This window comes from Perissodus microlepis, chromosome 7, assembly GCF_051167445.1.
Source record: "Perissodus microlepis isolate ML-2025 ecotype Zambia chromosome 7, ASM5116744v1, whole genome shotgun sequence".
Classification (NCBI taxonomy): Eukaryota; Metazoa; Chordata; class Actinopteri; order Cichliformes; family Cichlidae; genus Perissodus; species Perissodus microlepis.
In genome coordinates this window covers 64,678,658-64,817,782 of record NC_140467.1, presented here as the reverse complement: position 1 = coordinate 64,817,782, position 139,125 = coordinate 64,678,658, and the positions used below count along the sequence as shown (strand labels likewise).

At 47.5% G+C, this 139,125-nt stretch overlaps 8 protein-coding genes and 2 long non-coding RNA genes across 18 annotated transcripts in view; 6 read left to right on the top strand and 4 right to left on the bottom strand.

The window, feature by feature from the left end:
- nup160 (nucleoporin 160) overlaps window positions 1–3,073 on the top strand; it is a 10,877-nt gene extending 7,804 nt beyond the window's left edge. For both annotated transcript variants that reach the window (XM_084936713.1, XM_084936712.1), the window contains exons 25-34: window positions 739–844; window positions 953–1,113; window positions 1,205–1,265; window positions 1,414–1,524; window positions 1,845–1,968; window positions 2,057–2,155; window positions 2,263–2,404; window positions 2,484–2,609; window positions 2,689–2,784; window positions 2,879–3,073. In XM_084936713.1, the coding sequence (XP_084792839.1) occupies window positions 739–844; window positions 953–1,113; window positions 1,205–1,265; window positions 1,414–1,524; window positions 1,845–1,968; window positions 2,057–2,155; window positions 2,263–2,404; window positions 2,484–2,609; window positions 2,689–2,784; window positions 2,879–2,977 (1,125 nt within the window). In that variant the 3' untranslated portion in view covers window positions 2,978–3,073. The remainder of the gene's footprint in view (window positions 1–738; window positions 845–952; window positions 1,114–1,204; window positions 1,266–1,413; window positions 1,525–1,844; window positions 1,969–2,056; window positions 2,156–2,262; window positions 2,405–2,483; window positions 2,610–2,688; window positions 2,785–2,878) is intronic.
- Window positions 3,074–4,519: 1,446 nt separating this feature from the next.
- LOC146384670 (fibroblast growth factor receptor substrate 2-like) lies at window positions 4,520–15,395 on the bottom strand. 2 transcript variants are annotated; one of them, XM_084936714.1, is made up of 7 exons: window positions 12,790–15,395; window positions 9,464–9,532; window positions 9,290–9,381; window positions 8,182–8,368; window positions 7,098–7,232; window positions 6,631–6,794; window positions 4,520–5,817 (listed from the first exon to the last, which is right to left on the bottom strand). In XM_084936714.1, the coding sequence occupies exons 3-7, from the start codon at window positions 9,353–9,355 to the stop codon at window positions 4,792–4,794; spliced, it is 1,578 nt and encodes a 525-aa protein (XP_084792840.1). In that variant the 5' UTR covers window positions 9,356–9,381; window positions 9,464–9,532; window positions 12,790–15,395; the 3' UTR covers window positions 4,520–4,791. The 2 variants fall into 2 exon arrangements, with proteins under 2 accessions (XP_084792840.1, XP_084792841.1); XM_084936715.1 differs by lacking the exon at window positions 12,790–15,395 and adding an exon at window positions 9,743–12,783.
- Window positions 15,396–20,006: 4,611 nt separating this feature from the next.
- ptprbl (protein tyrosine phosphatase receptor type B, like) lies at window positions 20,007–55,408 on the bottom strand. 3 transcript variants are annotated; one of them, XM_084936709.1, is made up of 33 exons: window positions 54,830–55,407; window positions 49,273–50,696; window positions 45,827–46,106; window positions 42,696–43,004; window positions 42,097–42,360; window positions 40,429–40,692; window positions 40,003–40,266; window positions 39,657–39,926; window positions 39,293–39,559; window positions 36,335–36,598; window positions 35,843–36,106; window positions 34,766–35,029; window positions 33,777–34,040; window positions 33,411–33,680; window positions 30,645–30,908; window positions 30,254–30,520; window positions 29,707–29,997; window positions 29,355–29,633; window positions 29,126–29,275; window positions 28,481–28,757; window positions 28,138–28,250; window positions 27,925–28,030; window positions 27,763–27,840; window positions 26,777–26,794; window positions 26,608–26,689; window positions 26,299–26,389; window positions 26,142–26,218; window positions 25,531–25,665; window positions 25,317–25,439; window positions 25,016–25,179; window positions 24,614–24,749; window positions 23,957–24,050; window positions 20,007–20,378 (listed from the first exon to the last, which is right to left on the bottom strand). In XM_084936709.1, the coding sequence occupies exons 1-32, from the start codon at window positions 54,879–54,881 to the stop codon at window positions 23,961–23,963; spliced, it is 7,461 nt and encodes a 2,486-aa protein (XP_084792835.1). In that variant the 5' UTR covers window positions 54,882–55,407; the 3' UTR covers window positions 20,007–20,378; window positions 23,957–23,960. The 3 variants fall into 3 exon arrangements, with proteins under 3 accessions (XP_084792835.1, XP_084792836.1, XP_084792837.1); XM_084936710.1 differs by having other exon boundaries at window positions 26,777–26,791; XM_084936711.1 differs by lacking the exon at window positions 26,777–26,794 and having other exon boundaries at window positions 54,830–55,408.
- A 215-nt stretch (window positions 55,409–55,623) lies between these two features.
- Window positions 55,624–70,814, top strand: LOC146384668 (uncharacterized). Of its 3 annotated transcripts, none has more exons than XR_014800905.1 (6): window positions 55,624–56,279; window positions 56,368–56,991; window positions 59,820–59,985; window positions 60,896–61,037; window positions 61,245–61,314; window positions 69,542–70,814. It is a non-coding gene; the product is annotated as an uncharacterized LOC146384668 (long non-coding RNA). The 3 variants fall into 3 exon arrangements; XR_014800904.1 differs by having other exon boundaries at window positions 55,625–56,289; XR_014800906.1 differs by lacking the exons at window positions 55,624–56,279; window positions 56,368–56,991 and adding an exon at window positions 58,347–59,340.
- LOC146384667 (uncharacterized) lies at window positions 68,851–71,435 on the bottom strand. Its single transcript, XR_014800907.1, has 2 exons — window positions 70,820–71,435; window positions 68,851–70,740 (listed from the first exon to the last, which is right to left on the bottom strand). It is a non-coding gene; the product is annotated as an uncharacterized LOC146384667 (long non-coding RNA).
- A 150-nt stretch (window positions 71,436–71,585) lies between these two features.
- Window positions 71,586–87,050, top strand: zfc3h1 (zinc finger C3H1-type containing). 2 transcript variants are annotated; one of them, XM_084936704.1, is made up of 36 exons: window positions 71,589–72,275; window positions 73,174–73,560; window positions 73,719–73,808; window positions 74,700–74,845; window positions 74,945–75,323; window positions 75,439–75,650; window positions 75,725–75,848; window positions 75,924–76,015; window positions 76,092–76,283; window positions 76,362–76,520; window positions 76,629–76,766; window positions 76,877–76,995; window positions 77,077–77,217; window positions 77,299–77,473; window positions 77,605–77,733; window positions 78,132–78,758; window positions 78,838–78,947; window positions 79,026–79,157; window positions 81,756–81,877; window positions 81,957–82,058; window positions 82,137–82,268; window positions 82,344–82,521; window positions 82,595–82,781; window positions 82,915–83,103; window positions 83,331–83,568; window positions 83,658–83,763; window positions 84,185–84,383; window positions 84,460–84,554; window positions 84,631–84,747; window positions 84,840–84,944; window positions 85,019–85,184; window positions 85,332–85,432; window positions 85,615–85,716; window positions 85,801–85,840; window positions 85,933–85,995; window positions 86,378–87,050. In XM_084936704.1, exons 1-36 carry the CDS (start codon window positions 71,750–71,752, stop codon window positions 86,501–86,503), a joined length of 6,246 nt encoding a protein of 2,081 aa, XP_084792830.1. In that variant the 5' UTR covers window positions 71,589–71,749; the 3' UTR covers window positions 86,504–87,050. The 2 variants fall into 2 exon arrangements, with proteins under 2 accessions (XP_084792831.1, XP_084792830.1); XM_084936705.1 differs by lacking the exons at window positions 85,615–85,716; window positions 85,801–85,840; window positions 85,933–85,995; window positions 86,378–87,050 and having other exon boundaries at window positions 71,586–72,275; window positions 85,019–85,259; window positions 85,332–85,422.
- A 1,955-nt stretch (window positions 87,051–89,005) lies between these two features.
- Window positions 89,006–95,640, top strand: tbc1d15 (TBC1 domain family, member 15). The gene is made up of 17 exons (XM_084936706.1): window positions 89,006–89,128; window positions 89,672–89,770; window positions 90,079–90,153; window positions 90,351–90,498; window positions 90,734–90,941; window positions 91,481–91,583; window positions 92,379–92,573; window positions 92,667–92,795; window positions 93,007–93,110; window positions 93,250–93,344; window positions 93,833–93,949; window positions 94,029–94,129; window positions 94,200–94,299; window positions 94,384–94,481; window positions 94,559–94,675; window positions 94,749–94,835; window positions 94,910–95,640. The coding sequence occupies exons 1-17, from the start codon at window positions 89,105–89,107 to the stop codon at window positions 95,087–95,089; spliced, it is 1,980 nt and encodes a 659-aa protein (XP_084792832.1). The 5' UTR covers window positions 89,006–89,104; the 3' UTR covers window positions 95,090–95,640.
- Window positions 95,641–95,764: 124 nt separating this feature from the next.
- tph2 (tryptophan hydroxylase 2 (tryptophan 5-monooxygenase)) lies at window positions 95,765–114,673 on the top strand. The gene is made up of 11 exons (XM_084936707.1): window positions 95,765–100,055; window positions 107,276–107,410; window positions 107,494–107,677; window positions 110,490–110,590; window positions 111,243–111,310; window positions 111,394–111,590; window positions 111,830–111,965; window positions 112,106–112,232; window positions 112,932–113,027; window positions 113,125–113,258; window positions 113,375–114,673. The coding sequence occupies exons 1-11, from the start codon at window positions 99,891–99,893 to the stop codon at window positions 113,547–113,549; spliced, it is 1,518 nt and encodes a 505-aa protein (XP_084792833.1). The 5' UTR covers window positions 95,765–99,890; the 3' UTR covers window positions 113,550–114,673.
- A 4,964-nt stretch (window positions 114,674–119,637) lies between these two features.
- Window positions 119,638–121,616, bottom strand: LOC146384663 (apoptosis facilitator Bcl-2-like protein 14). 2 transcript variants are annotated; one of them, XM_084932652.1, is made up of 7 exons: window positions 121,456–121,616; window positions 120,732–120,888; window positions 120,499–120,570; window positions 120,354–120,428; window positions 120,198–120,256; window positions 119,855–120,127; window positions 119,638–119,751 (listed from the first exon to the last, which is right to left on the bottom strand). In XM_084932652.1, exons 2-7 carry the CDS (start codon window positions 120,877–120,879, stop codon window positions 119,728–119,730), a joined length of 651 nt encoding a protein of 216 aa, XP_084788778.1. In that variant the 5' UTR covers window positions 120,880–120,888; window positions 121,456–121,616; the 3' UTR covers window positions 119,638–119,727. The 2 variants fall into 2 exon arrangements, with proteins under 2 accessions (XP_084788778.1, XP_084788779.1); XM_084932653.1 differs by having other exon boundaries at window positions 120,732–120,885.
- Window positions 121,617–121,698: 82 nt separating this feature from the next.
- snx20 (sorting nexin 20) lies at window positions 121,699–126,160 on the top strand. The gene is made up of 3 exons (XM_084936703.1): window positions 121,699–122,578; window positions 122,912–123,054; window positions 124,266–126,160. The coding sequence occupies exons 1-3, from the start codon at window positions 122,521–122,523 to the stop codon at window positions 124,935–124,937; spliced, it is 873 nt and encodes a 290-aa protein (XP_084792829.1). The 5' UTR covers window positions 121,699–122,520; the 3' UTR covers window positions 124,938–126,160.
- The last annotated feature ends 12,965 nt before the right edge of the window (window positions 126,161–139,125 follow it).

The following is a 139,125-nucleotide window of genomic DNA, read 5'->3' as shown; positions in this document are numbered from 1 at the left end:
CCCTTGGCCAACAGTCATAAGTTTAGTTCGTAAAACCGTTTGCTAGTGTAGCTCAACACACTAGTCTCATTCATTGTGATGGTACAAATCAGGGGTGGGCGGTGTAAACGGTACAAACAATATGAATTTGGCCAACGGTAGAGATTTTGACTATACCGCTATAGTGCATGTTGATGATGTCATCGAGCTGCGCCTGTTTTGGTCGAAAGCATTGCAGCGGCTGCAAACAACATCTGTAAATTATGCCGGGTGACAGTCATAGCAAAGAGACGAAGCACTTTTGGAATATGAGGAAAGCCACAAACTGCGCTTCCTCCACTTCTGTGCCATCGATTCATTAATGCTGAATTCTCTCGCGACTGCTCTGTTCCCTATATACCAGCTAGTCCGACTTCAGTAACCCTACAAACGTCACTGCTGTTTAGTTTTCTGTCTTCATTTATGTTGGAAGTGACAGCAGAGCTGTACGTTTGGATTCTTTCAGAAACCTCTCAGTCAGAACATGCTATATCATGTTTAGGTGGAAGCTAGCGAGCTAACTTCTAACTCCGTTGAATTTAATAAAATCTGTTTTCATGGATGCCTGGATGTTAAACTTAATTGTTACACCCGGTAAAGCAGCAACGCTGATCGTTTTATTACAGATGAAAGAATTTAGACAGTTTTTAACTCTCAGTGATGCTGCAGTGTTCGTGTGACTTTGGGACCTGAGTGCTGACCTTTGACCTCTGCTCTCAGGTTGTCAGCATCATTGAGTCTCGGGCCCGGGGACTCGACCTGCTCACCCACAACTACTATGAGCTGCTGTACGCCTTTCACATCGCTCGCCACAACTACCGCAAAGGTCAGCCCCACACACACACACACACACACACACACACACACACACACACACACACACACACACACACACACACGGATAAATGAGACAGACGTGTGTGTGTGTGCTCAGCGGGGACGGTGATGTTCGAGTTTGGGATGCGTCTCGGTCGGGAAGTTCGGACCCGCCTCGGCCTTCAGAAGCAGGTGAACTGTTACTTGGCTGCTCTCAACTGTCTACGCCTCATCAGGCCGGAGTACGCCTGGATCGTCCAGCCGGTCTCCGGGGCAACGGTACGTACACACACACACACACACCGACTGAATCTGTGTGACCTGTCCAACAGTGTTGTGATTTTGTTTTTTGTGGGGGTTTTTCCTGCAGTACGAGCGTCCAGGTGCGTCTCCGAAGAGAAACTCTGACGGAGAGTTTCCTGCTGAGCCAGGTGACTCTTAAATCAAACACACCAGGGCCTTTAGACTGCTGCCGTGACTTGAAGTCCCGCCATTTTCAGAGTAGATAAGGCTTCTGTCCAAGCAGGTGACGCCCCCTGGTGGCGAGCTGCTGTAACCCTTGCTCTGCTTCCTGTTCAGTCAAGCGACAGGTGGATATCCTGGAGGTCAGAGACCTGGAGAAGGAGTACATCCTGTCTCGCAGCCGGCTCACCCTCGCCCAGCACCACCCGCCCTCCGCTGCTATCGCAGGTACGCTAATGCACGCACACATGTGTATTTATATCCTTGTGGGGACATCTCATTGACATAATGCTTTCCCTAGCTGCTTACCCCAACCATCAAAAATGAATGCCTAACACTGACCCTTACCCTAAACCTATCCGTAGCCTAATTGTGACCCTGACACTAAAACCACATTCTGAGTCTCAAAAATGCCTTCAAACTCGTGAGGACCCACAAGTATAGTAAACTACCAATTTTTGGTCCCCATGAAGATGTTAATACCCACACACACACACACACACAGGCGGAGTTTTACAGTAAACAGGTGACCATGTAACTGTGTGTAGGCGGAGCCTCAGCAGCAGAGCTGCTGGTCTTGCTGGTTCAGACGGGACTCTTTGACTCGGCGCTGGTTCTAAGTCGCACCTTCAACCTGAGCCTGACACCCGTCTTTGAGGGCCTCGCCTTCAAGTAGGTCCACCACCGCATGCCTCAGCGGCGCTCTCCGTTTACGGCTTCGTCTTTTTTCACCTATTTGTTTACCTCGCACTGTTTTCAGGTGCATCAAGCTGCAGCTTGGAGGGGAGGAGTCTCAGAACGAAGCCTGGAGCTGGTTGGCTGTTAATCAGCTGTCAGTTGTCAACACCAAAGAGTCCAGGTGTGCTTCCAACAATCACTGACTGATTGACACATCTTTGTTTATCTGCAGGAAACAGACGCCCGTGGACCTCCATATAACTAACAACCACCTCCTTCTGTTCGCAGCACCGCAGACGAGGCGTGGCGTCTCCTCGCCTCCTACCTGGACAAGTATCCTTCCACCAATGGGCAGCATCACCGCTACGTCATCCACAAGCTGCTGTCACATGGTGTCCCTCTACCCGATTGGCTGGTCAAAGGCTACAAGGTGAGAGCTCGGCTGGTGAAGAGGAGTGGGCGGGGTTACAGGTAGTGTTTTTTTCCCACCATGCCCCTCTCTGTTTCAGCGCGTGGACGCTCCGTCTCTGCTGCGCCTCCTCCTGAATTTTGACCTGCTGGAGGCGGCGGCAGAGCTCGTGTTGGAGTATGTGGACGCCGTCCTGGGGCGCGGTCACCAGTACTTTGGAATTGAGGTAAAAGTCACGCCGACATGCGTATCTGTGGCGTGTCGGTGCTGTTTTAACGCCTTTCCTTTTTACTCGCCTTTTTCAGCGGCCGCTCTCTGCCACGTCTCCCCCGGCATGGCTGCCGTACACGTCCATCGACCAGCTCCTGCAGGCGCTGAACGAGACGCAGACCCAAGGCGCCGTGAGTCACTTCCTGTTTCCTGTCAGTGCACTTGAGTGAATTGAGACGCGCACATGTGACCTGACGCTCTGCACTTACTGTTTTGTTTTTCCAGCTTTATAACAAAGTCCGAGACAAATTAGACGAGTACCATCGCACCGTGGAGCTGATGAGCAGGCGGAGACTCGCCACGCAGGGCCGGCACTCGGAGTGAGGCGGCCGTGTAAATATTTTATAATCTGTCATCAGTTTTGTACTGTCGTGTTTTTCAGATGTAAATGTGATGAATTAAAGTGTTTTCTAAGTTTGAGTCGGTCCCACACATCAATCATGTGACCTTCAGACCAATGGGGTCGATCAATATTCATCATATTGATCACCTGTTGCCAACCGTCCTGTGGAGGGCTAAAGGTGTAGATCTGCAGTGCAGAGCGTGAGCAGCGAGATGTACTCGGGTCATGTTTAGGGTGTAGGGTCAGATGTGTGGGGTGGATGAGTAACACACCTGTCGGTTACAGTAAAATAAACGCAGGTGAATGACACAGATTAGCGCAGTAACATAAACATCTGGAGTCCACAGACTCTGTACAGTTTCCTGTCCCACAGCCAGTGAATGGATGTGATTGGTTGAACAGGTATTGTCAGCACATGTTTTCAGCATTCTCTCCTAAACCTGCTGCGCTGAGGTCATACAGGAAAACACCTGTGTGCTCAGGTGCAGTGCTGCTGATGAAGGACAGGTTTCATAGTTCTTCCTCTGTAAGAACCAGGATGGGACTGAAGGACAGGGTTTCATTAAAGTACTACACAGTTCTCACAGGATCAAAAGTAAGTGGACAGACTGTCTAAATGTAAGAGTTGCTTTTAACACTGAAGATCCCACAGACAGCAAAATGTAAATCTTTAAAGCTGCTGAGCAAAAGCTGCTAGTCTGCACTTAAGTCACATGTGGTGCCTTCATCAGTCATCGCCAACCTGCAGATCTTCTCTCACTGCTGCACCAGAAACCTGAGTTCAGACTAGTGATGCGCGAATCATGAACGAATCGTTCAATACTCGAGAATCACTTTACTGACTCATGAATCATGATTCACAAGCCCAACTGACTCACTCACTCAGCAGCAATGTATCTAGCTTATAATTAAAATTGTGGAGAAAAACACAACATTCAGTATGTTAACAAAAACATTTCTGCTCTGAACTGGAAGAAAAAACCCTGAGTAGAAGCTCACATCAAGACAATAGCTCCTCGGTTCACAGTAGCATCGCTCTGCTAAAAGCACATTTGAGCTACTCACCCCCTCCCCCCTGGCTCAAAGCTTCTTCTTCTTGGTTGGCAACCAATGTTAAGGCGCATTACCGCCCCCTGGCTCACAGCTCAGTGGACATTTAGATGAGAAAATATATATTTAACACATTTAAGGAAAATACTAATAAAATAAAAATAAATGTTTATTAAGCCATTTTGATAGGAAATTGCTTAATTTTAGAAATGTTTTTGCTCTATAAAATTGTTTTCTTTTAGAATCACTCATTTTAGCAGTAGGATTTACATGAAAAGAGAAATTAAGTTTGAGTGAAAATGTACATTTTTTGCACTCTCTGGTCAACTGACTCGGTGAATCAAATGACTCAAAAAATCCGATTCACTTTGGTGAGTGACTCATTAAAACCCGATTCAGTAAAAAGAATCAAATTTACCATCACTAGTTCAGACATTTAAGTGTGCTAAACAGACTCCTCCCCAAACAGGCTCTGCAGTAGAAATAAAACCAGACTTTTATTGTGGCACATCTACTGTACATGTAGAACATAAGTGACTTACAGCAGCACGTAGTGACTCGTATAAAAGGCTAAATGGAATGCTTTGTTCAGTAATACTGATTTGTACCATATAAGGAAGTCTATTACATCATCAGCACGCCGCCTCCAGCAGAGGTATGTCATCATCAGTCTGTCTGCAGGAAGTGTCCGGCTCATGGAGTCCGTGTGCGGCTCGGCGTGGAGCCCAGAGTAAAAACGGGGGGGTCACGCCGTGCTTTTGGTGGGCAGCTCCGTGCTGTTGTGTCTCGTCTTGCGTGACGTGCCGTCGTCCCGCGGCCGCGCCTTCTGTAAGTTGGACATGGCAGCGGTGCGCTCGATGTCGATGAGGGCATAGAGTTCGGTGCGGCGGGTGGGGGTGGTGGGGGGCAACGGCGAGGAGGGAGTGCGCGGCGTGTGGGGATTGCTCCCGTCGGAGGCGCCTTTGTTCCCGGCCCCGCCGTCCATCTCCACCTCGATGTAGTTGAGCGTCTTGGGCGGCTCGCTGTGGCCCGACACCAGCGGCCGGCGGAAGTCAAAGTTGAAGATGGTGGGCCCATCAACGCGGCGGCGGGCCGTGTCAGGCCGATGGGCGCTGAGCGGCGCCGTGACGTTCTCTGTGTTGACGTAGTTGTGCGAGGACTCGAGCGCAGCGGACAACGGGTGGGAGTAGGAGTGGTGCAGGTGGTGGTGGGCATGGTGGTTGTAGCCATTGAGCGACGGCGTTTTGGAGCCGCCGCAGCTCTTCTCCTCGTCCTCGGAGCTCGGCTTCCTCGCCTCCCACACGGGCGGAAGCGCTGGCAGGTTCTCATAGTCCAGCAGGGCCGTGCGCCGCTGGGCCGAGTTATTGACATTCTGCAGGTCGGGTGTGAGGGGGGGCGGGCGGTGGCGGCGAGGAGCCGACGAGCCGTTGGAGTGCGTGGCGGCGGGTTCAGGCTCGGTGGGCTTCTCGCCGTGGCCGTTAGTCTCTTGGTGCTCGGCGGCATCCTTCAGCTCCTTCTGCCGCCGCTCCATCAGCTGCCTCTGAACAGGCGTGGGGCCCAGCACAAAACGCACGCCTTGTGGCTCCAGCAACACCTGTGGCTCTGCTGGGGTGGGCGTCGGTGGCGGTGGCTCCCCGCGGACCCTCGGAGGGGGCGGAGGCGTCGGCGGACACTGAGACTGTGGAGAGGTAGGGCTCTCCAGCGGGGTGGTGACAGTTAGCGGGCTCGGCTGCTCCTCCAGGAGCCCCGTGGTGTTGACGTAGGTGTGTACCTGTGAACAGATAGGATAGGTGAGACCCAGTTACCTACAGGTCACCATACTGCCGACAAACTTTAAAGTGACAGAAAGCTTCAGGGACATCAGGAGCACGGAAAACATCTGGAAACGATCACCTGAACCCTCGGACTGTCCAGGTGTGTCACATCTCTCATTTACTTAGATGACGAGCAGTCCAAGTCCTCCAGGTAAAGCTAACAGGTGAGAGGAGTGAGACACCTGTACAATCATCAGTGGTCCCCAGGTGATCTCTCAGGAGTTTTCAGGTAGCAGATTCCTTCAGCTGGACTTTATGTTCTGCTAGTGAAGATCAGACCTGTGTCTACCTGATCTAAAAACTGATAGGTCAGCACCTTCTTCTTCAGGTGTTTGATTAAAATGCAGGAGCTACTGTTACCTAAGGTCTGAGGTACAGATTGATGTGGTCGACAGGTTTCTGATCGATTTCTGTACATTACTGTGTTGAAACTAACTGACACAATGCTTTTCTAATGAGGGGTCATTTCAGCCTATTGGTCAACATGATAACATCACAGTATCTAATAAAACCTTCAGGGGCTTGAGGTGTACTTGTGTCAGGTTTAATGGGTCACTATATTGGTAGAAAGAGTTTACCAGCAGCCTGGGGTTTTTATTGTGAAAAGCAGATGCAGGAAGAAGCCGTTCTCTGCTTGTGCATAGAACAAAACACTTCCTGTGCAGGTGTATTTTAACCATGCTCAAACGTGACCGGGCAGTGCTGCTGAAAGTGCAGACAGAGCTCAGGATGTCCCGCCCCCGACAGCGAGGATCGCAGGTGAGACTTACCGCTTCATCGGCCACCAGCAGAGGGTGCGTAGACTCCTCCCCCACCGACGGCAGCCGGGTGCTCGCCACAGACGGGTGACGACTGGAGGGGTGAGATGGTGCCTCGCCTACAGATGGGATCCGCGTGACACCGTTTGGCACAGACGGCACTGAGTAGCCGAGAGCTGCAGCCAGAGGGGAAAGAGAGATGGGAGGGGTTTAGGGAGTAAGCATGTGACCTGCACCTGTAAACGTCACATGGTAAAAATACACTAACACCTGAATTTCATGTTGAAGGCTTTAAGATTTTCAAGCCTCCAATCACTGATCACCCTCCTTCTGACAGCACCTGACCTGGTCTCCAACAGGAATTGACATGAACCTTCACTTCATCTAACAGCCACCAGAGGGCGACACAACACACAGATTTGGTGCTCTCTTTCCCTCCCCACACATCATTTCACTCCGCGGTTGTCAGGTGTTTTTACCTGCAGGCGTGAGCGCCGCCTGGTGGCTGGGTTCCAGCACAGCCTCCTCCACCACGCTGATGCTGTGGCTGTGCATCACCTCCTGCAGCATGTTGAAGATCTCCTCAGCGCGAGCACACTTGAAGGCAAAGATGCCTGAACACACACACACACACACACACACACAGGTTAAAATGAGCACCCACACCTGGTCAGGTAGAAACAGCCAGGTTTAAACTACAGAACACTGAGTTTGAATCAGGACAATCAAACTGAGCTCAGGTGAGTCCAGGAGGAGGTGGAGCTTACAGGTGAAGTCACAGTGAAGGGGTCACCAACAGCAACAACATTAAGAACACTTACAGGTGAGATCAGTAACAGGTAATCTGGTTACTGTGGTTACTATGCTGCACTCTGTCAGCTGCAGCCTCACCCACAGGAAACAGGAAGAGAGATGAGTCAGAGGGGATCGGTCTAATCTCTGAAGACACAAACAGCTTCCTGCCCAAGGAGGCAATCAGCAGGCAGGAAACAAACAAGCCAATCAGAGCTGAGGAAAGTTTTTCTCATGTCACTAGCACGCTATTGTGGTGGGCGGACCCAGAGTCATGCTCTGGATGAGTGATGCTGCGACTTAGCATTTGCAGAAAAATGCACATGATCTACAATCGCTGAAGTGAAAATTTAGCTCCTCCTACATCTCAGAGACGTTCCTATGATGGTCGCTGAGCGGTGGGAGGAGCTGCTGATCAACTATCAGAATGATCCAGATCAACTGGTTTTCTATTGATCTGGATCATTTTGGTGGTTCTGCTGACTGCTCACAGGAACCAAAACCAGGTGGATCACGCACCACACACACTGTAGGCAGGTTTTGATCCACACGCTCTTTCACAGACAGCTGATCAATACTGATCGGGGGCGGGGCAGGACAAAGGACATTCTGCTGAGACTTACTAGGCCACCTGACCTAACGGCCCCTCCTACACCCCCCCTCCTGACAGCGAATCATAGCAAGGCAGAGACCAGAAACAAGAAACACCTTTAATCAACACACACGATCCTGTGGTGACCTCATTTCCTGTTGGCACACACGGATTCTTACCTTGGCCCGTCTGGCAGCGGCGGCCGCTCTCGAACGAGAACAGGTTAGAGTCGTAGCCATAGCGGCGCAGGCACAGATAAGGCCACCTGACGTCATCGCGGCGATGGGTATGGAGGACGAGCTCGGCGTCGGTCAGCTCCATCACTCCCGAGCCCAGTTCGTTCCCATCGTCGTCCACATTGATCACCTGACGGGCAGAGAGAGAGAGCGTCATGACCTCTGACATTTCACGCCTTTACCGGCACCACACCCAGTATCAGCACACATCTGCAGAAATCAGTGAATCTTAATGCTGAGGATGAGTTTAACGTAGCGTGCTCTGTCTTCATGCTGAACACAAGATGTGAACTTCTCACGGCCTTGTGTTCAGAAGCAAACAACCATCTAACGCCACCTACAAACTGACGGAGGTCGTGCCTCCGCACCCTGCAGCTGCTCATTTAAGCCCGAGGACCTTCTACATCACAAACATCTCCACAGACTGAAGTTTTATTTAAGCACCACATGGCGGATCTTTGTTTACTATGCAGTGAGACAGCAAACGTAGCCCGTCACGATCACCCAGTTACTGCTGGTGTCACTCTGTGACATCACATTTCATTCTGTTAGCTGCAACCAACCACACGACGTTACACCTATGTCAGTTTGTAAGAGCAGCGCTCAGTGGCGTGAATCAGCCTTTATATGTGCAGCGTTTCATGTCCCCTTTAAAGGGACAGTACACTCAAAAATTTGGATGAGACCACTGTGACCCGGAGAACCTGCGCCCTCTCAATGAGGCGGATATCACCTCCTGCCTGCTGGTCATAAATTATTGATGATTTGAGCGATCAGAGGACGAGAACTTTAACCACGTGACCTGAAAATTCTCCTCCCTTTTCTGAGATCAGCTGATCTCTGACTCATTTCCCAGCATAAACCCGTTTAGACTTACAGCCCATTGCTGTTACAGCTGTGGGAGCTGAGGCTCCGCCCACGGCCCAACCTGCTCACCAATCGGCCGCCCTCACGTGGAGACACGTCGGCAGGTGTGCAGCAGGGCTGTGAGTAACGAGCGAGCGACGGGACGCGTGGGCGTACAGGTGAGGCAGGCCGGGGCAGGACTCACCTTGAATTTACTCTGATGATTATCTGGAATCGACTCTTTCTCTGGACAGCTTAGGCAGCTACCCATGGCTTCTTCAGAGCACCATCTGATGTCTGCAGCAAGGAGAAGGCACGTGAGGAAACATGGCAGCACCCAGACGACGCACGCACGCTGCTCCCCGATTGGTGGACTCACCTAGATCCTGCCTCCGGTAGCCCTGCTTCCATCCTCAGAGCCGTCAGGGGTCAAACAGGAACAGCAGCTCTGCACAAGAAACAGCAGGCGAGGCTCAGTGCACCAAAATAAAAGATCACACTGCCCTCTGACATCACTCTGCATCATCAACAGCTCTCGGTTTGTTTGTTTTTTGCATTATTTTGTCTGATGGTTTTCAGGTGACATTTGGTGTTAAAGAAGTTGATCATAAAACAGCGTTTGGCATTTTGCGCCACACTTCACTCGTGTTGCTGTCACCTTAATAATACGACAGGCATTCATGAGGACGCCAGATGTAGATCGCTTTGATACCCTGACCCTGTGACCATTGCTCAACGCTTCCTCGTTTCTTCTGTCCAGTCTGACGATAAGGTGCCGTGACCTCTGACCCTTCTGTTTTTCTGCTGCCGTTTTTCTCTTTCGTCATAACAGTGCTCCTGTTAATTAAACAAATTATTCATGTTTTTTAATATAAAAAACATTAACTGGCTTTTGGGATTGTTACGCAGTCTCCAGCTTGCAGCACGCCACTTCAAGCTGCCGCTGCCGGATTACTCTCAAAGACAAAAACGCTCTAAAATCATCCTTCCACAAAAAACTGTTTAAAGAGGCTAAAACATAGTTCAATGCTCGGATCAATGTCCCTGATCGGCTCAATCACCGATCGCAGCGCGCCTCATGTTTTCAGAGCCGTCACACAGTCACTGATGTGCTGGCAGAGGCTGCATCACACATCCTGTGACACTCTCAAACACAGCATCGGTCTGCGCTTTCATGCGTCACAGAAATCTCGATCATTACTCCTGAAATCATTTTTGCTGCTGCTGTAATGACGCAGCTCTGATGATCCAGGCGGAACTGTTTACGTCTGACGGCTGCCTCTCATTGGTCCGTCACTCTCTTTGGTCGTTGCTCTTAATGAGATTGGATTTTAAAGTTTCCGTCTTCTTTTCATTCAAATGAATTCTTCAATTCATTTTCATGATTTTACTGGAAGGAGAAAAACTGTCAAATTAAAAATAATCAGAATTCACCTGTTTAGTTTTCTAAACCTGAGACGGTGCTTTCTGCAGACTCACTGGGAGCTGCAGGAAACCACTGCCAGATCCAGATTACACAAGTGAAGCTCAGTTTAACAAATAAACTTATTATTTTACAGCTTCAGCGTGTGAGGGCGTTCGAGGCTTTACTCACTCACTTTAATCATTTGCCCGACAGACAGCCCCGCCCACCCCGTGAGCCGGCACCTTCGCTTGAGCTGGACTCAAACAGGAAACGATTATAAAGCCGTCATTTTTATTTACAGGTGGAAGCAGCGACCGAACGCCGCATAGCTGACACATTCGTGTCACTGTCCAAGAAAAGGGAAAATGATCTTAAAACAGCCTCTGACCAGCTTCAGAAAAGAAAATAAACTTTACCTAGCCTTACCTTAGCTGCTTCAGTCATCAATAACCAGGTTTAGTTTCATTGTTTTCAGCTGCAGAGCAGTCAAGTGTGTCTGAAATCATCAGCTCCACCTCAGTGCGGTCACACTGGGTCAACCCACCGGGCGACGGGTCGGCATTTGTTCCATTTAGCAAAATTCGATGACCACATCGCCTTCATCTAAAATCTGACACATGAAGATTAAAAACATCTACACTAATCTGAGCGCATCACAAACTTTTACAGCTGATTTTTATGCTTTTATTTTGAAGGTCCGAGTGACTCGGTTTAGTTTCTGTGGGTTAAACGTGCTTTAACGAGTTTCGGCGTTTTCAAGTTTTATCCAAAGCAGGCGAGCCCAAAACATCTCACAGCACTGATCCATCGGGTAAGCAGAACGTTGGAGGTTCACACCGTCTTCATGTTGGCGTGTTAGTATTTTGGCCTTTTCCGTGGACCAATTTACTGATTTATTTTTTTTCTATTCTTATTTTATTTTTGTAATTCACCTTTTCTTCCCATCTCCTGTGCTGCAGTTAATTTTCCTCAGTGTGGGATTAAATATAACGTCCATGTTTATGTAGAAGTGACATGAAACGTCTCACCAGAGTCCATTCACAAAAACAGGTTATACCTGGCGGGAAACTCGGCCACTTTTTCATGTTTCACTGAATTACCTGTGATCCAAACAGACCCTGCGTCACAGCAATAGGGACGGGGGCAGACCCGGAGCTCACCTGTTCTCTCAGGTAAAAGTCCTGTTTTCCTGAATGGTGTCTGGTGAAGAGTCGGGGTGAACAGCAGGAAACCACGATGATAGTCTCCTGACCTCACACTGTTTTTCCTTTAATCTGTCACTCTACAATCAATCTTCAAAGCTTTTTACAACCACGTCCCAACATTTAAACATTAAAAACCTTTAATCAACTAATAATCTGATTAATCAGCCACCTGTTTCTCTTCCAATCAGGTATTTAACAAATGATTGGTAATCAATAAATGGATGAAGTCTGAATTTAAATGGAAAAAAAAACAAACGCTTTTTACTGATTAGAAAATACTAAGACTGGCTGATATTGATCTGACTGATTTCACCCAGCCTTGTCAGTCTGATGGGTTTGATGTTAAATTAAGCTATAGATGAGGAAGATAAACTAAAATAAACTGAGGAACGAGGATTGTAAATGTCAACATCCCAGAGTTGATCGATCAATATAAAAAATCTCAATAACCTATAATAATCAGCTAATCAATATTCCAAACCCCCACAGATCCTTTGACTTAGTCGTTCAGATAATTATTAGCCTGTTTATCAATAAATAACGAAGATAATTTCCTGCCAGAAGAGTTTGAACGGTTCCCTTATAGAGCACACTGATTTTTGAAGGAAGGTCTCTGGAGCAGCTGACTGATTAATCAATAAAATAACTGACAGATAAGATGAAACTGGCACCGATTGATTAATCGATCACTGACTGAATGAAAGCAGCCTGATCTTTGTGTTTCTGTCCTTCCTTGTTTTGAATCACTCACTCAGAATGCGTGTGCGTGCGTGCGTGCGTGTGGTGTGGGGGGAGGCTGAAAACACTGACTTATTACTTTACCACAGTGTGTGTGAGATAATGGCCCGTGTTTCTTTCTCTCTGGGTCACAGCCTCTCCCCGCGAGGCCGCGCCACTCTCGCCCCGCTCTCGGTGAACTTTGTTGGGCTGACAAACTTCGGTGTGTGGGTGTAATGGCAGCTAGCAGCACGGAGCTAAGCTCAATAAGCTAACCGTGATTTCAGCTAATTAGCTCGGGGCTACACACCGACGCACTCCGCCCGCTCGTTCCCACAAACATCCAACAAACAGCCCGGGACAAAGAAACATACTTACGGGGCTACTTCGCCGTGTCCGATGGGAGCATCCAAACCGCGGGACGCCCTCGGGGCCGCTCGGCAGCTCGGATTGGGGCCGAGAAGACGCTGGGGCAGCTAGCGTTAGCCGCGGCTACAGCCGCAGATCCTCCATCTTTCCTCTTCGCCGCTGAGCGCCAAAAAACAATTACAACTTCTTCCAGCCGCCGCTAACGCTGCTGTCTGCGCCGATTAACCAGCGGGAAGCGGCTCAAACCCATCGACGGGCCTTCGGGGTACTCTGCAGACTTCCCCCGCGCGTCCTCACACACTTTTTTCGCCTTTAAAACACTCTTTGGTTCACTCACAGCGTCCTCTGTTCGGCCTCACTCCGACAAACTTCCGACACTTCACAGCCGCGATGTGGAAAGCCCGCCACACGGCGCATGCGCGGCCTCTGGAGCTTGGGACAGCCGGGGCCTCTCCCCGCCAGACGCCGAGACACACTGCAACTAAACACACACACACACACACAGCTACCAAAACACACACACCTAACCACAATCTAACTGTGATGCTAAAACCACATTCTGAGTCTCAAAAATGTCTTCAAACTTGTGGGGACGGGCACTTTGTCCCCATAAGGCCTCTTGGTCCCCACAAGCATAGTAGTGTTCCAATTTCTGGTCCTCACAACAATCTAAACATGGCACACAGACACACACAAACACATGTCAGGATAACAGTGTAAGTGATCAAAAGTCCTACAAATTTCTCATAAAATCCTGAAATAACTCAGTAACAGAAAGTGTCTGACCTTTGACCTTTGGATAAGGCCAAAGGTAAAAGCACGTGCAGTTCAGCGTGGGCTTAATGGGGGTGGGGGGTTGACCTGAAACCTTGGTAGACAACAGTGAATTCAGCCGGCTGCTTTGAGACACAACCACGGATCGATTAACAAGACCGAGCAGGAACAAAACCGCTCTTCAGACACGCAGAGCTCCTTAAACCTGCGTTCTGTCCAATGCCCAGCAAGACTCCTCTTCGCCTGCTTCAGGTGTGAGCTGCAGGTGGTAAACAGGAGATGGTGGGTTTGAGTCCCAGTGACGCTGAGTGGGAACATCTCACAGGCAGGAAGAGTGCTCGCACAGATGAGGTTTCTTCTTCCTCATACCTGGGCTTCAGACCAGAGTAATCAATATCCTGCTGATCATTCTGAGGTCCAGGTTTGAACTAAGGTCACATGCTCTTTACAAACATCACACGCTTGCTCTGATCTCACTGACAGTAACAGTTATTATAAAACTTTTATATGAATTATTTACATGTAATTTAGTTATTTTGTAAAAGTCACTAAATCAGACCACTGATCAGAAATGATTCAAATATTATTGATAAATCATTAAACCAGTTTCATTCCTCACGCTGTTACTTTATTAAACTGATCTGATGTTAAAATGTTAATTTAATAAGGAAACTATAATCTTCTGTCTCACTAGCATCATATTCTTATGGGCAGAATATCTTTAGATTAATGAATAAAAAACATATTTTATTTTATATTCATGGATATAAATCTTCTATTTTATAATGAGTAGAATAAGATTTTTATTTCAGTCTACACTCTGCAGCAGATAACATCCTTCTGTTATTTTTTTTACAAGGTTCTTCGCTGTTATTTTGGGCTTTTATTGTGAAAAGCTGGGGCAGGAAGAATCCATTTTTTCCACATTATTATAACTAATCAACCTTCCTATATTGATCAAACAGCGGTGATCAAATAATCCTCAGCTGATATCTGTTTGAATCGCACGACTTCAGAGAGGGAAGTTTACATTTTAGTCTTATTTTGGAAACTTCAGCAGAGTTTTAATCTGGGCTTATCTCCTTCCAGAGGAATCTGGATTTACTCAGCTCCTCCTGTCAGATCCCTGTTCTCCACCAGTGCTGGGTCTAGAACCAGATCCTTGTGGTTGCAGGACGTTGGCGTCTTTAGCGCAGTGTCAGTGGAGAAGAGGCGAAAACCTCCTTGGCCGTGATGAGCTGATGATACAGAAGGTAAAAGCTGTGACTGAGTTGGGACATGAATGCTGTTTGCGTCCTCTGAAGGAAAGGAGCTTCAGTGCTTCCTTTCCAGTATTTAAGTCTGACATCATTAGCTGTTTCCGGCCCGGGTCCAAACTTCGCTTCAAGTCCCAAAGTCGAACAAACACTGCGGCACCACTGAGACTTACAAACTGTCTAAATCAGGGGTCGGCAACCTTTCTGATGACGAGTGCCATTTAAAGTTTCCTCAGAAGTCAGCGTGCTGTATGATTGCATTAGCAATAAATGTAATAACGCTCTATATTAACAGTTACACACTATATAGAATAACTTTATAGAATTATATGTGTTCACAGATGTTGGCAGCTGTCAGCGAATAGTTATCAGCTACTTTGAAACAAAAAAAGACTTTTTATCCATAACAGCAAATGAACTGAACAACAGAAAATACAAATGCTCTTTATGGTCTCCTCACAACAATGATAAGAAAAATAAACTGGGCCAATATGGCATGTTTGGTAATACAGAGATACACATGTTAATGTGATCTCTGGTCTCCCACTCAGAGACACAGGTCTCTGAGTGTCCAGCATGCCCCCCTCTCCCTGTTAATGCCCACCTGCCCCCCTGGCAACACTTTGCTAGACCCGCCCCTGCACAGTTACCAGCTGTCAGCTACTTAGAAAAGGATCCTGGTGTTATTTGTCTCTCAGAAACAGTTCATAACTTCAACTCATCCATGTCACCTAAAAGGTAAACCTGTTTCTCCATCACCTGTTCAGCTCTGATGATTCAGTAAGGACATCTCCTGGTTTCATCTTCATGTTTCCCTCTCACCACATATCCAAACCCACATCATGACCAGCAGCTTTACAGCTGTGGCTCCAGCAAACATCAGCTGATACTAGAAATGAATATTAAATAAATTCTAACAACAGCTGATCAAGCTTAAACGTGCTGCTGTTGTTTAGCGCGACATCCGCTGGTTTCCTCTTTCTGGCGCAAAGTGGGCGATAAACAAACAAGAGAGACGATCAGCTGATCATTGATCAGTTTCATGATTGAAGGAGCAACAGGAGAGAGAGGGGAGAGAATGAGAGAAGAAGAGGCAGCTGTGCAGCAAAGACACAGAATAAATCCAGCTTTGTGTCTTTTTCATTGTAGCTGAAGTCCGGGACAAACTGTTCCTTTTCAGCTCAACACGAAACGTGTAATATTTTCTCTGAATGCGGGGCGATTTCATTTTTACGGGACTGTTGGCAACTCTAATAACAAACCTAATAATAAAATAGTGATGGTATATTTGATTCTTTTTACTGAATTGAGTTTTAATGAGTCACTCATCAAAGTGAATCGGTTTTTTGAGTCATTTGATTCACTGAGTCAGTTGACCAGAGAGTGCAAAAAATGTACATTTTCACTCAAACTTAATTTGTTTCTCTTTTCATGTAAATCCTACTGCTAAGATGAGTGATTCTAAAAGAAACCAACCATTTTATAGAGCAAAAAAGAGCAAAAACATTTCTAAAATTAAGCAATTTCCTATCAAAATTGCTTAATAAACATTTATTTTTATTTTTATTTTATTAGTATTTTCCTTAAATGTGTTAAATATATATATTTTCTCATCTAAATGTCCACTGAGCTGTGAGCCAGGGGGCGGTAATGCGCCTTAACATTGGTTGCCAACCAAGAAGAAGAAGCTTTGAGCCAGGGGGGAGGGGGTGAGTAGCTCAAATGTGCTTTTAGCAGAGCGATGCTACTGTGAACCGAGGAGCTATTGTCTTGATGTGAGCTTCTACTCAGGGGTTTTTCTTCCAGTTCAGAGTAGAAATCTTTTTGTTAACATACTGGATGTTGTGTTTTTCTCCACAATTTTAATTATAAGCTAGATACATTGCTGCTAACAGCAACAGGGATGAGTGAGTGAGTCAGTTGGGCTTGTGAATCATGATTCATGAGTCAGTAAAGTGATTCTCGAGTATTGAACGATTCGTTCATGATTCGCGCATCACTATAATAAAATAAAGTTGACTATCAGCAGTGTTGGGTAAGTTACTTTAAATTAGTAACTTAGTTACATTACTAGTTACTTCTATCAAAAGTAACTCAGTTACTTCAAGTTACTCGTTACTTTCAGAGTAACTAGTTACTAGGGAAAGTAACTTTGGTTTTACTCAGAATTCTCTTGTTAATGTGTTGCTTCCGTAACTGGATACCCAGCAAGACTGCCAGTCTTCTAGCTTGCTTACTTGCCACAAGTGCACTGTGCCACCTATAGAAAGGAAAAAATAGTGTGCACATTTCCACGAGAGAAATCCCACACCTGATTCTATCCTAGCCTGCTTTTTACATCCAACACAAAAACTGCAGTCGTGGTGCTTTCGATTGTACTCAGAACTCGGAAATTCTGCCTTCTGAATAGGAAGATGTAGGTAACACCAGACTGCAGATGAGCTGCTTACAGGGCTGGACTGGGACAAAAAAATCGTCCCGGGCATTTTGACTAGAGACCGGCCGCCATTATAGAAAAAATCATAAAGCCTTTGAATGAAAACAAACACTGTTGTGACAGTGATGTACACTGTTCTGATGGTATATATGCATCAATCTATCAATTGTTTGTTGTAAGACTCAGATAATTATTTTTTTAAAAGTGAGACATTTTAAATGAGAATAAGAAAGTATTTCTTTGTGCCCCCCTCTCCCTGTTAATGCCCTACATGGACCCCTGGCAACACTTTGCTAGACCCGCCCCTGCACAGTTACCAGCTGTCAGCTACTTAGAAAAGGATCCTGGTGTTATTTGTCTCTCAGAAACAGTTCATAACTTCCCTTCAACTCATTCATGTCACCTAAAAGGTAAACCTGTTTCTCCATCACAGCTCTGATGATTCAGTAAGGACATCTCCTGGTTTCATCTTCATGTTTCCCTCTCACCACATATCCAAACCGACATCATGACCAGCAGCTTTACAGCTGTGGCTCCAGCAAACATCAGCTGATACTAGAAATTAATATTAAATACATTCTAACAACAGCTGATCAAGCTTAAACGTGCTGCTGTTGTTTAGCGCGACATCCGCTGGTTTCCTCTTTCTGGCGCAAAGTGGGCGATAAACAAACAAGAGAGACGATCAGCTGATCATTGATCAGTTTCATAATTGAAGTAGAAACAGGAGAGGGAGGGGAGAGGATGAGAGGAGAAGAGGCAGCTGACAGCGTAAAGACGCAGAAAAACTCCAGCTTTGTGTCTTTTTCATTGTAGCTGAAGTCCGGGACAAACTGTGCTCCTTTTCACCTCAATACGAAACGTGTAATATTTTCTCTGAATACGAGACGATTCCGTTTTTTACGGGACGGTTGGCAACTCTAATAATTAACCTTATGAACCAAATAAAGTTCAACATCAGTAACATCATAGCACCCACCCAGCTGTATAGAAACTCCGTCATGCTAGCTAGCACGCAGTACGAAAAAGTCAGCACAACGAAAATAAACTCCACCTAAACTTGGTTTATATCTGACCAGATGGACTGCAGGTCATAACTTCTTACCTGAAGTTCAGTTCACCTGACACTCTCGGACCAGCGGCCGCCTCGGGTCTCTCCTCTTGCCTCCCCTTTCCTTCATCCACCTGCTGGCTTCCACCACTTGCTAATGTTATTGAATCTGTGGAAGCTCCGCGATAGCCACCACACGAAGTAACGAATAACGAGCCGATCTAAATCCCAGTAACGAGTAACGCGTTCCCGGTTTTGGCATAATAACTAGTTACCGTGCTCGTTACCACAATAATAACGTAGTTACTGTAACGCGTTACTTAATAACGCGTTAGTCCCAACACTGACTATCAGTAACATCATAGCACCACCCAGCTGTAGAAACTCCGTCATGCTAGCTAGCACGCAGTACGAGTTATTGTAACTGACTGTAAAAAGTCAGCGTAACGAAAATAAACTCCACCTAAACTTGGTTTATATCTGACCCAGATAGACTGCAGGTCATAACTTCTTACCTGAAGTTCAGTTCACCTGACACTCGGACCGGCGGCTGCCTCGGGTCTCTCCTCCTGCCTCCCCTTTCTCTCTTCCACCTGCTGGCCTCCACCACTTGCTAATGTTACTGAATCTGTGGAAGCACGCCATAGCCACCACCAAACAACTGAGTTATTTTTACACACCGGCCAGCATCTGGCCAATCCACCACCTTTCATTGTTTATACCGTTACAATAATAATAATAATAATAATAATTGGGCCACCGAGCAAATGCCTGGTATGCCGATGGCCAGTCCAGCTATGGTCGTGGCATCAGTTAACCCTTCGTGCCCAGGGTTGCCAACCCCTGGTCTAAATTCTTTCATCTGTAATAAAATGATCAGTGTGGCTGCTTTACCAGGTGTAGCAATTAAGTTTAACATCCAGGCATCCATTAAAAAGGAAAAGGATTTATGAAGTTAGCAGGAAGTTAGCTCGCTAGTTTACACCTGAACATTATATAGCATGTTCTGACTGAGAGATTGATTATGATAGCAGAGCTATCAGAGTTACAAACTGCTTTCACCAGATAGCAACACAATTTTGATCCACTCCTCACGGGTTAACCTCTTTGAGATGTCAATGGCTGTGAACAAAGAGAAACTTGTAAATAACTCACGAAAGAATAAAGTTACGTTGAAACCAAGCACACCATTGTGTTTCTTGTGACATTACCAATAAGTGTGATGTGTCACATGGCCCTCTTCCTATTGGAAAAACAAAAGTTGTATCCAAGATGGCCGACTTCTAAATGGCCACCATGGTCACCACCCATCTTGAGGAGTTTGCCCCCTCACATATACTAATGTGCCACAAACAGGACTTTAATATCACCAACCATTCCCATGTTATTACGGTGTATCCATATAAATGGCCCACCCTGTATAACAAGATACAAAGCATGTTAAAAACACAACAGACTTATTAAACGCAGAGTAGTTTGGACCCGGAAGCAGGTTTTATCAGATCATCAGTTAAAGACCGGATAGGATCTCCTTTAGGAAGCACTGAAGCAGAAGAGGAGACGATTTCGTCCCATAATTCATAGTGAAAAACGTCTTTTGTTTTAGAAGCTTCATGTTCTTTTTTTTCTTGCGCTCAGAGTTCAGTTGTACTGAAATAATCCTGCTCAGATTATCATAGAGTTTCTGGATGAATAATTAGAGAGCTGATCATTTTGTGTTGTGTGTTTAATAAGCTGCTCACATACAGACGAGCACAGGTACACTTACAGGTACAAGCACAGGTAAACTTACAGGTATGAGCACCTGTGACAGAGATATAAACAGGACAACAGAAACTCAACCAAGAAACTGGAGCCAATATTCCAGCAAATCAAACACATAGGAGATGATACAACCAATAATCTATAGATAATCTATACAGAAAGACATCACACAGCTGAACATAAATTAAAACAAATTAAAGTTATAAACATTTCTCTGTGACATACGAACACTGTAGAAAAATATATGGACATGTCTCTCTGAAGAGCTCAGCATTGGCTCAGCAGTCAGTACAATCGTTACGGTCAGGGTCAGCGTCTGTGGAAAGGACCAATAACCCATCAATAAGCCGTCAGTAACCTGTCAATAATCTGTCAATAATCTGTCAGTAACCTGTTAATAATCTGTCAATAAGCCATCAATAAGCCATCAATAAGCCATCAATAACCCATCAATAACCTGTCAATAAGCGTCATAAAACCGGCAACAACCTGTCAATAACCTATAAATAAGATATCAATAATCTGTCACTAGCCTGTCAATAATCTGTCACTAGTCTGTCAATAATCTGTCAATAACCCATCAATAACCTGTCAATAAGCGTCATAAAACCGGCAACAACCTGTCAATAACCTATAAATAAGATGTCAATAACCCATCAATAATCTGTCACTAGCCTGTCAATAAGCTGTCACTAGCCTGTCAATAACTTCTCAATAAGCCGTCAATAACCTGTCAGTAACCCATCAATAGCCTGTCAGTAACCTGTTAATAACCTGTTAATAACCTGTCAGTAACCTGTTAATAACCTGTCAGTAACCTGTTAATAACCTGTCAGTAACCTGTCAGTAACCTGTTAATAACCTGTCAGTAACCTGTTAATAACCTGTCAGTAACCCATCAATAGCCTGTCAGTAACCTGTTAATAACCCGTCAGTAACCCATCAATAGCCTGTCAGTAACCTGTTAATAACCTGTCAGTAACCCATCAATAGCCTGTCAGTAACCTGTTAATAACCCGTCAGTAACCTGTCAATAAGCGTCATAAAACCGGCAACAACCTGTCAATAACCTATAAATAAGATATCAATAATCTGTCACTAGCCTGTCAATAATCTGTCACTAGTCTGTCAATAATCTGTCAATAACCCATCAATAACCTGTCAATAAGCGTCATAAAACCGGCAACAACCTGTCAATAACCTATAAATAAGATGTCAATAACCCATCAATAATCTGTCACTAGCCTGTCAATAAGCTGTCACTAGCCTGTCAATAACTTCTCAATAAGCCGTCAATAACCTGTCAGTAACCCATCAATAGCCTGTCAGTAACCTGTTAATAACCTGTTAATAACCTGTTAATAACCTGTCAGTAACCTGTTAATAACCTGTCAGTAACCTGTTAATAACCTGTCAGTAACCTGTCAGTAACCTGTTAATAACCTGTCAGTAACCTGTTAATAACCTGTCAGTAACCCATCAATAGCCTGTCAGTAACCTGTTAATAACCCGTCAGTAACCCATCAATAGCCTGTCAGTAACCTGTTAATAACCTGTCAGTAACCCATCAATAGCCTGTCAGTAACCTGTCAGTAACCTTTCAGTAACCTGTTAATAACCTGTCAGTAACCTGTTAATAACCTGTCAGTAACCTGTCAGTAACCTGTTAATAACCTGTCAGTAACCTGTCAGTAACCTGTTAATAACCTGTCAGTAACCTGTTAATAACCTGTCAGTAACCCATCAATAGCCTGTCAGTAACCTGTTAATAACCTGTCAGTAACCCATCAATAGCCTGTCAGTAACCTGTTAATAACCCGTCAGTAACCCATCAATAGCCTGTCAGTAACCTGTTAATAACCTGTCAGTAACCCATCAATAGCCTGTCAGTAACCTGTTAATAACCCGTCAGTAACCCATCAATAGCCTGTCAGTAACCTGTTAATAACCCGTCAGTAACCCATCAATAGCCTGTCAGTAACCTGTTAATAACCTGTCAGTAACCCATCAATAGCCTGTCAGTAACCTGTCAATAATCTGTCAGTAACCTGTTAATAATCTGTCAGTAACCCATCAATAGCCTGTCAGTAACCTGTTAATAACCTGTCAGTAACCCATCAATAGCCCGTCAGTAACCTGTTAATAACCTGTCAGTAACCTGTTAATAACCTGTCAGTAACCTGTCAGTAACCTGTTAATAACCTGTCAGTAACCTGTCAGTAACCTGTCAGTAACCTGTTAATAACCTTTCAGTAACCTGTTAATAACCTGTCAGTAACCTGTCAGTAACCTGTTAATAACCTGTCAGTAACCTGTTAATAACCTGTCAGTAACCCATCAATAGCCTGTCAGTAACCTGTTAATAACCTGTCAGTAACCCATCAATAGCCTGTCAGTAACCTGTTAATAACCTGTCAGTAACCCATCAATAGCCTGTCAGTAACCTGTCAATAATCTGTCAGTAACCTGTTAATAATCCGTCAGTAACCCATCAATAGCCTGTCAGTAACCTGTTAATAACCTGTCAGTAACCCATCAATAGCCTGTCAGTAACCTGTCAATAATCTGTCAGTAACCTGTTAATAATCTGTCAGTAACCCATCAATAGCCTGTCAGTAACCTGTTAATAACCTGTCAGTAACCCATCAATAGCCCGTCAGTAACCTGTTAATAACCTGTCAGTAACCTGTTAATAACCTGTCAGTAACCTGTCAGTAACCTGTTAATAACCTGTCAGTAACCTGTCAGTAACCTGTCAGTAACCTGTTAATAACCTTTCAGTAACCTGTTAATAACCTGTCAGTAACCTGTCAGTAACCTGTTAATAACCTGTCAGTAACCTGTTAATAACCTGTCAGTAACCCATCAATAGCCTGTCAGTAACCTGTTAATAACCTGTCAGTAACCCATCAATAGCCTGTCAGTAACCTGTTAATAACCTGTCAGTAACCCATCAATAGCCTGTCAGTAACCTGTCAATAATCTGTCAGTAACCTGTTAATAATCCGTCAGTAACCCATCAATAGCCTGTCAGTAACCTGTTAATAACCTGTCAGTAACCCATCAATAGCCTGTCAGTAACCTGTCAATAATCTGTCAGTAACCTGTTAATAATCTGTCAATAACCCATCAATAACCTGTCAATAAGCGTCATAAAACCGGCAACAACCCATCAATAACCTATAAATAAGCTGTCAATAACCCATCAATAATCTGTCACTAGTCTGTCAATAATCTGTCACTAGCCTGTCAATAATCTGTCAATAACCCATCAATAACCTGTCAATAAGCGTCATAAAACCGGCAACAACCCATCAATAACCTATAAATAAGCTGTCAATAACCCACCAATAACCTGTCACTAACCTGTCAATAACCCGTCAATAACCCATCTGTATCCTGTAAATAGCCTGTCAATAACCCATCAAGAATCTGTCAATAACCCATCAATATCCCGTCAATAACCTGATGTTAATCTGAGGCTCCACGTCTGTTAAATGGTAAACAGACTGGTTCTTATATTGTGCTTTTGTTCTCTGTCCGAGCACTCAAAGCGCTTTACACAACTAATTCATTCACCCATTCACACCCATTCACACAGGCACTTCTTCTAAGTTTAAGTGCTGAGTATCTAACATTCACACACATTCACACTCCGATGGATGCATCGGAGAGCAACTTGGGGTCAGTATCTTGCCCAAGGATATTTGGCATGCAGACTGGAGCAGCCTGGGATCGAACCACCAGCCTTCTGGTAAGTGGCTGATCTGCTCTGCCACCTGAGCTACAGCCACCCCGTAAAAAGGACCAATAATCTGTCAATAATGTGTTCATAATCTGAGGGTGGTAATCTGATATGTAGGATCAATAATATGAAGGTTATCAATGACTCACCGCCTCACATCCTGTACATTCCCTCCTGCTCGCTGCGTAGCTTTCTGGCTCTGAGGACGTCTCTGACACACTGATGCAGGTATGCATACTGCACCTGTGGAGAGGTGGCAGGTGAGTCACACCTGAGCTCAGATTACAAAATATAATTTTCAGTCTGACAGCAGAGATTACGGGATTATTACAGGAGTCTATCATTTCAGCCTGGGGGATTATTTTAGTCACCTGTGACTGAGTGCCTTCAGCTGTTTGTCAGGACCAGGTTTTAGAAACACAGATTAGCCAGTCAGGACAAACTGAAAAAAACCTGTCTTGTAAACAGGAGATCTTGGGTTCCTTTGATATATTTAATATTTACATTTGCTCAGCTCAGGAAAGCGCTCTGAAGTCTAGCAGAGGACATCTCTGGACCATCTCATAGCATCAGACATGAAAACAAATCGAAGTATGTAAATAATAAGTCTGAACTCATTCAGGTTCTCAGCAGCAGTTTCAGTGCTGAAATCCCAAATGTGAAACTTCAGTCATCATACCAGATTAAACAATTTTCAAACTACAAATATGGCTGACACACAGAAAAGGAAGAGTCGATTAAAAGTGCAGAGATACATGCCACATAACGGCATACAAACGTTTGCCCCCATGAAGCATTGGTCCTACCTCAGTCTGCACCATGTGGGATCGATGGAGTCGCAGGTCAAACACGGCGCTGTAGATATCCACCGTGTCTTTGGCGTCCAGCTGCTGCAGCACTCGATCCAGGACAATGAAAGTCCCCGTCCGGCCCACACCGGCGCTGACAAAAAGACCAAAGTCCAGTCAAAAAAGACGTCGTATACTGACTACAGCTAATGAGCAGGATGGTCCACATTAGTCCACAAACACAAATTAGCGTGTTATACTGGTGAAAAATATAAGGGTTCTCAGACTATGAGGTTTCTGTTGGTTTAGCTATAATTACTTCACATCCGACCATGTGATGCTTCACACACTTTGAGATTCTAGGAATTCAGTGGTTCGTCACTCTGAAGAGGCTGATATTTTAAGGGCACAATGAGGTACCTGCAGTGGACTACAGTGGGTCCAGATCCCGAAGTCCTGTTGACGTAGTCTCGGACAGTACGGACAAACTGGATGAGGGACTGAGTGGTCTCTGGGACACCGTGGTCCGGCCACACCGTGTAGTGAAACTGACGAACCAGGCGGCTGAAGCCGAGCTGCTCCTCCTGCAACGCACAGTCACATTAAACTGAGCTGGGATCGTTTTCTTGTTCCTCAAGAATAAAATGAAACAAGCGTTCGAGCCGCCTTTCGCACTCAAACCGGTTCTGTAACAAAGATGACAGCTGTCGGTGAAACGTACGCTGTAGATGTTAAACTCTCTGATCGTCCACTCAGGTAGAACCGATTCTGACAGCATCTGGACGATCAGGTCTCCGTAGTACAGAGGATCCTGATCGAACGGCCAGTAGTGATCACATTTCACCTGGATGGAGGAAGAGGAGGAAAACCTCACTGTTTCAGGCTGATGAGTTTGTGAAGATGGTTTCTGTAATCATTGCCTCTGTGCTACCCACCCTTCCTTTTTCCACACACTGAGTGACCATCACCACATTGTGGACATTCTGCTCCCAAACCATCTTCCAGAAGTCGTCTTTAGTTCCAGGCAGAGGACCCTGTGTGGCGATGTACTCCCGCCGGAAGTTGTTACCCTGAAAACAGAGAGCGTGAACCCCCCGAAATTCGGACAACCGCTGTGACTGACTCATAGGAGTCTATGAGAAAATGATGCTACTGCTCACATGCTCTCTAACCTCGGTAAACACTTTATCGTCTTTGTCTCAGGTTTCAGAGACCAGCTTCATCATCTCGTCTTCACCCATCCTGCTCTTAACTACTAAATGAGGCTTTATCGAGATCAGTCTTTGCAATGGACTTCTTCACATCCAACCAACATTAAACCCTGTCCTAACTAAGCCAGGTGTGTTTGTGTTGCAATCATTGTATGGTCACCAAAAAACACCGACTGGCAAGCTGCGAAATGAAGTAACGATGAAGGAGAAGCTATTAGGTGGCCCTACTCACCTGAGTAAAAACTAAGATGCACTGCATGTTTTTATGTTTTCACTCTTTACTGCACTTTGAATGAATCTCCAGTGTGGTGCATGTCAAGTCTGTACTGACTTACTGGGATGTAACTGGCATTGATGTAGTCAGAGCAGGGGTCGTCATCAACGTAGGACAGCTTGACCCTCGTCGAGTCGTCTGAATACGAGAAAGGCAGTTAGACCCAGACCTTCTACAACCCGGTGATCTCTTATTGTGTCTGTGGGCTCTTGACTCACAGGGCAGGATGTTATTGTATCGGTTCTTTCCCCGGTTCTCCGGCAGCAGAGCCGAGTCCAGAGGCTGGTTACGACCGACGTCCTTCAGATCCTGATAGGGAGAAAATAAAAGTGATTCACAACACAAACAAAGGCCCACTCTGAACACTCTTAAACGTCAAAATAGTGAAAACAGACAGGATAAACCCTGGATCTAACATCCTTCACAATCCTCAATGTTGCCACAAGTTTTTTTTATTCTTGGGGGATGTGATATGCTGAAGCTGGGGTCTTTCAATGAGGAACAAATTAGTTTTATTGATTGCTGACCTCATACTCCTCTGACATCAGGTAGTTGGAGTCAGCCTGTAGTTTGCTGTAGTGAGACTCAAAGTTCACAATCTTAATGGGACTGCAGGAGAAAAGAAAACATTTAAAACCAGAAAAATTCACAAAAGGTCAAAGATGAACCTGAAGCAGTGTGAACGGAATTACAGACCTGGAGATTCGACGGCTGCTGAGGAGCAAAAGGCAGAGAGAGAGAGACCTCAGAGTTTAAACCTAATGATGCATTTTCATCTGTACACACATGCAGTACTACATGCAGTACTACATGCAGTACTACATGCAGTACTACATGCATTAATCAGACCCTCCTCTGAAGGAAAATAATCTGTCACAATGCAATCACATGTCCGCAGAAACAAAGGCAAAACAGTACTCTGACTGTAGTATCAGTTCAGTTCTGATGCTGCCTGTGATACCTTCAGCAGGTAAGGGAGCTGAAGGTGCTGCAGCACCCCCTGGTGGATTTTAGAGGACATGCATGTCCATCAGTGTATCATGCAGGTAAGGGAATTCCAGAAAGCTGATTCTGTTTATCCGGACATCTTCAGTGGGAGAAACGTTTCGTCATCGTCCAGGTGACTTCTTCAATCTCAGCTGACTGCAGGTTTCAACCTTATAAACAGGACATTTGCACAGTGACTGAAACTATCGTCCTTCCAAAAGACCTGTGGAGACCATCTCTGAATGGAGGAGGGGGCCTAAGGGTCACCATCTTACAATGCTGTGATTGCAGCCATTCCCCAACTCTCTGTGAATGGGACTCACGGCCATCGATCAATGATCACAGATCAGTGATCGTGACATTTTCCATATTAATGATCATAAACTGACCTCACAGCCCATTGGTCACCAGTGGTGCTAGTCTCAGTCATTGTGCAGGTGCTTATAAGGCTGATACCTGCAGTCAGCTGAGACTAAAGAAGTCACCTGATGATAATGAAACATTTCTCCCACTGAAGACGTCCAGATGAACAGGATCAACTTTCTGGGTAAAAAACTCTAATGATTTTATTTCATATCAACGGTGGTGAGAGTTTGCACTCTTACGCTTTCATTTCAAATGTGTTGTATAGAGTGTTATGAAAGGTGAGTCACTGTGCAAACATCCCTGAACATTATTGATTATTGATTACTTACCCTCTGACACCCAGCTGGTTCCCCGCTGCTGCTCTCTCTCTCCTCATATTTATCCTGACCTCCAGCCTCTCTTCCTCACTGGTGGAAACACAGCAGCACCATTTAACCCAAACAAAGATAAGCAGGTGTACCTTACAGACAGGTGCGTCCTCTGATACTCACACTTTGCGAGTTCTGTGCCTGCAGACAAACAGAGCAGTGATTCCCACAATCACAGCAGCGAGGAAGAGTCCAGCACTTACACCTTCGATGACACCGCTCAGAGGCTCTGCAGGAGGAAACACAACTGTGATACTTTTCTGAATTTTTCACCTGCACCTGCTTGTCCCAGCTTGACCTCGGGTGTATTTTAATCGAGCTAAGGTTTGTTCTCACCAGCTTCAGTGATGATGGGCTGCGATAGGCAGGTGTCAGAGAACAGTGGAGACAAGACACTCAAGTCCTTTGCATCATCATCAAACAGCTGAGTGAAAGCTCGGACGCTGATCCTGGAGACAAACACAGATGCCCCTAAGGTTATTCACGCAACGCCTGACCTTAGAGGTAACGCTGGAGCAAAAAGTCTACGGGGCTGAAAGGTTCAGAGATGATGAGCTGGTTCTAACAAACCATTAAGGCTCCAGGTTTCTGGTCAGTCTACCGCCCTGGAGTGCTGCAGTTTGGAGGAAGTGGACACAGAGTCAAGTACCTGACATTCATGCAGAGGATTTTTCAGTACCTGTAGGCAGTCTTTGGCTTCAGGGGTCCATCACAGAAGTGGTTCAGCTCGCCGCTAGACTCTGGGTCCTGGTCTGAGCCTCTGGCATCACAGGTGCCCCCTAGCAAGTCCATCCCAGTCCCCAAGCTGATGTTAAAGCTCTGGGTGGTGCTGTCAGGGCTCTCGGTGCATCGGCTGAGGAAATAGCTGGTCTGGTAGGACCTGATGGAGCTGTTGGAGCTGTAGTCCAGGTAGGAGGGCAGTGGGTGCTTCTGCTCCAGCTGCATTAGGCTAACATCTTCAAAAACAAACCAGAAGATTCAGGATTAGATTATTGCATCCTATTATCTGTCCATCCATTATTGTTTCCGTTATCCATCTATTCATTTGTGTATTATTAATCTCAACATGCACTCATTATTATTTTATCATCATCCATAATTCCATAATCCATCCCATTATCCATTATTTATCCCAAAAGAAGAGGTATGAGGGAATGGTGAAAAAAATGACAGAACACACAATTTAAGACCGATACCACCAAGTGAAGTCAGGTGACCAGAACAACAGCAAGGAGATCCAAGAGGAGTTACTACAGATTCTTTTCAGGAGGATCATCCAATCAGAAGAATTCCAGTAAACTGGCCTTATGTGGATGCTGCTCACCTTCAGACTCCGTCACCACTACAGTGAAGTACTTAACAGCTCCATTGACGTCACTGAACCAGCTGCAGTTAAACTGGAAGGAGATGGAGGACTTGGTGACCACAGCAGACTGCTCACTGACCCGGGTACCGGAGGGGGGCACAGGAGGACCTTCAAGAGTCAACAGGAGGACAGCATGTTAAACACTCTCCGTCATGCTGAGGACATGTTAACTTCCACTCGCTCTTACGGTCAAGCATGGTGACCACGTTGTCCTGAGCCTCGTCGCTGGGCTTCCCACCAGACATGACCTTCACAGAGACCGTGTAGTGTTTGTGAGGCTCCAGCTCAGTGATGATGTAGCTGTTGGAGTCCCGCTCAGCGAGTCTGGAGTACATCAGTGTGTGGGAATCCTTGTGGAGACACTCGATGGTGTAGGAGTCATAATCAGTGTCCGGGGTTACCCAGGAGCAGGAGATGGAGGTGGAACTCTGAGGGCGACAATGGAGGCTGTGGACTCTCTCTGGCTCTGTAGACGAAAGTAATGGAGTGAACCCACATGACAATTCACATCAGAATTGACATAAAGTGCTGCCACCTACTGGTGCGGATGCTTTTGCGGATAGGTGTGCTATAGGTAGGTGTGGCCCCAGTCTCTGTGGTCCCACTGACGGTGCGGAGGCTGAAGTTGTAGAGCCGTCCAGGGAACATCCCCCTCAGGATGCGGTTGCTGGACGTCCGGGTGTGGTACGGATTGATGATGGACAGCCGGTCCCGAGGAGTCCACTGCAGGTCAAAGTCATCATAGTCGGAGTCCACAGGGCCGCTCCATGTGATCTCCAGGGAGGTGTTGGTCACCCCCCTGAACAAGATGGAGGCAGGTGGTCTGGGAGCTGAGGAGGGACAGGATTTGTTGCTGATCAGAAACTATTCCGATTCGCGTGTCTCTGCTTAAAATTAGGATTTCTTCTGTTCTGCTCCTCGTGTTTCTAGACTTTATGTTTTAAAATGTCTCTTGTTACTTTATGTTGCGACTGCGTGCTGCACTGATAAAACTGGAAAAATGCCTTTTGCTAAACCACTGAAACTGCTGACTGAATATCAAGGAATACTGAGGTGATCTGAGCTCTAACAGAAGCTGCATCTTACCCGTCCGGCCCAGGGTGCTCGCCCTGTTGCTGAGCCCGCCGCTCTGGCTCAGCACCTCAGCTCGATACAGGCGACCCGCTACAAGGCCTGAGAAGATGAACCCTGTGGCCTCTGAGCCCAGCTGATGCATGGCCTGCTGAGAACCGTTGGGGTTGTAGAGATACAGCTGGTATCCACTTAGATCACCGTCACCACGCTCCCAGTTTACCCAAAGACTGTCAGACTGGTTTCCACTCTTAGCTTTCAGGAACGCTGCAGCTGACGGGACTGAAGAGAAACACGATCACTGATACAATCTGCAAGTCCACTCTTCGGGTACAGAAGGCATAATATCCTTTACATTTTATTTCCAGTCAAGGACTGTGTACTCTGGAGGACCAGCTGGTCTCACCTGTTCTGGCGTAGATGGAGGTCTGGTTGGTCTGGTCTCCACTGTGGATCTGGATCAACATCTTGTAAGGAGCACCAGGTCTGAGGCCCTGAAAAGAGCACTGCTGACTGTTGGACTGGACGCGCTTTTTCTCGTGCAGCTGGTCATTACGATCATACAGAAAAACTTCATACAGCTGAAAGTCTCCCTCTGGTGGCGACCATTGGAAGGACAGGCTGGTGGTGGTGTTTGCAGTGACGGCCAGATTGGTGACCACCGCTGGGTCTACAGGAGAAGGGACGAGGGAAGCTTTTAACTTTCACTAAATTTCATCAATCATACTGTGCATTTGAGGAGAGAAATCAAGAGTTTCTCACACATCACTGTAAATCGATTTTAGGTCAAACCACCAGAACCTGGTGAGTTATTCATCTTCTTTCTCAGTATTGTTCCAACTAAATAGTCTAAGACAGCGGTCTCCAACCTTTTTTGCGCCACGGACCGGTTTATGCCCGACAATATTTTCACGGACCGGCCTTTAAGGTGTCGCGGATAAATACAACAAAATAAAACTAGTACCGGTACCGAAAAAAAGAAGATTTATTCATAACACGCGTGAAAAGACCCAGGAAAACCGAGTTAACGATAAAAACGATAACAAAATAACGCTGAAAACCGATAAAAACCCTGAAAACCATACATTTCACACCTGAGCCTCAACTCTCGCGGCCCGGTACCAAACGACTCACGGACCGGTATCGGTCCGAGGCCCGGGGGTTGGGGACCGCTGGTCTAAGGGGCTTGGAAAGAAAAGCGTCTGGACGTCTTTAAGTTGCTTGAAGACGTTTCACTTCTTATCCGAGAAGCTTCTTCAGTTCTAGAGTCAAATGGTGGAGAGTCCCAGATTTAAACCCTGTGGGAGTACCCCCCCCCCAAAGGAGGACAAAGGACCCCCTGATGATCCTCTACCTAATCACATGAGCCAAGGTGTGAAAACGGGTGTGGGTCTGAGCATTCCTCGCTACACTGTACAGCGTACACCACATTGTTAAGTTTGTGTTTTGGAGTTTTGTCAACTAAATACTTTCTCAAAATATTCTGACTTGTCTATAAAATGTACAGTGGGATGCAAAAGTTTGGGCAACCTTGTTAATAGTCATTATTTTCCTGTATAAATCGTTGGTTGTTGCAATAAAAAATGTCTGTTAAATATATCATATGGGAGACACACACAGTGATATTTGAGAAGTGAAATGAAGTTTATTGGATTTACAGAAAGTGTGCAATAATTGTTTAAACAAAATCAGGCAGGTGCATAAATTTGGGCACTGTTGGCATTTTATTGATTCCAAAACCTTTAGAACTAATTATTGTAACTCAAATTGGCTCGGTAAGCTCAGTGACCCCTGACCTACATACACAGGTGAATCCAATAATGAGAAAGAGTATTTAAGGGGCTCAATTGTAAGTTTCCCTCCTCTTTTAATATTCTCTGAGTAGCAACACTGGGGTCTCAAAACAACTCTCAGATGACCTGAAGACAAAGATTGCTCACCATCATGGTTTAGGGGAAGGACACAGAAAGCTGTCTCAGAGATGTAAGCCGTCTGTTTCCACAGTTAGGAACATATTGAGACAATGGAAGACCACAGGCTCAGTTCAAGTTAAGGCTCAAAGTGACAGACCAAGAAACATCTCGGACAGACAGAAGCGACGGTGAGAACAGTCAGAGTCGACCCACAGACCAGCACCAAAGACCTGCAACATCATGTTGCAGCAGATGGAGTCGCTGTGCATCGTTCAAACACTCGGCGCACTTTACACAAGTAGATGCTGTATGCGAGAGTGATGCAGAGGAAGCCTTTGCTCCGCCCACAGCACAAACAGAGCTGCTAAAGCACATTTGGACAAACCAGCTTCATTCTGGAATAAGCTGCTGTGGACTGATGAAACTAAAACTGAGTTATTTGGGCATAACAAGGGGCGTTATGCATGGAGGAAAAAGAACACAGCAGTCCAAGAAAAACACCTGCTGCCTACAGTAACATATGGTGGTATGCTGTGGGGCTGTGTGGCCAGTGCAGGGACTGGGAATCTCGTCAAAGTTGAGGGACACATGGATTCCACTCAGTATCAGCAGATTCTGGAGACCAATGTCCAGGAATCAGTGACAAAGCTGAAGCTGCGCCGGGGCTGGATCTTTCAACGAGACAACGACCCGAAACACTGCTGAAAATCCACTAAGGCATTCATGCAGAGGAACAAGTACAACGTCCTGGAACGTTCATCTCAGCCCAGACCTGAATATTATTGAAAACCTGTGGTGTGAGTTAAAGAGAGCTGTCCATGCTCGGAAGCCATCAAACCTGAATGAACGAGAGATGTTTTGTAAAGAGGAATCGTCCAAAATACCTTCAGCCACAATCCAGACTCTCATTGGAACCTACAGGAAGCGTTTAGAGGCTGTAATTTCTGCAAAAGGCGGATCTACTAAATATTGATTTCATTTCTTTTTTTGTGGAGCCCAAATTTATGCACCTGCCTGATTTTGTTTAAACAATTATTGCACGCTTTCTGTAAATCCAATAAACTTCATTTCACTTCTCAAATATCACTGTGTGTGTCTCCTGTATGATATATTTAACTGACATTTTCTTATTGCAACAACCAACAATTTATACAGGAAAATAATGACTATTAACAAGGTTGCCCAAACTTTTGCATCCCACTGTATAAAACATCAGGTTTTCCTCCATCACATTCAAAGTGAGAAACAGGAAGTCTTACTTGTCCGAGCCTCAGTGCTGACCCCAACACTGTGGACCCCGCCGCTGGTGGTCTGGACCACCACTCGATACTTCTTTCCTGGTGTGAGGCCGTCAAACTGCTGCCAGGTGTGTCCAAAGGGCTGAGAGACGTTTCTCACCATGCTGCCTCTGTCGTCCAGAACTTGGAGGACATATCCATCAGCCACACCCAGAGCCTCCTGCCAGCTCACCTGGATACTACAGGTGGTGTGGTGGGAGTCCACCCGGAGCCCTGTCACTGCAGAGGGGACTGAGGAACACAGGGATGATGCAGAGCGCAGTAAGGACCAGCTAATCTGTACGACAGCATGGTGTATATTCACTGTGCAGAGGTGTGTCCTCTAACCTGTGCGCCCTGTGACCGTGTTGTTGTTCACCAGGTCTCCACTCACAGACTGAACCATGATGGTGTACACCTGGCCGGGCTGCAGGGAGCCGAACGTCACCTCGTTCTGGTGCTTGAGGACGCTTCGGGTACTTAACTTTCGGCTTTCTCTGTACAGAAACACGGAGAATCCGTCTACATCGCCCGGACCAGGAGTCCAGCTCACCATCAGACTGCTGCTGTCTCCACTGTTGCTAACGTGGATGTTCTTCACTTTACTGGGAACTGAAAGATGACAAAGAGCTTTTGATCTACAGCATTATTTCTCTTTACTTCAAGGTTTAATGATGATGGTAATAATGGTGGTAATAAGTCTTAGTGGTAATCTGGTTAATTGTAGCTACCTGCTGCTGATTTAGATGTAGAGATACCGTTCCCAGAGCAACTGCTGAGAAACTGCAGCGCCACCAGGAGGCATCTGACTTCCCTGATATGTTGTGTACGTGAGTCTAAGGAGCTTGGAAAGAAAAGCGAGGGTCGTGGACCCCCTCCTCTGCCTAACCACATGAGCCAACACGTGAAAACGGGTGTGGGTTTGGGGTGAACCCATTGTGAGACCTTGCCCCACCCTATCATGTGATCAAATGACCCAAGGTGTGAGTCACCCACATCATGACCCTCTTAGGGACACTCACAATAGGGCTTAAAAATCTGGGACTCTCTTAGAACTGGAGAAGCTTCTCAGATGAAACATCTTCACTAATCTTAAAGAATTCCCAACGCTTTTCTTTCCAAGCTCCTTAGACTGACCTGGCTGACTGAGAAACTTCACAAACATCTTCACAGACATTGTCCACCTGACAGCAAAGTGCAGGACTCTACAAATAAGCCGTAACAGATTTTCAGGATGTTTTGTAAACTGTAAATTACCAAGATTTTCCTTTTTGAACATGGAGTGCTGGATTATGTGGTGTGATGTTTAGAGGCAGCAGACCTCTGTGACCTCTGACCTGTGCGACCCTCTATGTACCGGGCCTTCTGATTGGTGCCGCTGTACGTGGAAACTATGATCTTGTAAAGCCGCCCAGGTGTGAGTGATGACAGGACGCAATCCCTCACGCCGCTGCCCAGAGTGATGGGAGGAAACACCTTCATGTCGCTGAACAGCAGCTGCACTTCGTAGTGATCCACGTCACCCGGAGCTGCCATCCACGTCACCCGCAGGTCCTCGGTGCCCCGCCCAGCCAGAGTCAGGGAACGCACTGCCGCCGGGACTGAAGGATGGACATGACATGACCCACAGTTAGTCTCCAGGAGCCTCAGAGAGCAGATTTGCTTTGTTTTGAATTTGAAATGAACAAGGACGTTGCTGCTGTTTAAGCATATCAAAACTCCTGCAGAGATACTGAGAGACAAGAACATCTGCTGATAAATGGCCTGTATTTGTATAGCGCTTTACTAGTCCCTAAGGACCCCAAAGCGCTTTACACAACCTGTCACACACACATTCACACACTGGTGATGGCAGCTACATTGTAGCCACAGCCACCCTGGGGCGCACTGACAGAGGCGAGGCTGCCGGACACCGGGCCCTCTGACCACCACCAGTAGGCAACGGGTGAAGCGTCTTGCCCGAGGACACAACGACCGAGACATGTTTCTTTGTTCCTCCTGGTTCAGATCTGAGACTTGGCGCTTTATTCCCACATCTTATTATGTTGTAACAAGCAAAACATATGAAGTGATATAAACAAGTATTCATGTATCCATCCATCCACCCATCCTCAAAAATGCCCGGTCCCCTACTGTTCTCGTGGGACGCAGAGGTGTTTCAAGTCCAGCTGAGGGACATAGCATGTCTGGGGTCTCCTCCCAGATGGACCGAAACATCTCAGCTAGCGTCCCTCAAAGAGGAGGAGCAGCAGCAGATCTGGCAACAAAGACAGTTTTTCTTTCCTTCTCACCGATCGATAGATCTATCGCCTGCTGAGCTCGACTGCATCCTGACATGTATCATCTAGTTTACTCGCTGAATGATGCAGCATTCATGTTCCTAATGAGCCTGACTGAGGTCAAAGGTCACTCACAGGTGCTGCCATGGGTGGAGGCAATGGCTTCGTACTTTCCGCTCCACGTGGTCACTAGCACTGTGTAGAGTCTGCCGGGCACCAGGCCGGTGAACACACAGTTGTGCTCCGTCTTTGGAACCGTCTTGTTTTGCAGGAAGACGTTGTTGTGCTTGATGAACACCTGATACAGGTCGAAGTCTCCAGCAGCGTGACGCCAATACACCTTCAGGTAGCTGTCCGAAGCATTGTGGGTCGCTGTGGGGCTCTGGACCTTCGACGGCTCTGATGGAGGATAATCAGACAAGACTGATGATACCGGAGTTTACGGTGTTTTGTGTAAAAAAGCTACAGCAGGTACAGAGCCAGGTGTGTATAGACCTGGACAAGCACATGTTGGTATCATTTTTGCTGTTTAACACTTACAAACTGAATGAATTGTTCTAAAGTGCCGACTTTACTGGAACATGGTTTAAAATTCTGACTGGTCGATGCTGTGAGTGGTGTACATACGTGTCCTCTCCTGGATGAAAGTCTGATTTTTGTAGAGACCGCTGCAGGTAGTGATGGAGATGTTGTAGAGGCGTCCAGACACCAGCGAGTCGAAAACGCACGTCGGGGTCGACTTGGGCACGGTGAGGGTGTGAATGGTCCTCTCCCGGTCACTCAGGGTCACCAGGTATCTGTCCACCTCACCTACAGCCTGACTCCAAGACACGCTGAGGAAGTCCATGCGCCCGTTGTTGCTGACCCTGACATCGCTCACTGCCGCCGGCACTGAGGGGGTAGGAAGAGGGCGGAGTCAGAGTAAACACACAAGCACACTCGTTTTCGTACCTTAGCTTACCCTAACCATAACCTAACTGTGACACTAAAAGCACATTTTGAGTCTCAAAAACATCTTCAAACTCGTGGGGACGGCTGTTCCCACTGCTGGAGCATCAGAACAAAGACTAATAACAGTGTCAGTTAAAGCCCAGTGAATAAAAATGGGTTTTTAACCTGGATTTAAAGACCACCACTGAGGTAGACTGCCTGATGTGAAGAGGAAGATCATCCCAAAGCTTCGGGGACACAGTAGAGGACACTCGATCTCCTCTAAGTTTCAGCGTTAGGGCCTGAGAGCAACAGCTGCTCAGCTGAGTGAACGAGGGGGGACATAGGGCAAATATACAGGCGCCAGAGCAGTTAAGGATTTAAAAACCAGTAAAAAAAAATTGAAATAGATCCTCAGTGCAATTTTAAGCCAGTGTAGGGAGGCCAGAACCAGAGTAATATGCCCAAATGTTCTTTTACCAGTTAAAACCCGTGCTGCAGGCGTGACAGAGAGCCCTGTTGAATGATGTGTTCCACCTCATTTTTATTCTTCTAATTATATTTAAACTTTTTGACACCGCAGGGACTGCACTTTATATTTTTTGTACTTGTTACAACAACAGTTAAGATATTCTGTTCTATTCAACAAAACCTGTACCTGTGGAGAACAGAGAGCATGTAGAGATCACACGGGGGGAGCACTGAATCACGATGCTGTGATGTAGCAATGCTAAGCTCTACCATGTCTGCACACTGTGAGCTCCAAACCCAGAAGCTTTAGAAAAACATGAAACTCTCAGAGTAAAATTAAAACGCAGATGACCTCTCGCTCCTGAGATCATCAAAGTGAGCGACCGATTCTTATACGGCGCCTCTCTTCTCCCAGAGGCGCCTCATTCACACCAGCACTCTCTTTTGTAACAACCACTCACACATTCATTCTCCGAGCCACCTGGATCAAAGCGGATGAGCATGTTTCCGGCTGCTTCTGCCAAAGTCTGTTTATTTTGAGCCGTTTCAAAGATGAAATCGTGACTACTCTGCACGCTCTGTATGTTATGTGATCTTCATAAAGTCCTCTGCAAGTTATACAACGGCTGCCAGCACTGGTGAAGAACAATGAAGCTCCGCCCTGACGGGAAGTCTCTCTGTCATCAGCGCTTCCTGAAAATTCCTCACAAATTCCTGCTTTTTACTAATATCCTGCTCTCAGTTCAACAAGCACACAAAGTAAGAATGTGTCTGAAATACACAGAGTCAATACATAATCAATGGTATTATTGATCTTATCATGATCAATAATACTATTATTACATCACATATACAGCTATTTTTATTTCTGAAAGACTTGATGCGCATTAACTTCTGTCCAGTTATACGACTGATAAATGCTGTTAACAATTAGCAGTGTTAATGACAACACTGATTAGCTGGCACAGTTTGTTTAGCTGGGTTATGTTTTAATTCCTCAGGTTAGTTCAGGGTTACCAGAAATAAACGAGCCTGTGCTGTTCTCATTGCTGTCAGGCAGTGTTGGTCAAGTTACTTGAAAAAAGTAATCAGTAACTAATTACTGATTACTTCCCCAAAAAAGTAATCCCGTTACTTTACTGATTACTTATTTTCAAAAGTAATTAGTTACTTAGTTACTTTTTAAAACACGATTTACAACCTGAATAGGTGATAAAGTGATAGATCTTTCAGCCCAATTCTACTTTTTCTGCATAATCCATCATACAAAATGTAATCAAATGGAAAAGTCTCTTTTTAAAACTTGTTTTATTAGTTTTAATCTTTTAACTTTATGCATCAAGCAAAAATTTAATTATCTGCAACATTCACTGACTGGAAGAAATTAGTTTAACATTTAAACTTATTTTCTGCACATTCCAGCACATAAAATATTTTTTGTGTTTACACTCAGTCTTTCAAATAGATGCAAGTAAAACACAGCAGAAAATAAATAAAGTCAAAGACTAGCAGTCCTGTTGCTCTATTTTCACCTGTAAAGCAGGAGTGGGTTAGGCGGAGGTTTACCCTGGTGCAGGTGTGCCGCAGCGGTCAGTGGAAGGATACGGCAGTTTCTCTGTGAGTTTCCCATTACGTCGTAGCTACTCGGTGCTTGCTCGGAAGTTTAGGGTTTTTTTCGCTGTAAAAAGAAGTTTTCTTCCCACGCACAACGGACACTAATGTTTTTGTCACTTTTTATGGAATCAAACTCAAAGTAAGGTCAGTACTTCCACGCTTTAAACGCTGCACGCTCATACTCTCTCCGCACTCGATATATGATCCACTGTTGATCTGCACACAGCTGTTGTCACGAACGTCGCACTCGCTTACGTCACTGTCATGAGACATTCTCGCAAAACAATCACGGTTTTAGTAACGCAGTAACGCAGCGTTCCTACGGGAAAGTAACGGTAATCTAATTACCGTTTTTGCAATAGTAATCCCTTCCTTTACTCGTTACTTGAAAAAAGTAATGGGATTACAGTAACGCCCATCTCTGCTGTCAGGTGAGACTCACTGGTACAGCCTTCTGTACTGTCTCTTCGCATCGTGGTGGTAAATCTCCCACAGCGTGAGCACTTTGTTTAAGCTGCAGCTCAACTCCACCCTCGTGTTGTTCCTGAAACGACTGCTGGCGTTTCTTACCTGTGCGTCCCTCGGACACCGTCTGTCTGGAGACGTGTCCCACTCTGACCGTGGTCACCACCACGCGGTACAGGGCGCCCGGTCTCAGGGCCTGGAAGCTGAGGCTGCTGATGTTGGCCATCACGCTCTCATTCTTGATGACGCTGCTGTCATGAACCAGCAAGACTTGGTAGGAGTCCAGATATCCGGAGGCCGGTGCCCACCGCGCCTGCAGACTGTCGGTGCTGCCGAGGTTGGAGAGCCGCAGCCCACTGACCTGAGCCGGAGCTGAGGGGGTGGAGAAAGGAAACGCATTACAACAGGAACAACAATAACGCTTCATTAATACTACAATCGTGGCATTGTCATCGTCGCTGTGACGTACTGGTCCGTGCCGCCACAGAGGCGGAACTGCTCAGGTTACCGCTGTTGGTTGTCACGGTAATGATGTACTGGCCCCCAGGCGTGATGCTGTTGAAAGTGCACTCTTTGGCCTCCCAGCCGAGGACTCTCTGATCTACAATGGTGGCAGCGGCGGTCGCCCACCTGAGGAGCACGGTGAAGCCGTCCCATTGTCCGAGCGGCCGACTCCACCGGACGCTCAGCGAGGTTTCGTCAGCCTGGCGTACGAGCAGCTGCTGCACGGGCCACGGCGCTGCAGAGAGGAAGGGGTGGGGTCAACAACACTGATACCGACTCATTTTGGAAGTTCAGACTTCAAGTGAACTGACCCAGCTGACTGCTGCAGCGCGCTGTGTTGCCCAGAACGCCGCTGTGAACTGTGACCTCTGCGCTGTAGAGTCGTCCGGGGACCAGGCTGAGGACGGAGAAGGCGTGCTGCCTGCTTGCCTTACTGACGGTCTCGTTTGCCAGAACCACCGAGCCGTTCTTCAGGATGACGCTGTAGTTCTCCCAGTCGCCTCTGGGGGGCAGCCAGCTGAGCCACAGTGTTCGAGCATCAGCCGACATAGAGAGCGCTGACACCTGGTCAGGTACTGAAACAGCACAAGACAGACGGGGAAATTAAAAGCAATATAAACAACACAGACCCCCCAGCAGAGGGCGTCTGAGTCTGTGGTCCAGCGTTCTCACCTCCACCTGACGCGATGGCATGTACCTGTAACTCCCTCTGTACCTGCTCTCTGAGCTGAACTCACCTGTCCTCGCTGTGCTCCTGCTCTCGGTGCTTTGACTGCCTGCTGAGGAGCTGACTGACACCTCGTAGCTACGCCCAGGGGTCAGACCCTCAAACTCCACTTGGGTGATGTTGGGGAGAAGGTGACGTAGCTGAGGGTCGGATCCTGGAGCCCTCAGGGTCACCAGGTAGGATTCCACCCCTCCTTTAGGTGGGAGCCAGGAGGCCCGCAGGTGGTCTGAGCTGCCGTTGTTTTCGAGGACGAGACGTGACACTGGTGCTGGGGCTGAAGAAAAGGAGGAGGAGGAGGACCCACGTTAGACTCATGTTTGTACAGTTTTCTCCTCTTCTTCCTGTTTCGCCTGAACTTTACCAGCTGTCTCATGTGTTCACCTGGAAACAGCAGCAGTGTTTCAGAAGCAATGCAATGATTAATGGGCGTTTATGTAATGTGGTGTGGGTGGAGAGTCTGCGCCACGTGTGAAAAGATTTGCTGAAGCGATGAAGAGGCTGGGTGAGGTGAGCAGCTGTAGACAGAGAAAGGGCGTGAGGGAGAAAGGTCTGAAATATCCCGGAAACGCCGCTGCTGCTGGAAAGAAAAACAGAGCCGCAGGACGACGAAGATCCAGTTTTTATCTTCACGCCGAAGCTCGAACGCTCAGAGGAATGAAGACAACTTCATAAACTTCATGCTGACAGAAATATTTGAAACTATTTTACAGGCTAACAATGCCGAGGTAAAGTCCATCAGTTGCAAATCTCACAGCTGGTCGGCTGTCCAACAAACACATGACTCATTTAAGATGACACAGCAGCAGGACGCAGCCTCGCTGAGTGGATTCACTGCCACGTCAACGCATTAAAGTCTGAACCAGAGAAACAGATCAAGGGCATCAAAACGACCGAGGTCACGTTGTGGACTGTAAACAACAAAGAAATTTAAACTCTGCGGAATAAGAAATAAAACGCAGCGATGTTCACATTGTAGATGCCTCCACAGATATTTGGGACTCAAACCCTATACTGCAAAGTGCGGGTGGGGTTAGGGTCAGCAATGATGACCTCAGACGGTTAAATCTGATTGGTCAGTCGTGAGACGTCATTTTACGCCTTTGTGTGGTTGAAAGGTTGAGAAACAGACGAAAGGTTGTCTCCTCACGCTCATTTTAGCCGCGACTTCCTGTATCCCTGCTGCAGCTTCCTGCTGATTGGAGCTCTGAAGACATCGTAGCTCACATCTGTCTGCAGGTGTTGTTTTACTGACACGTGCTTGTCGGGTCTCTCCAGGTGAACGCCTTTTGCTCCCTGCTGATGATCAGAGGAGTTTGTGGAGGTGTTCTGGGGATAACCACACTCAGATGTAGGTGAGCTTTGAGCTCAGTGTTTTTAATGCAGGTTATTTGTATTTCCCAGTTTATGGGTATTTTTAGATGGCATGGTGAAGTAGAACCTGTTCTGCAGATGAGTCCCTGACCTGAAATCCGCTAACTCCATATCTTTGTTTCATCGTCTACAGCATCAAACGGCTTTTTAAGACGCAGGAAGAAAGTGGGTGAAGGTTCAGAGACCTGGACATGAGGGCGAATCTCTAAATTCACAGTTCACACGTCCATCGAGTGTTTTGGTATTTTAGAAACACTCATGTACTCAGATTACCTCAGATTCTAACACGGGTCAGTGCTTTCGCTACCTGTGACGGATGCTGTCGAGGCGGAGCTCTGAATGCCGACTGCTTCTGTTACCACGGTGATGGTGTACGGGGTCCCTGGGTGCAGACCATCCAGCTCCACCGAGGTGCTGCTGTTCTTCAGAGTGATGTTCTTCAGCAGAACACCAGCCCGATCCCTCAGCAGAACCCTGAGGTTCTCCATGCGGCCCGAGCCGATCCACCAAGTCACCCCGAGGCTGTGTGAGGAAGAGGACGCCACCTGCAGGCCGTCCACTGAGGAGGGAGCTGAGGCAGGGAGAGAGGAGCATTACGGAGGGGTGGTGGAGAGATCAGAGGGTATTGACACCGCTGTGATGGTCACTGTTTTTCTTTTTAAACCACTTTCACGCTGAATGAGTTGCTCTTGAACAGTTTTAGTTTTATTCCTTTTTAAAGCTCTATGTTTTTATTATTATTGATCATGTGATAAGCTCTCAGCCAATCAGGTGCATTCTGATCATGTTCCAGAGCAACATATCCCTCTGAGTGTAAGAATTTCATTGCTGGTAGTGATGTGCTGTTGTTACCTGTACAATAATAAAACTTGAACATGAGAAGATTCTGGAGGTGTTGTAGCTCACCTGTAGCTGTCATTGCGTGGACAGGTGAGGCGCTTTTGTTCCCAGCTGAAGCTGCCACACTGACTTTGTACAGAGTCCCGGGAATCAGGGAGGTGAACCCGGTTTGGGAGGCTGCAGAGCCCTTGATTCTGGTCCTGCGCCGGGATCCGGAGCTCGTGTCCTCCAGAGTCACATCGTACCAGTCCACGCGACCGGTAGGCCGAGTCCAGGACACCGTCAGAGCCGAGCCGCTTAGAACCGTCAACAGGCTTTTATGATGAGGTTGAGCTGGGCCCAGCTGGAGGTCCAGATGAGCTGGGCCAACTGGGTCTGAAACAGGAGAGGACACTCAGTGTATACCCACACTGAAAACAGGAAGTTTTATTTTGAAATGACATTTTACAGCGCTTTTGTTTTCCATTAATTAATATTTGGGTAATCAAAGTTTTTTAAACTAAGACACTGAACTGTAGCAGTTAGCAGATTTCAGGGGGTTTGGTTTGGTTCTGGTGTATCTGTTGCTGTTCATTCAGAAACACTTGATTGGATCAGGCTGTGGGTCCTGCTTGGAGAAAGGTTTAGGCTGAGTTCAGGGACAGGCTGGGATTAAGGTTGGGGTTGGAGGTAGTGTTTGGATTGGGGTTGGGTTTTTGGTACAGACTGCGGTGGGCACTGAGATTTGGGTTGAGTTCAAAGGAGTACAAGTTTGGATTGCGGGTTCAAGACCATGGAAGGGGACAGGTTTATGGTGGGTTTGGGGACAGATTTGGAGTTTGAGTTGGACTGGGAGGTTGTGGTCGAGGATCATGGGTGGGGTTGTGGTTTGGATTAGTTGCAGAAAAAAGAAGCAAAGGAAAAAGAAGAAGGAGCACAAGAACATCAAAAACAACACGTGAATTGGCGATTAGTGCAGCTGTCACAACAGCTCTGGTGGAGTCGGCTAGGGAAGACTGTGCGTTTCAGAGGGATGACCCAGAGATGGTAAATGATTTCCCAAAGCCAACACTATTATCCTGTAAACCAGAGGAGGAAAGACTTCCAATTTAGAGAAGCAGCTAAAACATCTGCATCCAGGTGGGTCTGAGTTTAGTCGTCAGCACCGCTGAGCATCAGCTTTGTTCCATAGTCTGCAGTCTGTTGGTGAGCGCCCTACATGTAACATGACCTGCCACCATGTTAGTGGTTTAACACGCCTTTTTAATGACCGGGTTTATATTTATGTTTTGGCATCTAGAATTGTGAACTTCTACTGGCTTTGGTGAATTCCCCATGTGGTTGGTGGTCGTGGGCGCAGTGACACCGTGCTGCTGCAGAGGCCCACGCGCTTGTTCGAGCAGCTAAAAGAATGAGAGCGTTTTCACGGAGGCAGCATGAGTCCACACAGGAAACTGAAAAAAATAGGCTGGGTGGGGCAGGATGATGAGGACAACCCCCCCGGTCCTGAACTCTGGCCTGTTCTTCGTGATGGCTTCCTGTTTGAGCAGACTTCCCTGCTTGCTGTTGGAAGGCTGGCAACACCCCAAGGACAAAATGTCCGACCCGCACAGCACAAGCTGCAAAGCTCCAGAAACGTCAACAGACTTGTAAAGATCCCAAATGACTCTGTGACTTTTACGAGACGACCGAGGCACAGCAAGCAACGCCTGACTCCACCTCACCCTGAACGGTGGTCTTCAAACTGCAGCAGAGGAAACATGTCCACGTGATTCACGGCCAGCCTTCGGTCTGACAGTCACCGTCCTGACGTGAACGTATTAATTGGGACGAAAATGAACAGAGCAGGAACATTTTCAATGTTGAGAGAAAACCAGAGAAAGCTCGGCTGCAGCTGCTCGTTCCAGAAAGTTCCTGATAAACACAGAAACACTCTCTAACAATGGTCTTCATCTCATCTTGAGTGTTTGTTTCCAGAAACATCCCCTCCTCACCCTCCTCACCCTCCTCACCCTCCTCTGCTCTCAGCCACTTCCTTCGTTTGTTTGCAGCAGGTCGTGGATCAGTTCAGCGATGGGGGGAGGTCAGGGTTTGGGTTAGTTTAGGCATGTTTTTAGAAAACACTTGTAATCATTAAAGCAAAGCATTAATCGGCCTCATTTACCAACAGTGCACAAATCTGTGGTTCATCAGGACTTTTGTTTTTACTTCGTGAAGACATTTAGAAGTGCCTCTGACCACGCGTACGAACAGATGCCTGTCCATCGTAAGAAAGCACACGTCTTTGAAACGACTGCTAATAATTATTATTGCCTTTTAGACTCTAATTAAAGTTTTCCAAAACATTATAAGCACCGAAATGCTTCTTCTTCTCACAGATCACGTCCTCCTCGTCTCCACGTTTTCTTCTGGTCTGCTTCTCGTTTCACTCCAAACATTGTGGAGCCACAGTCGCTGTTTGAGGGGAAACAATATTCAGCAGCCCGTTATTTCAGCCTGATTTATTTATCTCTCTGTTATTTAAAACAGTCATCACTCCCATGGAAAGCGGTCCCTGATCTGGATTCCTCCTTGGAGTTAGGAAAGTGTTTTAAAGGTTTCTGCAGCCGGACGTTCTCCTTCTTTCTTGGCTTAGCAGTGCAGGTTTCTCTCTTACATCATTGCAGCTCTCTTCAACTTCACCTGGCCGTACGCAGGCAGTGAGCACAGTCTGATGTACTAACATGTTTCCCTAAATCTGATGGTGATTTTTTTGTTTTCATGCACGTGTTAGTAAAGTTTTACTGTTTTTAACTTGTATTGTGTCTTTTACCTGTATTGCTATGTATCACTTTTATTTTTTTTTATCTTTTTAGTTTCAAATAGTTGTACAGCACTTTGTTTGAAAGCGCTTTATAAATAAAGTTATTATTATTATTATTAAAGCAGGTCCAGAGATATTGAATCTTGGAAGTTTGAATATTTTTAACCGGATTATTTTTAGAAATGTTGATTTTATTGTTTGAAGTTTAAAAACCTGGCGCGCTCTAAAACATAATATGATCAATAATCAATAATGTCAGGAGGTTTATCCATGATGGGGAGCACACGTGCATGGGTGTCATGAGAAAGGGGCGGAGCTTGTTCTAAGTAATGTGACGGTAAAGTTAAAATAGCTACACAGAGCACTCAGGTGCTAACTTCTGAACTGCAGCTTCACTCTTCAGGTGTGCTCCTACCTGTCTGAACTGTCCCGTGGCTAATCTCGCCATCCTTCCTGGAAACCGCTGTCAGCTGATACACTGTCCCGGGTTGCAGTCCCGTTATATTACAGATGGTGGCGCTGCTGGTCTCTCCATCAGACTTGCAGTGGGCAGGACCGGACCATGAGTCCAGAACGCAGAACAGACTGAAGTTACAGGACAGACCGGCCGACGTTACCTGCACCGCGACGGAGTCTGAGCTGGAGCTGATCTCCTTCAGGTCTGCGGAGCATCGGGGACCCTCTGAGGTCTGGACCTGCATCAGGAGGTCACAGAGAGAAGGGTCAGGGTCAAATGGTGTTTGTGAAACTCAAAGAAAATGATTTGCTGGTGTCTGATGTCTTTTTTACACAAATGGCCTTCGTGATGCAAATGCAGAGGAGGTTGTCTCCTCCTGGGATCAAACCAAAGGGTTCATACTCGTGACGTGAGTGTTTAAAGGCCTGCACAGAGGTAAAAAGTTCCCCTATTAACATCGCACTCTCAGAAAATAAGGCACTTTATTGTTTCTGTAGTGCTTACACTCTCTAAGGAATGAAAAGAGTACGAGTGAGGGCCCAAAGCACTCTGTTGTGTATTTCCCCTGAGCCTGATTCTGTTAGAGGCTTCTTCCTGTCTAAAAGGAGTTCTTCCTTCCCACTGTCACACAGACCATTGTCAGGTTGCCTCCATATTACTGATTGGTCTTTGGCTTACAACAGAAAGCGGATGTAGATAAATGATCCGGTAACTCACTGTCTTTGCGCCCCAAACGAATCCAAGAATCAAACATGTAGCGGCACATCTGAGCATCCCTGATTTAAATCTGACCGCTCGGTAAGAAACACGCTTCCTCTGACACACTGACAGTTACAGACATCTTTCACCTGAAGTACTTTGCTCCAGAGAGGAGCTGGAGGTTTCCTCCATCAGCTCCAGAGGCTGAAATGATCTGGAACTTCTTTCTCCTGCATCCCGGACCCGTGTGACTCTTTTCTCTCTGGGTCCATCGATCTTTAAACTTTCCCTCAGCGAGCAGAGGCACGTTCTGCACACCCCGCCCTGCTTTCCTTCCTGCCCGCCTCGGACTTTCTCCACAACCTTTAGCATCAAACTGAGCTCCATCGCTACCATCAGAGTGGGCTATTGTTGGGGTTGAGTTATCCAATCAGGAAACAGCCTCACACCAGAGGCTCGCTCTATTTATGTGTGAGCAGCATCAAAGTCTGCTTTATGTTGCACGCACACCGTTTCTTCATCTTCATCACTGCAAAATCAGACTTTCAACCAGAGTCACCTTCAACCACACACACAGGCTGCACCTCCTCTTCATTTCCACCACTGGTTAAGTCATTCATTAGTCTACGCTTCTTCATCGCCTCTGATAAAATTTGTCTGAACTGCTTGATCAGTTTCTGCGGAGAAACCTCAAAGTGTGTTTCCTGTTTACCGCTCACTGAGCGACTCCGTCCGTCACTCTACAGGGTGGGCCATTTATATGGATACAGCGTAACAACATGGGAATGGTTGGTTATATTAAAGTCCTGTTTGTGGCACATTAGTATATGTGAGGGGGCAAACTCCTCAAGATGGGCGGTGACCATGGTGGCCATTTAGAAGTCGGCCATCTTGGATACAACTTTTGTTTCTTCAATAGGAAGAGGGCCATGTGACACATCAAACTTATTGGTAATGTCACAAGAACAACAATGGTGTGCTTGGTTTCAACGTAACTTTATTCTTTCATGAGTTATTTACAAGTTTCTCTTTGTTCACAGCCATTGACATGTCGAAGAGGTTAACACGTGAGGAGCGAAATTGTGTTGATATCTGGTGAACGCAGTAACCGGGTCATTGCAGCAGATTTCAATGCAAGACCCCCTACGAGACCACCCATCTCCCATGCTACAGTTAGCAAACTGCTTGCTAAGTTTGGTGAAACTGGTTCAGTGTTGGATTTGCCAAAATGTGGACGCAAGAAAACTGTCACTAATGAAGAAACATCAGTGGCTGTCCTAGCTTCATTCAGCAAGAGCCCACAGCGTAGCACTCGCCGCATGTCACTGGAGAGCGGCATTAGTCGAACATCCCTTCGGCAGATATTAGCTACTCACAAATGGCACCCTTACAAACTCCAGCTACAGCGGCATCTCAGCGAGGACGACCCAGATCGGCGCACAGAATTTGCAGAATGGGCAAAACAAACATTGGAACAGGACCCTCAGTTCACGCAGAAGATTTTGTTCAGTGAAACTTTTATGTGAATGGTGAAGTTAACAAACAAAACCACCGCTATTGGTCTGACACTAACCCACATTGGATGGATCCCTCCAAGACTGCTGGAACAACAAAAGTGATGGTTTGGTGTGGTATATGAGGAACAACGATAGTGGGTCCATTCTTCATCAGTGGAAACCTCAAGGCCACTGGATATTTGAACTTGCTACATGATGATGAGTTTCCCTCTTTATGCACTGAAGCTGGCACGTTCCCTGAGTTTCCCAGCAAGATGGTGCACCACCACATTATGGGTGCAGGTCCGAGCATTCCTAGATGAACAGCTTCCTGGAAAGTGGATTGGTCGTCGTGGGCCAGTTGAATGGCCCCCAAGGTCTCCCGATCTGACCCCCTTAGACTTTTATCTTTGGGGTCATCTGAAGGCAATTGTCTATGGTGTGAAGATACGAGATGTGCAGCACCTGAAACTACGGATACTGGATGCCTGTGCTGGCATTTCTCCTGCGGTGTTGCTATCAGTGTGTGAAGAGTGGGAGAAGAGGGTTGCATTGACAATCCAACACAATGGGCAGCACATTGAACACATTTTATAAGCCCACCCTGTATAACCACTGAGCTGACTCATCGTCAGGCCTTCGGGCAGCCATGATCTTCATTTCAACACGGAAGTCGTGTTCTGAGACTCGACCTCTTGACTACATTTGACTTTGATTTTCTGTGTCCGAGAGAAGAGAATAAAAAAGAGTCTGGAGAGCTTTACCAGGTCAACATGGTAGAATAAAATAATACTATTAATACTGTGTTTCCATAGTAACACAGGAGTGTGATCGTCTTTTCATACGCTCAGTATGTACTGGCTTTGAGCTCTCAATTTGCTCTCCACCAGCTCCGCAGACCCAACCATCTGCTTCAGCTGGAAGCAACGCTCCCACGGAGCACCAGAACCACACCAGTCACAGGAAACCGAACCTCTGCCAACATCTGGCAGGTTTCACACTGAGCTTCTTCATACAAGCAGCAAACAGTCAAAGATCAAAATCAAGGAGAATAAAACTGATCTGGAGTTAACCGGCGTGAACTACCGCCAAACACAACACAACATCCTGAACACGTCTAAACACCATTTTAAACAGGTATGAGGACAGGCGTGCTCACATGTTGAAGTCCTCTAAAATAACAGCATCAAACAGAGGTGGGGTACTCACAGGTGTGGTGGAGGTGGACGTAGTAGTGTGAAGCATGCTTGTTGCTGGAGCGGTGGTGGTTGTTGCTGTGGGGCTGGTAGTGGTGGTTGCCGTGGTTTTGGTGGTTGGAGCAGGAGATGCTGTTGCAGTCGTAGGTGGAGTGGTTGTAGCAGGAGATGCTGCTGCAGTCGTAGGTGGGGTGGTTGTAGCAGGAGATGCTGTTGCAGTCGTAGGTGGGGTGGTTGTAGCAGGAGATGCTGTTACAGTCGTAGGTGGGGTGGTTGTAGCGGCGGTTGTTATGATGCTCGTGGTGGTTCTAGTATCTGCAGTTGTAGCTGGGAAACTATCACTGGGAGTGGTGGGTGGTGTGGTTTTGGTGACTGTGGTATGAGATGGTGCCATGGATGTAGGTGTAGTTGCTGGTGTTGTTATGGATAGTGTGGCTGCAGTCTCTGTGGTTGTGGTGGGGGTGGTGGTACTGGCAGTGGCAGGTGTGGTTTCGATGGCTGTGGTTAGAGACGGGTTCGTGGCTGTGGTTGCTGCAGTTGTAGCGGGAGTGGAGGCACGAGTGGAGGGTTGGATGGTGTGTGTCAAGCTGGCTGTTGTAGCTGGCAGAGGGATGGTTGTGTGTGTAGTTGCTGGTGTTGTTATTGATGGTGCGACTGTAGTCTCTGCAGTTGTGACAGGGGTGGTGCTACTGGTGGCTGTAGGAGGTGTGGTTTTGATGGCTGTGGTTGGAGCAGGCGCTGTTATGCTGCTCGTAGAGGGTGTGGTTACAGCAGCAGTGGTGCTGGTGTTTGTTGTACTCGTTTGTGGGACTGATGGAGCTGAGGTGCTACTTGCAGGGACCGCATCACCTGTTGGTGCTGTTGATAATACTTCTTGAGCCAGACTCTCTGAGATGTTTGGATGAAGGGTGGAGTCTGTGTCTGTGGGCGGGGTCTGGCTGTGAGTCCTGGGTGGTCTATGTGTGCTGGTGCTGGATGCAGACGGTGGAGGAGTGGTGGTGGTGGGTGCAGCTGAGGCGGTGCTGTCTGAGGGTGCTGCAGATGTTTGGTGTGTGGATCCGTCCTCGGGTTGTAGCTCAGTTATGACGTCTGTTGCTCCACCTGTGCTCACACGTGAGGAACCCAGCGTCACGCCTCCATCTCCGCTCGACTCGGACTGGTTTATAGCGATGGAGGACGATGACTCGTACAACGACGTGACCACCTCCGTCCTGACTAGGGAGTCACCTCCACCTGACGAGGTCTCCGAGGCGACTGACTGGTCCATGGTAAAAGCAGCTGTGCCATTTAAAGGGGATAGGTGGGTGACTGCAGGGGAAACATCTGGAGGGGACAGATTGTCCGTGACAGCGTTCCCAGGACTCCTGATGGTTTGGGCGGAGTTAGACAGGTCCAGCGGTGTGGATGAAGAAAAGGTGGAGGTGGCTGGAGATGTGTCTGAAAGTGAGAAGAAAGGTGAGAATATAAAGAGCGGCTCTGATTTGTCACATTCACAGATTAGTGAAATCACGCGTTAATCCTGAACGCAAACACCTTAAGTTAAAGTTCAGCCCAACCTGGACTCCGCCCACTGATGACAGACACACTTAAGACTGACCTGCGCTGCTTTTAGAGCTTATAGCCCAGTTACTCCAACCTACAAACCAACTACAAAACTAATGTCTGTGCCTGAAGCTCTGCGGTCTGAGCCAGCTGAGCCCGAACATGTGGCTGTGAGTGTTTTCAGATCCCGCAGGTGGAGGTGCGTCCTACTCTGCACACGTGGGTGGGGGTGAAACTCTCAGCTTCTCGTGAACGCTGCGATCTGTGTTCAGCGTGTTCTGCCGCTGCTGTTCATCTTTGATTCCTGGAGTTTTGGGTGGTCTTACTTCCTGTTTTACTTTGATAGTGCAAGACCTTTTTAATTCTGTCCCTTCAAAGTTACTTTGAAAAAGTAATAAGTTATAGTTACTACTTATTTCTTCAAAAAAGTAATTGAGTTAGTAACTCAGCTACAATATTGTAAAAGTAACTAATTACTTGGTAAAGTAACTATTGTGTTATAGGGTATAATTGGCCGTTTTCGACTACTTTTACATTTTAGCGCTACATACTTTATAAACTATTTGCCTCGCCTTGTTTGGTATCATTCTTTTCAGCACAACCTCACATGTTACAATTTAGAGTTACTTTTTCATTTTGACACACAGTATTCACACATTTGATCTAAAATCACACTAAATAAATAAAATCTCAGTAGAAAAAATCATTAACTTGAAATGCAAATATAAATTGTAAAGTTTGAAAACTTATGCACAAATTTTAAACAACAAAGTTATGAGGAACTATTTACCTAAAAATGTAGCCAAGGCCTCAGGTGTGTTTCTTTTATAACCACTTGGGTTGGGTTGACATAGCGTCTAGTTCCTATTTAATGTTAAATGGTCGTGTGATTGGTTTACCATGACTACAGCCCCCCACCCCCCCCAGCTCCCAGTAAGCTGAAGACAGCTTCACCCGTCTGTGTGTTGACAAACAGTAACACGTCCACATTTTCTTGATAGTAACAGTAACGGCGTTGTAACGATAGAAATAGTAATTAGTTAGATTACTAGTTACTGAAAAAGTAACGTGTTAGTAATGCTGTTATTCCCACGAAACACCCTGAATACTCAGCATGACCCGGTCTGCATGCAGTTTGTCTTCCATGTTGGCACCGGCTCGTTCCCAGCTGTCATATACATGCTGCACTCACACACTCAGATTGTTATACTTCACTCAGATGGCAGACGGGTTTCACCCTGTGCTCCATCCGTCTGCTGAATGTAAATCACTGATAAATGCAAATCACCGTTCTCCCTGGAGACCGGCAACCAAAGAAAGGTTACTTGCAGAGCTTCTGCTTTCTCATTGGACCGCAGCGGCTGAGCATGAACCACAGAGACAGCAGCTCTGACCTCTGACCTCATTTCCTTCTAAAATACCAACGTCTCTGTGGTTCTTTTGTGCTCTAATGAACGGAGGAAAACTAAGAGGCCGTCTTTGTACGTGTGACGGCTGTAAATGATTTCAGTTATTAGAGATTAAGTGGAGAACAAGAACACCGTCAACATCTGCAGTCGGAAGTTTGGCTGATCTCAGTGTTTTTCCAGGTTCATCGGGAACGTTTGGGACAGACACCTGCTCTACACCTGAGTGTGAGTCAGCACAGCAGAGAACTGGAAACGCCCCATCAATAATCGCCCTCCATCCAGGACCTGCACTTCTAAGTAACCAGGAAACGGGCAGAGAAAATCATCACACCCTGGACACACTCTTTGACCTGCTGCCTTCTGGCAGATGGTACAGAAGCCTGCAGACCAGGACCACCTGACACAGGATCAGTTTCTTTCCCCTCGCCATCTCCCTCCTAAACAGCTGAACTGTATATATAAACACGATTCTGATTCTGATAAGAATATGAATATCAGCACGCAGAAATTATGCCGACCTGAGCGTGTGGCAGGGGAGGAGAGCGTTGAGGCGCCATGATCACCCAGCACAGACAGCATGCGTGCTTGTTATTATAACCGAGATAAACAAACTCTGAACTGACGCCTGACGGCTCCATGCTGCTGTTATTGTAGGTGAAATGAACAGCAGCGGTCCCAGAGCTGGACCCCGGGGGACGAGGAGTTTATCTTTCGGGCAGCCAGAGCCGCCTGCTCCTGCCTGAAGAATAAATCCTCATTTGGACCTTTTGTTTTCTTGGTTTGACAGCTGTGAAGTGCTCTGCACAGAGCTGAGAGCTCGGAGTGTCGTTGGAGGCGTTACAGTAAAACCTGGAGTTTTTAAATCATCCGACTCAGTGTGACGTGCAACGCTTCGTCAGGCTGTTACAGCACGCTCACCAAGCTGACAAAGAACGTACAGATTTACTCTTCTTTTTTTCAGTTTTCAGAATCAAAACTTTCATTTTAGCACCCGAAAGTCAAAAAACACACTGTGGAAAAAAATGAAGTAGACATGAAGAGCTCGTCCAGAAGTTAGTAAACCACAGAAGGAAGAATCGCAGATTCTGGGCTCATCCAATTCTCACGACAAAGCAGCAGCAGGGAGGATGTTATGGTTCGATCTAAGGGTGGACGCATGGCGTTCAGACATGTTGGAGCTCCTGTTAGCAGAGATGGGAGCACACTGAGGAGGCCGAGATGGGAGCAGACTGAGGAGGCCGAGATGGGAGCACACTAAGGAGGCCGAGGTGGGAGCAGACTGAGGAGGCCGAGGTGGGAGCACACTGAGGAGGCCAAGATGGGAGCAGACTGAGGAGGCCGAGGTGGGAGCAGACTGAGGAGGCCAAGATGGGAGCACACTAAGGAGGCCGAGGTGGGAGCACACTGAGGAGGCCAAGATGGGAGCACACTGAGGAGGCCGAGATGGGAGCAGACTGAGGAGGCCGAGATGGGAGCACACTAAGGAGGCCGAGGTGGGAGCACACTGAGGAGGCCAAGATGGGAGCACACTGAGGAGGCCGAGATGGGAGCACACTAAGGAGGCCGAGGTGGGAGCAGACTGAGGAGGCCGAGGTGGGAGCAGACTGAGGAGGCCGAGGTGGGAGCACACTGAGGAGGCCGAGGTGGGAGCACACTGAGGAGGCCGAGGTGGGAGCACACTGAGGAGGCCGAGGAACCAGGCGGCGAGTGAGCCGTGGCAGGGTCTAGCCCCATGTCTGAGGTCAATCAGTAATTTTTCCCTTATTTCCAGATACTTGTATATTCAGCACCGTGCATGATTTGAGCTATGAGCGCACTTGTTACCAGATGCAGTGACCTGATTGGTCAGATCCAAGAAAATGCCGCAAATTCGTGCAGTGAAAATGCACATCGGTGTGAATGGCTGCATTAAGAAAAGGCAAGTAAAAATATTGACACAGATTATACACGCCTAGTGTGTAAAGGCTTAACCCTAAAGGGCTGTAAAGATCTCACTTCCTGTACCAACTATTTCCTTTCTACCATTTTCCTCCGCCGACGTGGCATGCGTCAGTTTGTGTTCCTGGAGATGAAGCCGAGCTTTGACTGCCGTAAAAGGCAGTGAAAGCTGCTCCGAACGCTTCAGCTATTCTGGCCTGAGAACCATAGCAGACAAAGCAGACGGTGATGTCACAGAGGCTACATCCATCTTTCACGTACAGTCTGTGATTCTGCCGTCACGTCTTTAAGAATCTGAACAGAACCAGACCCGAAAGACTCAAAGCCGCCGTGAAGGCACAAAGATGTCCACAACCTTCAGGTCTCACGTCAACGTTCTGCAATCGATTACTGAAATGTTATTGACGGCTGGGAGGTGATCAAAGGATCCACCTTCAACTTTATCTCATTTTTTCTTCCCAACTTCACTGCAGTGCGTGCTGGGAAATGTAGGAGCCAGAGTTTTTAATAAGCAGACAAACTGAGAAAGTTGTTTCTGATTAAAGAGTCTGAACACACTGGTGTGATCAGAGAGTCAGTCGTAGCTTCTCTACTTGTTCCTCAGTAAATCAGTAAAATTCACAATCAAACGTTCGTTTCCCGACACCGAAGCTTCAGCCCGACCCGATACTCTGTACTCACACGCACAGCTGGATCTCCAGAGCAGAAAGAAAAGTAGGAGCGGGACCTCCATGTTCCTCCTGCGTCCTCCGGCCTCGCTCGAGCTCGACTGAAGGGCTGGAGGAAGTGCGTCTCTGAGGGAGGAAAAAGTCAGCCAGCAGCGCTTCCTTCTATTCAATTGTTTGAGCGAAGGAGCTGCTGCTGTCGGAAATACCACAGGACATCCCAGATGTTCAGGGTGAAGCCGGAGGAGAGGCTCACACTTACAGAATAACACACCATCTTCAGGAAACAGCACCAGCTTTATTCAGGTGGTGCCAAGGCTCGCTTCACTGGCATCCAATCGCTGCTCAGGTTTAGGCTGTAGCCCCTCCCACAGACTCTCATCTCAGACATGACCTGTAAGAAGGTGCTGAGGTGGGAACGGTCACACCAAGCTGGCTGCGCAGGTGTCCTCACTGAGGTCAGCGGCCTCAGCTCAGGTCGTCCTTCCCCCTCTTACTGAGACATATCCCATCATCCTCGGAGGCCGCCGCCGTTCACGCTCCGTTCTTCAGTCTGATGGATTCGGCGATCACTGCGGTGTTTCGGCTGGTTTTGTTCCCAGTGTTCCCGTTTTTAGGAATATTTCTGCTCTTTGCTGTTGGACTGTGGAAACTGAGCATGCTCATTACATTCTGACCCTCTACTTCCTGCTCTTATCCTCAGACTCCCTTAGCCCCCCCCCCCCCACACACACACACTCCCTCACACACACACATCCTGTCCTGGATGGAGGGTAGACCTTATGAACAGCCTGCCTGCTGCTGTCACAGTGAGATGATGAGCCTCCTGCTTCACACAGTAATCTGATTACATTTTTACCACCCTATTCTGTAATCTGTGACAGAGGCAGTGTCACTTCCTGTTTTATTTTGACAGTCACATATCGTCTTCCTGAGACCCTGTCTGTACCTTAGCTTGATCAGCTAATCGCTTGGCAGCAGCTCGGTGCCTTTAGTCTTGGAGGCGTGATGAAGACGAGCTGCTGAAGTTCCCACTGAGCATCAGAATGAGGGCCACAACGTGTCTGAGTGTTGCTGCTGACCACATCCATCCATCCTCTGATTACATAAAGAAGAGTTAGGGTTTGCCTTTCTGAAGCGTGGTGCTGGCGTGAAATCTTTTGTGCTTCCTGCTGACGTCCGTGAGTCGATGAAAACAGGATCCAGTGCCTGCGTGACCACGTCTGAACCTGCAGGGCTGGCACAGTGCTAACTCATCCATCTGTCCTCACAGAGGTCAAAGGTCAGGGTCTGGGCCCGCAGCCAAGGTCCTCTCTGATTGGCTGAGGAAGTGTCTGATTGCAGAGGAAAACGGCGTTTCCTGAACAGAGACTTGCCCCACGGTGAAGGACGGAGAGGGCGAGATTTATGACAGCGAGCTGTGAAGGTGGAGAAACAGGAAGGACACGCTCGTCGAGGAGGTCCAGGTGAGACCAGGTGAGGCTCAGAGAGCTCTGTCATCCTACCATCGTCTGATATACAGTCTGTAATCTTCCTCTTCGGTTTCCTCTGCAGATCCCTGCAGGGCTGAATCAAATCTACCCGAGGACCTGAACAGGTTAACGGTCAGACCTGCAGTCAGAAGCACCACCCACCCTGACTTTGTGATCACAGGTGTAACTGAAACGTCTGCCAGCAGGGGGCGCTGCTCGCCTGATGAAACAGGAGAGGAAGCTGAGAGTGTCTGCGGCATCTTCAAGCAACTTAAAGAAGTCCAGACGCTTTTCTTTCCAAGCTCCTTAGACTACAATGACCTGGATGACTGAGAACCTTCCCAGACAAGCTGCTCAGGTGTGGGTCAGCTCCACCCAGCTCAGCTCCGCCCGGAGACTTCCTGCAGGAGATGAAGATGAGGAGGAGGAGCATGTGTTTCAGACATGAGAACCTGACCCACAAACACCTCCAACTAGCACCCAGCAGGGGGTATGGCTCACACTAAAGCCCCCTCCCTCCTTCTGTGAGTTGCACTAAGCAGCTCGGGGTTCCTCAGCAGCTCCTTGTCCTCCTCCTTCTCCTCAGTGGGAATGAAGCTCCTGCTCCACCTGACACTCACCTCCTGGAGGTGGCTGGGCTTGGAGCGCCTGTCCTCCCCCCTGCAGGTTTGAAGACTGGCAGCCGCCGGGCGTCACCTGGGTGGAGGTCGAATTATTTCATATTTATCTCATTTGATTTTATATTTATCTAATTTCATTTTATTTCATTTTTATTTCATTTAATTTCAAATCATTTGATATTTATCTCATTTTATTTTCTATTTAACTCACTGTATTTTTAATTATTTCAGATTTATATAATTCTATTTCATTTTATATTTTTCTAATTTTTTTCATTTTAGTTTATATTTATCTCATTGTATTTCAAATTATTTCATATTTATGGTAAATGGTAAATGGCCTGTATTTGTATAGCACTTTACTAGTCCCTAAGGACCCCAAAGCGCTTTACACTACACTCAGTCATCCACACATCCACACACTGGTGATGGCAGCTACATCGTAGCCACAGCTGCCCTGGGGCGCACTGACAGAGGCGAGGCTGCCGGACACTGGCGCCACCGGGCCCTCTGACCACCACCAGTAGGCAACGGGTGAAGTGTCTCATCCAAGGACACAACGACCGAGACTGTCCAAGCCGGGGCTCGAACCGGCAACCTTCCGATTACAAGACGAACTCCCAACTCTTGAGCCACGATCTTATTTGATATAAAAATATTTATTTATTCATTTTATTATTTAGTACACACTAGAATATTCTCCCATGTTGCTTGTCTGTGTTTTATTGTGTTATGGTGTGATGATATCTGTGCTTTTTTACCCTTTTGTGTTACACATTTCTCTGCTTTTCCTTTTGCTACCTACCCTGACATGTCTCCCCAATGCGATGTTTGTGTATTGTATGTACGGTTGGCAAGGTCTGTCTTCTCGGTTGTGGGCGACTGCAACTGACAAATAACGGCTATCTCATCATCATCTCATTTTAAAATCAATTTCATATTTATATTATATAATTTAGATATTATTTATCTAATTGTATTTCATTCAATTTCATATGAATCTCATTTTATTTCATTTCTTTTTATATTTATTGCATTTCATTTTTTTTCATGTTTATGTTTATTTCATTTGATTTCAATTCATTTCATATTTATCTCATCAAAGATTCTTTCCTGTCATCATGAATTAAACACTGCAGATTGAAGCAGGTCCTCAGAACTCAGAGCTAAATTATTAAAAGAAAGCATTTGTATAGCGCTCTATTCAGTCCCTAAGGACCCCAAAGCGCTTTACACTACACTCAGTCATCCACCCATTCACACACACATTCACACACTGGTGATGAAGCTACATTGTAGCCACAGCCACGCTGGGGCGCACTGACAGAGGCGAGGCTGCCGGACGCTGGCGCCACCGGGCCCTCTGACCACCACCAGAAGGCCAACATGGGGTTAGTATCTGCCCAAGGATATTTGGCATGCAGCCAGGACTCAGTAAATGATCGTTTCCATTTTAAGCATTTCCAAATGATCATTTTCCATACTGCCAGCATAAATATACACCGTATACTGCATCACTACAATATACATGTTTTACACACTCCTTTTGTTGTTGACATTTACAGGCTGTGTGCAAAAGGCCACACTCTTCAAATTCATGCCAACTAATATTTTTACGTCCAGTAGGTGTCCTACTAGAGCAAATGAAGCTTCAAGACGCTTTGCGCTGGGGGGAACCAACTGGATGAAAAGCTTCAGTGCTTCATGAAGCTTCATCTGCCCATCACTAGTTAGTACAGTTTACTGCTGAACAACTCATCTTGATATTTTCAAACACAGTCGATATTTTGATGTTAGCTTCCTCTCTTGGCTTCTCTCCCGAATACGCCTGCTCTACGCAAGAAGCGCAAGTTTCTCCGTAACTGCAGCTGTCAATCAAAGCTGTCATCATGACGTTTCACCCCAATTTTTAAGGATCTAGTTAATAATTATAATAGATTTATGAGAAAAGTGACCCCTTGAACCCAAATCAATGTGATAAGAACTACTTAAATTGGCAGATTGCATCCCTTGAAAAAAATTATCTGAGGAGAATTAATTTATTTTAGTCTGACCCCAGTCCCATCCGCTAACATGGAGGAGGCAGGGTTTATGACCTATACTGCAGACAGACACCAGGGGGCGATAGAGACGTTTTGGCTTCATTTCTGGGGTGCTGTCGCGTCGTCCATGTTTTCTACAGTCATTGGCTGGGACAGAAAGGTCGACCCTGACCCTCTGAGTGCAGTGACGAGCCTCTGTGGCTGATGAAGAGGAACTCGTTTAAACTGAATCAGAAGCAATACTCCAGATTACTGCTGATAACCTGGCTGAGCAAGCCTCCTTCCTCCTGCAGAGGACCCCAACCCTGCAAGCGGGCTGCAGCTGTCTGACGTGCTGTGACTGTCAAAGCTACATTTCAGTCACATCTGCTTCGTGTTGGGATTATTTCTGAGGTATTTACACCTAACTGTATGGACAGATGTCATTCACCACAGAACAACCAGTGTGTGTGTTACGCATGCTCTAATACTCCACCAGTTTTACCTTTGAGTCCATCATTCTGCTGGGATCAAAGTAATAATGGCCATCTACTGATTGCAAGGTTGGTGGTTTGATTCCTGGCTTCCCCTAGTCTGCATGCCACATATCTTTGGGCAAGATACTAACCCCAAATTGCTCTCTGATGCATCCAGTGGAGTGTGAATGTTATTTAGAAAGCACTATGAAAATGTGCTTGTGTGAATGGGTGAATGCACAAGTTGTGTAAAGCGCTTTGAGTGCTCAGAAGAGCAGAAAAGTGGTAAATGAGAACCAGTCCATTTACCACTGATTTATTTTTAGATTTTATTTTTAAATAAGAAAGCGCAGTAGACTTTGTGTTCCCTTCTTCAACCTTTCATGCAGCTCACAAATGTTTGCTTTTCCCTGCCAGCTGCCTGGATGCTAATTCCTGTCCCATCTGCAGTCACCTCCTTCAGAGGCCTGTGGTCGCTGCGTCACCTGTGGTTGGATGAAAACATCCTGACGGAGGTTCCCGTCAGTACTCTGAGCACTCTGACAGAGCTGCGGGCTCTCAGTCTCGCCCTCAACACCATCGGGTACGTCCCTGACCGAGCCTTTGCTTCCCTCCGCCAGCTGCTGATGCTGTACGTAACTCGTGTTCGTGACATCACAAAGTGCTTCCTGTTTCGGGTCCAAATTAAAACCTGGATCGGGACAAGCCTCCTCAAACCACATTTCCACAGAACATGGCACATTTCCGTGCCCTATACACCGCACAGTTACAGGAAGGCAGCTTTTATTAACAATCGAACAACAAAGCTGAGCATGAGCACGGAGCTCATGGTGCACCGGTGAAACAGTGAAACCACATCACGCCTCCCCGAGAATCACATTGTCAACACAACAGGAATGAATAATAGCAGCCCCACGGGCCTTTGCAACGCTGATCCTTACAGCAGCAGTAAATAAATATAAGCACAAAACACTAAAGGGATGATATTCTTTGTACTGTAACTACGACATCTCTCTAATTAACGATGGGGCACGCATCTTTTCACTGAAGCCAGAATGTGGGTCTGAACATAGGAACAAACCACCTGTTTCGTTTCGTGATCGCCAACATGTAGCATGAGCAAAATGCTAAAATAAACAATAAATAAAATGGTTGTTTGGTAGATGCCACATCGGAACATTCTCACATGTGACAAAGCGAGCCTCTCTGAGCTCACCTCCCTGATGGCTGTCTGGTCTCCGTCCTGGCTTTAGCTCTTACTAATTCACGATGTTCATGTTAGCATTCATGGTGTCGTTAGAGTCGGAGGGGATCAGGACCCAGGGGAGGATTTACCAGTTTACCTTTTATCTGTGTTAACCTCATATGTACCTGATATTTAGCTGGTGTTCATCTGATCTCTAATCAGCAACTAAAAAAAACAAACCTTAATCTTTTTTCACTTGGTTTTTAAACCTGATGTGTATCTAATATTTATCTTTTTTCTTATACAGATTATTAAACCTGCTGTGTATTTGGTCATTACTCGATTGCCATTTTCCCCTGGGGTGAAGCACTGTTCAACTTTGTGTTTGCTGCAGCAGCGCCTCCGGCTGGAAGCTAAAGAATTAACAGAAGCTCTGCTGTGACTTTAACGTGAGTTTTAATGTCTTTATGTCACGTAAATGTTTAAATGTTTAAAGTGAAACAGATGGATGTGAATTTAATGTGTGTTCAAGCCTCTGTGTTTGTTAACAGTATGTTGTGTCAAAACACTGCATCAAGCGCTAGCATTTCCAGCACCGGTAATCATTAATTCTGCGGTTTTAATCCCTACTTGCATTTTATTTGCCCCACAAACAGTTCTGTACAAAACGGCGGAGAACTCGGCAGCTCCGCACGAAGACAGACGTGACGAAAAGGCAAAAAAAAGGTACGAGGAAAAAAATCAAAGGAGTGAAAGTCAGACCCACACGAGCATACAGAGTGGAGTAAGGACGTTAGCGTGCTGCACAACCTTCATCATGCACATATTTATTATTATATGGTCCTAAGTGTGAGTGCGTACACTCACAACATGTTTAGTAACTTCAGATCCTGCAACAAGCCCAGGTGCAGTTTACTTTGGTGATTTGGACGATTCCATCTCACAGCTGCTGTTACAGGCCAACGCATCTGTTTGTCGTTTCAGGTTGTAGTGTTACACAACATTTTCAGATCTAATAGAAATAAAATAAGTGTTTGGTAAGTCATTCAATTTATTGTCTTTATTTATTACTGGCATTATTGTTTCATTCTGTTATAGAATCTTATAGAGTTGGATGTCTCGAGACCACTTTTACGTGGTCTCGGTCTTGTCTTGGTCTCGCTGTCTCAGTCTTGCTGTCTCAGATCAACATAGTGGTCGGGAGATTTGGAGTCAACAGTATCCATGACACACAACGTAACGTTCAATAATGTGTCATTTCAAAAGCGTCAGCTCTAAGAGCCGTGCTTACAGAGCCGTGCTTACAGAGCCGTGCTTACAGAGCGCTTTGTAGTGAATCAGAGTCGACTCCCACTGAGCGAGAGCCGCTCCTCACTTAATTTCCTTTGGCTGCTCAGCTCTCACACAGTGGCTCAGCTATGCTCCAATCCCGCCATATTGTGGCCAATCACATGCGAGGATATAGGATAATATCATTATGTGAAAAGCAGAGAGGGTGATGGACGCGACAGTCAAGTGGAGCGTGCGTCTGTCCTCTCAGTGAGTGAGACAGTGGACAGCTGTGCGAGAGCAAGAACACATAAATATGCCTGAGACCCGTAAACGAAGCAGCATCTGGCTGCAGTTTAAAGACGTTTTTGTCTCGGTCTTGGTCTTGACTCGGTCTGTCCTGGTCTCGATACCCTCTGGTCTTGGTATTGTCTTGGTCTTGGTTTAAGCGGCCTTGACTACAAGTCTAGAATCTTACAAGAAAGAGGCAAACTTGTATTCCATTGTGCTTTATTAGCTGCTTCGGTGAAAAACAAATCAACAATCCAAAAAAAATTTTTTCAAAACAACATACTGGAAAACAGTTATTCATCACTTGATTGCTTCAATACAACACTTGAGCACATATATGTGGGACTTTTCATGGCTGTTTTGATATCGCTCTCTCTCTCTTAACCAGTGTTGGGTAAGTTACTTTCAATTATTAACTTAGTTACATTACTAGTTACTTCTATCAAAAGTAACTCAGTTACTTCAAGTTACTCGTTACTTTCAAAGTAACTAGTTACTAGGGAAAGTAACTTTGGTTTTACTCAGAATTCTCTTGTTAATGTGTTGCTTCCCTAACTGGATACCAGCCAGACTGCCGGTCGTCTAGCTTGCTTACATGTTAGCACTATCCTGCCACAGTGCACTGTGCCACCTACCAACAGAAAGGAAAAGATAATGTGCATATTTCCATGAGAGAAATCCCACGCCTGGACCGTCGCTGACCGCCGCCATGATTCTAGCCTACGTCACAGCGTCATGTGCGCTTTTTCCATCCAACACAAAAACTGCAGTTGTGATGCTTTCGATTGTACTCAGAACTTGGAAATTCTGCCTTCTGAATAGGAAGATGTAGGAAACACCAGACTGCAGATGAGCTGCTTACAGGGCTGGACTGGGACAAAAAATCGTCCCGGGCATTTTGACTAGAGACCGGCCCGCCATTATAGCAAATATCATAAAGCCTTTGAATGAAAACAAACAATACTGTGACAGTGATGTACACTGTTCTGATGGTATATATGCATCAATCTATCAATCGTTTGTTATAAGATTCAGATAATTATTTAATAACAGTGAGACATTTTAAATGAGGATAAGAAAGAAAAGTATGTCTTTGTGCCCCCCTCTCCCTGTTAATGGCCTACCTGCCCCCCTGGCAACACTTTGCTAGACCCGCCCCTGCACAGTTACCAGCTGTCAGCTACTTAGAAAAGGATCCTGGTGTTATTTGTCTCTCAGAAACAGTTCATAACTTCAACTCATTCCTGTCACCTAAAAGGTAAACCTGTTTCTCCATCACCTGTTCAGCTCTGATGGTTCAGTAAGGACATCTCCTGGTTTCATCTTCATGTTTCCCTCTCACCACATATCCAAACCCACATCATGACCAGCAGCTTTACAGCTGTGGCTCCAGCAAACATCAGCTGATACTAGAAATTAATATTAAATACATTCTAACAACAGCTGATCAAGCTTAAACGTGCTGCTGTTGTTTAGCGCGACATCCACTGGTTTCCTCTTTCTGGCGCAAAGTGGACGATAAACAAACGAGAGACGATCAGCTGATCATTGATCAGTTTCATAATTGAAGTAGAAACAGGAGAGGGAGGGGAGAGAATGAGAGGAGAAGAGGCAGCTGTGCAGCAAAGACACAGAATAACTCCAGCTTTGTGTCTTTTTCATTGTAGCTGAATTACGGGACAAACTGTTCCTTCTCACCTCAACACGAAACGTGTAATATTTTCTCTGAATATGAGATGATTACGTTTTTTAGGGGACGGTTGGAAACTCTACTAACTAACCTTATGAATAAAATAAAGTTCACTATCAGTAACATCATAGCACCCACCCAGCTGTATAGAAACTCCGTCATGCTAGCTAGCACCCAGTACGAAAAAGTCAGCACAACGAAAATAAACTCCACCTAAACTTGGTTCATATCTGACCCTGATAGACTGCAGGTCATAACTTCTTACCTGAAGTTCAGTTCACCGGCGGCCGCCTCCGGTCTCTGCTCCTGCCTCCCCTTTCCTTCATCCACCTGCTGGCCTCCACCACTTGCTAATGTTACTGAATCTGTGGAAGCTCCGCGATAGCCACCACACGAAGTAACGAATAACGAGCCGATCTGAATCCCAGATTTTGGCATAATAACTAGTTACAGTGCTCGTTACCACAATAATAACGTAGTTACTGTAATGCGTTACTGTAATGCGGTACTAATAACGCGTTAGTCCCTACACTGCTCTTAACCAATCAAATCTCGCTGTGGTAGCAGCTTTACACTCGGTCTGACCCAGGCTGATAGAGGGGCCCAGTCTGGATCACATCCCAGCATTTTGTAGGCCGGTTTTCCTACAAAACACAACAAACATTAGCCCGCAAAGCCACCGCGAACAAAGCAGCATAGCGCAACGAATTCAATTCAAATCAATATAAGACTTATTTGTAACCTACATCAACAATTATGTTGTGATAAATGACGTATTAACTACAACAGCAGACTGAGCTTTGTGGGAATGCTTGGAGCAGACTAACCTGTGAGCTGGAGAGTTCTGGGACGTTATATTTGCTCTTTGAATGGCTGCAATCCAGGCCATCCGTGGCTCTTTGTTACTTCGGAAACATGGCTGAACAATTTCTCTTCCACGACAGAATCCGATAACAACCGATCTCTTTACCCGTCGGCTTCCCGTGGCTGTCATGCCACCGGCTATTGCAGTTAATACAACAGCTTCTTGACATTTTTGTGTTTCTTTTTGTCACTGTGTGACTTTTTTTTGTGAAAGCCTGCGTGCACTAGTACCTCTTGCCACTCATACCTACAATCCTTTGTGGTTTTGACGTCACATTTTCGAGCTCTATTTGTTTCGCTCTGCAGGTAACCCCCAGCTCGTTTCATCAAAGGCTCAGAAATCCCTGATGAAACGAGTTTCCTGCAAAGCTTCAAATCTGAACAGTTCCTTATCAGCAGAATTAATAACAGAAGTGGAGTCACTGTGGAGGGTAACTGGAAATTTGAATTGTTTCCTTGTCTTGGAAAAAAGCATCAAACAGATTAAAAATCCCCAACATGGTGCCAGCGTGCACGGCAAGCCGTCTCTTTGGGTTGTGTCTGCTGGTTGTTGCCTATCTTTTTCTATGTTGCCCTGATGGCTCGGCTTTACTCGGCTATGATCGCCAAACTCTTCTGAACCTTCGGCCACTAAAACCCCGAATGCTTGATTTGGAAAGCAAGCCAGAAAATCTTACCTACCTGACTGCCTACATTGCTTTCATTTACCCTTCTTCGCAGGAAGCGCTCTAGAAGACGGGGAAAACGAGGTGGCACCCTGGTACGCTTCAAGGCTTTCCTGAAATCACATGGAGTAAAGAAACCTTGTACTCTTACAGATGTGCTACTATCTTTTCGTCCTCTCTGGGACCAGTCCAGTTACAGATTCAGCTGCCATTGCTGGATCCGGTCTGTTGGACCTCCTGCTCCCTCGGTCCTGCCGGCGAAGCCTTCACCTGTCTGGCGATGGGTGCAGTCCTACAGAGGTGGCGTGAATCTCAGTAACCTTCGTCCGCTGGGACGTGCTCCTGTTAGCAACACTTTAATCACGCTTCGGATGGGCCTGCTAAACACCAGGTCACCGTCAAACAAGACTTTCATCCTAAACGACTTTTTTATCTCGTTGGGACTGGATTTTATATTCCTGATGGAAAATTTGACCCGGTGAGTTTTCTTCTTTCTCTGAACTCCTTCCCCCCGATCGTTCATTTTTCAGAGGTGGAGGGCCAGCTTCAGTATTTAAAAACGATTTTTGCTGTTGGCTACTGCCACCTGTTTCATATGCCAGCTTTGAGGTGCAGCTTTTGGAACTGAACTGCGCTCCATCAGCTGTCTGCGCGGTGGTTAATCGTCCACTGAAATGCGTTAAGGATTTTAATCTCGATTTTGCTGACTTACTGGGGAATCTTATGTTAGGATATGACTGTGTTTTAATTGCTGGTGATTTTAACATCCATGTATGCTGTGAGACTGGACCACTAGTAAAAGACTTCCTTGCCCTTATTGACACTTTTAATCTCACTCAGTCGGTGAGTGATCCAACTCAAGAAAAAGGTCATACACTCGATCTGGTGCTTTCATATGGTCTGGATGTGGACTGTGGGATATCGGATCATTTCCCAGTTATGTTTAATGTCACAGTGCGTAACGTGGACAGCGAGCGACCTGTGCGTCAGATGTGCACGATAAATTCAGTGACTGCTGCCTACTTTTCCTCCGCTTTTATTAACTTGGTCCTCTATGATGCCAACCCCGGTGCGAAACTATCAGCTAATGAGCTAGCTAACCTTTTTAACTCAACATGCTCCAGCATCCTTGACTCTGTTGCTCCACTAAGGACTAAACCCACCGAATCTTCACGCCAACCTTGGCTGAATGAAACCAGCCGCGCTCTCGAATGTTGGTGTGTGGAGAGAAAATGGAAAAAAGACAAGCTCCAGGTGTCTTTGGGCGTCCTGCGTGACTGCTTAGCGAAATAGCAGAAAACTGTAAAATCTGCTTTCCCATCCGGTGTAATTTCTAAGCCTCGAGTTGTTTTCAATATTTTTAATTCTGTGATTAACCTGTGTGCCACTGTTCCTATGGAGGCTTCCTTTGCACTTTGTGAAAACTTTATGAATCACTTCATTGAAAAAATCCCAACCTTACGAACTCTGCATCCACAGGCGGTGTTAGACCCAGATCCACCTTGTAAATGCTCGGCTGTTTTTCAGCAGTTTGAGGCTTTGACCTTTTCTGCCTTGAAGGAAGTAATTGATCACTTAAGACCGTCTAATTCCCCACAAGATATTCTTCCTTCTCGCCTCCTTAAAGAAGCTTTTCATGTCATTGGGCCTAGTATTGTATTTTTATTAGATACCTCATTGTCATCAGGTTGTGTACCAGCTGTTTTCAAACGTGCTGTTGTGCAACCCATTAGAAAAATCTGGATCCAAATGTTCTTTCTAACTTCAGGCCAATTTCTAAACTGTGTTTTATGTCCAGATCTTTGGAAAAAGTTGTTTTCAAGCAACTACAGACCTTTTCAGACACTCATGGCATGTGTGAAGTGCTTTTAGATTTGACTGCCGCCTTTGACACAGTTGATCACAACATTCTTTTATCGAGACTTCAACACGTTGTTGGTCTAAAGCAGCGGTCCCCAACCTTTTTTGCGCCACGGACCGGTTTATGCCCGACAATATTTTCACGGACCGGCCTTTAAGGTGTCGCGGATAAATACAACAAAATAAAACTAGTACCGGTACCGAACAAAAGAAGATTTATTCATAACACACGTGAAAAGACCCAGGAAAACCGAGTTAACGATCAAAACGATAAGAAAATAACGCTGAAAACCGATAAAAACCCTGAAAACCATACATTTCACACCTGAGCCTCAACTCTCGCGGCCCGGTACCAAATAACTCACGGACCGGTACCGGGCCGAGGCCCGGGGGTTGGGGACCGCTGGTCTAAAAGGCACGGTTTTATCATGGTTTAAATCATATTCATCAGAGAGGCCTTTTTCTTTTAAATTGGGCAATACTCCTCTTCCTCTGCCCCGATGTGTTGTGGTGTGCCACAGGGGTCTGTTTTGGGTCCAACCTTTGGGATCTATTTTTAGGAGATACAACATCCCCTTTCATTGTTTTGCTGATGACATCCAAATTTACTTCCCCTTGAAACTGGACGTCTCTGTCCCACTGCAGCCTTTGCTTAACTGTTTACATGATGTTAAAGACTGGTTAACACAGAATTTTCTTACACTAAATGAAAATAAGACTGAAGTTATGGTTTTTGGAACTCATGCCCCTTTGAACAAGTTAGCTGATACCCTCGGTCCTCTTGCTTCTCATCTTTCTCACGCTGTAAGGAATCTCAGAGTGTTTTTAGATGTCTCCTTTAAATTAGAGAAGCAAGTGTCCACAGTTGTGAAAACAAGTTTTTATCACTTACGTGAAATTGCCAAAGCGAAGCCTCATCTTCCTCCAAGAGACCTAGACACACTTATTCAAGCCTTCATCACCTCTAGACTGGACTACTGCAGTTCTCTCTATTTGGGCCTCCAACACTCATCTCTCCATCGCTTGCAGTTAGTCCAAAATGCTGCTGCACGTCTTTTAACAGGTGTTAGACTGTATGAACATCACTCCAGTTTTAGCAAACTTACACTGGCTCCCTGTAAAATATCGTATTGATTTTAAGATTATTTTACCTACTTTTAAAGTTAAATAATATGGCGCCCTGTTATTTAAACGAACTCCTCAACATGTACGACCCCAAAGAGCACTGAGATGCTCTTAGCACAACCGAGGTCTCGACTGAAGCACAGAGGAGATGGGCCTTCGCAGTAGCAGCACCCAGACTCTGGAATAATCTGCCAGACGAGATTCGTACTTCAGAGTCTATTCAGTCTTTTAAATCGCGTCTTAAAACTCTTTTTGACTTTGGCTTTTAATTCGAGTTCAGTATGAGTACCATCAGGCCTGTTTTATGTTTTTATTGTTAATTTACTGTCTTCTTATTTACCTGTATTTGTTTCTCTATTTTTTTCTCTTGTTTTTAACCGATTGTGAAGCACTTTGGTCGACTCTGCTGTTTTTAAATGTACTATACAAATAAATTTTGAATTTAATTGAATTGAAAATCAAGACAACTCAAAAGATAAAAAGCAAACAGTTCAGAGCTGATTTTTTTTGTATTTTTATTGACATTTTATTTTATACAATGCAAACAGACATTTAAACTCCACACATCCACACACCCACACTTCAAACCTGCATGAATCCTGATCCAGTGTAGAAATGAACACAGCTCTCATAGTGACACTAAAAACGAACAAAACAAAAATAGTCATAGAGACAAGATTCCTCTTGCCCCTTTTTTCCCATGAATAACCTCCGCCCCCACTCCCTATGATATTCATGTGTGGCTTCCAGATATTCATAAAGTCTTGTTGTTTGCTCTCGTCAATGTACGTTAGCGTTTCCAGGCTTAGAAAATCTGCACTCCTTCATCCAGAGTCCCATGGAGTCCCAGCCATGCTCCTCCAACATAGTGCAGTGGCTCTTCTGGCTTGAAGTATCCCATAGTCCAGTAATTTGTTGTAATTTACTTCAGCATTTCTGGTTCATTCATCCGACACTTCATTCAACTTTAAAATAATCAACCACCCATCCACCCATCAATCCTCCATCCTGCTGTATCAACCATCCACTCATCATCTATCAGCCATCGTTCATCCATCATCATTTAACCAACATGTAATGCATGCACCACCAGTAATGTTGAGGCCGTAACATTTACACAGATCAGCAGTAACAGCTCATCTTATCGTTGGATGTTTTGTGGTTTTCACAGCCTGAGTTTTGTCTCCAGGTTCAGTGTGGATGTTTCGTCCCTCCACAGAGATCTGAGCTTCAGCAGAAAGGTTTGCTGCAGCCATCAGACATCTACACGCAAAGCACACTCACTCATGCTTATCTATTATTTAAGCTGCTTTTAACTGCTGAAATTCACCCCACTTTAATTATGTAACTGTTTTATACCGACTACTGATCTCATATCTACCTGGTATTTAGCTATTTTGACCCACGTCTTTAAATCTCATATTTATCTAGTATTTCGTTGTCTTTAACCCTACTATGAGCTGGCATTTTTTTGTGGGATCTCGATAATATAAATCTGATTTTAAACCTGGTGTTTACTGATGCCGCTTGAACCTCCTCACCTTCATACGCTCTGAACATCTTGTTGGAGAGTCTGTCTCTGACCTGGCATCAGAGCAGCTCAGTCAGCAAAATCAAATCTGTACACACACATGAATGTTTGTTCCTCTGAAAACCAAGTGATGTTAAAGCCAAAGCTCCCACTGGACCTCACGTTATTAACATTTATTTATTTAAAACAACACTTCTGGCTCTGATTTACAAATTGCCCTGTGTTTTCCTGCAGAACAACAACATCCCAGTGCTCCCAGAAAACGCCTTCAGTGGAAACCCGTCAGATCAATTTTCACCTGTCATACTAAAGTCTTTCCGGCTGGCAGTGAAGCTTTCAGTTGTTTAATTTTTCATCCTGACAGAAACATCCTGGTCACAACGTGGATCACTCGTCTGTCCGTCTGCTCTCTGACCCCCTGAGTTCGTACGTTACCCTCGTGTCACATCAGCATCACTGCTCTGAACTCGTGAACAAGTTCGTCATAAACTGTGCTGCTTGTCCTGCCAGATCTCTGAGGGGAAGCATTTTCTCACGCTTCACCAAGAGCAGAAAGGAAACACCGTGAATGTTTTTTAACACCCACTGAAGCTCTGAAAATCTGAAACTTTACCAAACTTTCTCAGAACTTTGTCAGAACAAAGAAGGAAGAGCATAGTCTCTCTGGAAGGTTCGAAAGGATCTGAAAACCTGCAGCTGCAAGGTCCACATCCACACCAGCACACTGACAGGTGTCACAGACAGGTGACACAGAGCGATTACAGGTGTGACTTATGTCCGTTTCAGGAAACTGTGGGGTCATCGAGCAGCTGTGAGAACCACTCTGAGTCACCATCCACCGTTCGCTGCTTCACCTTCTGCTTAAAATGGAAAACTGAAATTTGAATTCACAGAATAAATAATCAATAATAAATGATTAATAGAAACCGAGGCCACCTGTGTGATTTAAAGTAATGTGACTCCAATGATCTTCCTGACTTGTGTCCACCTGCAGCTCCACACAGAACTTCCCACGAGGACTTCATGCTCCACTCCACTGTGTCCTTCATCTTCTTGATCTCCGTCCTCCTCAACCTGCTGCTCCTGCTCGCCTTCCTGCCCCTCTGCTCAGTTCCTACACCTTCCTCCTGCTCCTCACTGTGTCTCATCGCCACCCTCTTCTGGCTTCACCTCCGCATTCACCGCATTAATAAATATAAGCTCTCCTTTCAAAACACACTGCTCTCACTTTATTATATATACTGGTGGTAGATCTGGCCTTCTTGCTGTGGCCACTTTCACAGAAACACACAGAGAGACTGATTCTGATTGAGGGAACAGAGAATAACCATCAGTGATGTCACACCTGAGCGGACAGGAAGCACTGCAGCCTGCTACCAGTTAAAACAATAAATGAAAAAGAAAAAAAAAAGAAACAAAACGAAACCTATAAACAAAATAAACATGACATTAAATAAGAACAAATGAAAACAAACAAATAAAAAACAAGAAACTAAAAAATAAAAACAATAAAAAAACAAAATAAATTAAATAAATTAAAATTAAATTAAAACAAAACATACTCAAACAAAAACTATCAACAAAATAAAAACAATAAATAATGTAAGAACAACATGCGGAGTCCCCGCCTCCCGGGAGGAAGAGAAAAACCCACAGCTCTGCTTTTACGTGCTTTTTCCGGTCCCGCGAAGTCTCGGGTTTTATCGCGGTGATTGTTGGTAGCAGCGGAGCTAGCAGAGCGCTAACAGAGAGCTAACGGTCAGAGCGGAGAGAACCTCCGCGAAGCTGCTTCAGAGCCGCGGAATGAGCTCCTGGTCCCGCCGCTGAGTTCGGCCCCAGCAGGGAGCTGAAGACGGTCACCCCAACATGGACGTAGACGTTCCGAACCGATCCCCCGCGGAGGACGGGGAGCTAGAAGACGGAGAGATCTGCGATGATGACACCGAGGAGAGAGCGCCTCCACGGCGGGGGGATGGGAGCAGGCCCCGTGGCGGTGCTCCTCCTCGGCCACGAAAGCCGCACAAGCACCCGCACGGCGCGCCGCCGCACTTGGGCCACCCGCCGCCGGACTTCCGCCACCTCATGCCCTACAGCCTCGGCCCTCACGGCCCATTCCCACCCGGCCACCGGCAGCAGTGCGGGCCGAGCGGGCCCGACCGGCCTCCCTCCCCGCCACCGCAGCAGCAGCCTCCCGGGCTCGGCTCTCACGGGGAGCCCGGGCCGCGGTCCAGCTTCTGGGAGCGGAGCCACGGCGCACTGGGACGGTTCCGGCACCGCGGCATGCCGAACGGAGGCCCCGTGGGCTGGAGCCGTGGCGGCCGGGGGGGCAACAGCAGGCCGCCTCCGGGACGGTACCTGCCCGGAGAGAGCCACAGCTCCCCCGCGAGGAAGCGTATCCTTTCTGCTGTGTCACGTGCCCTCTCCCCCGGGACGGTGATTGAATTAGGCAGCCCGCGAGGAGCCGGTCAGGGTTTCATTGATTACATGTTGGTTTAATGAACAGCCCATTGATCCGTGAGTGTACTGGGCTTCGACTGGTTCACGTTTCACACTCCACCAGGTGCGCGCGTGCGTGCGTGACAGCAGGAAACGAAACCGGCGCTGTGATGACGTATGTGTGGTTGCAACTCCCCATCAGCTGTCGTCATTCATCCGCTACACGGTTACATCAGTGATCGATTATTTCCTCGTTCATGTATTGATTGATCGATCATATTGAAAAGATCTTGAAGACAGCTGTGAAAAGCCCAAATCAATAGATGGATCAATAGATCAATACTTTATTGATCCCACAAGCGGAGGTTTAGTGTTACAGACGAAAGATGGTGCAGTGTATAACAAACTTAGAGGTCAGCCTTCCACTGGGACAGAGGAACTACAAATACACACACACACACTGCCTTAATAAATAATGTTTGGATGTGAAGCCAGTAATCAAACATTCAGCTGACGAACTGACATCATGAGTTCCATAACTGAGAAAGCTTTGATTAGTTTTCAGAGGGCTGCGAGTTTTCTGCCATTTGATCTGCGATCAATAATCCGATGATAGGAGAAATTTGCTTCCTTTACATGGACATTTTTTTGTGAGGATTTATTAATTTGTTCATTTTTTAATTTTACACATTCTTAAAAATGAAGCTTTTCGTTGGTAGCAAAGATTTGTAAGTCTTTTTGAAAATTTTATTTTTTAATATTTTTTCTTTTAAATCATGACTTTAAAAATGAAATGAGTATTGATCACTGTTGGTCAGTAATTCTTGATCAGCGTTCTTTAACGCAGACCTCAGAGAAACCTCTCGGGAGGAACCGGCTCAGGAAGGTGGCTCACGGCGCTCCCAGGCCGGAGAGCAGTGGTGACGAGTCCTTCGAGGATCTGCTGTCCAAATACAAACAGATCCAGATCGAACTCGAGTGCATCCGCAAAGAGGAGACGATGGCCCTGGAGCCACGGACGTCACCAGTCAGGGACGACGTGGTGGAGTGTGTAGCCGCCGCTCTAACGGACACCAAAGCTGAACCGGGCCTGGCTCTGAGTCCGGCGGCAGCCGCGGAGGAGGTGTCGGAGCTGGAGAGGAAGAAAGTGTTCCAGGCCTTCAACATCAAACCGCTTCGTCAGAAACTCCCCACGCCGGCCGACCTGGACGAGCTGCAGAAGAAGTGGGCGAAGCCTGATGGTGAGTTCGTTATCCGAATGTTTGGTTTCACATCGCAGCTGTAGACACGCCCCTTTTTACCTGTTTGGTGACTTAAACCATGTTGAGGACCAATCACTTCCTGTTTGCTGTGTAAAGCTCGGTGTGTTTTTACAGCTTCCTGTTCTGTGTGTCGACAGGTGAAGGGGATCAGCCAATCACAGATAACGGAGCAGAATTGGAAGGAAAAGGTGCCAAAGAAGCAGAAGAGGGGACGCGCGAGAGCGGCGGTGAGCAGACCGAGGCCGCCGGCACGAGCGTGCACCGTACCGATGCAGCAGACTCTCCGATTGGTCCTCTGAAAGGTCGTTTCACTGTAGGGTGGACCGGGGTTGGTTGTCACATTGCTTATTACTGCAACAGTAGGGGGCGCTGTGGGATTGTGCTGATGTGGCACGTGTGACCTGCTGATCTGTCCACTTCGCTGTTCTGTCACTTTAATGGGGCAGAGAGATTTTTCAGGTATTACAAGCTCACACGGCGCTAGCTCTTAGAAAAAGCTCAAGTTTTCACGAGCTAGCTAACACCTTTGCTGGCTGGGTCCAGATGGTGGTCCAGAGGTCAGCTGGGGATGGCTGTGTCTCGCCCCGAGTGTGACAAATGCTTCTGCAGTCTGGGTACGGCCTCAGTGTCTGAACCCTGACGGTCCAGGTGCCAGGTGTGTGTCAGCACCGTGAGAGGCCCAGTGCAGCCTTAACGAGCTGGACGATGGCGCGCACGCTAACGCAGAGCCTCTGTGATACTGACAGAGTTCACTTTGTTGGCACACGATCACACCGAGCTGCTCGCCAAGGCTCAGCTCAGCTGTTTGTCCTTTAAAGGGTCACTAAACAGGAAGCTCCACCCTCTTCCCCGCAGCTGTAACAGGATGACAGGGTATTCGCCTCTTTCTGCCAGAACGAATTTAAAAAATGAGCCATTTAACGATGGAACTGAAGGTCGTCGTGTTGTCGGGATCTTCGGTTCATGCAGCAGTGAAAACTGTGACAACGCACGCCGGTCCACCCTGCAGAGTCCCCTCACGGCCCCCAAACCAGAGCTTGATTAGCACCGTGCAGTGAGGAGCAGGCGACCTTTGATGAAGACGCTGTGTTTTCACTTCCTGTGCAATGTGTGTCCAGGTGAGGGAGAACAGCGAGCAGAAGGAGGAGAGCCCGCAGACGAGAGGCCGTGTGACCCGTGCATCATGGAGGAGCAGGAGAAACCGCCGCCGCCGCCGCCGTGTCCCAGCGAGTCGTCGGCGTCCAGCGAGGACTCTCCAGACAAGGTGAGGCCGTGCAGCTGCTACCCGCAGGGAAAAGATTCAGCCGTTCGCTTCGATGGCGTTTGGTTTGTGTCACGTTACGTCTCCTCTGTGTGTGGTCAGGCCACGGAGAAGGTGGTGGTGGTGGAGGAGGAGGAGCTGTCAGAGCTGCAGCTGCGTCTCCTCGCTCTGCAGTCGGCCAGTAAGAAGTGGCAGCAGAAGGAGCAGCAGGTGATGAGGCGGAGCAAAGAACGCATCACTAAAGCCACCCAGGAGAAGAGCTCGGGCCCCGGGGCCGCCCCACCCGCCAGGCAGAGGGTCACCACCAGGTCCGCTTCCACTGCCGCAGCCGCCACAGAGAGGAGCAGGACCAGGTCCAAACCTCAGGACAGGGACCGCGAGCGAAACAAGACCGGGCCCAGACCTAAAGCCGGACCTAAAGGCCCGCTGGAGAGGGCCCGCCCCCCGGGGAAGGCTCACATCACCAAGAAGACCAGCCCAGGTGAGACAGATGTGCGGGCTGTGCCGCCTTAAATGTGAGCACGCTTAGAAGTGAAGCAGAAAACAGCGGTCAGCTCTGATTGGCTCTGAGTGTTCCCGTGTGACGTGTCTCACAGGTTCGGTGGCAAAGCAGGCGTTCAGGAAGCAGCAGGTGAGGACGTGGAAGCTGCAGCAGCAGAGGGAGCAGGAGGAGAAGCGACGGCAGGAGGAGGAGGAGCGCCGCAAGCGGGAGGACGAGATCCGGCGAATCCGCGACCTGTCCAACCAGGACGAACAATATAACCGCTTCATGAAACTGGTGGGTGGGAGGAAGAGGACGCGCAGCAAGGTAAGGTGCCGTGTGCGCACGCCCAGTGTGGTCACCTGACTCTCACCTGTGCTGACTCACCTGTGTCTGCTCAGTCCAGGGACCGGGACCACCGCAAGTCTGCAGGCAAGCCGGGCCTGGACACCTCGGGGAACCTCTACCAGTACGACAACTACGACGAGGTGGCGATGGACACGGACAGTGAGACGGGCTCGCCAGGTAGGGGGCAGGAGGTGCACCTGACCCACCTTTCACTTCCTGTTTCCCGTTTAAACTGGTTTGTCTGCGTTTCAGTCCCGTCGCCGACGCACAGCAACCTGCTGTCTGTGGAGGAGGCGGCGTGCATCCCTCACCTGTACGGCGCCGACCCCGTTCCTTTCGGAATGGTACGCCCCCTCCTCACTCCTCCTCATCACCACGGTTACATTCCAAGCAGCTGATGTCTGTTTCTCTTTTTCTCAGGAATTCTCGCAGCCCTTCCTCCCCCCACTGCTCTCCGCCATTCCTCCCCCACCTCCTCCCCTCCCCCCTCCCCCAGATGAGCTGGAGCCCCCCCCAAAACCTCCATTTGCTGATGAAGAGGAGGAGGAGGAGATGCTCCTCAGGGAGACCTGCCTGATGTCTATGGCCAACAAGAGGGTGGTGGTCTCGGAGGTCCGCGGCGTCACGTGATGATGTCATGTTTAGATTGTGCTCCTGACGATGATGATGATGATGATTTTCTCTCTGCAGAAGAGCTCCAGCGCTCCTCCTTCTCCAGGTGGGCCTCCCCCCGCAGACCTTCAGCCTCCACCCAGAGGAAACCTGAGCACGGTCAGTCTGAACACGGTGCCTCAGCCCCGCCCAAACAAGGCCGCCAGAGCGCACCTCGCCGCCAGAGCGCCGCTTGTGGTAAGAGGCTCGCTGCACACCACTCCTTATTTAGAAACAAACATGGTGCCTGAAACTGCCCCTCACCTGTCTGCCCCTCACCTGTCTGCCCCTCACCTGTCTGTCCAGCTGCCCAGACATAAGACGGTGGTGGTTTCTCTCAACGACTCTGACGACAGCGACTCGGACATGGACGCCTGCAGCTCATCGCAGGCGGTGTTTGGCGGCCTGGAGTTCATGATCAAAGAGGCCCGAAGGACGGTGGAGGTGAGCGCGTTCACCTGAACCGTCCGGGCACGACGGCGATCGTTGTGCAGCCGGAATGCGTCTGCGGCGTTGCGTGATGATGTCACGACTCTGAACTTCTTATTTTTCAGGCGGCGAAGCCAAAAGGAGCGTCGGCCTCTGAGAAGGAGAACAACCCGGTCCGAACGCCAGAGGCTCTGCCTGACGCCAAGAAGGCCGAGTACCGCCTACTCAAAGAGGAGATCGCCAGGTACCCACGTGACCTCTCTCAAACACACACACACACACACACAAAGACTTTTACTAACTCTGTGGGTGTGCACACTCACAGCAGGGAGAGGCAGAGGATGATGAAGGAACAGAGCCCTCGTGGCTCCGCCTCGCCCGCCACTGCAGACTCCATCGTCTCCTCCCTGAAGCCAGCGGTGGAGCTGAAGCTGAGCGAGGCCGAGCTGAAGCTCAGCAAACACAGGTGAGATCTTAAAACACACCAGGAGACGCGTGTGAGGTTTTCGGTGGCGCCGCTTTGACTGTGGGAGTCTGCTGCCCTCAGGGAGCTGCTGCAGAGAGACGAGGCCGTGCTCCGACACCTGCTGCAGCAGGAGCTGAAGAAGAACGAGTCGCTGAAGGCCGCCGAGGCCAAAGTGGCCAAACTGAGGGAGCAGCTGCAGGCGTCGGAGAGGATCGTCGGCGCCAACAAGACGCTCCTCAGGAAGCTGCGCGAGCAGGTACGCCAACTTTGCCGCCCCAACTCGCTGTTGGGTGTTTCTCTTAAATCTACACGACCCCAGTGTGGGGTCAGCACGGCGGCACTCAGATGCAGGACATGAAGCTCAGACCGCCTCCACGTCCTCTGCAGGTCCACCGGGTGGAGCAGCGGGTCTCCGTGAAGAAGACGGTGGCGGTGCGGTTGGAGCAGGAGCTGGTGCAGGCTCACCTGGCCGCCGGCAGGGCGCCCAAACGGCGAGCGGACTCCAGCCGGCCCGCGGTGAGTCTTCCTGTTTCTCTGTGGAACCTGCAGGTTGTTCTGTGTTTGTCTCCTCAGCTGAGAAACTCAGCCAGAGGCTTTTATTCTGAAAAAACAGTTGCATGAAGAATTGCTGTTGAAACTTGCAGGTGAGGCAGTTAGCTGTAATTACCCATCCAGTCAGCTAATGAACAGCTGAGGCAACGATCAGGGCGGGACCACAGTGGGGAGGCGCTGGCTAAACGAACTCGGGCTGTTACAGAGGATGCTTGTGCTCACGCAGCTCCTCATGGCGCGGGTAACCATGGATTCAGAGGCGTTGGTGGTTACATGCACCCGCCGAGAAAACTATAAGAAAGCTCTGATGGAGCACCGCTGTGTGCAGGTGTGTTTACCCTGTGTAACCTTATCCTTTCCAGCTCAGCAAGTTGCCGCGGCGTGACGCAGCGCCCCGTGGTTCTGAGCGTCACTTTGCCGAGCTCATCGCTCAGAAGCAACGACTGCAGCAGCTCGAGTCCGAGTACGCGCTGAAGATCCAGAAGCTGAAGGAGGCGCAGGTGCTGCGAAACAAGGGCATCCTGCCAGAGCTCCCCGTAGAGCCGCCGTTGCGATCCGCCACGCCCCCGGACCCTCAGGTCCAGCTGCCGCCGCCGCCGCAGCCCTCGCTGCACGACCTCTCCCAGGACAAGCTGACGCTGGACAGCGAGGACCCCGCGGAGGCCGAGGATCACGAACCGGAACCTGCGCCCGCTGCTGCGGCCAGAGGCGGCCGTCGCTCCTCCTTCCGTCAGTCCAGCTGCTCCTTCACCAAACCCCACCTGGACGCCACGAGCTCGGCTCCGCCCAAAGACGTCGGCACTGCCGCCAAGCCTGTGAAGGCGCTGCCCAGTGGCTCGGCGGGCGTGGAGCTTCCTGCCGAGATGTTCGCGGGGCTGGACGTGGACGCCCTGCAGCGGCTGTACAAACAGAAGACACCTCTGGGAGATCTGCTGCTGATGGAGCTGCAGGTGCTGGGGGAGGACGTGGACCCCGCCCCCGCCGCACAGGTGAGCGGAGACTGTCAGAGGGGCAGCTGAAGGTCTCGGGGGAATTTCACGCTAACGCTCTGTGTTTCCGGTCATCCAGGTGTTTCCGGCTGAGGTGGAGACAGCGGTGAGTTCGTCGGGCGGCTTGGAGCTGAGGCCGCTTCCCTTCGGACCGTACCACAGCCCTCTGCTGGTCTTCAGGTCCTACAGGTAGCTCCGTCGTACCGACAGCAGCAGAGCTCGTATGTGGTCTGTGCGGTCGGCTCACAGCTGTGTCCTCCCGCTCAGGTTCAGCCCGTACTACAGGACCAAGGAGAAGCTGTCTCTGAGCTCGGTGACGTACAGCAACGCCATCGAAGCGAAGAAGTGCTTCTGCCGCTTCGACCTCACGGGAACGTGCAACGACGACGGCTGCAGATGGTGAGCGGGGTGTAAAAAAACAAAACAAACTATTTGAATAACGTGATATCAGTTCATTAAATCCTGAATCGATTTTTGCATTTAAATGTATCTCCGGTTAATAACATCAGGGATAGCTCAGTAGGTAGAGTGGTGGCCCCATGATCGGAAGGTCGGGGGTTCGATTCCCCTGAACAGCTACCCTGAGGTACCCCTGAGCAAGGTACCGTCCCTACACACTGCTCCCCGGGCGCCCAATGACGGCACGTCCACAGACACGCCGTCAGGCTGAAGGCCAAAAGCTCACAGATGCTGAAGCTGCAGGTTGCATCACTCTAACCCAGGGGTCCCCAATCCCAGTCCACGAGGGCCGGTGTCCCTGCAGGTTTTAGATCTCACCCTGGGTCAACACACCTGAATCACATGATTAGTTCATTACCAGGCCTCTGGAGAACTTCAGGACATGATGAGAAGCTAATTTATCCATTTAAATCAGCTGTGATGGATCAAGGACACATCTAAAACCTGCAGGGACACCGGCCCTCGTGGACTGGGATTGGGGACCCCTGCTCTAACCCAAGTTCACTGAACCAGCAGCAAAAGCAGATCAAACTGAGCTTCACGTTTGATAAACTTCGTCTTTCGCTGTTTTACTTTGACATCAAAGCCTCATCTCTGCTGTTCAAACTGAAGAAATTTAAACCTAAATGATCGCTCAGCTTCTGTAATCAAACCTCAGGTAACGTTCACATGTTGATTCATGGTTTTCTTCGGTTTTTGATCGACTGCAGAATATGTTTAAGGTTATCTGCTATAAAAAGCCAGGCCAGGAAAGTCTGCTTCATGTTTTATCCTCAGTTACTTTGACACAAAGCTGTGATTCTCACACCTGATGAAGTCTCACAGTGTCAGCTTTGTACTCACAGACATAAACTAGAAAAAGTTGCATTTCCTGCGAAAATGCGGTGTGAATGCCGTGTAGTGGAATCTGCTGAAAAGCTGAAGAAGCTGAAGTTCGTGCTGAAAAGCTGAAGAAGCTGAAGTACACATTAGAAAAGCTGCTGAAATCATAAAAATTGCAGAATTGTAATGAATTAGCAGAAATACAAGCAAGACGATTCGCTGAGCTGTCTCGTGAAACATGTTTCCACGGGCGAGATTCGAACTCCTGCTCTGAGAACCGCTGCTCATCTCACTGAGCTTGTTTAGAGCTGGGCGATTTTTTCATATCACGATATGCTTTTTTCATTTCAGGCGATAACGATAAATATCACGATATAAGCCAAATAACTATATTTGTAAGATTTAAATGTGCCGTTGCTCACAAGTAAAATGTGAAACAATCAGCAGCTTGTTTTGATTTAAATATTTATTTCCCATAATAAGTTCAACAGGGTAGATGTACTTAAGGAACGTGAGACTTTTTCAGATAAATAAAGGCAAATATTGCAAACTACACAAAAGGCAGCCGCTAAAGCGTTTACGTTTCAAAATAGAACAAACAAAACAGACTAAATTGTCAATTCAACTTAGAAACAAAATATTAATTCTAAAAATAAATCTTAGTTTTTTTACAGAAGAACAGACAAAATTGACTAACTTTTGTCAATATCAAATAAACTGAGAAGTAAAAGTAAATTCTCCATCTCTCCTTGTTGTATAGCTGAGCTTTTCAAACAGTTTTAACAGTTACTTTAGTCTGACAGAAGCCGAATGACGAATCAGCGCTTCCAGTCAGAGATTGAGCTGCACCGCTTTATTGTATTTCCAGACTTGCTTTCGGCACATTTACAGTGCCGCTGCTCTGTGTTTGTCAGACTTGAAATAGCTGAAACACCTTCACACTACGGGACTTCTGTGGCTCTTCCGTTCGACAGTCTCTCCGGCGTTGGAACCATCATCTGTTTTCTCTTCGGTAACCTTCGGTCGCGCACTCATTTCCTCCGTTACCCGGGTGGCACGGCTGCTGGCTGCTTCCCAAACAAATACACGTGTGCGGCTTGGCACTTGTGCTGTACGTAACAAGTCACGTGACGTGACGCTGCGGTTGTGATTGGTTCGGCTCTGCGCTACTTAATTTGGATTGGCTGTTCTTCTTTTTTTTTTTAAAGTGGACAAGAGCGGCGAGGCCTATCGCAATAGTTTAATTTTTCTATCGAGAAAAAGTTATTTCACGATACATATCGTTACCGTTCTATCGCCCAGCTCCGAGCTTGTTCATTCATTTTAATGGGCCAAAGAACGGCATAGAAATCTTAATATTTTGTGTAAAAGTGATGAGCACCAAAAGATATAGCCGGCATCAGCAGAGAGAGCAGAACAGTGTAAAGTTTGAACAGTCGGATAAAAGCTGGTTAACCAGCAAAGACACGGAGCAACTAGAATAACTGCCTGTCTGTGAAACCTCACGGCGGATACGTACGAGTTACATTTCTGAGCCTGACCGCTGAGTGTGCGCACACCCCGCTGATCGCTGGTGGACGTCACGCCACGAAAGTAAAACGACGCAGCGGCACGTTTGCGTGATGTGTCGCCCTGTTACCGTGACGATAATGTTACCCGGCGTCCCGCCTGAGTCCGTAGCTCTTCCTGTTTAATGTTTGTCCCTCTGCGCCGCAGGCAGCACATGAGGAACTGCACTCTGAGCGGGAACCAGCTCTTCCAGGACATCCTGTCCTACGACCTGTCGCTGATCGGCTGCTCCGACGGCAGCTCGGACGAGGACGTGTGCGCCGCCACAGGTGCGGTGGGTGCGAAGCCTCGGTCTGGTGGTCGGCAGGTGTGTCACATGGAAGCTCAGGTGTTTGTGTTTGTTTGCAGAGAAGTACATGAAGAGGCTGTTCGGCTCTAACAAGGACCGCATGGGCGTCGATCAGAAGGCCGTCCTCCTCGTCAGCAAAGTCAACGAAAGCAAGCGCCACGGTAGGTCAGCGTTCCCGTAACGTTCCGCCCACTGCTCCAGCCGCTTCCGTGCTTCTCACCTGTCCCCTCCATCTTCAGTCCCGCCCTACACCACCTACAAGGATGCGAGGAGGTGGAGGCCGAAGCCATCGACGCAAAGTGACCTCGGTCCCGAGGACGACGGCAGCGGCGACGAGGGGATGGCGGCCGGTCACGTGACTCCTGGCAGAGGTTAGTAAACGGGGAGGATTTTGTCGTTTCCTCCGTGGCAGGTCTGAGTGAGCTCACGTGTGTCTGTGCGTGCAGACAGCGGCGCTCACACCGGCCTCTCCGCTCTGGACGCGTGCGTCACCTCGGAGGACAAACGCTACTTCATCAGTGAGACGGACGACATCGCCAACCTGGAGGCCAGCGTCCTGGAGAGCCCCCGAGACACTCAGCTGTGGATCAAGCTCGCCTTCAAATACCTCAGTCAGAGCGAGACGTAAGTCCCCGCCAACCTCAAGGTCTGTGCTGCGGAGCTCCACCCCCTTTAACCTTGAATCTGTCCCCTGCAGCTCTGCGGCAGAGTGTTTGGAAGCCGCCCTGAACACGCTGTCACGCGCTTTGGAGAGCAACTGCGATAATCCCGAGGTGTGGAGCCATTACCTGTCCTTGTTCTCCAGGCGGGGCAGCCGGGAGGAGGTGCAGGAGATGTGCGAGATGGCGGTGGAGCACGCCCCCGACTACAGAGTGTGGTGGAACGTAAGTGAGCGTGGTTTGCTCGCAGGAGCCGCTAGCTCGCCGCACAGCTCAGCGGGCTAACGTTGGCGCGTTGGTGGTTTTAGCTTCGTTTATCAGGTAAATGTCATAATGACCTCTGACCTCTGCTGCTCAGTACCTGAACCTGGAGAGCTCATTTGAAGGGAAAGACTACGTGTGCGAGCGTCTGCTGCAGTTCCTCCTCGCCGAGGCATCGTCTGGAGTCACGGAGATGCTGTCCTTCGAGCTGATGGAGGCGCTGCTCTACAGAGTCCAGCTGAGCCTGTTCACGGGCCGGCTGGAGAGCGCGCTCGCCGTCCTGCAGGTGAGCCGCGACCTCGGGTACCTGCCTCACGCTGTGCACACAAACGTAACGTCAGAGTGGGAGGAACATTTTTCACAGAGTGTAAAGAATCGGGTTCCTAAAAAACAAACACAGCTGTTTACGTCAGTGTGCAGCCATGTTGGGGGCCACGTGACGGGCTGTCACCTGTATTCCAGAGGGCGGGACTAATGTGACGTGACATCTGCTCTCGCCGTTTCTCCTCTCAGAACGCTCTGAAGTCACCTGAGGACCGGAGCATCGCCGACCACCTGATGGCCGCCGACCGGGCGCTGCTCTGGCTCTCCTACATCCACCTGACGGAGTTCGACCGACTGCCGGCGTGCCTGTACGACCCCGCGGAGTCCGGCCCGTCCCGTGTAGTCAGCAGGGAGCCGTTCCTGCTGCCATGGAGGACGCTGCGGGACATCAGCACGCCTGCTGACATCCTCATCGCTCTCTTCCAAGGTATGGCATTGCGACCCAGCGGACACGCGAGGTTCTTGTCTGCCTAAGCTTAACTGGTTTCCACTTCCTGTGTGACTGTTTCCTCTCAGATGGCGTCCGTCAGTGCAGCGACGAGCACGCATCTGACAGCGAGAGGACGCTGGCCTGCCTTCCTCTGCACACCAACCTCATCTTCCTCTACAAGTTGCTACAGAGGTGAGCTCACTGCTGACATCACACTGTGAGGAAGCGGGATGAACATTCGAGTAATCAGAGCCCCGCCCACCTCAGACCGCTCTGACTCTGTGATTGGTCGGTTGACCTCGTCACGCTCGCCACACGGTTAGTGAGCCGCACCGTACCTGGCCCAGAGGAGCAGGTGTGTTGACGCAAGGTCACCTGTGAGGTCAATGCGGAGTGCGCCATGTTTGTGCTCTCGTGTGATGTCATCGCGTCAGGTTTGTGAACGTGTGAACTGATTGGCAGGAAGTGTGACGGGATGGGGTCAGGCTGATCGCTGCTTTCGAGCTGTGACATCAACAGCTGTGAAGTCAAAGGTCAAATCTGAGTTTGTGCTCGGTGACATCGTGGTCTATGAAGCGCCTCGAGCAAACTGTGGCGCTGTGTGTGTGCGCAGGTACAGCGAGGGCGTCGCTCTGTGCGAGTCGCTGCTCGAGTTCTGTCCCGAGTCGTGCGTTCTGCGAGACGCTGTGGCCGACCTCCACCTGCACGGCGGGAGCGGCGACCGGGCGGTCAGCATGTGGCTCCACGCTCTGGCCGAATGCCCCCACAACGCCGAGGTCTTCTACCACTGCTGCAAGTTCCTCATGGCTCAGGTGAGCTCGACCGTGAGTCTGTGAATAAAGTTTAAGCTCCGCCTCTCGACGCTAAGAACCGTCTCTGTGTCGACAGGAGAAGGCGGGCGCCATCACGCCGCTGTTCAGAGGCTTCGTGCTGTCGCTTTGCGAGGACGAGCAGAGTCCGAGGACGCCCGTAGATGTGCTGCGGTACGTCCCGACGCCTCCGTCTTCCCAGCTGTAGTCCGCACGGACAGCTGACGGCGCTCTGTTCTTCCTCCCTCAGGCACATCCTGGGCTTCTCCTCCTCCTCTTCCTCCGAGCTGCTGGGAGGTCCCGTCATCAAGAAGGAGCTCCAGGAGCGGCTGAGCCAGCAGATGAGCTTCCTCCACCTCATTCACTGGTTGGTGTTTAAGGTTTCGTCCTCATAAATGGCGTCCTGCGGTGATGATGAAAGCGGGCGCAGTAGGGTTAACGTGCTCGCTGTCGTTGCAGTCGGTGGCAGTGGCTGCACGGCTCGGTGGAGGACGCGGCGGAGGCGTTTGAGCGCGCACTGGGGGCGGTCACCCAGCTGGAGGAGCTTCACAGGCTGTGGATGGAGTGAGTTCACCTGCCGCAGGTACTTCCCCTTCGACCGCACGCGCCCGCTGCTCACAGTTTCCCTCTCTCTGCAGTTACCTGATGTTCAGCTGCAGCCCGCAGGCCCGCGCCGCCACCGCCGCCTCACAGTCCAGGACGTTCTCAGACCTGGTCCAGCGCTGCCTCAGCACCACCCCCTCAAGACTCGAGCTCCCCTTCAACCCCGCAGAGTTCTGGAGCTGCTACCGCTTCCACAACAAGGTCAGAGGTCGAGTCTGCTGCCACACGCCATCTTCACCTGCGTGATGTCACGACTCCGTGCCTCGTCACACAGATGTGAGCGCTCGCTGCCTTGCTCAGCGGCAGGTCTGTAGTTGTAGTCTGCTGATGTCATGTCTCCCTCTGCAGGTGGTCGCGCTTTACCTGAGCTGCCTGCCGCCATCCCAGCATGCACTGGTTCTGGAGAGACTGTGCTACACTATGCCCAATAACACTGAGCTGGGCCTCAGGTACACACTTGGAGGAGGATTGGGTGGAGCTTAATGCCACTTGTCAGTGATTTGACTCCAGTAATGAGATGGAAAATACATCTACTTCCTGTTTGTCGTTGGATTTAAACCATCCGACCAATGGGACAGTTGAGCTCTGCCCATATCAGCGATGTCACTGCTGTGTGTCTGTTGCTGCTCAGGTTGCTGCACCAGGAGTGGCTGGATGGGAACGTGGAGCACCTGAAGTTCCAGGCCCGGATGCTGAGCGGTAACACCCCCAAGTGTCTGAGCAGCTGGAAAATGTGAGTGCGCGCGACCGTCCCGCCAGATCAGTGATGATCAATGATTACTGCGTCCTGATTGTGTGTGTGTGCGTATGTTCATAGAGCAATTGCCGTGGAGGAGGAGCTAAAGGAGCGAGCTGAGGTGAGTCTGAGACTGAATCAAATCAAGAAAAGAGGGTGGAGTCTAGCTGAGCACTCAGTGGTGTTTGTCTCCGCCCCCTTGTTGTGTTTCAGGTGCGTCACATGTTCCAGCAGGCCCTGCAGAACCTCCCACTGAGCGCAGCCCTGTGGAAACATGTAATATACACACACACACACACACATAATGACATCACATTAGACAAGCTGTGATTGGACAGCTGATCTCAGATCTGAGCCGGGGGGGTCCTAAAAACTTGGACTGGGAAAAGAAATGCTGGATTCTGATTGGTCAGTGTGTGGCCCCGTAGTAGATCTGAGATCAGCTGTTCAGATAGGGCGTCGGCCCATCCTGATTGGCTTGTACTGCCTCGTATTCTATGACCATGTGACTATAAACAGTTTGACTCACCTGTATACAGCATGTTCACCTGCCCTCCGTCCCCGTCCCCCTCCCGCATGCCCCCCACCCCCCAACCTTTGTTTACCCCTCCCCAACCTTTGTTTACCCCTCCCTTTGTCCCCCCCCACACCCTTGTAGCGTCTGCTGCTGGAGGCAGCGGACGGCGGGGCCTCGGAGCGCCTTCGGCGGCTGTGGGACTGCTGTCAGCGGGCGGGGGTGAGCGTGAGCGGGGGCGTCGGCCCATCGCTCGGCGAGGACGGCTGATCAGACTGATCAATAATAGATCAATAATGAGAGGCTGTAGGTGACTGAGTGAGAGCAGACGAGGTAAGCCAGACGTCCCCCTCCCCGGCCGCTGAAGCCACGCCCCCTCCGGGAGCGCGTCGGTGTGAGTGTAAGTATCGAGAGCTGAGTGCCGCCCTCACTCTTCATCACCTTTCTTTAGTTCCTCACTTTTCAGTTGGAGTCATTTCCCTCCCTTTTATATCTCATTTACCTGGCGGGGGGAGGGGGGTGCTGAGGGTGTGTTTGGCGCCTGTGTGTGTGTGTCAAGAGGACGCCGCCGTCGCCTGTCTGTGGACTCTTTAGTTAAACAAACTGAGTGTTGCTGAGGCGACGCGGCGAGAAAGGGAGCGGATGCAGAGACTGGACCCACCACCGCCGCTGTTGGCCACGCCCCTCTGAGACTCATGTGCAATGTGCTTTTGTTTTGTCAATCAGCTGATTAAAGAGTATTAGCAGCAGAGGAGACGCGCGTCCTGCCACTGATGTTTTTTACATTCACCTGTTATTAAATTATTTTCTAAAATAAGAGGGTGTGTGCCTCTTCACTGCCTCCGTGTCACTTCCTCCAGCAGCGGCTTCCTGTCACAACCAGGAAGTGACACATTCACATCAGTCGTATTTGACGTGATTCTCTCTGACTGAGGAGAGCCAGCAGGCGTCTCACCTGTGCCTTCAGACCACAGGTGTGTTCACCTTTCAGCATAAAGTTCTTGCTGTGTCTCAATACACTGATCGGGTTCATTGATGATGTCATCAGTGTGTGACAATATCAAAACTGTTAGGCTGACGAAAACATTTTTCACGTGTGGCCAGAGGCGGAGCCAGCTGTTCCAGGAGGACGCGGTCACCGCGAGGCATGAAATAAAATCACTGAACCTCATTTTAATCTGTTTTTGTCTCATTTCTAAGAGTTTGACCATTCTAGACTTTATTTTGAAATGTCGGGATGTGTCGCTCATGAAAGAAGCGATTTTTTTTCTCCAACTTTATTTCAACATCTTTAACAAAAAGCAGAAAATGGCACGATGTACAATTGTAGTGCAAAATTATGATACAGTGGCAGAGTATGTACAATTAAATAGGACGGAAATACAGATTAAAACAGGGAAAGGCGAGAGACACAGTGAGATTATTAATGGTTTTTAAAGCTTTCTTGTTGTGAGAGGAACAAATTGTTCCGATTCTGTCCTGAGAGTGGAGAAGTCACATTTATGGTTGTGGAGTTTGATTAATGAGAGTCTCTCTCACTAAAGTCTAAACCAAAATAATACGTTTTGGTAGAAAAGTGGTTGATAAGATGCTGTTAGAGATGAACGTAGCAACATGATTCCATAACAACTGAGTAAAGGTGAATGTTTCCAAATAAAATCTCTTCACTTTGTTACTCACCTTTATCCAGTCGGCGTCCTCGACAAACTGACACCAGAAAGAAACCGACTGAGGAACAGAGATCAGAGACGTAGAGCGTTAATTAAGTAGTTGGATAACGAATGGATCAAAATTATAGATGAAATACAAACTATGGAACAATTGACCTACAGAATGAGGACTCAGGAAGATCAATACCATAAAAAGTGGGAGAAATGGACTGAGTACATAAACCCAACAGGATAAAGACCAACACATTGATAATGAGAAATGATCAAACTGTAGAAACAAGGAGATCCAACATGTTTGTTTTTGTTATCCTACCTGTTGTATTTATCTTTTTGTTGTTGTGTTTTGTTGTTACCCCCCTGTATAATGTTTCAAGAAAACAAAAAGAAAGTAAAAATAAATAAATAAATAAAGTCAGTTGAGCTGAAAAGATACCAAACAAGGCAACGGGGGAAAAATAAAATGAAACAATCTGAGGGTGAAATACAAACGTAAACTCAAAAGGAGTCACAAATGTCCGGTTGTATTTCAGACCTCAGAGGGTTAATCCAACAAATCATGAAAAATTAGGTTTACATGTTTGTTCATGACAGTGCAGATTTCTGACATTTTGTGTAATTTAAGCTGTAACAATGTGACTGTTTTCTAACAAAAACAGTGAAACTTAAGTTAGACTTGTGTTTGTAAATGAAGCGCCCCATGTTGTGTAGCTTTCTGGATTTTATACTTATTGGGCTACATGTTTATTTATCATACAGGCTGTACAGTACATAGCATCAAAACTCACATGTTTTATGTAACTAAAGTGTGTCATCATGTGGGCTACAGACAATAATTAAGTTCTAGACTATATTTATATGAAAAACGTGTATACTTACTGCATTTGAATCATTTAACCATATGTAACCACCTGCACGAGTGTTTTGGGGGGGGGGCTTCGATTTTGCCACCCATTTGATTTCTTTGCCACCCTAAGAAAATTTCTCTAGATCCGCCCCTGCTGTAACATCTATCCGTGCGTTTGTCAGTTTTTACTTTAAGCTCTTTTTTTTTTTTTTTTTTGGGCCGTCAGCTGACCCGTTGAAGTGGGCGTGGTTCTAACCGGAAGCTGACCTTTTTAAACCGGAAGCTGAGCTGTCGGTTGTGTTTTGGAAGTTGGTGGTCACGTGAGCTTCCGTCGTCATTGGGAGAGCGAGTCCAGACATGGCGGCGGAGCCTGCGTTCAAGGTAAAACATGAGCGCGTTTCCGGGATTCTGCCGCGGAGGCCGGAGCTCCGCGGCGGGGAGAAGAGAGCTCCGGCCGGGAGCTCCGGCTCTGCGCCGCCGCTGCTCGGATAGCCACTGAGCTCACCGACCGCAGCTGCCTCGGGAGGCGGCTATCCGCCGGCCTCTGTCCGCCTCTCCGGCCCGGACGCTGTCTGCGGGCGGCGTAGGGCTGAGGGTCGGGGCTCTCAGGGGTCAGGCTGGGTTAAACTAGCGTGCAGTGGTCCCTGGGCGGACCGGCGAACTCAGCAGACCGCTTCAAGTTTGCGTGATTGATCTCAGGGGAACCTGATTGATTTGTTTTGATTAGTATTGATCAGTGGTTTTATCTGAAGCGCTGATTGCGGGTGGCACAGGTGTGAACAGGTGTGCCACCTTCTTGCTGTATCGCAGGGTATTTTTCCCACAATGCCCTGAGTCCTCAGACGTCATGTCATGTGATGTGATCAGACTTCCTGCCTGCTGTATCGATCCTTCAGCTGACCTCACTGTGACTCTGCTCCACAGGTGATATTTGAACACGAGGGAGTCTTCCTCCATCCCAGCAGCGATGAGGAGATCGAGCCAGACTTCCTGGTTTCAGGAACCCTCCGGATCCTCGAGAAGGTAACAGTCCCGACACACTCTGGTATCGATTAGTCAGCCTGGTCATCGATTAAGTAACAACCCGAAGAGAAAAACATCCTCACACACCAGCAGCATGTTTGATACCAGGGCGATAACCTGCTTGATTAATCAAAGACCTGTTAAACTGCACATGATTGGCTGGGATAAAGCTCCGGTTTGTCACTGTTATTGATTGTTTATAGATCTATGCGATCGGAACAGAAGCGCTCTCATTTCTTCCTGAACGCTCCTGTGATTTGTTTGATTGATCGATGAAGTAACGTGTCAATGTGTGTCCTCGCCGTCAGGACGCCGAGATCGTGGTGGAGTACAGACCTCTGGAGGACGGCGTCGACCCCTCAAACATGCTCTGTGCTGGGAAGGTTTGTCCAAATACTCCCATTCAGTAGAGTTCAACTTTATTGACTCCAATTGAGGATCAACAAACCGAATTTCCTGATTTGATTACATTCAAACTTCAAAGTTTCCAAGAACAGATTTTTAAACAAACCAAAAAACATAAAAATTCATGTAAAGGTGATTTAAGAGTGTGTGTGTGTGCGTGTGCGTGTGCGAGCAGGACTCGAGCTCGGTGGTGGAGTGGGCTCAGTGTCCGGGGGACCGTCCACAGTCTCAGCAGCTGTTGGAGGCTCAGCTGAGCTACGAGACAGAGTGGGACATGGTGAACGCCGTGTCGTTCAGGAAGAGGCGGAGCTCCAACATGGAGGGTGAGCGTCTGCTTTAACCTGCTCGGCATGTTGGAATCACGTGACTCCGATTCAGAGACGATGAGGCAGTGATGAGGAATCTTAATGCTGTAGACTGCAGCCTGGCCTCGAGCTGCCGGCCTGGATCTGCAGGTCGTGAAGAATCTCAGCAGCCTGAGCCAGACGGGTGCATCGGCTGATCTGAGCTTTTATTTTGAAATCCCTGTGTTTTCTAATCCCTGCTTCCTGTCTCCAGGTTCTCTCAACAGCAGCCACGAGAGGAGCCGCTTGGCCTTCGCCTTCAGTGTCAGTGACCTCCGCTCCGTCACGGTGAGGGAGGAGGGCTGGACCTTCATCATCCTGCAGCTGAAGGACTCCTCCACCCCGCTGCCACATCTGCACTTCCACCAGGGTGGCAGCAGAGCGTTCCTGGACAGCCTGAGGAGGTTCGCTCTGCTCACGGAGTGAGTCCAGCGGTTGATGTTAAGCTCTGACCCCGCCCTCCACCTCAAGGAGGGTTGTTGTTTTTTTTGGGGGGGGGGTCTGATCAGGTTCACATACAGATCAAGTTATTGGTGTTTGTGTCACAGACAGTTTATTCACGTTACTCTCAGTCAGGAAGACATATAAATGTTACTCCACCGTGGGGTGGGGGTGGGGCTGCTGGGGGGATTTGGCGCCGGCGCCGCTCTCTCGGGTCATTTATATGCTAATGGCTGATTTCCACAGGCGTGCGGCAGCGTTCCCGTCCCTCTGATCCAAATATCGGGTGAGGCGGGGGCAGATAGCTGTTATTAAAGTTCTTATCAGGCTTCATAATGACGTCTCGCCCACGCGCTGCCTGCTGATTGGCTGATAGAATCTGTACACCCCAAAGAGACGAGCGCTTCCTCTGATGTCTGATTTGCCGCTCGCGCCGTGAATAATAAGCACCCGTTTGTTATCAGAAGGCCGGCGTTGATCCTGTGAGCTGTTACTGAGGTCACATGTTTCCTGTTTGCAGGTCTCCCAGCGACCACACGTGCCTGCTGGTCAGCACGCCAAACAAAGCTCTGTCGCAGTCCTTCGAGAACCTTCTGGACGACAACAACTTCGGCCTGGTTCACGTAAGAAGTTTAACCATCTCTCACCGCCAGCTGTTAGGCTCCAACATCTGGATTTGCTTGTCCCACTGCCTGATGACGGAAACCAGATCAGAGGGAATGAATGTGATTGGTTGTTCTTTTTCCAGCAGAGTGACGGCGACTCGGCAGCAGATCAGAATTGTGCAAAACAACATTTCAGCGTGCATGCACAAACATGCACGCACACGGGGGTGCGACTATAGATTATTTGGTCGTCGATTAACCTGTCTGATTTCGCTTCGATTATTTGTGTGCTGAGTGCAGTCTGGGCAGGTGATGCAGCGATGCTGCCCCCACTGCTTCCTGTGGTGTACTGCAGGTACAAAAACACATTTATGAGGTTTTAGCATGCAACGTGTCAACGTCATGGAATGTGGCGACGTGCGCACAGGGACTCTGTCGCACTGAAACATGCTGCACATAAAAGTCTGAACATCACATGGTCCTCACAGTGAGGGGTTCAGCAGCTGTTACCATGGTGATTTAACAGGTAAACGGACACGTTAACGTGTGATCTTCACGCAGATGTTTCTGTGGAAGCTGCTGTGCATCAGAGCGCATTTATTTCAAACTAAATCTGTGTGTTGGTTTTGTGAGCGAGGTCGCTGCGGTGGGCTGTTGCCCGTGTTTGCTGCTCTGGTTTCACACGTAGAATTTTTTTCTCTTATTGCTGTGAAAACACGTTGTAGGATTTATTTTCAGATGACGTTTGGAGTCGTGCGCTCCATCTTGTTCCGGCGTCCGTCGGCTGATGAGCTCTGCGTTTGTCTCCTGCAGAAGTTCAAGCGGGACCCGTACGTCACCACGCTCGGCGGCTTCTCCAAAGTCACAAACTACTTATTCGACGCGCTGCGGGGGATGGAGGAGCAGCAACAGCGCCCCCCAGAGGAGGTGGCCGACCTGCTGGGCGAGGTCATCCCGGGGCTGGAGATCAACCAGCAGGAGGAGCCGGGCTTCGAGGTCATCACCAGGGTGAGGGGTCTAATGTGATTGGCTGTTAGGCAGGCGCGTGGCAGCAGGTGTGTCAGCCGTGTGATGCTCTTTGCTCACCTTTGACCCTGTCAGATCGACCTGGGCACGAGGCCCGAGGTGAGCAGGAAGTCGCCGCTGACTGCAGACGACTGGGCGCGACACCAGGATGCAGACGGGAGGATGAAGGATGTCCCAGACCTGAAACACGCCGTCTTCAAGGGGGTACGTACGTGTCTGTGGGTGTGTCCAGCTCTGAACCAATCAGCTGACATGATTCTTAGCAGCATCACTCATTTATTCAGTTTGGGGCTGTTTGATCTTCACTTTGGTTTTTATGCCTGAGTTTACTGTAAAGCACTCGTTGGTGTTTTGACCTGTGACGCTGATTGAAACGAGCAGAGGCCACGCCCTGACGCGTCTGTGTCGTCTGCAGGGTCTGTGCCACGCCCTCAGGAAGGAGGCCTGGAAGTTCCTGCTGGGGTATTATCCCTGGGAGAGCACGCACGAGGAGAGGAAGACCCTGCAGAGAGAGAAAACGTACACACACTCTCACACACACACACCTGATTACCCTGACTGGTGTGTATATCATGTTAACATGAGGTGTGTGTGTGTGTGTGTGTGTGTGTGTGTGTGTGTGTGTGTGTGTGTGTGTGTGTGTGTGTGTGTGTGTCAGTGATGAATACTTCAGGATGAAGCTGCAGTGGAAATCTGTGAGTGAGGAGCAGGAGAGGAGGAACTCCAGACTGAGAGACTACCGGAGTCTGATCGGTGAGCAGGACCTCGGCTCAGGCCTTGTTTGGTTATTTGGGCGGGGCTCCTGATGGAGAGCAGTCCAGTGTAGCGGGTGGATGAGGGTGGATGACGTCACATTTGAAGGTGTTTGTGATGTTTGATGTGCCAAAGAATGTCAATCAGAAGTATTGATGAGCGATTGATTATTGCTCTGATGCTGGAGATGATGTCAGCGTGGAGTCGGGTGCAGCAGGTGGGTGAGATCGTAACGCTGTCCCGGGATCAGATCTGAGGCGTTACCTGTGAAGTTAAAGGAGTCCAGGTTTTACATCTGAAATACTGCAGTACAGGGAGGGAACGCAGTACTTCAGTGAGGTACTCGAGTGAATGCTCAGTTACTGCCGCGGTGAGGTGGAGGGAGAGCTGCGGGAGTTGAGTGACGACCGCTTTGGTCTTCTGAGTTGGGTGGTGCAGCTTGCCGTGAGGGGGTAAAGGTCATGTGACGTATGTGTCTGCGCTCTCAGAGAAGGACGTGAACCGAACAGACCGAACAAACCGCTTCTACGAGGGCATCGACAACCCGGGCCTGGTCCTGCTGCACGACATCCTCATGACCTACTGCATGTACGACTTCGACCTGGGTGAGCGAACGCTTCGCCTCCGCAGGTACGGCGCCACTTCCCGTTTCCCGGTCGTGACAGGAAGCTCTCTGTGTTGCAGGTTACGTTCAGGGCATGAGCGACCTGCTGTCGCCCATCCTCTACGTCATGGAGAATGAGGTCGAGGCTTTCTGGTGCTTCGTGGCCTTCATGGACCAGATGGTGAGTCTGATCTTTGCTCTGAAGCTCGGACGTTAAACCGTGTGCTGATTTACCGCCGTGTGTCCTGCAGCACGAGAACTTTGAGGAGCAGATGCAGGGCATGAAGACTCAGCTGATCCAGCTCAGCTCGCTGCTCAGGCTGCTCGCCCTCGCCTTCTGGAACTACCTCGGTACGCCGCCTGCAGCTGTGCGTGTGTGTTTGCTGTGAATAACAGCGGCTCTGAATGACTCCGCCCCCTCTGTCTGTGTCTCAGAGTCTCAGGATTCAGGATACCTGTATTTCTGCTTCCGCTGGCTGCTCATCAGGTTCAAGAGGGAACTGAGCTTCGTGGACGTGCTGCGGCTCTGGGAGGTCGGTGTCCTCCTGCGGGGTCGGAGGTGCTGACGGGTGTCGTTCTTCCTGTGGTCTCACGTGTGGTTCCTCCTCAGGTGATGTGGACCGGGCTGCCCTGCGAGAACTTTCACCTGCTGGTGTGCTGCGCCATCCTGGACTCAGAGAAGCAGAAGATCATGGAGGAGAACTACGGCTTCAACGAGATCCTGAAGGTGAGCATCGCCCCAAAGCTGCCCGCAGATCTGTGCACACCTGAGATTGTTCACCGACCTGTGTGCGTTTCAGCACATCAACGAGCTCTCCATGAAGCTGGACATCGAGGAGATCCTGCAGAAAGCTGAGGGCATCTGTCTGCAGATCAGGAGCTGCAAGGTGAGTGCAGGGAGCGTCTTCTGTCGTGGTACGTCCATCTGACCCCTCACCCTGACCTGTCTGCTCCTCCTCAGGACCTCCCTCGCCCCGTCGCCACCATCTTGGGCTTTGATGTCGAGTCTCGCCGTGCAGGCTCGACCGATTGCGGCTCGGCGGCGACTTCCGGAGCGGCTCGGCGGGAGGTTGGCGTCTCCAACGGACACTCGAGAGAAAGCAGCTGCGAGCAGAGTGGCAGAGGGGCCTTTGTATCGTAGTGAAGAGTGGAGATGGACTGTGTGTGGGCGGGGCGAATCTATGGCCCCGCCTCACTGGAGGAGGGTGTGTGTGTAAAGAGATTATTGAGAATCTTATTTTTGTAATTTCTTGTATCGTGCGGCTCTAATCGGGCATTCCTCCGCTCTGAAGCCTCATTCATCCTGATGAAGAGGAGGCGGAGCCAACCAGTGACTGAGCAATCATTCACCTCTTGGCTCCGCCTCCTGAGTGTTACAGATATGTTAAAGATGGGGGTTAGGGCGGAGCAGTTGTCTGGCTGTAGTGTGAAGGAATGAGGCTTCAGATCCAGGAAGTTCTGCCAACAAGAGCCCTGATTGGCCATGCAGTGACAGAGGGAGGAGCTCTTTCTGTTGGATGATGGCGCTCGCATTATTCGCCGACAGGAGGTGCCTGTGTTCCTCTTCCTGTTGGCGCTCTGACGTTTTTCTCTGTACTGAGATCAGATTAAAGACTCCACGTCATCAGCTTCTGTCACCATGACGACGGCGAACAAACCAAAGAAATAAAGTTTGTTTCCTGCAGCGTGAAACCGTCTCAGCTGTGACATCTGGATCACACACACTCACACACACACACAGTTTCCTCTCTGGGTTGAAACACTGAATCTGGTTCATGTTGTGAGCGCAGACGACCTCCGCGTCCAGCATGGCTCCACCTGAGGAACACTAACGGGTGGTGCAGTAGAGCTCTTTGGGCTGCATCGCCTGCCTGATGTAACGAGGACACAGCTCAGTAACGCTGTAGCCTCACCCAGGCACCGATGCCACAGGTGGCTGGGTGGAGTCCTGAGTGGTCCAGGGCCTCCACCTCCCGTAGACTCAATGATGTAGCAGCACACAGCCCTGCGGCCTGTCTGGGTCTAAAATCGCCTGCTGCTTGTAGCGAGGTGAAGTGGTGCAATACACCCTTCGCTCTTTAACGTGACGCATGTTGAAACTACAGGGCGCTGAAGGCGGGCTACAAAAACTAAATCCTCTTCGATTTGTGGAGATGATATGAACGAGGCTGGCGTTGAGAGGAGGAGCTTCTGGGGTCGTATTCACCGACGTCAGCACAAACACTTCTTTTAATCCTGAAGCTCAGTTTGTCTGAAATCTGTGGTGTATGTGAGTCAAACACTCAGGATTTACCGAATACAATCAAACATCCTGCGCGTGTTGTGATCGCTGCTGCTGGGACGGTTCAGCATACGGGGACACTGAGTCCGACTGCACCATGTTCACCTCCACCCACACACGCTGAACTTATATCAGCAGCTGTAGGTCTGCTTCCACCTTAAAATACGTTAAGGACTGAGTGCCATCTCTCTCTCTTATTGACCCTGTGCACGAGAAAATGCTAACTTCCTGGTTTGAGACCGGATGTGGGGTTGTACATTTCCGGTAGCTTTACTTTGCAGTCAATCGCTACTGCTAAGATATCCTCCACAATCATGTCCAAAACTCGAAAACGGAAAGATGGCGTTAAGTTACAAAGAGCAGAAGGTGGGAACACTCACCGCTGCTGTGTCACAAAAAATCTAATGATCAGTTTTGACGTTTAAAGAGTTTAGATCGATCAGCTGTTTACATCACTCAACACAAGCAGAACTGCATCACTGCAGCAGAAGACACATCGTCCACATTCAGAAGCACATCTCTGTATAGTGACTGGTCTCATGATTTAAACAGGCAACTGTTCATCATTCAAACTACAGGTGAACAATAGTCAAACCAGATGTTTCCCTCATTATGTCGAGATCAGCTAGTCAAGTACACACCTACACAGCATGTTAACAAACCGTGAAAAAAGCCACACAAAAATGAATGATTGCTGGTAACGGTTTCTATACATTAGTATTTACGAAGGGTATGTTGTGACTTACCTTAAAAATCACAGCGGTCCCTCGCTATAACGCGGTTCACCTTTCACCTCGCTGTTTCGCAGATTTTTTTAGTGCAAGTTTGCATGCTTATTTTTACGTCACATTGTGTCCTGCGTCCTGATCGCTGCAGACGATCTCCTCCGTGACGTCTCTCCTGTACAGTACAGAATCGCTGCATCGATGCTAGCAGTGTGACTCTGAAGTGCAGTGCTGTATGTCCACGATGTCCACGAAACGTTTTGCACCGTCAAAAAATAAAATTGGCTACTTGATTTCACCTATCGCTGGTTATTTTTAGAACATAACACCCGCGATAAACGAGGGACAGCTGAGAAATATAACATTTGAATCCCTTTTCTCTTTTGCTCTGAGGCGCGGGGGAAAAATATCGACAAGTCGATGAACATCATTTACAGATATATTGGGTAAATGCCCGAGACATCTATAGAAATGTAAATCGCCGCTTGATTCATTCACTTGCTTAACGTGTTTTGGACCGTAAACAGGGCGCGAATAGGACACCGGAAACAAAGCTCCCCACAGGCGTTTCCGCACCGGAAGTAGCATATGCTAACGTGCACACAGTCAATAGGAGCGGACCTGTCAGTAACCATGGAGACCACAGTTGGACACAGCATCGCAGCTCGTCACAGGAGGCCAGATTATTTACGATGACGCTCGGCTTCGTCTGAATATCAGGCGCGGACGTTTTCGCTTTGTCACACGCTGAAGGAAAACACACCTGCAGGGCCGAGCTCCAATCAGAGAGCTGCGCCACTGCACAGTCAGAGTGGGAGTGGAGGTGGAGGCTGCTCTGCTTGCATCGATGTGAGGAAATGATTCGATTCATCTTCATAAATGTCACGCCTCCTCCCGTTTGCTCCAAATGTCACCTCAGCTGCTTTCATGTGACTGTCAGATATCTCCTGGCCTCCTCCTCCGCCTCCCCCTCCTTGCCTCCTTAGATTGGAGAAGTTTGGTGTTAAAGGCGAAGAGGAGGAGGAGGAAGATGAAGGTATCACCTGCAATCAGCTCATAAAGCCTCAGGAACAAAGCAGCCGCGGCTCCTCCCGATGCAGCTTTCATTTCCTGTGTGGCAGGAAATTGTCTCCGCACGCTGATAACCGCGGCTGCCATCATGGCTGTTTATCAGCCAACCATCAGCCGTCCATCACCTGCCCACCCACAGCTTTAATAGAGGACTCCGCTCCTCTGTGCCCACAGCTGATGAAACCTCAAACTGAAGTTTAAGATCTGAAACAACCAATCAGAGCACGGCGCCATTCCAGACTCAAAGCTCATTAGGCCGAGAGCTGCAGATGTTCACAGTCGAACCAGACCACCCTCTCTGATGTCTGGCAGTCGGGGGCGGGGCCACAGCAGGATGTACAGGTGGGAATCATGTGACCCAAGCTGGAATGACATCAGCTTCCACTGCTGCTGCTATGAGTAAGGTAGAGGTCAGAGGTGTCATCACCTGATGGGCTCCAGTCGCCACACGTGATCAGTTTGATTTGTGGTCACGTGACTTTCTGTGGGTGAAGGTCAGCTGTGTGACAGGATTTATGAACATAGGCAGGTATTTAGGTGTGTGAGAGCAGGAAACACGGCCTGACGCCCCTCACCTGTGGAGCCTTTCTTACTCTTTATGTCCTACCTGTCACATGACACTCGACATCAGCGGGAAATCACTCAGGTGGGGTGACCAGGTGTGTCAGGGTGTTACGAGTTCAAATATTGAGGGTGAGCACAAAGACAACAATTGGTCCAGGAGAGTTAAGATGATTTAATGAACACACGCGTGGGGAGATGAACACTGCACGCCGACAGCATCGACACACAAGCAGTTGTTTTTATTATTTATGACGCCCCCTCATGCGTCAAACGGATACAATACATGCATACGTTTCAAAACCACAAATGTTCTGTTGACGACTTTTGACACATTTAAAAGGACATCTTCTCCGTCTCGAGGCCAGGTGCTTCCTATTAATAACTCTCGCTTATCTCCTGGAGCAAACTGTCCCTTAGGCAGACACAATTTTACAGTCACAAGCTTTTGCAAACTATTATTTGAACTCTTACCCAAACATGAGTCTAACTACTGTTTGTGTGTATGTCTCGACCTCCAAATGCACTCGGCCTCACCCCGCCCGTTGACGCTTCTGACCTTTTACCAGACAGAAGCTCTCTGTCTCCTCTATTATCAGAAACAAGGTCCTGACTCTGAAAACAGTATTTCTTCTAACTCAGCAGTATCATGCATCATAAACAATATCATTCATTCACAATAAACCAGCAGCCTAATGTAATACAGTTTAACAAATGTAATCGTTTCACCTTCTAATTCAGGAGAATAATGCAAACTAAAACTACATAATAATTTCACAGTCATTAATCAGGGGCATAACGTGGCATTAGATAATATCACAATCTCACCGCTTTTAAACACGCAGGTGTGCGTGTGTGCGTGCTCGTTTAAACATCTTTGTGGGGACCAGTAATTGGGAGGACCAAATGGCGGTCCTCAGCTGTGGTTAGGTCATTGTTGGGGTCAGGCATTAGCTCCTATTGGTTAGAGTGAGACAGCAGGTAAAGTGTTACATCAGCTCAATGTCCTCAAGGAGATGTGAAAATGAGTGTGTGTGTGTGTGTGTTCAGGTGTGTCTCTGAGCTGCTATGTGTGCTCTAATGATGTCACTCTGCAGCCAAAGTCTCCGCCCACCTGGAGACTGCTGTGGGTGTCTGTGTGGGTGGAGCTTACCCCCCCTCCCCCTTCTGGGGGAGTATTTTTGAGGAGGCGGGTCGGCAGCGGCTCACAGCTCCATCAGCAGCAGCAGCATCCTCTTCGTCCTCCTGAGCGGCGGCAGAGCGACAGGCTGGAGTCCTGGTACTCGTACACTCACTGGTTCCCGATGGCGTCGGGCCACGTGATGAAGGACGATGGCGAGCCCATCCCCAGGATGCAACCGGCCATGATGATGTTCTCCAGCAAGTACTGGTCGCGGCGCGGGCTGTCGCTGGACTCGGCCATGTTTGACCAGCAGCATCAGCGGCAGCGGCACACTGGCGGACAGATGGTGAGGAGTCTTCATCCTCCTCCTTTTAGACTAACTGGGTACTTTTACTTGAGTACTGTAGCTGAGAGCAGCTTCAGGACTTTATTGATCGCTGATCAGGAGAAGATAATAAGAAACTCTTTATTTCTCAAATTCTGCTCCAAAAATTCAGAGTCAAACTAATCTATTTCTACTTTTAGTACTTTTTTACCTTAATTGGCTGATCACACAACCTTCTTGCTGAAGAGCCTCTGAGCCAGGCAGTAATCCCATCAGCTCAGAATATTCATCCAGGCAGCAGAAACAGATCAAACGATTTAAAAAGAACTGCCCAGAGCGATCAGATCAGTAACTGAAGATTCATCTCCACACTCTAATTCGACCCTCTGCTTTATGGAGGAACAAATGTGCCAAAAGAAATCTACAGGAACTAATGAATCTGGCATGAATTAATGTTACAGAGTTCTTTCTGTGATACTCGTTATTTACATTCACCTTAATTTATTTATTCCTTTTATTTCTGTTTTTATCTCTGCACCATTCTCTCTATTTACATCTTTTTCTAATGACAGGAAATCTGTCAAAGAAAAGCAGAAAAACAAATGCAAATACAATTTAAACCCTAGCATGAGACAGTCAGCCTAAAGTGATGTTTAATAATGTTTCTGGACTGTATTTAAGAAATATTTCTTCTTTTTCTCTGGGCCAACATGAGAAACCTGCAGTCAGGTTGATGGCTCTGCATCGTTTACGTCACACGTTAAATATTCCCTCCATGCAGCTTTGCAGGCAGCATTTTCCTGCCAGTCGGCTCGCAGGGATCGAAGTTCGTCCACGAAAAATAAAAACCGTCCACAATCCAGACACTGAAGAAGAGCGAAAGATAATGTCCAGGCTCAGCATGAGGTAAAGAGTAGACTCAGAGTACACACAGAGTACTCAGAGTTGTGTGTCCGTGCTCACTGTGGGGTCTTTGCCGTCAGAGTTCTGGGTAAGCAGCGTGTCGTGCGTGTCGTCGGTTGCTAGGCTATGGGCTGTTTGTCTGAGCATCCGTCGGCAGCTCCACATCTTTATTTCATGACACTAACAGCTGTCAGAGCAAGCTGCTTCACGCCGTCGCCACCGTGTGTTTGAACAGCAGCTCTGGGGAAATTTGTCGCCATCTGCATCAGATAACACTGCACGCCTTTATGAGGCCGGCCTATCAGAGGGAGCGATCATACTGATGGCGCTACTGAGACGAAGTCACCCAACCAGAAACAGAACTGTTCTTTAGTTTACGCAGCGGAAACAAAAGCAGGCAGGTAAAAAGGTTTAGGGTGGAGAAAAGGCTCCATCAGCTGATGAAGGTCAGGTGACCTGCAGACACACTTGAACAGTTTAAATTCATTCACAGCAGCAGAAGCACCTCAGCCTGACTCCTGGTCAAACACTGCCCCCTGCTGGTGTCTGAGCTAAATCTGCACAGGACACAGACGACTCACCCTCCTCTGTCACTCCGACCCTCTGCATGTTCCCTTCACTGCATCCATGAACCTCCTCTGAGCTCTTCTCCTCTTGCCTGCAGCTTCTCCCTTCACCTTTCCTCCTCTGCACAGGCTCAGACCATCTCAGCCTCTCTGAGTCTGAGCCGTTCCCCTGATGACAGGATTCTGTCCACACTGCTCACTTCCAACAAACATCTGAGCATCTCCACATCTCCAAACTCCTGACACTCTTTCTCCACCCACTCCACCCTGCCTGCACGCTCCTCTTGGACCTGGAGGTGCTGCTTCCTGTCCCGTTGGACTGAGGTCTGACTCACTATCACCCCCTCAGGTGCAGGGTGGCATTAAAATCCACAGTTGTAGCGTAGTGGGAGGGCCTAATGAGCAGGGGCGGATCTAGAAGGGTGGCATGGGGTGGCAAGTGCCACCCTAAAATGATCCCTTGCCACCCCAAGTGCCACCCCAGTTTTGCATATGACAGTGTTGTTTATTAAAATAAGATAGCATTAACAGTTTGAGCGTAGTTACAGTCAGCAGTGAATCTAAATGCTAAAACTGAATATATTGGATAGAGTTCCCCCCCTGCACCAGTAACAAATGGTTCAGCCCATAGCAGGACCGGCTTTTTTCTTGTTTTCAGCAGCAAGCGATGCTTATGATGGTGCCAGAGCACATTTTGAACAACACCATGGGAATTTCGGATTTTACACAGGTGGGTGGATGTTACACTGTGGAAATGGAAGGAAGGTGAGTGTTATTAACCCTCTGTGGTCCACGGACACGCTGCACCTCCAAATCACATGACTGATGTAAGCTGACACAGCAACAAGCTGCAGCCACGCTGAGTCTCTGTTTCAGCCACTTTGAAAGTTCGGACTTCAAAGTTTTTACATTTTAATTACAGGCCAGTAAATCCAGAGTTATGATCATATATATCAGCCACGCTTTTTCTAAATACTGTCGTCACGTTTGTGTGTGTGTGTTTCAAGCGTTTTGTAAGGACAGCGCGAAAACAGTAAAGAAAGGAAAAAAGCCACCTCTTTCCTATTGGTGGAAAAATGCACCATGTCGACCAATTAAAAAAAAAGAAGTCAACACGTGAGATTTGGTTGTTTAGGAAGAGGGAAAAGTTTGGGGAGTGACGGTAACGGCAGAGAGACAGAGAGAGAGAGGGAGAGAGCGAGAGAGAGAGAGAGAGAGAGAGAGGTTAGATGTGGGAGATTTGTGACATTTAGTGTGGAGTGTTTACTTAGTGTGTTGTGTTGTGTAGCTGTTCTGTTGTGTAGTCGTTTTGTTTAGTGTGTCAGTGAGGGCACTAATGAATGTCACAGAGGCACATTTGCAACGTAAACACTGTCACTAAGTAGAAAACCAGCGGAGTGATACACCTGCTGTTGTCAGGCCTGCAGGTTTATCCCTGCGCTCTTCTGTCTTTTGGTGGACAAACTTGTTTTTTAATGGCACACATCATTTGTGGGGCATCTTATTGCGACACCTGATTGTTCTTTCATTTTAGTTTTAGTAATATTTTTAAATTCTTATACAAAATGAAAAAAACGGTGTATTGGCTGCATTTTTAGATAAATAGTTGTTTATGTTTACAAAATGTACAATTTATATTTACTCAACATGTCTGTGGTTTTTTTACAGTAAAAATACTACTAGGATCTTAAGCTCTTTGTGTGATTTCAGATCAGTAACACTAATGCAATATGTCAGTGAAAAAACAACTAAAGTCAGTTGAGCTGAATTTAGTTGTTTTTTGCCTGTAAAAAGGCAATTACAAGAAAATGGAAGAAGATAGACCCACCATCACAGGACGAATGGATCAAAATTATAGATGAAATACAAACTATGGAACAATTGACCTACAGAATAAGGACTCAGGAAGATCAATACCATAAAAAGTAGGAGAAATGGACTGAGTACATAAACCCAACAGGATAAAGACCAACACATTGATAATGAGAAATGATCAAACTGTAGAAACAAGGAGATCCAACATGTTTGTTTTTGTTATCCTACCTGTTGTATTTATCTTGTTGTTGTTGTTGTTGTTGTTGTTGTCCCCCTACCCCCTGTATAATGTTTCAAGAAAAACAATAAAAAGAAAGTAAAATAAATAAAGTCAGTTGAGCTGAAAAGATACCAAACAAGGCAATGGGGGAAAAATAAAAAGAAACAATCTGAGGGTGAAATACAAACGTAAACTCAAAAGGAGTCACAAATGTCCGGTTGTATTTCAGACCTCAGAGGGTTAATCCAACAAATCATGAAAAATTAGGTTTACATGTTTGTTCATGACAGTGCAGATTTCTGACATTTTGTGTAATTTAAGCTGTAACAATGTGACTGTTTTCTAACAAAAACAGTGAAACTTAAGTTAGACTTGTGTTTGTAAATGAAGCGCCCCATGTTGTGTAGCTTTCTGGATTTTATACTTATTGGGCTACATGTTTATTTATTATCCAGGCTGTACAGTACATAGCATCAAAACTCACATGTTTTATGTAACTAAAGTGTGTAATCATGTGGGCTACAGACAATAATTAAGTTAGAGACTATTTTTAGATTAAAAATGTGTATACTAACTGCATTTGAATCATTTAACCATATGTAACCACCTGCATGAGTGTTGGGGGGGGGGGGCTTTGATTTTGCCACCCATTTGATTTCTTTGCCACCCTAAGAAAATTTCTCTAGATCCGCCCCTGCTAATGAGACCTCCATCGCAGAGTCAGAGACCTGATTGGTTGATGCTTCTAAACATCTCTTTTGGCTCTCGGCGAAGGCGGTCGCACTTTTCTCCTCTCCCTTAGCTTCCCTGCTTAGCCTCTTGTGTCCTTGTCTTGTGTCGTGTTTTTTTTTTGTATTTTCCCTGGAACATTCTCTCACAGTCTGTTCTCTAAAACCTAAAAGAGGAATTATGGATTTGATCAACTGGTCTCTGAATGCAATCGACACCCCTTTCTCAATGAGAAGTCTGGGCTCGGGTGAGCCTGACTGCTGAAGATATCTACCTATTTGGAACCATGATAACAGGGTTCTTGCTGATCGGAGCTGGCTTGGCCCTGACTTATCGAAGAATTAAGGAAGCGGAACCGGCTGTTCAAACCCCCACAAGGCTGCCCACTGGGATTGAAATGATGGGACGAGGCGTGAGTTTCTCAAAATGGGCTCATTGAGTCAGCACGGAGAAGATCTTGGAGAACGCACGGCTGCTGTGAATACTCAGAACAAGACCTCTGATTGAAAAACTGGATTACATCTGGAGGGGCTAGCTCGAATAACACCTTTGAGCGCAAATTGGATCACATCTTGGGGAAGTGCACTGCAGTCGTGAGTTCTCAGAACCTGCTCTTTGAGCAAAAGAATGACAACATCACGAAGCGTAAGTAACATCATAGAAAGCTCACGGCTTTCCAACGGGAGATTGAGAGACCAGTGTTGGACTGTTAGAACAGCTTTGAAATTCATATGAGTTGTTCGCACTAAAGTAAAAACCATCATCACTTCATGCGGATACCCCTTCGGCACCAGCTGCGGCCTCAAGGCTGGAGCTGAACAAAACACCCTGATAACGACTGTGTTTAGACTGTTCCTTCCCGTTCCATGCAAGGCCACCTGGGTTGGCTGGAAGACTGTTTACTTAGCCTGATAGGGCGGAGGACACTGTCTCAGCTGAACTATGGACACGCACACACATACACATACACTGATGAATGAATGAATGAATGAATGAATGAATGAATGAATGAATGAAAGGCTTTATTGGCCACATGCAGGTTGCCCCGCAGTGGAATGGGACCCCCCCCCCGACCTTACACACACAACACAGACATTACATGGGGATACAGGTCAAAGATCGGCAGCATTACAGAAAAACACTGAAAAAGTACACTACAATGGGAAAGTACAAGAGGAAAAAGAGACCTCTACTCATGCTGGGCTCCTGGGAGGACAGCATGAGAACAGGAAACAAAAAACCTCCTCTGCACAGAAAGCACATAAATGTCCACAGCACAACATTATGGAGCACGTGACAAGCCACAGGGTCGGGTGGGGGGTGAGGAGTAATCCGAAGCAAACACAGCAGCCATCCTGCACAGCGGTACCATTCCAGCGCGGGCTCAGACCCGCCGTCTTCCCCCACAGGAAACAAGCATCAAAGGCGTTTGGAAAGGGAGGGGGATGAGTGCGTGCATATCAGTGTAAGTGTAAGTGTATGTGTGTGCGTGTCCAGAGTTCAGCTGAGACAGTGTCCTTCGCCCTATCAGGCTAAGTAAACAGTCTGCCAGCCAACCCAGGTGGCCTTGCATGGAATGGGAAGAATAGTCAACACACAGTCGTTATCTGGGAGTTTTTGTTCAGCTCCAGCCTTGGACACGCAGCTGGCGCCGTGGTGTCCGCATGTTGATGTTGTTGATTTTTCTTTTATGCGAGCAGCTCAGGAGAATTTCAAAGCAGTTCTTTAACACTCCAACACTGGTCTCTCAATCTCCCGTTGGAGAACCGCGAGCCTCCCCATGATGGTATCAAACTTCCGTGGTGTTGTCATTCTTTTGATTCTGAGACCCCACAACTGCAGTGAGCCGTTCTGCGATGTGATCCAACTTTCCCTCAAGGGTCTCATTTTGAGCAGGCCTCTCTCTGATGTATCCCAATATACGCTCAATGGTGTTATTTTGAGTCTTCACGGCAGCTGTAAGCGTCTCCAAGGTGTTAACCATGCTGCGTTCGTTGTGAGAGGTCGCGCCTCGTCCCATCGTTTCAATCCCAGCAGGCAGCCTTGTGGGGGTTTGAACAGCCGGTTCCGCTTTCTTAATTCTCCGATAAGCCAGGTCCAAGCCAGCTCCGATCAGCAAGAACCTTATTATCATGGTTCCGAATAGGTAGATATCTTCAGCGTCCTCGATCGACAGTCCCGCCAGGCACATGATCCTCCAATTCTGCCACCCGTCCATCGTGTACCCGGCAGGGAAAGTCCCTCCAGGGCACTCGGGCTCTCCCGAGCCCAAACTTCTCGTTGAGAAAAGGGTGTCAATAGCATTCAGAGACCAGTTGATCAAATCCATAATTCTCTTTTAGGTTTTAGAGAACGACAGTGAGAGACTGTTTGAGGGAAAGTAATACACACGAGACAGGACAAGGACACAAGAGGCTAAGCAGGGAAGATAAGGGGAAGGAGGAGAGGAGAAAAGTGCGACCGCCTTCGCCAAGAGCCAAGAGATAAGCACGCACTCATCCCCCTCCCTTTCCAAACGCCTTCGATGCTTGTTTCCTGCGGGGGAACACGGCGGGTCTGTGTGCCGCGCTGGAATGGTACCGCTGTGCAGGGCGGCTGCTGTGTTCGCTTCGGATCACTCCTCACCCCCCACCCGACCCTGTGGCTTGTCATGTCTTTCACAAAGTTGTGCTGTGGACATTTATGTGCTTTTTGTGCAGAGGAGGTTTTTTGTTTCCTGTTCTCGTGCTGTCCTACCATGGAAGCACAGCATGAGTAGAGGTCTCTTTTTTTCCTCTTGTACTTTCCCATCGTAGTGTATATTTCAGTGTTTTTCTGTAACGCTACCGATCTCCGACCTGTATCCCCATGTGATGTCTGTGTTGTGTGTGTAAGGTCGGGGGGGGGGGTCCCATTTCACTGCAGGGCAACCTGCATGTGGCGAATAAAGCTTTGATTGATTGATTGAAACGCTTCATTTTGTCACAATAACCTCACGTTCTTTGTCATGTTTGTGTTGTTGCTGTCAGTCGAGGCGTCCGTCCTTCTGTCCCATCAACGAGAAGCCGGACAAAGAGGGCACAGAGGATTCTGGGAAAACGGCAGTGGTGTTTTCTCTGAAGAACGAGGTCGGCTGTCTGGTCAAAGCTCTCAGACTGTTTCAGGTCAGGAAGCCCTCAAAAACAGATCACGCCTGAACCTCTGCCCCACCTCCATCTTCACCCTCTGTCCTCGCGTCCTCCTGCAGGAGAAGCACGTGAACCTGAACCACATCGAGTCTCGGATGTCGAAGCGAGTTCCTAACGAGGTGGAGATCTTTGCAGACTGCAGCTGCAGCAAGAAAGAGTTCAACGAGCTGCTGGAGCATCTCAAAGACCACGTCAACATTGTGTCCTTCAATACGCCAGCACATGTGTGGTGTGCCGAAGCAGGTATGAGCGCGCTCAGACGCACACCTGGATTTCTGGAGGCTTTCTGCTTTTGTCTTTACAGCTACTGCTTTAGTTTTAGTCGACTAAATGTGATGCGATTACAGCAGACGTAATCTGAAGTTGATTCAGTGACTCAAATCTAAAATGTAAAATTTGTGTTTTGAGCGGTGAGTGATTCTCCACGATGTTTACAAAGACCGCGTCTCTTCTTCTCTCCCTCTTCTGTTGCGTTTTCATGGGAGTGGGCTGAACCGCCCCTCCCTCGCTGTTTATCAGGAGCAGATCAAACGCTGCACAATGAGGTCACTTCCGATTGGATCACTTCACACTCGCCCCACCTTTTCTGTAGTACCTGATTAGTTCTGATTGGATCTCTTCATCTTGTTTTGACTAAAGTGGCCAGTTTCTAGCCACGTGCATAAAACGGCAAAGGTGGAGGAGAAGAGAAGTCGTAGGTGTTCACGTGCCGTGGAGCGACATTTAAATGACCACGCCTGTTTTACCGCTGGAGGAGGCGTCCCCTTCACCAACGAAACAAAAGCAGGAAGGAAAGAGACTATGTCATCGACATCTAAGCAAAATCATATTGTCTTCCTCCGCAGCTCAAGTTCATCTCCTGAGCTGAAGTCAGGGAGCTAATACATGAAAACATGCATAAACTCGCTCGTTTATTCCTGATATTGTCACATTTTGCCAGTTAGTGTCCTAAAAAAAAAAAATCACACTTTTCCCCTGATAAACAGTTTTGACATTTTCACATTGTAAAAGAGCAGCTAACACAGGCTAACAGAGGCTAACAAAGCAGCCAACACAAGCTAAATCAATATCAATATCAAAAACTAACAGAGCCTAAGAGCAGCTTAAATAGCAGCGCTTACCGACAGTAAAGTTCAGGATATCCTCAACAGCTCAGCTCAGTATCGCCGTCATCAGTCAGAAGTGAGCCTGTTTAATCGACTTGTATCAGATTCCTTTAACAAGTCAAGACTAGGGATGGGTATTGTTTAGGTTTTATCCGATACCGGTGCAAAACCGGTACTTTTGAAACGGTGCCGGTGCTTAAACGGTGCTCAAACCGGTGCTTAAAGAATGGAGAACACAAAATTGGTCCAAAAACCTCTCATGTTCAGCTGTTTTTTTGTAAAAAGATAACAATGTTAGCCTTTTCTGCTGCTATAGGGCATATATGGCATCACTCTTGGCTGGAAGCAGTGCTTAAACAATGGAAAAAAAACACAAATTTTGTCCAAAAACCTCTCATGTTTAACTGTTTTCCACTTTTTCTTTGGTCATTTTAGCCTTTTTGGCCAGGGTGAAGGGAGTATCTGCCATCAAACAAGAAGACAGCCGCATGTAGCTATGATGATGTTTGCTAGTTCACCTCACATGCATTAATGTAATAACGTGGTTAGCCTACTCAACGTAAATTATACACGAACAACATTAAGCTACTCACGCAGAGAAGAACGGCTGCTGCTGCCATCATCATCCTCATCATTTCTGCTACACTGGCAGGGCTAGGGGCCAGGACTCTCCTCTTCGGGTTTTTGGGGGATGTTTCTAACTCCGGTCCGATAACAGGCACCACACCCGCCGTAGATGTGCACGGTGTGAGGTCTCGCAGCAAGCTATCAAATACGGCGCATTTTTCGGCTTTTAAAAAAAATGCTATGCGTCGCCAGGTGTTTCATCAGATTCGAGGAGTTACCTCCTTTGCACAGTATCACAGTATCAGCTTAAAGCACTTGTTGCAGGCTGCTGAGTTTGCATCTTTTGCTGTGAAGTACAGCCAGACTTCTGACCGCTTTGCCTTGGGCATTTTTAATCTGTAGCTCTGCTCTAAAAGAACGTACATACCTGGGCCCGCCTACTATCCTTGGAAACGTAAAATGATTGGCTAGAATCTAAAGTGTATCACAGCTCAGGAAAAAAAAAGCACCGAAATAAAGCACCGAAATGTGCGCTGCTTTTCGGTCTGGTTACTACCGTTTATGTCAGAACCGGTGCCATCATGGCACCGGATACCGGTACCCATCCCTAGTCAAGACTAAATGAAGGCGAAGCTTCTCACCAAGCATTGACCTCTGAGGTAAACAGTGGACTGATACAGGAAAAGCTGGCCAGATCCTGTCGGGAATGACTCACTACAGATGGATGTTGGCCAGAGTTTTTGAGGAAACTCAGGGGTAAAACTTAAAAACAAAAACAATATTGCAAAGTATGTATCCATGTTTTATTTCCTGATTTATTGCTAATTGTCGATATTATTCAAATAGTGAATAAAAAATGTTTTGATACACAAACAGTCTCAGAACACGCTGGCCACCGTTGACAGTACGGTCTAAATGTAATATTTTGTCTTTGCTGACTAAAGGATTCGCTTGGTGTGAAATGCACTTCACACACGTACACACGCACAGTTGTTTGTCGCCAGATGCCACGTTTATTTTTAGTTTTCATTTGTTATGACCGTCCATGGTCTCAGCTGATTCCCAGCTTCCCCTCCGCTCCTCTCCCGTCTCACTAAAAAAGGGGAAGGAAACCATCATCAGTCCAAACGCCATCAGCTGTTCTCACCTGCGTCTCCAGCACCGCCCCGTTGAGCTCACTGCACCACTCCTCCCTTGCAGCCGCGCCCGGGACCACACCTCCGCCACACTTGGGTTATATACCCAAGAAAATAGAACTCAGCTGACTCAGTCTGCAATCGACTGACATACACACTGTAAAATGAAAAGCTATCATACAGAATGTAAAGGTTTGACAGGCCGCAGTGTTTAAGCGTTGTGAGACTTCTCTGTGTTCTTCTCAGATGAAGACGAGGTTCCCTGGTTTCCCATGAAGATCTCCGAGTTGGATCAGTGCTCTCACAGAGTGCTGATGTACGGGTCCGAGCTGGACGCCGACCATCCCGTGAGTCGTTTCAGTTCAACTTTATTTATAAAGAACAGCTCACAGACGCCTGCAGCGTGAGTTCATCTTGCATTCGAGACAAAGAGGGGGGCAGATTGCAGTGTTTAGGGCCTTTGTGTGCAGGTCAGGGTGTTAAGTTTCTCCTTCGGGCCTTCAGGCTCATCTCTGAGTTCACCTCTGGACCTCCTACAGCTGTTTTCATTCAAGAGGAAAACTTTAACTGAGTCTGCAGCTGTCCAGCCTGTAGGTGGCATAGATCAGGAAGTGAGACCTGCAGAGTGAGTGCCTCCCCACAGGTTGAGGTGCTGAGTTCAATGTGCTGCTCATCTGCCCCCTCACGTGGAGGAGGCGGGGCTTTTTACACACACCTGCCCGCTCTTCGATCCACACGAAATAAATTCGTCTTTGGGGCTTTGACACACTGGAGGAGGTCCAGCTAACGTGTCAGATGTCAGCCTTTCTTGGTGGGACGTACGAGTGGCAGCAACGCTGCGAGCAGCCCATAGGTGCACGCAGAGGTGGGCTGCGAGCAGCCCATAGGTGCACGCAGAGGTGGGCTGCGAGCAGCCCATAGGTGCACGCAGAGGTGGCAGAAAGCTGGGCATGATGGGATATCTGTACTCTGACTGTGTGTCCTCTTCCTTCCTGTCAGGGGTTTAAAGATAATGTTTATCGCCAGCGCAGGAAGTACTTTGTGGAAGTGGCCATGAATTATAAGTTGTAAGTATGTTCGTCCGTTCGTCGTGTTTTCTCGTGTTTCACCTCTCAGGTGTTTCACGTCTCACGTGCCCCTCCCCCCACAGCGGGCAGCCCATCCCTCGTATCGAGTACACGGAGGAGGAGGTGAAGACGTGGGGCGTGGTGTTCAGAGAGCTGACCAAACTGTACCCGACTCACGCCTGCAAAGAGTACCTGAAGAACCTGCCGCTGCTCACTAAGCACTGTGGCTATAGAGAGGACAACATCCCGCAGCTGGAGGACGTCTCACTGTTCCTCAGAGGTACGTCTCTCTGAACACGTTCACCTGAGTCCAGGTGAGCGGCTTACCTGGACTCAGGTGACCCATGAGTCATATTACAGATTCCAGAAGTTCTGCTGAAACATGAAGCGCTGTTGGTGGCTGCCCCGCCTCTTTGATGACATAATCCCTCCGCGGTGACGTTTTTTGATGGATGAGAACAGGCCAGAGCTGAACAGGGTGATGACCTCACTTCCTGTGTGGCGTCCTGTGTGTTTCAGAGCGCTCTGGCTTCACCGTTCGCCCGGTGGCAGGTTATCTGTCTCCCAGAGACTTCCTGGCTGGTTTAGCCTACAGAGTCTTCAACTGCACTCAGTACATCCGGCACAGCACCGACCCGCTCTACACCCCCGAGCCGTGAGTACCTCCACCTTTCATCCATCTCTAGTTTGATGAGTTTGATGATCTCCAGCTCAGCATCACGCAGACAAAGAGGGGAAATCCACTCTGTGTATTCAGTAGTTGTAGTGATCCATCTTTCCTCCTCCTCCTCTCAGAGATACGTGTCACGAGCTGCTGGGTCACGTCCCCCTACTGGCTGATCCAAAGTTTGCCCAGTTCTCTCAGGAGATCGGTCTGGCCTCCCTGGGAGCGTCTGACGAGGACGTTCAGAAACTCGCCACAGTGAGTTTCATCATCATGGTAACGCTGCAGAGGTTCGAATCCAGCTGTGGGAGGTTTACGGAAGACTTAGGATAAAAGAAATGGAAATAAGCCAGTAAAATAATAAATAAATCTCTCTTTAAGAGTAATGGTACTAAAAATAGCAGCTGTATGAGATTAAATATTTTACACCCTATTACACGTTAATTATATTAATTTAGAAAATTATTTTTTCATGCTTTGTTTGAGAACGATGAGTCCTATTCTCACCTTATTTAATGATGAAGTGTCACCTGATGGTGGCGCTAGAAGAACATGTTTCATCACCAACATGTTTTAACTTTACAGCATCACTTTAAAGTGGATCTGTTCTGTTAGAGTAACAGAGTAAAAGTACTCAGTTACTTTGAAGCCCTGTAACTCAGTACAAAACAGAATCAAAGCAAAGACATGCGCTCTAAAGACTCAGTTTCACACAGTTTTTATAGTCATACATCTCCATGACATCACAGAGATGGGGCAGAAGCCCCACCCAGCTGCTGCTCAGAGCTTCTGTTTGTGAGGGTTAGCGTGGTTACACCCCCTGTGGTGAAAAATGATATTACATGAAAGCACAGGCCATCTGAACAGCTGATGTCTCTAACACAGAGGTTTGGACATGATGCCATAGAAACCAGTTTTTAAAGAGACCAATCAGTGATGGAGCCTCGTGTGTTTCAGTGTTATTTCTTCACCATCGAGTTCGGACTGTGCAAACAGGACGGTCAGCTGAGAGCTTATGGAGCCGGTTTACTGTCGTCTATTGGAGAGTTGAGGGTAACACACACAATGCACACACGCGCACGCACACACAGACGCACACAGGCACGCACGCACGGTGGAAGTGATGTTTGTCTGCTGATGTTTTTCCCAGCATGCCCTGTCTGAAAAGGCATGTGTAAAGATGTTTGACCCGAAGACGACCTGCAACCAGGAGTGTCTCATCACCACCTTCCAAGAGGTTTACTTCGTGTCGGAGAGCTTCGAGGAGGCCAAGGAGAAGATGAGGTAAGCAGCGAGTAGTCCCTGAACGCATCGTGAGTGTTTTAAAGTCTGAACAGGAACTAAACTCCTGCCTGGACCGAGCCCGCCGTAACTTCCTGTGCGTGCTTCCTTTCCCGCAGAGAGTTTGCAAAGACGATAAAGCGCCCGTTCTCGGTGTACTACAACCCGTACACTCAGAGCGTCGACCTGCTCAAAGACACCCGCAGCATCGAGGACGTGGTGCAGGACCTGCGCAGCGACCTCACCACTGTGTGCGACGCCCTGGGGAAGATGAACACCTACATGGGCATCTGAAGCTGGGGACGCACCACCAAGCTTCTGCAGAACATCAGCCGCCATCACGCGTCCATCTACGCCTCTGAGTCCAATGTAGCAACCACAGGAAGTTATTAGCTATCATACCGGCTCATGGTCTATATCACAGCGCCACGAATCCATCAATGACGACTTACTGACCAGGTCAAAGGTCACCGAGACCATGCCCAAGCATCTGCAGGTGTTTCCTCATGAAGGCAGATCCAGGACGAGGAACGCTCCCTGTAAGGCTCCCCACGCCGATCCAAAGCTGCGTTCACACGAACCACAGAGCAAAGTTTCACCTCGCTGTGTGCAGCATTCACGTCCCCGTGTCGCTCCGTTTGACTGCCTGCAAAGAGTCAAAGGTCTGTTTTTGACACTTTCAAGCCGTCTACGTTCGTCTGAATCCCGTCTCTTTCGCTGCATTTCGGGCTGAACTGCTGCAAAGCATGGCGGCGGTTAGCTCAGTACGATCAGCTCATCAGAGCAAGATGTCGTGAGTAAGAAGGATGTCCAATAAGACCCTCGCACATTGACTCACCTCTTTCAAAACCCCCTTCAGCCAACCGCCATCCATCGTAGAAATGAACTTTTGGTAAATTTTTGCCTCGACGACTTGTTTCTCCTTTACTTTGGCGCCAAACTGCACAGGCAACCATGGCACTCTCTCAGCTGTGTGATGGATCCACAGTTTGGCTCAAAGTGAACAAGAAGCGAAATCGTGCGACTCCCACCTCATTCGCGCTGCGATTCCTCTGGCGTCCGTCTGAGCTCTCGCCATACTTCCTGCCAGCAGGATCGGGTGAATACATTGTTTATTGGATCGAAACGCATTCGCCTCTCTTCGTGTTGTCTCGTTTTCAATGTCACAGCGTGAAAGCTTCCCTTCGTGCTTGGTGTGAACGCTCCGTCTGAAGGTCCTCCCCTCTGATGAGCTTTGAGGTCACGTGACTATAGAGCATCAGTGAGTCATGTGATCTGACTGAGGGTTTGTGTGATTTGTGGACTGAACAGGCGGCGCTCTCAGCTGATTGGCTCTGGCTGACTGAACTTCCTGTGCTGCTGTGTTGCTTCTGTACACGCCTGTAAATGATGAACCATTAAAGCTCCCGAGTGTCGCAGGTCTCTGTGTCTTCATTTTTACCTGCAGTGAGAGCGTCGTGCCTGCACGAGCAGAGGGCGTCCGACGGGTGGGGCTACCTGTGGTTTTAGTCCAAGGTTACAGTCTGCTGAAGTCCTCTGACACTCACCCCCACCATGGTACAAACTCAGTGTGTCCTCCAGATGTTTGTGGGTGGGGAACAGCTGGGGGCTTTAGGGTGTTAGAGAGATGTTTGACTTTTAACCGAGACTCAAAGTCATTCCATCGGAGTTGGCTTTTCAGTGAGTTTGTGTCGGTGGGACGTGATCCTGTTTCCAGGCTTCATGGCCCCATGCCCAGCTTTAGGCCAGGTTTGAATCTGCTGCTCGTAGAAAGGAGAAATGCCCTCTCTTTTTTAACCATGTTCAGACAGAGTGCAGGACGAAGGAGATGAGATGTGGAAGCACTTCAACTTTGTTACTGGGAACTTATGAAGAAGAGACTAAACATGAAACTAAGGTTAGACAGCAGGAATATGAGGAACAGCACAACAAAGGATGCAGACAAACAAAGGGTTTAAATTCACAAGAGCGAATGGGCAAAGTGGAGACACCTGGGGAACACAGGTGAACTGAATCTGACTAATGAAGCAGAACTGCACACGACACAAAGAAGTATCAAAATAAAACAGGAACTAACTGAACAGGTGACACTTCAATACCAACAGAAAGGTAAACCAACACGGGGACAAGACTGACGACTAAACACAGATAAGACATGAAGTAAATGTACACAACCTACAACTAAACACTGGGTGATGGTTACACTGAGAAAGAAAGCACATGATGACAAGCCTCAGAGTTGATAATAAAGGGGAGATGCTCACATAGAGTAGGTGCTACGACCTGAAAGGTGAGTACGAGGTACGACCTGTAATGAGTGACCTGAAGAGCTGAGACGGCGAGGACATGTCTGCAAAATACGGCGGTGCGCGATGGTGCACAGCGCCAAAAGTTAAGGCCGAGTTTTTAAAAGTGATGAAGAGCAAGCAAAACGTGCGACCTCCTACAGCAGCAGCATTTCAAACTGGATTTAAAGACGTAGCCTGGAACACATCCAGCTGAAACTCATCAGAACCAACATAATAAAACTTTTACTGTCAGTGACGTGGCTAAAAGAACCTGACACAGGTGTTTACTTCCTGATCTGTTAGATCCTCTGATGAGCCCAGAAAAAAGTCCCTCCGTGGCTCTTCGGACTAATAATTCCTACTTAGTGATTTTCCTTCTTTTACCGGGTCGCCTCCTTTCAGCTTCTGCATGCAGTAGCGGTTTTAGATACGGGCGACACGGGCGGTTGCCCGGGGCGGCATCACGGGCATCGGCAAAAAAAAAAAAAAAAAATTGCTCGTACTCATGCTGCCCCGACGTCAGCCAGCACATACTGGGAACGGCAGAGGCACCGATCGGTTTTCTATCGCCCATTTGCTGGGAGTAAGGGCGCCCTCCGTTTGCGAGGTGCGCCTGCTGCTGGCGGCACAGGGAGGAGAGGGCGGGGCGGCGGGGATTCTCTGGTGGCTGGAGCAGCGTCTAATAACCAACTCGCAAAATAAAACAAAATAAAAACAAACCAACAAACACGAAAACACCAGACATCATGATACAGACTTATAATCTGCGCCGATGTTTTTTTGAAATTCTATACGTGAAAAGTGAGCGCGAGAGCCCTCGGTGCGCGTGCTCGCTGCTGAAGTCAAAGTAAACTTTATTGTCATCTCCGCTACAGACAGTCCAGCATATAGAGACGAGACGACGAGGCTCCAGTTACAGCAGTGCAAGTAAACAAACAATATATATAAGAGGAGTAAGAGAATAAATACACACTTTAGGACTCGGAGTAAAGGATCAATAACAATTTAAAATTTATAATTTACAGTTTGATGATTTAAAGTCTCACACACAACCCGTCGAAAGGGGAGGGGCCGGCTGCTTCCAAATAGAGCACATTTCATTCATAATGATGTAAATCCAAGCCCATCATGGATTCATGATTTGAATCCTGGGTTGTGTGAAATCTCAGAAATGCACCTTAGACAAAGTGAGTCTGTGAACTAAGGTGTAGGTCTGTTAGGTTATGTTGTGGTGATCCTCGGGTTGGGGGATTTGTGTTCATACTGGAGTGCAAAATTAAAACCAAGATGGACAAGAACAGTTCAAAGCCATCAGGTGCTCAGTTTAGAAAAAAGAGAAAAGAAGAGGAGGAGAAACGAGCAAAAGATGCAGGTAAGCAGATGTGTGATTGGATAATGGCAGGTCATCCTGAAACAATCACAATCAGAATACTTTATTAATCCCTAAGGAAATTATGTGGGTTACAGTTGCTCCAAGAAGAAATGGTAAAAATAGCAACAGTAACAGACTAAACTCCAAACAATACATTATGTTACAGATTTGAATAGTAATGAGTCAGTGTCAGTTGTTGATTTGTCCTGTTCTCATTGTATGACGGATTATGATGGCTGTTTGGTAGCTGTTTGCATACTATGCATACTCTCTCTCTTCATATGTGTGTGTGTGTACAACAGCTTTATGTTAATGTACAATCCTTAATATGTTTTGTCTGTGTGTGGGGGGGGGGGGGGCGCCAGAGGGAGTGTTCGCCCAGGGCGCCAAACAGGCTAGGACCGCCACTGTCCGCAGCGTCATGGTTTAAACTGGGACGTTTCCTTTAAACCCTTTCACCTCTTCCACACGGTTTGGTCTCATGAAAGAGGTGAAAGGGTTTTAAAGAGGTAGATGTGACTCATAAACACTTAAAAGTAAAGAGACAACCCTCTGAAGGGTCATTAACAAATAACAGAAACTAAAGACATGTTTTTGTTGGTAAAATAAAGAATTCAGGTGGTTGACTTTTAGTTTCAGTGGACTGTGACGGCAGACTGAAACATTCACGATGTGTCACAGTCAGGCTACGGCACAGAAACACCTCCGGGCAGTTATTTGGGTTCATGTTTGAGCCCCAATCTTTATTTTAGCTTGCAGTCTCATCCTGCACGTCTCCATCGTGTAAACATGTGCATATACGCTGACCCACAGGCACAATGTGCTCCTCAGCTTCCTGACACTCTGCTGCCGTCACGCTGTGGCTTTTCCTCGTTATTGAAAGCAATACTCGACTGTGAGCTTCTTCAACTGTGAGATGAGCGGCACGTGCTGTAGAGTCATCCAGCCCGCTGCACCTCCTACAAAACACCAGTCAGTGAAATCAGAACTAGTTTATTTTAAGGAAATTATTTCTTTACTCTCTCATAAACACGGGCCAGTAACAAGGAGGCTGAAGAGCGTGCAGGAAGCTGTTTCTGGTCCGCAGGAAAAAACAAACGTGGAAGAGTTGGCTGGATTAGCTGCAGTGATGATGTGAGGTTACAGCCCTGTGCAATAAAGAGCATTTATGTTGTATCACAATAAGAGCTGATCACTTAGTTTCACTAACCTGTCGGCGCTACAGCAGCCGTTTGTCCTGAAACAACCGTAATCTCCACATTTGGACTTTTTTCTTAAAAAGATCAACAATATTTTTTTTCTTCAGCACTGGCTTAATACCAAAACCTGCAGTTCCTCTGACGTCCAGCAGAGGAAGCAGTGAAGCCAGATAACACACACCAATGAGTTAAACTGCAGGAATGTCTTAAAGACATAAAGACCTGGATGGCCGCTAACTTTCTGCTTCTTAATTCAGATCAAACTGAGGTTATTGTACTCGGCCCTGAAAAGCTTAGAAATATGGTATCTAAGCAGATTCATACTCTGGATGGCATTACCTTGGCCTCCAGTAACACTGTGAGGAACCTTGGAGTCATGTTTGACCAGGACATGTCCTTCAACGCACATATTAAACAAATATGTAAGACTGCTTTCTTCCATTTGTGCAACATCTCTAAAGTTAGAAATATCCTGTCTCAGAGTGACGCTGAAAAACTAGTTCATGCATTTATTACTTCCAGGCTGGACGACTGTAATTCATTATTATGAGGAAGTCCTAAAAACTCCCTGAAAAGCCTTCAGTCAGGAGGCAGAGCCTTGAGTTTTCAGGCCCCTCTTCTGTGGAACCAGCTTCCAGTTTGGATTCAGGAGACAGACACTATCTCTACTTTCAAGATTAGGCTTCAAACTTTCCTTTTTGCTAAAGCATATAGTTAGGGCTGGACCAGGTGACCCTGAATCCTCCCTTAGTTATGCTGCAATAGACGTAGGCTGCCAGGGGATTCCCATGATGCACTGGGTGTTTCTTCTTCAGTCACCTTTCTCACTCACTATGTATTAATAGACCTCTCTGCATTGAATCATATCTGTTATTAATCTCTGCCTCTCTTCCACAGCATGTCTTTATCCTGTCTTCCTTCTCTCACCCCAACCAATCACAGCAGATGGCCCCGCCCCTCCCTGAGCCTGGTTCTGCTGGAGGTTTCTTCCTGTTAAAAGGGAGTTTTTCCTTCCCACTGTCGCCAAAGTGCTTGTTCATAGGGGGTCATATGATTGTTGGGTTTTCTCTGTATGTGTTATTGTGGGGTCTGGTTACAATATAAAGCACCTCGAGGTGACTGATGTTGTGATTTGGTGCTGTATAAATAAAGTTGAATGAAGTCAGCACTCATAGACTCCTGTGTTAAGATCAACATGTTTACAGTCTGATACACAAACTGTTTGGTCTCTGTAGCTGATTGTTTGCATTGTTAGGGGCGTGGCCTCTTTGACTGACAGGTGGATGGTGACACAGGTGGCTGTAGCTGCTTGGCTGAGCTCTGCACCGCGTTTGTGCTGTTGGAGCCTTTTGGAGTATTTGTAATGACATCGTGTGACCAATAACATGGCTGCTGCGAGGTCGCTGACCGTCCAGGAAGGCGGAGCGAGAGTTTGATGGGTGTAATTCAAGAACTCAGTTTACAAAGACTGTCAGTGACACTCAGTCAGCATGTGTGTTTTTCAAAAGTTTATTTTAAAAAAATCTACTTTTACAAAACAAATATGGCTCAAATACTTGAACTTTGACAGCGTGGTGACCTCCACCTGGAGATTCCTCTGAGGTTCGTGCGGCTCAGTCGATGCTGAAAGCTTCAGCCTGGACAGAGACAACATACCCAGAAATCGTTTTCATTTCACAGAAATCGCTTCAACATCAGTGAAAGTTAACAGTTCACGTTCTAAAACATCTTCATGCTCACCCAGCCTCTGTGCTGCTCCACCCAAGCCGAGTGGTTCTCCTGAATGTACCGCTCTCCAAAGCTCAGCACCCTCCTCTGGTGGACCAGACTCGTGGCTGACAGCCTGCTGGTCACTTCGAAGGCCAGAGCGATCTTCTGCCTCTGAATCTGAACCTCAGAGGGTGCCGCCCGCTCTGCCGGGTGGACCAGGCTCTGCACGCTGGAGGTGAGCTCCTTGAACATGTCATAGTCCAGGTCTCTGAGCTGCTGCTGGAGGTCCAGGTTCTGTTTGATCTGACAGAAATACACCGGTGTTTAGTACTGAGGTGCCTACCTGCCGCAGCCATCTACGCGTCTGATTCACCTTCCTGTCGATGTCGTCTCCCTCCGCTCTGATCAGCTCCACCAGCCTCTGGACGATGTCTGCGGCACAGCGAGACGCCTCGTTAGAACAGGCAGAGTAAAAGGACTCACATTCTCACCTTCACACAAGCGTCCTGCTGCCGCTTTGGACACTCACCATCCGTGTGCGCTGAGGTACTGAGCATCCTGTTGTGCACCTCATCACAGGTGGAAGACTCACCTGAGAAACAAACTGAGCGGTCGGCGTGATGAGTCTGAGCCTCGACACGGACAGGACGTCAGAGAAACACCTGTTCACTCACCTTCTCCATCTAGTACGACCTCCAGAGACTTCTGGAAACTTGCACTGGGAGCTGGAACCTGAGGAAAGATAACTGACCAGAGAGCACACAGGTGAGCACACAGGTGAGCACACAGGTGAGCACACAGGTGAGCACACAGGTGAGCACATCAGAAGACCCACAGAGAATCTTTCCCGTGTTGGTGAGCAGAGGAAGGAGGAAGCACCAGCTGCGTGCTCACAGTTCAAACCAACCTGGGACGTTTCCTTTCACACGGCGGGCAGCAATCGTCCTCACTGCCATCTCAGGTGACCGCTGTTTTGACCTCTTGCTGCAGTACTTTTCCAGCAGCTGGAACACCTCGCTGGTTTCCGTGGCGTCTTCAGCTCGCCGGCTTGTCATTTTCAGCTGCTGAGAGTCAGAGCAGAAACCAGAGCTTACCAGAATATTTGAACGTCTGTATTTAAAATGAAATGAAGAAACAGAGACCTCCACCACGCTCGCTCTGTGCAGCATTCACAAATAAAGGAACAGGAAGAGTCGGTCAGATAATAACTATTTACAGAAAAGTGGACATCAGTGTCTGAACCTGTTTGGTGCAAGTGGGCATGCTGAGCACGCCATCAGCTGCCTGCTGTCAAAACCGATGCATGTTCTACTGCATTTTACTGTATTCTACTGAACTTCCTCTCCTAAATGCTGTACCGACTCAAACACAATAACCAGTTATCAGGTTTATGGGGCAGTTACTTTTGCACACAGGCAGGTAGGTTTGATCACTTTGTTCCCTTAATGAATAAATCATCCTTTAAAAAGTGCACTTTGAGTTTACTCTGGTGATGCCGAAATCAGGCGCAGTGCGACCTGCTTCCTTTTACAGCCACTGTGTTTCCATCACCTCTCCACGCGTCCTCCCACGCGGATATTAAGAGCGAGGAATAACGGCTCGGGCTGCCGTGATGTTGGCACCTGACTCACCGTGTCCAGGACACCTGCGGAGGAGGAAGAGCGAACCTGTCGGATCAGCTGATCCTGGAGCTGAGACGCGAGCGAGAACACTTTTACTTTCACTTTGATGGAGAAACAGCTGATCAGCGTCACAGCGCAGAAGAACAGAGTCTGCGCAGGTGCTTCCTCTAAAACTGCGCCCTGAGCCAGGCACGTGATCATGCAGGGGCGGAGACACGCAGCGGGGGGGGGGGGGGGGGGGGGGTAGTTTTGTGGTCAGGTTTCCTGTTTTTCTAAAGTCTGGCTTTCATTTTTATTTCCGTCACTGAGACTGGTTTTATTTTTACTTTAGTCTCAGTTCCTTCTGAGCACCATAGGTCAAAGTTCAGCTGTGCAGATGAGTCACAGCTTGATTTATCCTGTTAAACCACAGCAAGCATCGTCTGAACCACGTCTGCCTCCCTGATCCTGGTTCTGCTGGAGGTCTTCTTCCTCCCCTCTGTCACAGAAAGCTGCTCAGAGGGGTCGTCTGAGTGTCGGAGTTCCTCTCTAACACTGTGAAGCATGTTAAGGTAAATCTAATAAAGACTAGTCAGTGGTGTCTGCCTGTGACCTCTGACCTGCCTGTGCACCTGCAGATGGACATTAAAGCTTAAAGAGCTTTCAGAGCTCCCCCTAGAGGAGCAGAGAGGAGCTGCATGCGAAACACTCTGCTTTCTGCTAGCTAACTCCACCCGCCTGCTGCTCCGCAGCCATGAAACAAGCACCTCTCTCACACACCATTTACGACACACTGGTCTTTCATTTCACTTCCTCTTCAGCATGTTTGCTGAAGTCGACTTCCTCCTGCCTGCACTCGTCTGTCAGCACGCAAACGTGCAGCACGTTCTTCTGTTAGCGACACTCGGCAGGCCCGCTCGGGCCTTTTTAACCCCTCACTCACCTGCAGGAGCCACACTGGCAGCTTTGATCTTTACAGGAATAAAAAAATCCAAAAGAGATGAAGCAGAGCCATAAAACACAGCTGCCCATCACTGAGTGAACATCAGGAGGATAAGCGAGCTTCTCTGGCCTCAGATCAGCAGTTTGGACCCGATGGCAGAAGCTCAGCAGGGAGCCGAAGACCTGACTGAGGTGGACACAATGACTCCAGGTTCTGTCGTCTTTCACCTTCTTAACCTTCCTCTTCTTCTTTCTTCTGTCTGAACTCAGACGTCAAACTTTTAGGTCAAGTCTCACTCACATTTCAGACCTCCACCCGAGTAAACAGTGACGCTGAGCTTTAATCTGTCAGATATTTATGTGTTTGCAGCCAATGATTCAGAAACAGTGAAAAGAGGAGCTGGTAGGGAGGTGGGTTTCAAAGAGGCTGGCAGCTGCTAAAGCAGCACGCAGAGGCAAAGAGGCCACGCTCCTAATAATGCAGCCTTTCCACAGGTGTGCCAGTCCAGCAGTGGGTGCTGACTCGCTGTGTTTGCTGTTTCAGAGGACTTGCCCGGCTGTTCCAGTTTAACCACGAAGGAGCTGCAGCAGCACTGGAGGGCGGTGAAGCAGCGAGAGCGACCCGTCCGGCTGCTCTTTGAGATCCCCTCCACCCGCATCGTCGAGCACGTGCTACACAAATACGTGGTGAGACACCGAAACACACCCACCAGCCGACTCCAAACACTCTGCTCAGCAGTTTTTATACTCTTGGATCCCTGTGATGTCATAGAGGTGAAATACCTTCTGTTTTTGAGGGACAGCCAATCAGAAGAGATTCTTTCAGACAGAGGATGAGGATGAGGGGCAAAGCGGCTAACCTGTAAATGTTCACAGCTAACTTTCAGTGAAGGTGAGCCCGTAGGAAGTGAAAGTTTAACCTGAGGAGGAGGGGCTTATTTTCCAAAGGTGTGGCTGTTGGAGCAGGAAGCAGTAAAGGTGAACTCTGGTCATAAGAGGCACTGGCTGAGCAGTGAAATCTTTATATGAAGACATATTTGAGATAATAAGCAACCCAAAGACCAGCTTTAACACACCTGCCTGCACTCACCTGTCCACCTGCTGTGCAGTCCCAACAGTTTCCCTGCCTGCCACTGTCAGGTGTGTTCATTATAAACCTCAAACATGTAAAACTCAGTCAGGGAGCTGTTCATTGATGAGTGCAGGTAACCGACGCCGTGCGGTCACAGAAGCTAATGTGCTCCATAATGAAGGAAATATTCAAACTGACACATCAGCAACTTTCTGCTTGTCTATGGTGCCCCAGAGGACCAAAACACAGCATCATCATCAGGACGAAGCACATAGTTAGGACTGGATCGGGTGACCCTGAATCGTCCCTTAGTTATGGTGCAATAGGTGTAGGCTGCTGGGTGATTCCCATGATGCACTGGGTGTTTAATCATTAGTTGTTATTAATCTCTGTCTCTCTTCCACAGCATGTCTTCATCCTGTCTTCCTTCTCTCTCCCCAACCAATCACAGCAGATGGCCCCGCCCCTCCCTGAGCCTGGTTCTGCTGGAGGTTTCTTCCTGTTAAAAGGGAGTTTTTCCTTCCCACTGTCGCCAAAGTGCTTGCTCATAGGGGGTCATATGATTGTTGGGGGTTTCTCTGTTTTCTCTGTATGATTGTAGAGTCTTTATGTTACAGTGTAAAGCACCTCGAGGTGATCGGTCGTGATTCGGTGTTGTATGAATGAATGTAATCGTCAGCATAACGTATCAGAGAAAAGACGCCTGCGGTGGGTTCACCGTTGAGAGGGAACAGGAAGTCCAGCCTGTTTCTCTGACTGGCTGTTTGAGCTGCAGCAGAGTTAACTTTAAAGGTCAAAGGTCACGGTTCTTTCTGTTTGTTTGCAGCTCTACCAGGTGGTGGTGATGCGTTCTGGCAGCTTCGATTCCCGCCGTGTTTCGGTGGAGCGCCGCTACAGCGACTTCTCCCGCTTCCACCACAAACTGCTGGAGGAGTTTGACGAGGAGCTGGAGGAGGTGCAGCTGCCTCGCAAGATGCTCTCGGGGAACTTCTCCCCCGAGAGCATCGGGGAGCGGCGCCTGGCGCTGCAGGACTACCTGGCGAAGCTGTACGCCACGCGCTGCGCCAGACACTCGCCTTGCTTCTCGGCTTTCTTCACAGAGCAGGAGCAGCAGCGGGCGCACGGCCTGCTCCGGGCGGGGCAGTTCCGGCCGGCCGCAGAGCTGCTGCAGACCGTGCTGGACATCCAGGAGAAGCTGCTGCCCTGGCAGAAGCCCACCCTCCTCGTGCCCGCCCTCGCCACCCTCGCTGTCTGCTACCGGGACCTGGACGAACCGGAGCGGGCGTTCTCCGCCGCTCAGAGAGCGCTGCCTCCGGTGAGGCGCTACGGACTGACGCGCTACAGAGCGCCGCTGCTGGAGCTGCTGGTGGACCTCGGGTACCAATTGGGCCGGCCCGTGGCTCAGCTGCAGGATGAGTTGACCGCTCTGAGAGATGCCGAGCGTGGGGAAGCGTCCTCCCACTCCCTGAAGGAGGTAGTGATCCAGGAGTTCCTCTGAGGGTGGAGCGGCCATCCACACCTGGATTAGCAGGTAAACCCCTGCACAGCCCCTGCCAGCTGTGGAGGTGTAACAGCTCACAGTGGGTCAGAGTACCCAGAGTACTGCAGTACTGTCCTGCAATAAAGTATTTAAAAGTAATTTTGGTATTGGGTCTGATTCATGATGTTTGATGATTAGCGATTAACGGCTGACTCTACCATGGAAATCTGACCACACAGTACTGAAGCCACGTCATTGGTCATCCTGTGGTAGCTCTGGGTGGGGGTCAGCACCTGCTGCTCCAGGATCAGATCTCCGATCTGCTTTCAGTTGCTGCTCTTTGGAACAAGCTGCTGCTCACCTGAGATCAGTTACGACTGTGTGTACATTCAAAAACAGAACAAAGACCTTTTCGTTCACGCAGGTGTTTTTGTGTTTTGCTGTTTTTGCTCAGTTCAGTTGGAACCGTCTGTGTACTGCAGACGTTACAACAGGTTAAATAAGCAGATTCAAGCTCGCTGTATCTCTCATGTTAATGAGCCAAAGTGCAAACTGTTCAGGTCTCACTATGTCACTTAGCTTGTTTATGTGCCCTGTATAGCTAACATCATCAGAGATTATGAGCTAATTTGAGATTTGGATTATCTGTTTATCATCCATAAGAGACCCATCTTACTCTAAACATCATTTTTGCACATGTGCATATTTACATGAGTATGTAAACAGATCCTGGAGCGTTAGCTTTTATCGATGTGTTTGTGAGCACAGAGCGAAAACCAACAGGTGAGTGGGGGCGTGGCCAAAGTCAGCACTGTAGTTATGATGCCAGGTTAGCTTCTGTTTGAGTACATTTGTTAATGACAACAGGGAACTGTCCGTGTTCTCTCCGGCTTCCTCCCAAACACATGAATAATAATACGTTTGATTTAAAGTCACCTCACTCAGAAACATGAATATAACATCAGTAAGGACAGAGGAGTCATGTGACAGGTGGAAGGAAGTGTGCTCTGAGAGGCTGGAAAGTGGAGAGTGATGGACGGAGGACCTGAGAGGGCGAAGATGTGTTCAGAGAAGAACAGTAGAGACTTAAAGGTGGAGAAGGTGGAGAAGCTTGAACTTGAACAGTGTTTAACCGCAGCCGGTGGAGTTGGTGGAGCACGGGTGTGACGGACTGACGGAGGAGTTCTGGTGATGACGGAAGCAGCAGAGCTGAGGATGAAGGTGCTGCTTGAACCTGACAGGAGACCCAGAAACATGTATGCTCTCAGAAACATGCTATGGAAAGTAATTAACTGAGTGTAATTTCTGGTTTTCTCCTTTCATTTCTTATCTTCTTCTCTTTATCTTTTACTTTTAAAATTATTGAAGTTGTTTAAAAGAGGACAAATACCAATATGATCCCTAAGTTGTTTGTAATGGTTTACATTCCCAGTGCTTTTACCTTGTAAGGTAAATGGCCTGTATTTGTATAGCGCTTTTACTAGTCCCGCCTAGGGACCCCAAAGCACTTTACACACCCAGTCATCCACCCATTCACACACTGGTGGAGGCAGCTACAGTTGTAGCCACAGCTGCCCTGGGGCAGACTGACAGAAGCGAGGCTGCCATGTCACCAGTAGGCGAAGTGTCTTGCCCAAGGACACAACGACCGAGACTGTCCGAGCCGGGGCTCGAACCGGCAACCTTCCGATTACAAGGCGAACTCCCAACTCTTGAGCCACAATCGCCCGTAAGGGTTTTAAAAAGTGGTAACTAGACCTGTTCAAGTATATTTACAGAAAACCACACAGACAAAAAAAAATGAACTTTGTTCTACAATCATTAGATTTAATTTCCAAGATGTAATTCCAAATAACTCCGACTTTATACAAATGGATGATGTGCACATGTGATTAATGACATTAGTTGGATTAACACAAATAAAATTCCTCACAGATCATACCTGATTCCCAGTTACAGTATCCTATGAGATATAGCAGAACTCGATCATGTGATTTGGTAACAGTCAGTGATGCCAGCAGAGGACTGGAGAAGCGTGATTTGTTTATTGGTAAGTTACCTTTCCTTCTAAATAACTGATTCTTCCATTTTTTTCATCCTGTTTCCTAAATCAGCCCATAGATCAGAACTCTTAATTACTCAAACACAGGGAGGGCTTTTGTTCTTCGTGCCTTTGGAAATCAGTGTTTGCAACAAGCAGAAGAAGAAGAGCCGACCCTGTCAGCTGAGTTTAAGTGCATATTCTCTTCTCAGATTTGGGCTTTGGTGGACGATCGTGGCTCAAGAGTTGCCAGTTCGTCTTGTAATCGGAAGGTTGGAGCCCCGGCTCGGACAGTCTCGGTCGTTGTGTCCTTGGGCAAGACACTTCACCCGTTGCCTACTGGTGGTGGTCAGAGGGCCCGGTGGCGCCAGTGTCCGGCAGCCTCGCCTCTGTCACTGCGCCCCAGGGTGGCTGTGGCTACAAAGTAGTTGCCATCACCAGTGTGTGGATGGATGGATGATTGGTTGTGTAAAGCGCTTTGGGGTCCTTAGGGACTAGTAAAGCGCTATACAAATACAGGCCATTTACCATTTTAACTCATGCTGTAGATCCTACACATAATTTGTGCTCCATGCTGTGGAAATGCAGATGTGAGGTGTTCATCACAGGGAAGCACCCTTTGGTCCGCTCTAGAGCCAACAAGCTGAACATCCTATAGACGAACCAAGAGCAGTTTCTCCTCTTTTCTCTTCTTGATGCACTGATATTTCACACATGATAATAAACCCAGTGAACCCTTATGCAGCGTGCATGCAGGGGAAGAGGACAGAGTTGGCCACCTTCTCCATGGCCAGGTTCCTGTTGGAACCCAGGGGACCTCAGCATGTTGGGCACAAACTGAGCCTAGCACGGCAGTTAGTGCACACCTGGGGAAGAAGAAATGTGTGTTCATGACAGGTGTTTATTAAAATGTTAATCTTCACAGTTATGCTTCTGCATACACGCGTGGACGAGTGGATCAAAAAGACAAAAACGACATTTTACAGGAGGCAACAACCAGTTCTGGTTAAGTTACAGGCTGGACTGTACACGCCAGGTGTCCAGACTGGCACTGGAGGACTGGGGGGAGGGCAAAGTCCAACTCGAACTGGCTCGCTATGTCACTGTTGGGATCTGTGGTGCCTGAAAGGGTGGGTACGGGCTGAGAGGGAGGGCACTCACAGCCAGAGCAGAGGTATTGTAAAGTAGAGCAACAATGGTGATCAATATGGCGGTTTACTGAGTCAGCGCCTTGCTAGCTTAGCTAGTGTGTGAGCATGCTAACATTTCCCCGCACCCACACCAGTTAGTAAACGTTAACAACATCACATAGAAACAGAATTCAAGAGTAACTACTGGAGAAATACAAAGAGGGCATGACATTGTTATAAAGAGACCAAAAAAGACAAATAAATTCTGTCAATGTGAAACAATTATAAGGTTGTCACTTTTTTCATCATTTGGCAAAGAAAAAATGATCTCAAATCAAATCAAATCACTTTTACTGTCACATCACCAGTGTTGGTCAAGTTACTTGAAAAAAGTAATCAGTAACTAATTACTGATTACTTCCCCAAAAAGTAATCCCGTTACTTTACTGATTACTTATTTTCAAAAGTAATTAATTACTTAGTTACTTTTTAAAACACGATTTACAACCTGAATAGGTGATAAAGTGATAGATCTTTCAGCCCAATTCTACTTTTTCTGCATAATCCATCATACAAAATGTAATCAAATGGAAAAGTCTCTTTTTAAAACTTGTTTTATTAGTTTTAATCTTTTAACTTTATGCATCAAGCAAAAATGTAATTATCTGCAACATTCTCTGACTGGAAGAAATTAGTTTAACATTTAAATCTATTTTCTGCACATTCCAGCACATAAAATAAAATATTTTTTTGTGTTTACACTCAGTCTTTCAAATAGATGAAAGTAAAACACAGCAGAAAATAAATAAAGTCAAAGACTAGCAGTTCTTCTAGCCAATCATTTTACCTTTCCAAGGATAGTAGGCGGGTCCAGGTACGTCCGTTCTTTTAGAGCAGCGCTACAGATTAAAAATGCCCAAAGCGAAGTGGTCAAAAGTCTGGCTGTACTTCACAGCAAAATATGCAAGATCAGCAGCCTGCAACAAGTGCTTTAAGCTGATACTGTGATACTGTCAAAGGAGGTAACTCCTCGAATCCGATGAAACACCTGGCGACGCATAGCGTTTTTTTTAAAAGCCGAAAAATGCGCCGTATTTGATAGCTTGCTGCGAGACCTCACACCGAGCACATCTACTGCGGGTGTGGTGCCTGTTATCGGACCGGAGTTAGAAACATCCCCCAAGAACCCGCAGAGGAGAGTCCTGGCCCCTAGCCCTGCCAGTGTAGCAGAAATGATGAGGATGATGATGCAGCAGCAGCCGTTCTTCTCTGCGTGAGTAGCTTAATGTTGTTCGTGTATAATTTACGTTGAGTAGGCTAACCACATTATTACATTAATGCACGTAAGGTGAACTAGCAAACACAGTCGTAGCCAGAGATGGGCTGTAATCCGATTACTTTTTTCAAGTAACGAGTGAAGTAAGGGATTACTATCGCAAAAACAGTAATTAGATTACCGTTACTTTCCCGTAGGAACGCTGCGTTACTGCGTTACTAAAACCGTGATTTTTTTGCAAGAATGTCTCATGACAGTGACGTAAGCAAGTGCGACGTTTGTGGCAACAGCTGTGTGCAGATCAACAATGGATCATATATCGAGTGCGGAGAGAGTGTGAGCGTGCAGCGTTTAAAGCGTGGAAGTACTGACCTTACCTTAAGTTTGATTCCATAAAAAGTGACAAAAACATTAGTGTCCGTTGTGCCTGGGAAGAAAACTTCTTTTTACAGCGAAAAAACCCCCTAAACTTCCGAGCAAGCACCGAGTAGCTACGACGTAATGGGAAACTCACAGAGAAACTCGCGGATTCTTCCACTGACCGCTGCGGCACACCTGCACCAGGGTAAACCTCCGCCTGCCCCACTCCTGCTTTACAGGTGAAAATAGAGCAAAAGGACCGCTAGTCTTTGACTTTATTTATTTTCTGCTGTGTTTTACTTGCATCTATTTGAAAGACTGAGTGTAAACACACAAAAAAAAATATTTTATGTGCTGGAATGTGCAGAAAATAGGTTTAAATGTTAAACTAATTTCTTCCAGTCAGAGAATGTTGCAGATAATTAAATGTTTGCTTGATGCATAAAGTTAAAAGATTAAAACTAATAAAACAAGTTTTAAAAAGAGACTTTTCCATTTGATTACATTTTGTATGATGGATTATGTAGAAAAAGTAGAATTGGGCTGAAAGATCTATCACTTTATCACCTATTCAGGTTGTAAATCGTGTTTTTAAAAAGTAACTAAGTAACTAAGTAATTAATTACTTTTGAAAATAAGTAATCAGTAAAGTAACGGGATTACTTTTTGGGGAAGTAATCAGTAATTAGTTACTGATTACTTTTTTCAAGTAACTTGACCAACACTGGTCGTAGCTACATGCGGTTGTCTTCTTGTTTGATGGCAGATGCTCCCTTCACCCTGGCCAAAAAGGCTAAAATGACCAAAGAAAAAGTGGAAAACAGCTAAACATGAGAGGTTTTTGGACAAAGTTTGTGTTTTTTCCATTGTTTAAGCACTGCTTCCAGCCAAGAGTGATACCATATATGCCCCATAGCTGCAGAAAAGGCTAATATTGTTATCTTTTTACAAAAAAAACAGCTGAACATGAGAGGTTTTTGGACAAAGTTGGTGTTCTCCATTCTTTAGGCACCGGTTTGAGCACCGTTTAAGCACCGGCACCGTTTCAAAAGTACCGGTTTGGCACCGGTATCGGATAAAACCTAAACGATACCCATCCCTAGCAGTAACGCAGCGTTCCTACGGGAAAGTAACGGTAATCTAATTACCATTTTTGCAATAGTAATCCCTTGCTATGGGCAGTAACACGTTACAAGTAACGCGTTACTGCCCATCTCTGCACATCACATGTGCAGGTACTCTGGTACAGTACATGCGAGTGAAATTCTTGTGTGTGAGCTTCACAAGCAACAGAGGTGTGCAAAAATACAATAACATAAGAACAAGCAAAATATAAGAATGGCTAAATCTGAGAGTAATAAATATATGTACAATATATAATAGTATATGCATTACTGGATGTGTATACTAAATGTGTTTTTCTACGTGTGTGTGTGTGTGTGTGTGTGTCTATACATATTTTACAAATTAAATAGAGTAAACAATAAATAAAATATATAAAATATACAAAGGTTGGTAGTTGCAAATATGCAAATCAAGTGGCATTTATATACAGTGTGGAGTGCATAATGTTGAAGTTCCAGTAGTAAAGGTGAGGTGTCTATGAAGTGTTCAGCAGTCTGATGGCCTGATGGAAAAAGCTGTCTCTCAGTCTGCTGGTTCGGGACCGGATGCTGCAGAACCTCCTTCCTGATGGAAGCAGTCTGAACAGTTTATGGCTGGGGTGACTGGAGTCCTTGATGATCCTCCCCGCTTTCCTCAGGCACCGCTTCCTGTAGATGTCCTGGAGGGAGGGAAGCTCACCTCCAGTTATCCGTTCAGAGCACCGCACTACTCTCTGGAGAGCTTTGCGGTTGTAAGCGGTGCTGTTGCCGTACCAGGTGGTGATGCATCCAGTGAGGATGCTCTCAACGGCACAGCGATAGCAGGTCCTGAGGATGCGGGGGCTCATGCCGAAACTTTTCAGTCTCCTGAGGAAGAAGAGGCGCTGCTGCACCTTCTTCACTGTTTTGTTTATGTGTCCTGACCACGTAAGATCCTCAGCCAGATGTACACCAAGGAAGCGGAAGCTGCTCACTCTCTGCACAGCAGCGCCGTTGATGGTGATGGGGGTGTGTGCTTCTCTGCACCTCCGGAAGTCCACTATCAACTCCTTTGTCTTTGCGACGTTGAGGGTGAGATGGTTGTCTTGACACCAGTGGGTCAGGGCGCTGACCTCCTCCCTGTAGGCCGTCTCATCACCGTTGGTGATAAGACCCACCACTGAATCTATTGCATGCACTGGGGATACTTGTTAAAGGCACTTCTTTATAGCAATTAGAGGAAGAAGGGGGAGACAGAAGATAGTTACCTGTATGGTAAATATGAAGGGCGGTGGACTGAATCATGGGGCCTCCCTCTGTGGGAGCTTGCATGCTCTGCATGTTAGGTTGAGTAGTGATACTAAATTGGGCATAGACGTGGCTCTTAGTGTAAATGAGTGTAAAATGTTGAGCTAACAGCAGGCTGAATGTCAAACTGCTTGACTACACTCTTCAGGTAGTTTTCCTTGTTTCGCTCTCGGCTCTGTGTGATGTCTTCACAGGAGGACAGACTTCGTTTGGCCATCTCAGGCCCCTGTAGCCCCTCAGCATCCCCACCCATGTCCTGCTTACATTTTCTGTGGAAAAAGATCAGAATGAACTGATAAGAAATTGATGTTCCATGTGTATTGACAAGTGATGCAGTGAAAGTGCACACAAGTTCTCTTAAGCCCAGAAGCTTTAAGAAATTCATATCACTGAACATCACAAATTTCATCTCAACAGCCCACCAGCCGCTGCAGTCATGAATCTGGTGCCTAGCAAATAGCTTTACATGAACCTCCTGTGTTCGTGCTCTCGGCTTCCTCTAAAGAAATCTCCCTCGGTGTGTTCACTTGGTGAACTAACCTTCGCTCTCTGTATATATCAGACCTGGTTACGGACCCTCCCTGTGATTGCTGTGTGTGGCAGGGTGAGTGGAGTTCTGGACGAGTGTGGCTGAAGAGGCGTGTGTGGATTCCCTTCTCTCTTCTCCCTGGACCCCCGCCCGACTCACTGCACATATATTTATATCACTGTGGTTTCACCCTGTTGCAAATACACTTTCAACTCTTTGTTTGCAAGAACTCTGTGCGTGAGTGCGTCCGTTAGCCATGACACATGGAAACAGTGGCACAGACAGGATGATGCATCTGAATGACCTCGCTGAGGATAGAAAAGCCACACGTGTATATAGTTGATGGGAGTTTCAGGTCACCTCCTGCAGCTTGCTTCAGTTCTCGTCTGGATTGCTCAGCCTTAAACACTTGCTTGGTTGACAACAAGTTGCTGGATGTTCTAGTTTTTGTTCTGTTGCCTGGCCACAATGTGTCCCTGCTGCAACACACCTGAATACAATTAGTAGGTCATTAGCAAGACTTGACTGTATGCTGAGGAGGCAATCCTCAGCATACAGTCAAGTATGCTGCTCAATTAAATGTAAGTAAATGTAAAACACTTGCTTCTAAATGTACTTTTATTGCACCATGTTCATTCAGTCATGAGCTACTGTAACATGAATCAAATGGCTGATTTGCCACCTCAGCATGCAGTCACGTTCTACAGAGTCTTCCTAATAACCTGCTAATTGTATTGAGGTGTGTTGCAGCAGGGACACATGGACAGCGGCCCTCGAGGGCTGGAGTTTGGCACCTGTGTTTTAGGTAATGGTCCTTCTTCAAAATCAACTTTTTTTGTCATCAAATATCAAAATATCCTGTGTAATGATGACAGAACAGTTGGTGGGTCTACATCTGTGCAGTTAAATTCTACATCATAAACTCCAACAATCAAATGACCCCCTATGAGCAAGCACTAGGCGACAGTGGGAAAGAAAAACTCCCTTTAAACAGGAAGAAACTTACAGCAGAAACAGCCTCATGGAGGGGCGGGGCCATCTGCCATGACTGGTTGGGGTGAGGGGCAAAATAAAACTAAAATGAGAGCACAAGTTGGCTAAATGTTGCTCACATTGGCTAACATGAACAACAGTTGATTTGGCATACTGGGTTAGGATAACTATCCAAAAACTGGGTTGAATTGACCATTGATTAAAGTTGAGGTTACCAAAAATTGGGTAGAAAGCTCATAACCCATCACAATGGTTACATTACAGTCATATTTGGGTTAAAAAAATTGTAATTGCTTTAAAATTCAGCAAATCAAATATGGATTGACGATAAAACTACTTTTATTGCCATATGATACATAGAATACAGACAGCAGAATTCATACCAAAAACATGTTAATACAAGTGAAGACAACATTTCACGTAAATGCAAATTAGGCTGTGTCCCAATTCAGAGACCGCACGCTTGAAGTACGCATTTCAAGTGCGATTACGTCACCGCCATGTGACGACGGCTGTCCCAATTCGAAGTGTACTCCAAATGCGCCGTCGATTTCCCCAAATATCAAGCGTGGTCCGGTGCACGCTTCGTGGTCTCATATATCCCACAATTCATAGCGCGGCGGTGGGTGTGGATAATTTTGCCGCAAAATACGGCAGAAGGGAGCGGCCGAAGAGTGAACTGTCAAAAGTAAGTACTGAATACGATGTCACTTATTTATGTGCGAATGTTTAATAACGAAGAACATTAAAATATTACTGTTGGCCACATGTCGGCAAAGTTATGTGACATTAGTGATGTTTGTACTTTCAGCGTTAACTTGGTTTTAAAGCCTCTACTTCAAAATATATATATAGTCGACCTTAATCTGACAGAGAATGTGATGATTTGATGGATAATTAAAGTCAGTCATATATCCACAAACACAACAAGCTGAAAGTCAGTGATGCTGCTCGGTTTGCAGTCCTGAATATCACGGCACAAGCAGGATTCACTGCACTGTTAATGTTAGCTATGTTATATTGCTGCCTCTGTTCGGTGGTGTCGAGCCAAACGGACTTTAACGTGTGTTTGAACGAGCTGACGGTTCACTCGTTAAGCTGAAAGAAAGATGCTTTAATCACAGCAGTCACACATGTGTCCACTGGACCATCTGGGAACTCTTCTTGTTTAGCACTCGTAATAACACAAACACTAAATCCTCCTTCTCTGTGCTGTTGTGTAGCAGTGTGTACACCTGAGACTGTCACCTGTCTGTCTGTCCTGCACTCTCTCTCTGTTTCTTTCTCTCTGATTGTGGAATAAAAGTATGAACATGTGTTTATAAGTTACACTTGTGTTTGAATCCTGCAGCTTCTCACACATTCAGGGGCGGATCTAGAGAAATTTTCTTAGGATGGCAAAGAAATCAAATGGGGTGGCAAAATCGAAGCCCAAACACATATGCAGGTGGTTACATATGGTTAAATGATTCAAATGCAGTAAGTATACACGTTTTTCATATAAATATAGTCTATAACTTAATTATTGTCTGTAGCCCACATGATTACACACTTTAGTTACATAAAACATGAGTTTTGATGCTATGTACTGTACAGCCTGTATGATAAATAAACATGTAGCCCAATAAGTATAAACTCCAGAAAGCTACACAACATGGGGCGCTTCATTTACAAACACAAGTCTAACTTAAGTTTCACTGTTTTTGTTAGAAAACAGTCACATTGTTACAGCTTAAATTACACAAAATGTCAGAAATCTGCACTGTCATGAACAAACATGTAAACCTAATTTTTCATGATTTGTTGGATTAACCCTCTGAGGTCTGAAATACAACCGGACATTTGTGACTCCTCTTGAGTTTACGTTTGTATTTCACCCTCAGATTGTTTCATTTTATTTTTCCCCCGTTGCCTTGTTTGGTATCTTTTCAGCTCAACTGACTTTAGTTGTTTTTTCACTGACATACTGCATTAGTGTTACTGATCTGAAATCACACAAAGAACTTAAGATCCTAGTAGTATTTTTACTGTAAAAAAAACACAGACATGTTGAGTAAATGTTTATAACTTGAAATGCAAATATAAAATGTACATTTTGTAAACATAAACAACTATTTATCTAAAAATGCAGCCAATACACCGTTTTTTTCATTTTGTATAAGAATTTAAAAATATTACTAAAACTAAAATGAGAGAACAATCAGGTGTCGCAATAAGATGCCCCACAAATGATGTGCGCCAGTAAAAAACAAGTTTGTCCACCAAAAGACAGAAGAGCGCAGGGATAAACCTGCAGGCCTGACAACAGCAGGTGTATCACTCCGCTGGTTTTCTACTTAGTGACAGTGTTTACGTTGCAAATGTGCCTCTGTGACATTCATTAGTGCCCTCACTGACACACTAAACAAAACGACTACACAACAGAACAGCTACACAACACAACACACTAAGTAAACACTCCACACTAAACGTCACAAATCTCCCACATCTAACCTCTCTCTCTCTCTCTCGCTCTCTCTCTCTCTGTCTCTCTCTCTCTCTCTGCCGTTACCGTCACCCCCCAAACTTTTCCCTCTTCCTAAACAACCAAATCTCACGTGTTGACTTCTTTTTTTTTAATTGGTCGACATGGTGCATTTTTCCACCAATAGGAAAGAGGTAAGATAAGAGATAAGATAAGATAAAACTTTATTAATCCCTCGGGTGGGTTCCTCTGGGAAATTCGGTTCCAAATAAGCACAGCACCGACAGAAGTTATAGAGTTACAGAATATTATATATATATATATATATATATATATATATATATACACACACATATATAAATACAAAGACATATATAGATAAAAATATACAAAGGGGATAAATAGAATAAATAGGAATAAAATAAAAATAAAAATAAAAATACAAGTGGATTGCACATTTCAAGTATGGAGTCTATTGCACCGTTGACTATTAACAAAAAGTATTGCACAAAGGTAATTGCACAGTGAGGTGAAGAGGCACTACAGCTTAGTTGTCTCCCCTCCCTCTCCCCTCCAGAGAGGAGTTAAACAGTCTGATGGCGTGTGGGACAAAGGAGTTTTTAAGCCTGTTGGTTCTTGTCTTGGGGAGAAGCAACCTGTCACTGAACAGGCTCTTCTGGTTGTTTATGGCCGTGTGCAGAGGATGCCCAGCATTGTCCATAATGTCCAGCAGTTTCTTTAGTGTCCTTTTCTCTGCCACTGTCACCAGAGTGTCCAGCTTCATGCCGACCACAGAGCCAGCCTTCCTGATCAGTTTTTCCAGCCTGGATGAGTCCTTCTTTGCTGTGCTGCTCCCCCAGCACACCACAGCATAGAAAAGTACTCCAGCAACCACCGACTGGTAAAACATCCTCAGGAGCTTCCTGCAGATGTTAAAAGACCTCAGCCTCCTGAGGAAGTACAGTCGGCTTTTTTCCTTTCTTTACTGTTTTCGCGCTGTCCTTACAAAACGCTTGAAACACACACACACAAACGTGACGACAGTATTTAGAAAAAGCGTGGCTGATATATATGATCATAACTCTGGATTTACTGGCCTGTAATTAAAATGTAAAAACTTTGAAGTCCGAACTTTCAAAGTGGCTGAAACAGAGACTCAGCGTGGCTGCAGCTTGTTGCTGTGTCAGCTTACATCAGTCATGTGATTTGGAGGTGCAGCGTGTCCGTGGACCACAGAGGGTTAATAACACTCACCTTCCTTCCATTTCCACAGTGTAACATCCACCCACCTGTGTAAAATCCGAAATTCCCATGGTGTTGTTCAAAATGTGCTCTGGCACCATCATAAGCATCGCTTGCTGCTGAAAACAAGAAAAAAGCCGGTCCTGCTATGGGCTGAACCATTTGTTACTGGTGCAGGGGGGGAACTCTATCCAATATATTCAGTTTTAGCATTTAGATTCACTGCTGACTGTAACTACGCTCAAACTGTTAATGCTATCTTATTTTAATAAACAACACTGTCATATGCAAAACTGGGGTGGCAAGGGATCATTTTAGGGTGGCACTTGCCCCATGCCACCCTTCTAGATCCGCCCCTGCACACATTTGATTTCCATGTGTGACGACTGCAAGTGTCCAGAGTGAGGACAGACTGAGGGACCCACTGCTGCACATCATCTGTGAGGCTTTGCACCCCTGATGATCCACCAGGACAAACTCAGCAGTGTGTGAGGAAGAGGAGGAGGAAGAGCCAGCAGCAGCTGGCAGATGGAGAGAATAGACAGACTGTTCCCTGTTTGTGAAGGACTGCTAGGAAAGTTTAACATAACTGTCTGTCCTGAATCAGTCTTATTAGGTAATGTTCAAATAATGTGATCATCCAGTGTTTTCAGTGTGGGAGAAAGTACTCAGGGCCTTCAAGTTACACACTATGAAAGGCAGCAACAAGGTTAATGTTCAGAAACCTAAAGTCTGTATCAGCAGCAGAATGGAGCTAAAAATAAATGTTGGTTTCAGTTCTATGAAGCTTTGAGTATTTTGGATCAGCAGCTGCTGTGTTTGTTGCATCATATTGCTGTAATTGTTTATATGCTTTATATATTCTGAGCTAAGTTGATCTATAGTGTTACATCATATTCTATAAGGATGTTATGTGTTTGTAGACTTTGTGCCCAGTTTGACCCATTTAGCAGAAGTCAGCCTGTTTAAGGCTCTGATATCTATTCTGTATGACTTAAAGTAGTTATGACATGGTCTGATTTTCTCACCCAATAAAGGAATATTTCATATATCAGTCTACTCTTCATTCTATCAGACACAGTTATCACAGCTCGTACATTTGCTTTTTACACATATATGTAAGCAATGAGCCAAATGTAATAATGCCAACATATTAAACGAACAATATTTGTCTCTTATATATGAGAGATGATGATGAGATAGCCTTTATTTGTCAGTTTTAGGTCTTTTGCCCACAACTGAGATGACAGACCTTGCCGACCGTACATACAATACACAAACATCACATTGGGGAGACAGGTCAGGCTAGGTAGCGAGGAAAAAAAACATTGAAATGTGTAACACAGAAGGATAATACAGGAATGCACAGATATCAACACACCATAGCACAATAAACACAGACAGCAACATGGGAAAGAGTTCCAGTGTGTACATCTGATCTGGGACCGCTGCAATCTTCGACTGCGCCTCCAGCTGACCCGATGTCCACATCAGAGGGGAGGTAAGCGTTGGAGGTGGCGTTGGATCCGGGGTAGGGAGGGTGATGCGTCAGTGAGTGCTTATCGGTATCAGTATATGTATGTGTGTGTGTCCAGAGTTCAGCTGAGACAGTGTCCTTCGCCCTGCCAGGCTAAGTAAACAGTCTTCCAGCCAACCCAGGTGGCCTTGCATGGAATGGGAAGGAACAGACTGAACACAGTCGTTATCAGGGTGTTTTGTTCAGCTCCGGCCTTGTAGCTGGCGCCGAAGGGGTATCCGCATAAGTGATGTTATTTTTTACT

Coding starts and splice junctions, on each gene's coding strand:
- tph2 (XM_084936707.1), top strand. CDS start 99,891: ATGGCGTCGGGCCACGTGATGAAGGACGATGGCGAGCCCATCCCCAGG. Junction 107,411..107,493: donor AAGCTCTCAGACTGTTTCAG/GTCAGGAAGCCC, acceptor GTCCTCCTGCAG/GAGAAGCACGTGAACCTGAA. Junction 111,591..111,829: donor CGTCTCACTGTTCCTCAGAG/GTACGTCTCTCT, acceptor TGTGTGTTTCAG/AGCGCTCTGGCTTCACCGTT.
- tbc1d15 (XM_084936706.1), top strand. CDS start 89,105: ATGGCGGCGGAGCCTGCGTTCAAG. Junction 89,129..89,671: donor CGGCGGAGCCTGCGTTCAAG/GTAAAACATGAG, acceptor TCTGCTCCACAG/GTGATATTTGAACACGAGGG. Junction 90,942..91,480: donor AGGTTCGCTCTGCTCACGGA/GTGAGTCCAGCG, acceptor TCCTGTTTGCAG/GTCTCCCAGCGACCACACGT.
- snx20 (XM_084936703.1), top strand. CDS start 122,521: ATGGCAGAAGCTCAGCAGGGAGCCGAAGACCTGACTGAGGTGGACACA. Junction 122,579..122,911: donor GGTGGACACAATGACTCCAG/GTTCTGTCGTCT, acceptor TTGCTGTTTCAG/AGGACTTGCCCGGCTGTTCC. Junction 123,055..124,265: donor ACGTGCTACACAAATACGTG/GTGAGACACCGA, acceptor GTTTGTTTGCAG/CTCTACCAGGTGGTGGTGAT.
- zfc3h1 (XM_084936704.1), top strand. CDS start 71,750: ATGGACGTAGACGTTCCGAACCGATCCCCCGCGGAGGACGGGGAGCTA. Junction 79,158..81,755: donor AACGACGACGGCTGCAGATG/GTGAGCGGGGTG, acceptor TCTGCGCCGCAG/GCAGCACATGAGGAACTGCA. Junction 83,569..83,657: donor CCTCATCGCTCTCTTCCAAG/GTATGGCATTGC, acceptor GTTTCCTCTCAG/ATGGCGTCCGTCAGTGCAGC.
- LOC146384670 (XM_084936714.1), bottom strand. CDS start 9,355: ATGGGTAGCTGCCTAAGCTGTCCAGAGAAAGAGTCGATTCCAGATAAT. Junction 7,233..8,181: donor CCGCTGCCAGACGGGCCAAG/GTAAGAATCCGT, acceptor GTGTGTGTTCAG/GCATCTTTGCCTTCAAGTGT. Junction 5,818..6,630: donor TGCTGGTGGCCGATGAAGCG/GTAAGTCTCACC, acceptor ATCTGTTCACAG/GTACACACCTACGTCAACAC.
- ptprbl (XM_084936709.1), bottom strand. CDS start 54,881: ATGGAGGTCCCGCTCCTACTTTTCTTTCTGCTCTGGAGATCCAGCTGT. Junction 39,927..40,002: donor GCGCTGCAGCAGTCAGCTGG/GTCAGTTCACTT, acceptor TCCTCTCTGCAG/CGCCGTGGCCCGTGCAGCAG. Junction 24,051..24,613: donor CCCACATGGTGCAGACTGAG/GTAGGACCAATG, acceptor ACCTCTCCACAG/GTGCAGTATGCATACCTGCA.
- LOC146384663 (XM_084932652.1), bottom strand. CDS start 120,879: ATGACAAGCCGGCGAGCTGAAGACGCCACGGAAACCAGCGAGGTGTTC. Junction 120,128..120,197: donor GAGACGACATCGACAGGAAG/GTGAATCAGACG, acceptor TATTTCTGTCAG/ATCAAACAGAACCTGGACCT. Junction 119,752..119,854: donor TGGAGCAGCACAGAGGCTGG/GTGAGCATGAAG, acceptor GTCTCTGTCCAG/GCTGAAGCTTTCAGCATCGA.